The sequence below is a fragment of the Pinus tabuliformis genome, chromosome J (assembly GCF_031772625.1).
Source record: "Pinus tabuliformis cultivar Carrire ecotype Pingquan chromosome J, CPIR1, whole genome shotgun sequence".
NCBI lineage: Eukaryota > Viridiplantae > Streptophyta > Pinopsida > Pinales > Pinaceae > Pinus > Pinus tabuliformis.
The window spans coordinates 837,798,168-837,942,346 of NC_142295.1; the positions used below are offsets into that span (position 1 = coordinate 837,798,168).

General features: G+C 39.5%; 1 protein-coding gene across 1 annotated transcript; it reads left to right on the top strand.

Annotated features, from left to right (window-relative positions):
• Positions 1–9,520: 9,520 nt before the first annotated feature.
• On the top strand, positions 9,521–75,769 carry LOC149229315 (DEAD-box ATP-dependent RNA helicase 18-like). Its single transcript, XM_089378570.1, has 6 exons — positions 9,521–9,544; positions 72,309–72,407; positions 72,508–72,597; positions 74,468–74,574; positions 74,677–74,820; positions 75,040–75,769. The coding sequence occupies exons 1-6, from the start codon at positions 9,536–9,538 to the stop codon at positions 75,605–75,607; spliced, it is 1,017 nt and encodes a 338-aa protein (XP_089234696.1). The 5' UTR covers positions 9,521–9,535; the 3' UTR covers positions 75,608–75,769.
• The last annotated feature ends 68,410 nt before the right edge of the window (positions 75,770–144,179 follow it).

Consider the following 144,179-nt stretch of genomic DNA (forward strand, 5'->3'; position numbering starts at 1 on the left):
CATTCATGGCATCCTTCCATTCTCGATGTTCTACAACCTCTTCAACGGTGGATGGTTTTGCTTCTATTAATTTTGTCATGTATGCAACATAACCAGAATATCTCTTGGGTCTTTTACTTTCTCTAAATGATCCTTGAGCTGCCCCAAGACCTTCTGCATCAAGTAGTTTTGACTTCAACCAGTTAGGTCTCTTCCTTGTTTCTTGAGTGACCACAAGTTGAACAGGTTCACTAGGTCCTTCTTCCTCATGGTGAAATCCTTCTCCTTCCTTGACAATTTCTTCCTCAAATATAGGAAGTTCTTTGTCATTAGAATCTATAAAAAGTTCTTTTGATTTCTTGAATGCTATGTGCTCATCAAATATGACATCACGACTAACTTCAATGTGATGTCCATCTTTCATATAGATTCTATAGGCTTTCGATGAGTTACTATACTCAAAAAATATACCTTTCACACCGGAAGGATCCAACTTCTTTCTTTTGTCATTTGGTATATGAATATACACAAGACATCCAAAGATTCAGAGATGATCGACAAATGGCTTCTTCCCAGTGAACACTTCTTCCAGAGTCTATATGAATATACACAAGACATCCAAAGATTCAGAGATGATCGACAAATGGCTTCTTCCCAATGAACACTTCTTCCAGAGTCTTGTTATCTAGAGATCTATGAGAACATCGATTTTGAATGTAGACAGTTGCCTTTGTTGCCTCTCCCCACAGAAACTGAGATAGATATTGATCGTGTAACATTGCTTTTACACTTTCTTCAATGGATCTAGTCTTTCTCTTTGCAACTCCATTTTGTTCGAGATTGTATGGAACTATTAGCTCTCTCTTAATCCCAGATTCCTTATAGAATGCTATAATCTCTTTGGATGTATATTCTCCTCCATTGTCGGATCCTAGTATTTTGATTCTTCTTCCTGTAAGGTTCTCCACTTCAGCTTTGAATTCTTGAAATTTAGTAAATACGTCATCCTTGGTTTTCATTAAGTAAAGCTAGGTCTTTCTTGAGTGATCATATATGAATGTGACATAATAAAGATGTCCTCCAAGTGATTTTGGAGACAGAGGGCCACACACATCAGAGTGAATGAGATCCAAGATTTCTTTCGACCGTGAAGCACTGATTCCAAATGGTCTCTTGGTATTCTTGCCCAATGTACATCCTTTGCAGAAACCTTCATGATCCTTCTTTAGATTTGGTATTCCATTTACTATGGAATTTAGAGTTGGAAGTATTGTGAAATGTAGACAACTAAACCTTCGGTGCCAAATTTCACATGGTCTAATCTCAATGTGAACTAGGGCATGGTTTACATGAGATATTAACCTGTACAACCTTCCTTCTCAGATACCAATCACTTTTGCTTGTTCTATGTTTGAGCCATTTGCCCATACAACTACTTTACGATCAATGAAGGCTACTCTATCTCCTTTGTCTTCTAAGCTTGAAATAGAAAGTAGATTTTTGTACTTGGAACAAACAGAATGTTTTTGAGGTGGATGTTACTTCCATCTTCGAGCCTTATGGATGTTGATCCAATGACTTTCACTGGATAGCTTTTGTTGTCTCCAAGTTCCATAGAGTATGCGGATTTTCATTTTGACAAGGTCTTCAATTGGTGGGAGTGACCAGTCATGTGCCTTGATGCACCACTATCACTCACCCAGATGTCTTCGTCTTGGAATGTACCAGAGAGAGCCAAGAAGAGTCCTTCATCTCTTTCTTTGAGTGATACCTTCTTTGGAGAGAATATGAGACTCCATACTTCTTTGATACCTTTCTTGAGATGGCTTGCAAACTCCTTGAGGACCTTCTTCATTGTAGAGGAGATCTTCATGATGCCCTTAGAGAACCAAAGCTATGATACCATGTTGAGAATTCAATAGGACAATGTATACGTTAATTCTCTTAACTTGATAACTGTTTGTGTTACCTTTTTACTTATTAGCTTTGATATTTATTATTCCAATGTGTAGGTTGCAAGCCAAGGCCAAAACCCCTCCTCTTGAGGGGAAAACTTGTAAAATCTCTTCTTATCCTTTAGATCTTTCAACTGACGAATACCATGAGCTAGAATCAGACAAATACCCTCCAAGTTCAAGTCTTCCTTGACCTCCTGCTGAAATATCTTCGACCTCCTAGTAGATCCGAAATTTTGCGCCCCTGCAGTTGTTGCAACTGCTGTTGCTTCTCTAGGAGACTTCGATCTCCTTCTAACTACCTTTGCCTTGATCTCGCTTGCCTTGACTTGAGTCATAGGGCTAGTGAGGAGCCTTAAGAGACCTTCGCTTGCGTTCTTTTCTCTCTTGCTTCCAAAATTGAACCTCAGACTTTCCTAGCACAGAAACCCTAACTGCGCACTTCTAGAAGAATGGAGAGAGACCCAAACACTTCGACTTCTTCGTCCTTCTCTTCTTCGCACTTCCTTCTTGGACTTCCTTCTTCTGCTTTCTTCACATAAGAGATGAGTGAATGAATGATCCAAGGGGAGGACGAGTTCCTCTTATATATAGGCTTCCTCAAGGGTGGACATGTCTCTTCATGTAGGCCGACATGACAACTCATTAGGCCGACTTGATCTTGAAGGTATTTTGACACATTCAAGACAAAAATATTTTTTTCTTTACAGTATACAATGTGCCCATATGGTCTTCCATATATGACAATGACTCTTATACCTAGGACAAACCCTAGAAGCACTCAATGGGTGCTTGACCTATAAAATAAAAAGAACTTGAGCATGAAACCCATGCTTCAATAATAATAATAATTTCTTTTCCATTTTACATTTACAAGAATACATTTCATACTAATGAAGACTGAACCTAGTTACACAATTTTCAACACACACACAACAACAGATTGCACTCCATGGATCCTCATAGTCGTTCAAAGATTGCTCGTGGTTCACTTATTGGACGAGGAGGATGCACCTGATCCATCATGCCCAACTGGCCCCAGATTTACACCATACACTTGGAAGATGATACAGGACTTGCATGATGATGTGGCATCACCTACACCATCATCCTAGCCCTTGCAGGTGATCTACAAGCATCTTTTATTTGTTTGGAGACCCATGAGGATACTTGTGTGCCCCCACATGTCATTTGGAGCACCACAGGTTATTACAAGGGGCCAACCCCTTGTCCACTGCTTTTGAGGGTCCTATTTTTCATTGTGGCACCCATGGACCTCATTAGGCCTCTTAGAGGGCCCTATGACATGCATAGATTATTATTTGACCTCTTGAGAGGCTTACTTTTTCATTTAGCTAGAGCTTGGTGGGCTTGTCACCAAAAGTTGAATTATTAGAACTTTTTTTTTGGGGCTTATGTAGGCCAAGGAGGCTAATTCGAATTCCTAATTTGTGTATAAATACAAGTGAGATGAGCTCATTTGTTCATCATCACTTTGGATTGGATCTCTTCTCTCTCTTGAGAATTTCACACTTTTTCTTAGTGGATGAATTGGAGCTTTATGGATGAATTTTGATGTGTGGATATTGGTCTATCTTCTCTTCGAGCTTCTCTTTTGTCAATTGTGAATTGTTAGATATGTTGAACAGGTTGTCATTGATGTCAAAGTGGGAGTAGTTGCAGGATGATTGAGCAGGTGTGCAGCAGGTCATTGATGTCAAAGCAAGAGCAGGTGCATGTATCAGGTAAATGAGAGGTTGTAGGAACAAAACCCTAGCCCTAGGGTTTGAGTTCCTTGGATGATGAAGAGACCTTGTCTTTTGTTGGCATTTTTGGTGCAACAAATCAGTGTGGTTGTCTTAGAAACCTTTGCCATGAGATTCTCCTTGTTATGCTGATTCCAACCATATGTGGAGCATCTCATGGACCTTAATGGTTCGTGAGATATGTCCTGTCAAAGTTTGTGACCCAACTTCGAGACCAAAAACCCATAGGGTTGTTGAGGTGGCACTAAATTATTAAAGATGTGTCTGCATGGATAATGATGTGGCAACTTGGTCAAAACCCCAACAGTAGAAGATGTGGCAGCTTAACTTATGGAACCTATCATAAGGAGTCTTTATTAAAAGATATATTCAAGATTCTAAGGAGGTCAAGCTAATGAATTAAATAAAAAATTGAAGAGAAGTAATAATTTTTTTATAAAAGGTTGTGGTCCAACGATATTATTTTTTTTGGATTATCCAAAAGAGAATTAAAATGGGTCCACTTTCTAGACAATTCTCTATTTAAAACAAAAATAATTCAAATGATGAATTTGGCTCCAGCCAAATTGTCCACCAAAATTACATTCATGAATCATTATAAATAAAGGCATTTTGGAGCCTCTGTATTGTATCCAAAAGGAAAAACGCGTTCGGTGATCTTTGCTTTGTGGAAGGAAGTCAGAATCAAACACGTTTTTCTCTGTGGCCGATACAGTTTGAGCGGAAAGCTTCATTTGGGGTTGTTTGATGATCTTTTCTCTGTGGAAGGAAGTATGAGTCAAATGTGTTTCTTTCTCTGTGGCCGAGACAGTTTGAGCGGAATGCTTCATTTGGGGTTCTGGTTTTGGAAGATTCGTATGGGCATATTTTCATCGCAGGGATGATAACCGAGTACCCTTTGCGGCTATGAGCGAAGATCCTTGCTTGAACTAATACATTTTCGGCCTTCTAAAATCTGAGCAGGTCTCTTATTGCAAAACATCTCTGCTGTAGTTAATATGTATAACATGTCTATGGTCTATCTGTAGCATCAATAGACTCATCTTCTATTCTACTTGAGAATTGCTCTGGCATCTGTCTCTTGTTTGAACACTCGGTGGTTATGCTTCTTTTGTGCTCTCAAACAGTGAATTCAATTGAAGGATATGTGATATTTGGAATTTGGGCTGGTGTTTGAGAACCTTTGTAGCGATGATCATGTTCTGAAAATCTTGAAGAGCGGACATCATCTAAGAGAATCTTAGTCCAACGAAGAATTTGAGTGTTGTTCTATGTCCAGGAAAGAGGTTTACAAGCATCAATTTGCGGCCTAAATTAATCATATCTCCGTGGATAACCTTCATCAGTTCCAGCTTGCAGTTCTGAATATAATTGTTTCAAGGACCAACGAAGGACATCAAAGAACCTACATACCCATGGCTCAATTATCTATGGATTTGTCCAGCGAAAAGGAGAAGCTTTGCCTACAGTGGACACACATAAATACTTGTGAAAATATTTCTCCCTTGCGGATCTAAAGCTTCTGTGGAAATTATGTTTTGGCTTCAGTCTTGTGGTATTTAAGACAAGCAAGGGTCTGCTTTCCTTTTTGGCACAGAAACCTACAACAAAATTAAGAAGTACTTGTACTCAGGTGAGTGAAGAGTTCTGAATTCTGGGTGTGATGTATTGACAATTTTGTTCAGGTTTGCAAGACAAGGATTTTGATACTATCCATACACAGTCACACTCAAAGGCATAATTGAAGACTACCTTTGTTCGCTGTAGCACGAGAAGTTCAAATTTTGTAACCTGTTGTCACGACATGAGAAGCTGAGCGTAAACACAAGTGAATAACTCTATAACTGTAACCCAGTGACTTAAATGCATATTTGACAATAACCTTGACCTTAATTGCATCTCTGCAGTAATCTGGTTATGGCAATAAGTCTGATTTGGAAACAGAATTGTTGACAACATATTGATTGAGTTAATCTAGTTTGATAAAGTGAACTTGTTGAATCTAGATATGATCCAGTAAAAGCCTGATGATATTTCATTGACAATCAGCAATACAACACTCCTTATTGTACTCTCAAAGAGTTGTATGGGTTGACAGATTCTATGGACTCATCTAAAATGAAATTGACTCGTTGATCATTTAAAGACAGTGACTTGCAGTAATCCTGTTGCACACTGATAAATATTGACCTTTGAAGAACAGAGTAGACTATGAGCAGAAGATGGCATTAGAGTGTCACTTCAATGAACTGTTTGTTATGCAAAGACTATGTAGATGATGGCAGCATGTGACAGTAGTGGTGCAACAGAAGGAAAGGAAGTAGTTGAAGGCTTGAAGTAGAGAGTGTGGCAGTAGCAACAGAAGTAGAGTGTGGAGAGTGTTGAAGTGGACAGTAGGTGCAACAACAACAAAGATGGACTTGGAGCAACAACAGACATAAAGCATATAGAATCAGTGGACAGTTTTAGTGTGGCAGCAGTCAAAGCAGAGGTAACAGTGGCAACAATTAAAGTAGATGTGATAATGGCAGCAGAAGCAGCAGGTGTTTGTAGCAGCAGTTAATTGACTCATTGTAACTGGGCCATTATCCCTAGTATGGGAACCCAACCATCAGGGATCTTTGCTTCCTTCTAGATCACTTGAAAACTCTTGGGAGTGTTTCACTTCCTTCCAGGTCTTCCTGGTAAAGTATTATATGTACATTGTACACTACATAATACAACAATTGTTAAAGCCAAATTCCTTGTGTACTGCACTTCATGTGATATGTTTTATGGTTTTATGATGATGCTTGGAATTGTCTTTAAGAATTAACCAATTGTGAAAAATAATAGGAAACATTGGTTCACCCCCCTCAGTGTTTCTAACAATTGGTACCAGAGCAGATCTTTCAGTGGAAGCCTAACAGCTTTAAGGTAGATCCATAGGATACATTATTTTTGACAAGATGGCTCATGATTCTGAAGATGTCAAAACACTCAGAGAAGATTTGAATTCTAACACGACTGGGAGAGGTCCAGATACATGTATGATATAATTCACAATGAGCATGAAAAACTGAAGGATGAAAAGAAGAAGATTGATGATAGTGAGAATTTTACTTATGCTGACAATATCCGGCTTAGAGCTCAAATCAATGAGATGCAATCGTCCAGAAAGGATAAGGAACTTGATGAAGCTAAGAAGGAAGTTGAGGATCTCAAAGACAAACTACTAGAGGCAAACGATAGGGAAAGAACCTTGACAAACCAGCTCAAGGAAAAGGAAAAAGAAAAGTCAAACAAATGGAACAAGCAGAATAAAGAAAAGCAGATCACCTCTTTGAAGAGGGAACTTGAAGAAGCCAAAAGGGTCGAGGATGTCTTAAAAGGTCAGATAAAGCAAAAGGAAGAAGACTACATAAACCATGAGCAGGAAATCATTGCCTTGAGAGCTGAAGTAAAGTTTAAACAAACTGAAACAGAAACTTAGAAGTTCACAAGTGTTGGAAAACATTATCAATTGCCAGAGATCTCCATTCATCAAGACAGGTCTTGGATATATTGGGGAGACCTCACATTCCAATGATGAAGAGCAACCGTAAGTCAAAGAATATGAAGAAGAACCACAAGAAAAGAACCCTCATCCGAATGATGAAGAACAACCACATGAAGAGAAGCTTCACCCAAATAATGAATGACAACCACAAGAAGAGAAGAAGTCTTTTGTAAGGAAGTCCTATCCCAAAAATGAAGAACAACCACTTGTCAAGAAGTCCTATCCCAAGAATGAAAAGAAGCCCAAAGTCAAGGTCCTATACAAATCAATTAACAAAGAGAGCTGGAAGACCAATGCATCAAATCAAGATGATGCATTCATGACACCAACTCAAGATAGAGCATTCAGGTGTGAAAAGCAACAAAAGCATTTTCAGGGACGAGACAACTTCAGTAGATCTTCACCCCTTACACCTAGGTATGCAGAGGAATTTCATGGTTACTGTTACACATGTTCTAACTATGGACATAGAGCTCGAGATTGCAGGGGACATAGTAGGAGCATTGACAAAGGGTTTTATCAAAAAACTTGGAGGAGATTTTCTGGAAGACGGGACAGAATCCTAGACACCTATAACAGTGAGAACTTCAACTTTTTTACTCCATTATTGAGATCAAATGTAGAGTGTTATTTGTGCCATAATATTGGCCAGTTTGCACAAAATTGCAAAAGTGGATTGAAGCAGACCCTGATGCAGGAAGGAAGGGATGTTGAATGTTATCTATGTCACAACTTTGGCCATTTTGCACGAGATTGTAGAAGCGGTTTGACGTGGACCCCACAAAATCATGAAGGTAGGTCTTCACTGGGCAGGAAGACAAGACCACCAGAGTTTGGCAGAGAAAGCAGGTACTCCCATGATCTCTCACATGATTGATAGATGCATAAAGATAGAGGGAGTTTGTAGAAGCATATTGTTCAAAGGGAACATCAACACAAGATTTGATGCAGTAGGAAAGCATGTTGACGAGGGTAGTTTATGCAGAGGTATGTAGCACAAGTTTACAATTGAAGGGCATCTAACATGGATAGAATAGCAAGACAGATATGTCAAACTCATAATAGGTTCAAGGGGAGAAGAATAATTAAAACATTACAGTTCCACAAGATGAAGCATATTATTAGGGCGAGCTTGCAGAGATGATGCAGAGAGCATGTTGTCATGAGGAATCATATCATTTGATGTGTCAGTCACCCTTTGCCATTGATGTCAAAGGGGGAGAGAAACTTGGAGGAGTCTAGGGAGAGAGAGATGCAGGATGCAACATACCTTGTATGCTTGGTGTGTTGACATGAATGACAAAGGGGAGATTGTTGAACAGGTTGTCATTGATGTCAAAGTGGAGGAGTTGCAGGATGATTGTGTAGGTGTGCAGCAGGTCATTGATGTCAAAGCAAGAGCAGGTGCATGTATCAGGTAAATGAGAGGTTGTAGGAACGAAACCCTAGCCCTAGGGTTTGAGTTCCTTGGATGATGAAGAGACCTCGTCTTTTGTTGGCATTTTTGGAGCAGCAAATCAGTGTGCTTGCCTTAGAGACCCTTGCCATCAGATTCTCCTCGTTATGTTGATTCCGACCGTATGTGGAGTGTCTCATGGACCTTCCTAGTTCGTGAGATATGTCTTGTCAAAGTTTGTGACCCAACTTCGAGACCAAAACCCCATAGGGTTGTTGTGGTGGCATTAAATTATTAAAGATGTGGCTCCATGGATAATGATGTGGCAACTTGGTCAAAACCCCAGCAGTAGAAGATGTGGCAGCTTAACTTATAGCACCTATCATAAGGAGTCTTTATTAAAAGATATATTCAAGATTCTAAGGAGGTCAAGCTAATGAATTAAATAAAAAATTGAAGAAAATTAATAATTTTTTTATAAAAGGTTATGGTCAAACTATGTTGCCCGGAAACGTGGGTTCGGGGACGAGGATGGGTACATCATTTTTTGAAACATGGTGCGTGGGTTCGTCAGGGGTATATTATAATTTATATATATATATATATATATATATAATATAAATATTATATTTTATAAATTATAATATATATGAATTTGTATATTTTTCAACTTTAAACAAGAAAACTAAAATATTTATGATTTAACTGTATTGATTTCAGAGGTTAAAGGCTGATCAAATATCCTCTTTCAAGAGATAATAGAGCCCAATTTATGTATCCTTATTCACTGTCCAGATTTCAAGATTTTTGCCAAATCCTGTAGCAGCTTGCCTACTCAAGAAATCAAGTTAATTGCAGAAGCTCTGACAATCAGCAAGTTTAAGTTCTTATCAGATGGAGCATGTTCCAGGTGTGTCCTTCGCAATGGCATTGTAAAATTTGGGAAATTTTCTCTTAAACAATATCAGACTTTGCCTTGTTAAACAATGATTTTTCAGAGAACAAGCTATGTTTATTGCTGATCCATCTCTGCTGTAGAAGACTGATTTTAATGGCTGAAGATCTATTATTTAAAGGCTGATATTCCATTTATATACTGCTGTAATGCTACCAGGTTCCACCGTTTTGACCTTCACTACATCTATTGGTGTCTAGTTAATTGCATGGTTGTTTATGCTCAGAAATTTTCATCATTTTAAGTTGTAACAGCAGTGAAAGTCTAATTCTGAGTTTATAAATAAGTTGTCTAGTTATTTGAAGCATTTTCCCATTGTTGCAATGATCCCTGTCCATGTCACTTGAGAGAAAATATAAAACCAACATCTACAGCAGTTGTCCTTCAACTATTTGATAAAATACCTCAATTAAGACTCATTGAAACTCAATTAAAAACTCAGAAATTTTAAGAGAAAATTGAGTATATTTGAGTTGGGAATATTACATCTACATCGACACTTTGCAATCCTTTCCGATGTATCAAAAGAACCCGGTTTATGATTTCGAAGTCTCGGGTTCTTTCAAGAAGAACCAGGTTCTTCTCAGAGGTACCCATTCCAGCACCCGGAACGTGGGGACGGGAACCCGGGACGGGTTCGAGAACCCCACCCCTGGGTTCGGGAACCCGTGCAACATAGTGGTCCAACGATATTATTTTTTTTGGATTATCCAAAAGAGAATTAAAATGGGTCCACTTTCTAAACAATTTTCTTTTTAAAAAAAAACCTCAAATGATGAATTTGGCTCCAGCCAAATTGTCCGCCAAAATTACATTCACGAATCATTATAAATAAAGGCATTTTGGAGCCTTTGTATTGTGTCCAAAAGGAAAAATGTGTTCGATGATCTTTGCTTTGTGGAAGGAAGTCAGAGTCAAACACGTTTTTCTCTCGGCCCAATACAGTTTGAGCGGAAAGCTTCATTTGGGTTGTTCAATGATCTTTGCTCTGTGGAAGGAAGTCCGAGTCAAACGCGTTCTCTGCAGCCGAGACAGTTTGAGCGGAAGGCTTCATTTGGGGTTCTGGTTTTGGAAGATTCGTATGGGCATATTTTCATCGCAGGGATGATAATCGAGTACCCTCTGCGGTTATGAGTGAAGATCCTTGTTTGAAATAATACATTTTTGGGCTTCTAAAGTCTGAGCAGGTCTCTTATAATTTATTGCAAAACATCTCTGCTGTAGTTAATATGTATAACATGTCTATGGTCTATATCTGTAGCATCAATTGACTCATCTTTTATTCTACTTGAGAATTGCTCTGGCATCTGTCTCTTGTTTGAAGTTTGAACACTCGGTAGTTAGGCTTCTTTTGTGCTCTCAAACAATGAATTCACTTGAAGGATATGTGATTTTTGGAATTTGGGCTGGTGTTTGAGAACCTTTTTAGAGATGAGCATGTTATGAAAATCTTTAAGAGAGGGCATCATCTAAGCGGATCTTAGTCCAACGAAGAATATGAGTGTTGTTCTACGTCCAGGAAAGAGGTTTAGAGGCATCAATTTGCAGCCTAAATTAATCATATCTCCGTGGACAGCCTTCATCAGTTCCAGCTTGCAGTTCTTAATATAATTGTTTCAAGGACCAATGAAGGACATCAAAGAACCTACGTCCCTGTGGCTCAATTATCTATGAATTTTGTCCAGCGAAAAGGAGAAGCTTTGCCTACAGTGGACACACATAAATACTTGTGAAAATATTTCTCCCTTGCGGATCTAAAGCTTCTGTGGATATTATGTTTTGGCTTCAGCCTTGTGGTATTTAAGACAAGCAAGGGTCTGCTTTCCTTTTTGGCACAAAAACCTACAACAAAATTTAAGAAGTACTGGTACTCAGGTGAGTGAAGAGTTCTGAATTCTGGGTGTGATGTATTGACAATTTTGTTCAGGTCTGCAAGACAAGGATTTTGATACTATCCATACACAGTCACACTCAAAGGCACAATTGAAGATGACCTTTGTTTGCTGTAGCATGAGAAGTTCAAATTTTGTAGCCTGTTGTCATGACATGAGAAGCTGAGCGTAAACACAAGTGAATAACTCTATAACTGTAACCCGGTGACTTAAATGCAGATTTGACAATAACCTTGACCAGTAATCTGGTTATGGCAATAAGTCTGATTTGGAAACATAATTGTTGACAGCATATTGATTGAGTTAATCTAGTTTGATAAAGTGAACTTGTTGAATCTAGATGTGATCTAGTAAAAGCCTGATGATATTTCATTGACAATCAACAATACAACACTCCTTATTGTACTCTCAAAGAGTTGTATAGGTCGACAGATTCTATGGACTCATCTAAATGAAATTGACTCGTTGATCATTTAAAGACAATGACTTGCAGTAATCCTGTTGCACACTGATAAATATTGACCTTTGAAGAACAGAGTAGACTATGAGCAGCAGATGGCATTAGAGTGTCACTTCAGTGAACTGTTTGTTATGCAAAGACTATGTAGATGATGGCAGCAGGTGACAGTAGTGGTGCAACAGAAGGAGAGGCAACAGTTGAAGGCTTGAAGTAGAGAGTGTGGCAGTAGCAATAGAAGCAGAGTGTGTAGAGTGTTGAAGTGGACAGTAGGTGCAACAACAACAAAGATGGACTTGCAGCAGCAACAGAGGTAAAGCAGATAGAAGCAGGGGAGAGTTTTAGTGTGGCAGCAGTCAAAGCAAAGGTAACAGTGGCAACAGTTAAAGTAGATGTGATAGTGGCAGCAGAAGCAGCAGGTGTTTGTAGCAGCAGTTAATTGACTCATTGTAACTGGGCCATTATCCCTAGTATGGGAGCCCAACCATTAGGGAGCTTTGCTTCCTTCTAGATCACTTGAAAACTCTTGGGAGTGTTTCACTTCCTTCCAGGTCTTCCTGGTAAAGTATTATATGTACATTGTACACTACACAATACAATGCTTGTTAAAGCCAAATTTGTTGTGTACTGCACTTCATCTGATATGTTTTATGGTTTTATGATGATGCTTTGAATTGTCTTTAAGAATTAACCAATTGTGAAAATTAATAGGAAATACTGATTCACCCCCCTCTTAGTATTTCTAACAGGATATACTCTGTTACATGTAAGTACATGCTTTTTGATGTTATTCTTGTTTACTTTTGTCATATATGTTGGACTGGGATTTTCGTTGTTCTAGGGCTAATTGCTGCATGCATTTACTGCTTAAAATTGTGGAATTTGTCTCTATTATAGCATCTCTCAATGTATGGGCCATGTAATATGAGCGAAATCTCCTAGGGGTAATTCTATCAAAGAATTTGACCTTGATAAGCCATTTCCTTTGCACATCGAAGTATAAAAGCTGCAAGGTTGCTTCTCCTTGACCTAGAAGGCTAGTGAAGTGATCTTGAGGTCTCCTTGACTGGGAACCAAGAAATCCTACTCATATTCTGTTGAGAAATTAAGGGCAATACAATTAATCTATTTCTCTTTACTTTGATAACTGCTTGAGATATTATTTTTCTTCAGATTTGATTGATATTATTATTACCATGAAGTGTTATCATCAACCAGCTATCAAAACAAGAAAATCAACCATGCACAAGTACACAAGATATTGGCACCATGCCAGGGCAAAAACCTCTCCAAAACTTGAGAGGAAAAACCCTTGAACTCTTTCTTATAGAATCTTTATTGAGAAGTTACATGACCCAAAGTTGACTCCGAAATGCCTTCAACATCAAATGACAATACCTCAGAATGTGTACCCAATCACACTTTTCAGTTCTGCAATTGAATGATTATGATAGTCTGCACCAAAACAGTTCGGATAGGCTCTCCTAGCCTCGATCTATCCTTGCTCCACATGTAGATGTCTTATAAGTTGTCACAGTTATGAATAGAGTTGATTTGCAAAGCTTTCACAAGGTAATAAGGTTGACTGTCACCATAGCGAAGGGAGAAGCCCTAGATTTCAGAGTATATGCATATGCGTGGATGGAGTTAGGGCTCTTCTAGCCATATGATACCCTCGCACTATCCAACCGCAGTCTTCTCCTTTCGTTTGAGGTCAAGATTTCCCTTCAAACCCTTCACGCAATCACGAAATGCAATACCCTAACCCTGATCCGGATGCCGAGACGAAGAGCAGGCTCGATGGTAACTTGCATGAGGGGACAAACTTCCTCATGTGCTGCGGTTATCTTCTTTCTTCGACCTTAACGTTACTTCACTTCTTCATGAGAGACATGAATCGAATTGATATTTGGAGGAGCCACACGTAGCCTATATATAGGCTTTCCCTCTCATCCATTGGGCCGGCGTGAACTTAGATTAGGCCAACATAACCTTTGATCAATTAGCTAAGCTGACGTGGTTTCATAACTTTTCTTTGAGCGGTTTCTTGAGTAAAATTGTGGGTACACATTTGAGTATTTTTTTGATGATCTGGAAGGACTTACATTCATTACATTTACATGAACAATAATACATGACTGTCTTCACTTACATGACTTGTCTATGGCTCTCAATTAGAGCACAAAAAAAATAATTCTTTGATACAAAAATACATAGTTCCAAAATTTGACATAATGAAGACCGAACTTCAACACTCCCTTTTAACTAGGGAGGTATTCATTCATACATTGTACATGGACATTCTCAATACAAGAGTTCTCATAAGCAAAGAGTCGGACTAGTTATGCATCTGTTATAACATTATTTCAACCAACATTGTTTCCTTATAGCGAGGTCTTGACTAACTGCTCTATCTCTCAAGAATAGATCAGAGCACAATGTTGGCGAGACCAATGAGTTATAGACACGCTCGTCATTGTCTCTCTTAGGGTCATACCCACCCGGGTGTTCTTCGAGTATGCCCTACTAGGACTATTCTCATCTTGGGTTCCCAGCCCTCAAGAATATCGGTCCTCTTGCCCACTTTTGTCTTGGATGCTCTACCTCATCCTCAAAGAGTGTCAGATGCCAAATGATAACTCAATCCTCCATTTCTTCTTCGTTCTCGGAAGACAAAAATGTAGTGTCTATCTTTCCTGCTCAAATAGGGACGACATATCAACCAGACCAAGCTTGTCTCGAAAATACACAAGCTTCTTGTTCGGAAGTGCTTTCGTTAATATGTCAGCAGTCTGCTCATTTGTGGGAACATATTCCAGCTTCAACACTCCATCCTGCACCAGCTTCCGAATATAATGATACTTGTTTATGTGCTTTGTCTTCCCATGAAACACTGGGTCCTCAGACAATCTTATACAATTGGTATTATCACAATGAATCGTTGTAGAGGCCAAAGGTCCTGCAAATAAGTCAGATAACAATTTTCTTAACCAAACCGCTTCCCGACTGACGTCACATGCTACTACATACTCGGCTTCAACACTGCTTAGGGCAACTGTCTCTTGCTTTCTGCTCATCCAAGAGACCATCGAGGATCTTAGACTGAAGCATCCTCCGGTTGTGCTTCTACCATCCTTCTCGCTGCCTCCCCAATCGGAATCAGTAAATCCCAGTGTTGAAAATATCGGTATCGGCAAAATATCGGCGAGGGTCCAGAAAATATCTTATCGGCAATATCGGCGAAAATATCGGCAAAATATCGGCAAATATCGGCAAGCATAAAAAATAATTTTTTCAAATTTTTAAATATAGCCGATATTTTCAAAATATCGCGATATTTTGCCGATATTTTCCGATATTTGCCGATATTTTCAAAACATAAAATATCGCGATATTTTCAAAACATAAAATATCGCGATATTTTCTCGGCGATATATCGTTTTGCCGAAAATATCGCGATATTTCCGAATATCGCCGATATATCGCCGATATTATCAACAGTGGTAAATCCTGTCAGAAGTACATCTTTCCCTTTCTCCTATTTTAGGCAGTAATGTATGGTTCCACGCAAGTATCTCAGTATATGCTTGATTGCTACCCAATGATCATGACAAGGCTCCATCTAAAACTGACTGAGAACATTCACTGGAAAGCATGTATTTGGCCGAGTATTTACTAGGTACATCAGTGATCCAATTAATTGCCTGTACCTTGTGGGATCCACCAGACTGGATTCAGAATTTCTTAATAGTCTCAGGTTCGTGATCATAGGAGTTATCATAGGCTTGCACTCCATCATATCAAACCTTTTGAGAATTTCAATTACATACCTTCCTTGACCCAAATAAATCTCATTGGGTTCTTGCCATACTTCCAGTCCCAGATAATGGTGCATGGACCCTAGATCCTTCATATCGAATTCTGTCGTTAACTTTTTCTTGCATTCTTGAATATGTTCTTCTACACCAGTTAGTAGAAGATCATCTACATATAGTAAGATGATGACAGGTTCATCCTTCACCACTTTGATGTAGAGATTGGGATCAGTCGAACTTTTGGTAAAGCCCAGTCTTTGTAGATAAGTGTCCATCCTGGCGTACCATGCTCTAGGTCCTTATTTGAGGCCATATAGGGCCTTCTTCAACCTGCAAACATAGTCTCCTTTACCTTTGACCTCAAATCCCAGAGGTTGCTCAATATAGACTTCTTCATCTATGGTGCCACTCAGAAATGCGGTCTTTACACCCATGTGATGAACTTTCCATCTCATGGATGCAGCGAGAGAAATTAATGAACGAATGGTTGTATATTTTGCTGTAGGAATAAAGGTTTCTTCATAGTCAATTCCTTCTTCTTGTGAGAAACCCCTGGCCACAAATCTGGCTTTGTATTTGTCTATGCTCCCATCCACAGCATGCTTGATCTTGTAAATGCATTTCAAAGTTACCATAGATTTGTTTTCCAGTCTAGGAACAACTTCCCAAACCCCATTCTTCATTATCGATTGGTATTCCTCATTCATGGCAGACTTCCACTTAGGATGCTTGGAAGCTTCTTCAAACGTGGATGACTCATCTTCTATCAATTTTGACATGTCGGCTGCATATCCAGAGTGCCTTTTGGGTTTCTTGCTTTTTCTAAATTTTCCACTTGCCTGATGTCCTTCAGCTTCTTGAAGTGTGGAGGTCAACCAATTAGGTCTCTTCTTTTTAGGGATAGTGACAGGTTCACTCGGACCTTCATTTTCTTGATGAGTACTGTCTTCTTCTTTGTTGACTTCTTCCTCGAATATAGGAAGATCTTCTTCATCAGAATCAGATGAAATGTCTTTTGACCTTTTGAATGCAATATTTTCATCAAAGATTACATCTCGTCTTACCTCTATATGATGTCCTTCTTTGATGTAGATTTTGTAACCGTTGGATGAATTACTATATCCCACAAAAATTCCCTTCTTGCTTGTTGGATCTAGCTTCTTCCTTTTATCCTTGGGAATGTGGATATATACCGGACACCCAAATATTCAGAGATGATCCACTGTAGGCTTCTTCCCAGTGAAGACTTCCTCAGGTGTTCGATTATTCAGAGACCTATGGGGACTTCTATTCTGAACATACATAGCAGTCTTTGTTGCTTCACCCCATAGGAATTTCGGTAGATCTTGGTCATGAATCATAGCTTTGACACTTTCTTCTATGGTTCTGTTCTTTCGTTCAGCTACCCGATTCTCCTCAAGATTATACAGAACTTTAAGCTTCCTCTTAATCCATGCCTCCTTGCAGAAGGCTGTGATTTCTTTTGAAGTGTATTCTCCACCATTGTCAGATCTCAAAATCTTGACTTTCATTTCTTTGAGATTTTCTACTTCGGCTTTGAACTCTTGAAATTTTGAAAAGACTTCATCTTTGGATTTAAGAAGGTAAACCCAAGTTTTCCTAGAGTGTTCATCTATAAAGGTGACATAGTATAGATGTCCTCCAAGATATTTGGTCATAGGACCATAGACATCCGAGTGTATAAGATCAAGTATTTCTTGAGCACAGGATGTGCTAGGTCCAAATGGCTTCTTTGCAATCTTGCCCAATGCACAGTCCTTGCATATACCTTCATGTTCTTCCTTAAGATTTGGGATTCCATTCACTATGGAGTTCAGGGTTGGAAGAATTTTGAAGTGTAAGTGGCCCAACCTCCTATGCCATAATTCACATGGGTTGATTTCAGTATGTATGAGTGCTTGATTTGAAGGAGAGGCTAATCTGTATAATCTGCCTTCTTGGACACCAATGGTTCTAGCTTTTTCAAGACTTGAATCTTTAGCCCAAACAACTACCCTTCCATTTATAAATTATAAAAGCTACTCTATCACCCTTTTCTTTTGAAGATGAAATAGAAATAAGATTTTTGCACAGACCTAGAACATAGAGGATGTTGTTGAGATGAATGTTGCTTCCGTCATCAAGCTTGATGGAGGTAGATTCGATGCCTTTCACTGGATAGTTTTTGTTGTCACCAAGCTCCACAGAATAGGAGGACTTTCACCGGTCATATGCCTTGAAGCTCCACGGTCTATTACCCAGATGTTTTCATCTTGGAATGTGCCTGAGAGTGCAGAGAATAAACCATCAGCTTTTGTAGATCTGTCAGATTTGGAGATTAGATAAACCCATGCTTGCTTGATCTTTTGATTGATGAGGTTTATCAACCATAGCCCAATACTTGCCAACTGCTACATGAGGGAGTTGATCTTCTTTCTGCCCTTTGATGAACCTCTGATACCATGTTGAGAAATTAAGGGCAATACAATTAATCTATTTCTCTTTACTTTGATAACTGCTTGAGATATTATTTTTCTTCAGATTTGATTAATATTATTATTACCATGAAGTGTTATCATCAACTAGCTATGAAAACAAGAAAATCAACCATGCATAAAGTACACAAGATATTGGCACCATGCCAGGGCAAAAACCTCTCCAAAACTTGAGAGGAAAAACCCTTGAACTCTTTCTTATAGAATCTTTATTGAGAAGTTACATGACCCAAACTTGACTCTGAAATGCCTTCAACATCAAATGACAATACCTCAGAATGTGTACCCAATCACACTGTTCAGTTCTGCAGTTGAATGATTATGACAGTTTGCACCAAAACAGTTCGGATAGGCTCTCCTAGCCTCGATCTATCCTCGCTCCACATGTAGATGTCTTATAAGTTGTCACAGTTATGAATAGAGTTGGTTTACAAAGCTTCCACAAGGTAATAAGGTTGACTGTCACCACAACGAAGGGAGAAGCCCTAGATTTCAGAGCGTATGCATATATGTGGATGGAGTTAGGGCTCTTCTAGCCCTACGATACCCTCGCACTATCCAACGACAGTCTTCTCCTTTCGTTTGAGGTCAAGACTGCCCTTCAAACCTTTCACGCAATCATGAAATGCAATAATGTAACCCTGATCCGGATGCCGAGACGAAGAGCAGGCTCGATGGTAACTTGCATGAGGGGACAAACTTCCTCATGTGCTACGGCTATCTTCTTTCTTTGACCTTAACGTTACTTCACTTCTTCATGAGAGACATGAATCGAATTGCTATTTGGAGGAGCCACACGTAGCCTATATATAGGCTTGCCCTCTCATCCATTGGGTCGACGTGAACTTAGATTAGGTCGACATAACCTTTGATCAATTAGTTGAGCCGACGTGGTTTCATAGCCTTCCTTTGAGCGGTTTCTTGAGTAAAACTGTGGGTACACATTTGAGTATTTATTTACTGATCTAGAAGGACTTACATTCATTACATTTACATGAACAATAATACATGACTGTCTTCACTTACATGACTTGCCTATGGCTCTCAATTAGAGCACAAAAAAAATAATTCTTTGATACAAAAATACATAGTTCCAAAATTTGACATAATGAAGTCTGAACCTAGTTACACTATTTTCAACATATTCATTATAGGCTCCATTCTCCCAAAGATTAAGGCACTGATCTACCAAGGGTGGTCACTAAAAATCATATTCTTTCACCTCCTTCCAGGTCTAGCCAAGTTGGGGAACCTATGAAAATTCCTACACTCGAAGGAACCGTTATTGCAACAAATCTGAATCTACTTCACCTACTTGATTTTTAAATTACATTCATCAAGTTATTCTTCTGGATACTGAAGAAAATTACTTCTGCAGACTACACTAATTAAATATTTGATCTCATGAAACAAAAAACAGAGCAAAGAACAAGATACATAGGACATGCTTGTTTTTGGACACAATAGTCCCTGGAAAATCCCAATGCGGGAAAACGGTGCAGCACCTCTGAGGGTTTTATTATTATGCAGGAGAAATAGCTGAATACAAATCTAGGATGCTCATCTAGCAATCCTTTACAGAGAAAATATTGGCGAAAATCTGAGTGAGTTTTACCTCACTTCATGCGGAAGAATTCCACTGATCTAGCACAATACTGGCTAACCTCGGCTATTTTTGTGTCACCTCTTCTGCCCTCTCCGTCAATGTTCCTTGCTGTTTCGGCAATTCTGGCTGTTCCTGGCAGTTCTGGCTTCTACCCTCTACATCAGCTTTTTCGGCTATTCCGACAGTTTCGGCTTCTGCCCTTGGCATCAAATTTCTCGACTGTTCCGGCAGTTCTGGCTGTTCCCGACAGTTCTGGTTGTTCCTGACAGTTCCGGCTTCTGCGTGACAGACAACTTTTCTTCTCTGCTGGTTCTCTCCGCCTCTCGGTCTATATTCTCACTGCCCCTCTAATGCAAATGATCACTTAATTCGAAATCCTTAGCAAACCCTGCCCTAGGAATCAAATTCTTGATCAATTCATTCTCTTTGTGTGTGTTTTTCCAAATGAACCCCAAGCCTCCATTTTATACTTTTCCTGTTGAGTCTTCAACGATCGAGATCAAATCTCTAATCAACAACTAAGATTAAAACATGACTTGATCCGCCTTCTAGATCATTCTCACCCATATTTTGATTAATACCCATTAATATTTTAATTTCCCTAAGTTTAGACTTAGGAATTCCATTAAAAATATTAATTATTTTAATAAAATACAATTCAGGTGGAATTTCACCAAATGGTTTCTAGGTTCTTTAGAACTCATGTGCCCTAGCCTTTCCACCAATTTTCAAGGCTAGAGAACTTCTGATGCTACCAAAAAATAACACTCCCTGTTAGCGAAGAAAGTGCTCTAGCAACAATGCTCACCTGTATGCTGCTCTGTTTCTGAAGCACCTCCTTTTTGCACTGTTGCTGCCACCAACACTGTGCTGCTGTTGCTACTGTACTGCTGTCCATGACACTGCCACTGGCACCGCCGCATTTGTACTACAACTCCCTCTCAAACGCCGCATCTGCTATGCTGCTAGCATTGCCACTGCAAACAATGCATCCGTACTGCAACTCAGTTGCTGAGAGAAGCAAGTGAAAAACATCGAAAATTAGCTGAACTTAACTGTGTTAAGCATAATACAATGAATGTTGAAATCTGCCTACTGTTGATTCTGACCCTCTGAATCTTCTGTGTTGCTGCTGAATTCCTGCACTTTGCCAACTGCATTGCTGCCAACCTTGCTCTGCGCTGATCAATCTCCGATCCCCGGCTACTGCATCTGTCCTCCAAATATTCTATTGCATCATCTGATGCTAAGTCCATCTCGCTACTGCTAAATCTTGGGCTCCCGTAGCAAGGAATTGATCCAAGAGGTGGACTCCTCAAGGATCCTGGCCACATGTGGTCCTCCCGACCAGTGTTTTAAGATTCGGCTGGCTCGGAACCGACTCGGCCGAGTTGGTTTGAGTCAAGGCCTCACTGAGTTGACTTGGCCAGTGAACCTGTTCAACCGACCGGGTTATTATTATTACCGAGCCAGGCCGAGTTGTCTAACAACTCGGTCGGCTCGGATAACCCGGTCAGCTCGGCCGAGTTGGATGACAGTGGCCCGTGAACTAAAATCAATGTTTTTTTTTACTTTTTTGCTTTTGGGGGACTCCAAAGTTTTCACTATGATACTTTAATGGTTTTTTGTCCATAAATAAGTTTATCTCGCTTGATCTTGAGAGGTTTGTTTAGGTGGTATCACATATGTAGTAGAGATTTCTTAAGAGATAGCTTCATTCTTCTTCAAACCTTCCAATAGGTTCTTTGCCCTCTTCTTAAAGCAAACCTGACTTTGTGGCCCCAACCTTGGCCCTCCAAAGATGAGCATCGAGCCTTGAGTTGATTCCACGTGATGCTACACCCCTTGATGAGCCTCCAAATGCTAAAACACTAAACTTAAAAGCTTGGACGTTGGACTATTTGATGATATGCCCAAATGGACTGAAGATGCCCCCTGGCTGGCCTTGACCCTATTTTGGTGGATGGTGCCTTCTTCCAAAGCACAGATGAGGATGGTTATCATTGAGATGACTTAGGAGGGCTAGCACATCCCTCTTTGATGCCAATGCTTACCCTTAGGGGTGCCATGTCACTCACATGCTTGAAAAGGGTGACATAGGGTCTCTCCTAGATGACATCATGGTGGAGGATGCACCTTTTGAAGATGTACACATGCACTTTGGGACTTTCTTGGAGTGAGGAACACTCTTGGACCCTTGTATTAGTTCCTTGATGACTTACAATCTATTTTGGAGGATAACGCCATTTCTAGCCTCCTTGGTTATGTGTTTTTGTTTTGATCTCTATATCATCATCATGTATGTACATTGTATTGGACAGTGCATTGGGTGCCATTTTGATATAATGGATATATTCATGAGCCTACTTTGATCATATGTTGTCTTCTATCTATATTCTAATGCTGTGTTTGGAAACATGAATGAAAATCTTTAAAATTATGTTTTTTTATAATAAAAAATAAATATTTAATGTATTTTTTACAACGACCGAGTCATTGAAATCGAGCCGACCGAGTCAATACCGAGTCGGAGTCGGAGTCGGAGTCGACCCTCGGACGAGTCGGAGTTTTAAACATTGCTCCTGACTACAACTCAATATCGCCCCATCTCCCTCTTGGAGATGCGTGGGCACTCATGGCATACTCTTCCTCGTCAATCTTTGCTGAAGTAGCCTTAAGATCATGCTTCTCATCCTTATCCTTTTTCTTCAAAGGACATTGGGATGCATAGTGGTCCATCTCGCTACAACTAAAACATTTCATCTTCGAAATGTCCTCTTTTCATTTCTGCTTCTGCTGGTCATTTGATGCTAGAGCTGCGTTCTCCTCCTCCTCCTCCATTTTTGTGCCACTCCCACTGCTGCCATTGAGGTTGACCTTCACTAGGTCCCTCCTTAACTCCTCCTACTGAAGAGCCGCCCACATCTCCTCCCATGAAGGTAGTTTTTCTTTGACCAATATGCTTTGGACGAAAACTTGCCATTTGTCCGAGACTCCATTTAGGGCTATCCTCACCATCGCAGTTGGCTGAGGAGTGGACCCCACTGCAGCAAGTTGGTCTCTAGGGTCCTGAAGACGCTGAAGATAAAGGTTCACCCCTTCTCCTTTTTGCATCAAAGTCCACTGCAACTTCTGCTCCAAGTACATCTTCTGCTGTTCAGCAGAGCCTTCATACAAAGAAGACAAGGCTTCCTACATCTCCCGGGCCGTATCCTTGCCTTGCAAGTGTGAGACCACATGGTCTCGAACTCCATATATAATCAACCTCTTTGCCTTCCCCTGCTTGGCCTTGTATTTCTTCTTCTGATCGTTGTCAGCAGGAACATCCACAACACTTTTGACGTAGGCCTCGAGATCATATTCCTCCAGAACAACTAAGATTCTGGTCTTCCATATGACATAGTTGGAGGCTCCGTCCAACCTGTCTTGATCTCTGAGCCCATGCGATGCCATCTCACCCAACTGTCGTACTGACTCCTCTAGTCACTGCTTAGCACAACTGCCTAGCAAATGAGAAATTCGAACTTTTTGGCAGAAAGTTCTATGAGGAGAAAATTCCCCTACTATATGTCTTCGTTCTTTTCCAGCGGATTTCTTCCCTGGTAGAAACTGCGCCCTTCTAGCACTGTGCTGAGGCTCTGCATCACTCCCTCTGCCTCTGCAAGCTCATGATTATGAAATTGTACCACTTTGTCGACTCACTTAGAGAGAGATTTCCTTGGATCAGCGTCCCGACAAGGACTGTGCAATCCCTCCAAGGGAATTTGAACTGCTGCAAAGTGCAGCTTTCGGCCTCACCGTTCAGCACTGGATCTGCTCTTCCTGTTTCAAAATCAACTCTCGGATACCATGTGAAAATTCCTACACTCGAAGGAATCCCTACTGCAACAAATCTGAATCTACTTCACCTACTTGATTTTTAAATTACATTCATCAAGTTATTCTTCTGAATACTAAAGCAAATTACTTCTGGAGCCTACACTAATTAAATATTTGGTCTCATGAAGCAGAAAACAGAGCAAAGAACAAGATACATAGGACACACTTATTTTTGGACACAATAGTCCTCGGAAAAAACCCAATGCGGGAAAACCGGTGCAGCAACTCTAAGGGTTTTATTATTATGCAGGAGAAATATCTGAATACAAATCTAGGATGCTCATCTAGCAATCCTTTATAGAGAAAATACTAGCGGAAAATCTGAGTGAGTTTTACCTCAATTCACTCGACAGAATTTCGGCTGATCCGGCACAAGACTGGCTAACCTTTGCTATTTCTGCGTCACCTCTTCTGCCCTCTGCGTCAGCTTTCCCGACTGTTTTGGCAGTTCCCAGCAGTTCCGGTTGTTCCTGGCAGTTTTGGCTTCAACCCTTTGCATCAGCTTTCCTGGCAGTTCCGGTTGTTCTCGATAGTTCTAGCTTCATCCGTCTACGTCAGCTTTTTCGGCTGTTCCGACAATTCCCGATAGTTCCCAGCAGTGTCGGCTTCTGTGTGATAGGCAACTTTTCTGCTCTGCTGGCTCTCTCCGCCTCTCTGTTTGTATTCTTCAGAAAGTCTTTCTCCCGAATTCTCACTGCCCCTCTGCTGCAGAATGATCACTTAATTCAAAATCCTTGGCAAACCTTGCCCTAGGAATCGAATTCTTGATCAATTTGTTCTTTCGGTGTGTGTTTTCTAAATGAACCCCAAGCCTCCAGAGTCCATTTTATTCTTTTCCTGTTGAGTCTTCAATGGCCGAGATTAAGTCTCTAATCAACGACTAAGATTAAAACATGACTTGATCCGCCTTCTAGATCATTCTCACCCATATTTGATTAATACCCATTAATATTTTAATTTCCCTAAGTTTAGACTTAGGAACTCCATTAAAAATATTAATTATTTTAATAAAATACAATCCGGGTGGAATTTCACCAAACGGTTTCTGGGTTCTTTAGAACGCATGTGCCTTAGCCTTTCCACCAATTTTCAAGGCTAGAGAACTTTTGATGCTACCAAAAACTAACAGTACCTAGGGCATCAATTTCCCGACAAGCTAGCCCTCCAAAAAATTCGATCTCCTAAGGTCTCCCGCGCTGGCCTTTCCTCGAACTTTCCTCCAATTTTGAAGCTATTCTGACGGTGGAGTTGGGAGAAAAGCCAAGCCCTAGCTCCAGGATCAAATCTTGCCCTGCCATCCCCAAGGCTAGTACCTCATAGGGTCAAAACAACATCTTCAAGTGAAAATTCTTTCTTTGATCCTTTCCCCACCTTATCTAGGGTAAGAACATCATTGGTTGCTATACTCATCCCCCCTATCCTAGACCAGGTCCACTTGGTTTCGTGTGGTCCCATCCCTTTGAAAAGAGAATTCTTTAAGAACCATCCGGGATACCAATTATAATAGGGATTTTAGGGATTGGGAAGCTCCTTCATAAGTCATATCCCATAAACCTACCCCTTGAATCCTCCCTTCCTTTCCCTAGCAGACATTATACCTTGCTTAGAAAGAAAGCAAGCCTTATCTTTCTAACTCTTCATTAGGGTCACATCATTTCATTGACTTATCCTTCAATGGTGACTCCACAATATACCGGGTCTCCTCCCATTGGTGATAGTCTGTAATTAGAAGGGAGCCTTAGCTGAGGTGACAGTGGGCTAAGTCTCCATTTGTTGCCCTTGGCTTATAGCATTTTACCTCTAAGGATCCCCTTTTAGGTCCCGTGCTAGTTTGAGCGGTAATAGAGCCAACGCTCAAAACCCCAATACGAAAGAGAATCGACCTTAAGGGTTCGATCTATAGTTTAGAAAGGCCCAACATAAGAGAACACTACCTCTCCAACACTCTTCTTTCCTTATAAAAATATCCAGCTACCAACAAAACCATTGAATCTAATTTCGTGGATCATAAATGGACTAAAATATGCATTTTTAGAATTACTATCTTGTTCGAATCTCCATAGAAAAATAACTATTTTCTAAATACATCAAGTATGGTTCCTTAATTTTTGCAAGATGAGATTTGATCTTAAAATAGAGTCAAAGGTGGTTTGATGTGTTTGTTAATTTAGAAATCGATTAGCTCATGTATTTTCATCCATAAGGATCTCAAGTTGTTGTTGCACTGGAAAGTATTGCATTCCCCTATAGATAAAGATTGACTACATATAAAAGTTGATTGACCACGACCCATGTGATGTATGCATTTACCCCCTTAGTGCAGGATCTTCATTCCCAGTAGTACCTTTCTCGAATTTCTTTGAAAGCGCATTGATCCATCAAAGCCCCAAATGGATTGCTCTTATGTGCAGGTAGAGCACAAACTAGTACAGGTACGTGCCAAAATTGGTAAACCACCATTTAGTAAGTGCCCTTGACCTTAAATGAATCTTCAAGAATATATTTGACATGTAATCAAAGGATCAAAGCAGCCTACGTGTCCAATTCTCTAGTGCAATATCTCCTTACTAGTGTCGGATCTACACAACCCTTCATCAGTTACTTCATAAATACTAAAAAGTGAAGGAGTTTGGCAAATAAATAAAATATTACCTTTCAACTTATATTAAAATGCAACTTGGACACATACCTCCACTACTGCGTTACGAAGAATGTATAAGTGTAGGATACATGATTAAAAATGGGTAAAACAAGGGACAAAATGGGGGATTTTAAGGACAAAAATAGAACAATTCTAGGGCCTGATAGCTGTCAGTAACTACAATGTTGAGAATACCATCAAATCCCTTTGCAGACATGGCAAGATACATTGTTGGTAAATGGAAGCCATGGGTTTCTATAACACAGGCCATCCTCAAGCTAGAATAACATCCATGAGGTACCCTGGATGAAATTGTAATGGAGAGCTCTTATATGCAGACAAGATAGGCACAGTGAGAGTGAGTGAGTCCAACTGATGTAATGAATTCAACAATCATGCCAAACAAGTAAGAGACCGGTGCGTCTTGGAACAAATGTTGAGCAAGGTCATGTGAGGAAAGAGACTTTGAGAATGAACACCAAGTAGAGGTCCGAAGGTATGAGTGCTTAGCAAAACCGCAAACCGGAATGGGACTAGGATAGATGTTAAAATTTGAAACTAGGGCCAAATTCCACTATTGGACAACTCATTTGATGGAGATGCTTATTGCTTTGAATTCCTCTTTTCGAGAGGACCAAAATCGACCTAAAGATCATCAAATTTGGACAAGCAAAAATGTGTTTTTGAATTTATACCCACATGTGTAAAATGTCAAGGTCAACCACATCATCACGTAGGCTCATGAAGCCCAATGGACCTGTTACTTCACCCTCAATGACTAGTATAAATATAAGTGACCTCTCACCTCATTTGGCATCATCATCACACACATTTCTTCTCTCTCTCCTTCTCTCATTGGTTCGTACAACTAATGGGTAGATCTTTTCTCTCACACATGTGGCAAGGAGGACGAATTTTCTGGGCAGATTGCAGGGCTAAATTTCAAGATTGTTGCAAGGGTTTGACCAGTGTTGACCAAGGAGTGTTTCGCTGAGTTTGACTGCGATTTTCTTGGGATTATTTTTATTTCTCTAGGTCGCATTGGAGGGCACAAAAATTGAAGAAGTCTGGGCACTTTGACTGCAGACCAATTACAGACTTTGACTGCAGACCTCTTCTATGCGTTGACCAGGTTTGACTGCTCAAAAGTAGACTGTTTTGACTGCTGTTTGACCAGCGAATGTTAAATTATGCTATGTTCTATGTTTAGAGCAGTTTACTTATTTTTCTTCTTATTAGCCATAGATTAGCAATCACATATACATTAAGTAAAGTGCAGATAGAACATTAAATGATCAACAGAAAACAAGCCAAGACAAGAGACACAAGATGTGGCGGTAGCCAGGGACAAACTCCAATGCAGGGAAACCCTTTGATCAAATCTTCTTTTATCTTCAATAGTTCAGTAAGAGAGAAATAATACAAAATCTGAATTCTGTAATTTTATATCAGCAGCAACAAACCCTAGATCAGCAAAGTCAAAGTTGGTCAAACTAGCTGAAATTGACCTCTAAAATACTTGGTCAATTTCTGGTCAACTTGTCCTCGAACAACTTGAAGAAACAACCCTTGAACAGCCTCAAAAGTTCAGTCAATTTGCAGATTTCTGAAGTCAACTTGTAGCCCTAAACTAGGGCATTCAACACCAGTCAAACCAAAGGTCAGATCACCTCGATTTTCATGCCAAAAATTGTGGCCTGCATAGGAGAGGCAACCACACCCAATCCGCACTTCTAGAAGGTCAACGCTGGTCAAAGAGATGACCTGCTACCCTAGCGTCCTTCTTTTTACGTTTTCCTTGCCTTAGGACGTCTTCCTTTCAGCCACACGTGTGAGAGAGAGAGAGGCTCCTTTTATGCGTAGGAGAGAGAGAGAAGATGAGTGAATTGAATTATCCAAATGAGGAGAATGCTCCTTGTATTTATATGCAAATGTTGAGGTTGAATAAACATGATTGTTGGGCTTCTGAGCCTACATAAGTTTGCTGGCCAACCTTGACAATTTGTCCATAATCAAAATAAATTCATATCTCCATAAATCTATGTTGCACGGGTTCTCGAACCCAGGGGTGGGGTTCTCAAACCCGTCCTAGGTTCCCGTCCCCACGTTCCAGGTGCTGGAACAGGTACCTTTGAGAAGAACCTTGAAGAACCCGGTTCTTCTTGAAAGAACCCGAGACTTCGAAATCATAAACCGGGTTCTTTTGATACATTGGAAAGGGTTGCAAAGTGTCGATGTAGATGTAATATTCTCAACTCAAATATACTCAATTTTTTCTTAAAATTTTTGAGTTTTTAATTGAGTTTCAATGAGAGTCTTAATTGAGGTATTTTATCAAATAGTTGAAGGACAACTGCTGTAGAGGTTGGTTTTATATTTTCTCTCAAGTGACATGGATAGGGATCATTGCAACGATGGGAAAATGTTTCAAATAACTAGACAACTTATTTATAAACTCAGAATTAGACTTTCACTACTGTTACAACTTAAAATGATGAAAATTTCTGAGCATAAAAAACCATGTAATTAACTAGACACCAATAGATGTAGTGAAGGTCAAAATAATGGAACCTGGTAGCATTACAGCAGTATATAAATGGAATATCAGCTTTTAAATAATAGATCTTCAGCCATTAAAATCAGTGTTCTACAGCAGAGATGGATCAGCAATAAACATAGCTTGTTCTCTGAAAAATCATTGTTTAACAAGGCAAAGTCTGATATTGTTTAAGAGCAAATTTCCCAAAATTTACAATGCCATTGCGAAAGACACAGCTGGAACATGCTCCATCTGATAAGAACTTAAACTTGCTGATTGTCAGAGCTTCTGCAATTAACTTGATTTCTTGAGTAGGCAAGCTGCTACAGGATTTGGCAAAAATCTTGAAATCTTGACAGTGAATAAGGATACATAAATTGGGCTCTATTATCTCTTGAAAGAGGATATTCGATCAGCCTTTAACCTTTGAAATCAATACGGTTAAATCATAAATATTTTAGTTTTCTTGTTTAAAGTTGAAAAATATACAGATTCATATATATTATAATTTATAAAATATAATATTTATATATTATATATATATAAATTATAATATACCCCTGACGAACCCACACACCATGTTTCAAAAAATGACGTAACCATCCCCAAACCCACGTTTCCGGGCAACATAGCCATAAATACTTATCGGAATCGAATGATCTTTAGATCAATCCTACACCTCTCAATGAGAGGAATCTAGGAAAAATATCAGAAGCCATAAATAAGGTGATCCACATGGAGTTTGGCCCTAGTTGCCAATTTTAACACTCCCTCTCAACTAGGGAGAACTTCATCTGCAATTCGTCAGACTGTCGCTGCTATCCATCCATCAAATGCACTGTCCTGTACAGCTTGACCCCACTCTGCTCTGCTCTGCTTTGCTCTGTTCTGCTCTACCCTACTCGAACTATGAAGAAGAAGAAATGATCGAGGATGTATCATACCATCCTCCACTGACCCGAAGTCAGTCTCAGAGTGTGAACCACTCTCACTGATCCCAGATCAGTATCATTGATCCTAGATCAATGGAGGTCATCCTAGCATAGGGAGTACGATAGATACAATGATGCGTCCATCGATAGTACCACTATGGTCCCTATCCTCATGTCCTTGCTCATTGATCAGATGAGAGGTACTTCCCATGAGTCCCAGACTGCATGGGTAGGATGCCTCGATAGGAGAACTAATCATCCTGTCCACATGAGAACGAATCATCTTGTCCAGTGGATGCCACGTAGAACTAATCATCCTGGCCTACAGGAGAACTAATCATCCTGCTCCACAGACACCATGGAGAACGAATCATCCTGGCCCACAGGAGAACTAATCATCCTGTTCCACAGTCGCCACAGGGTGTCACAGGGGAAGGTTGAACCTTTACCCTGTACATAGTGCACCACCAGGGGATGGTGAGTCGCCCTGTGGTCACATGTCGCTCCAAGAAGTACCCTGCGCCCCCCTGGAGCTCCCAGAGCTCAATACATCATACTCGACCCTCATAAGAGGGTCTCTGAACGACACCAAGTCGTTCTCGGAAAGTCAGGAATTTGACCTTTCCTAGGGGCTTTGTCAAAATGTTGGCGACCTGTTCATCTGTATCGATATGTTGGAGCCTTATTGCTCCTCGCTGCACCATATCTCTAATATAGTGGTTCCTGATATCGATATTCTTGGAGCGATCATGAAATACGGGATTCTCTGATAAACAGATCCCGCTCTGGTTGTCACACAAAATCACGGTGGTATCCAATGTAAATCCAAATAGTTCACTGAAGAGCTTTCGCAACCAGATTGCCTCATTGTACATAGTGCACCACCAGGGGATGGTGAGTCGCCCTATGGTCACATGTCGCTCCAAGAAGTACCCAGCGCCCCCCTGGAGCTCCAGAGCTCAATACATCATACTCGACCCTCATAAAAGGGTCTCTGAACGACATGAAGTCGTTCTCGGAAAGTCAGGAATTTGACCTTTCCTAGGGGCTTTGTCAAAATGTCGGCGACCTGTTCATCTGTACTGATATGTTGGAGCCTTATTGCTCCTAGCTGCACCATATCTCGAATATAGTGGTACCTGATATCGATATGCTTGGAGCGATCATGAAATACGGGATTCTCTGATAAACGGATCTCGCTCTGGTTGTCACACAAAATCATGGTGGTATCCAATGTAAATCCAAACAGCGCACTGAAGAGTTTTCACAACCAGATTGCCTCACAGGAGGCCATGCTAGCAGCAATGTACTCTGCCTCGGCGGTGCTCAAAGCCACCGACTTCTGCTTCCTGCTCATCCAGGATATCGAGGCAGATCCCAAAGAGAAACAACACCCGGAAGTGCTCTTTCGGTCCACCACACTGCCTGCCCAATCAAGATCAATATACCCAAGTAGTCTCACATCTCCGGCAATGTATCTCAACCCATGAGTGATTGTGCCACGAATATATCTCAACAGATTCTTGGCACCAATCCAATGTGAGTGGTGAGGCTCAACCATATGTTGACTCAATGTGTTGACTGCAAAGCATATATCTGGACGAGAGTTCACCAAGAACATTAATGCTCCGACGAGTTGACGATACTTGGTAGCATTTCGTAAAACAGGTCCAGTAGCACTACCGCTTAACTTCTTGAAGTCAAGCTCCATCGGGGTAGTTATGGGCTTGTAGTCCACCATGTCGAATCTCTCCAATATCTTCACCACATATTTTCCTTGAGATAGGAAAATCTCCCCTGGTTTCTGCCAGACTTCCAGTCGTAGGAAATAGTGCATAAGTCCTAGGTCTTTCATCTCGAACTCAGAAGCCAGCTCCCTCTTACATTCATGAATGAGAGGGTTTGCACAAGAAAGAGGTCATCAACATATGAGAGGCTTGTCATCTATAACCTTAAAGTAAAGGTTAGCGTCGGCTTCACTCCTAGTGAATCCCAACTTCATCAAGTAGCTATCGATCCTTTCATACCATGCTCGAGGTGCTTGCTTTAGCCCATAGAGGGCCTTCTTCAACCTGCACACATGAGATTTCGATCATAAATCTCAAATCCTTCGGGTTGCTCCACATAGACCTCCTCTTTGATCGAATCATGTAAGAATGCAGTCTTGACATCCATCTGATGTAGGTTCCATCCTTGCGAAGCAGCAAGGGCTATGATCGAGCGGATGGTGGTATATCGGGCAACAGGTGCAAATATCTCGTCATAGTCTATACCTTCTTTCTGGGAGAAGCCACGAGCAACAAAACGAGCCTTATACTTTTCCGCACTGCCATCAACTGCATGCTTTATCTTGTAAAGCCATTTTGAAGTGACAACTGCTTCGTCCTGGGGTCTGGGGACCACATTTGAAACATCGTTTTTCATAATGGACTCATATTCCTCGGTCATAGCATCCTTCCATACTTGATGCTTGACGACCTCTGTGAATGATGAAGGCTCATTTTGGATGATTGTGCTCATGATGGTCAGGTATCCCTGACACCTGTTCGGCTTCTTACTTTCACGGAAGGTTCCTCGGGGTGCAATGTGTCCTTCAGCATCATCAAGTGTCCCCCTAAGCCATGAAGGCCTCTTCCTAGAAGAGGAAGGCTCTTGCGGAGGAGGATCAATAGGATCCATAGGTTCTTCCACATCGGGCATTGTCTCATCTTCTTTCTCCTTCGGTTCCCCGGTGTCATCTTTTTTAGATCCCCTTAAAGTAGGAAAATTTTCTACCTTGCTAAGAGCCATATCTTTGTCAAAGGTGACATCACAACTAATCTTGACTTCCCTTTGACTAGCTACATAGATTCTATAGCCCTTAGTATTTTCGCTATAGCCCATGAAGATTCCTTTCTTTTCAGATGCACCCAATTTATTCCTTTTTTTTTTAGGCACATGAAAATATATAGGGCTTCCAAAAATTCTAAAATGAGATACGTTAGGTTTCTTACCGGTGAACATTTCTTTGGGAGTCTTAGAACCTAATGCTTGATGAGGGCATCGGTTTTGTACATATATGGCGGTATTTGCAGCTCCGACGCATAGAAACTTCAGAAGTCTTTGATCATGGAGCATAGCACGGACAACTTCCACAATTGTACGATTCTTCCTTTCCGCCACACGATTCTGTTCAGGAGTATATGGTGTAGTAGTCTCCCTCTTAATGCCAGCCTCTTTGCAAAAGTCATGAAACTCATTGGATTCATATTCAGTCCCATTATCAGTCCTTAAGATCTTGATCTTCTTTCCGGTTTGATTATCGATCAAGGCTTTGAAGTGCCGAAACCAGGAAAACACTTCATCCTTCTTTTTCAAGAAGTATATCCAAGTCTTGTGAGAATAATCATCTATAAAAGTGAGGTAATATAGATATCCTCCCAAGGAGTTCACAAGCATCATACCAGATATGTCTGAGTGAACCAACTGCAATATATTGGAGGTCTTGCTTTGGCTTGAGGGGAATGGTTCCCTTTTGAGCTTCCCTTTAGCACATCCTGGACATACACCTTCTTGCTCTAATCTAAACTCGGGCATCTCAGTCACCATTTTTCTTACATCGGGTAGAGCTTTATAATGAAGGTGAGCAAACCTTCGATGCCATAGTTCGGACTGAAGAGATGTGTCACAGGACATGACACCCAACGGACTTCCACCGACCTGATATAATGAATCAACTTGAAACCCAAGAGTAAAAGCATCTTTAAAGTTCTTTTTCCATACACATACCTTGCCATCGCTGAAGGCCACCTTGTAGCCTGTCTTCCATTGCCGAAATGGACACCAGGTTCTTTTTGAGATCAAGTACATATAATACATCTTGTAATTGGATGGTATTACCTTGATTCAATTGAAGAGTGACATTTCCTATGCCTTTCATGGGATATTTTGAATTATCTCCGAGAACAATTTCCAGGTTGGTTTCCTTATCTATCAGATTATAGAGAGCTTCTTTGTAACCAGTGGTGCCTTGAGGCACCACTTTCAATAAGCCAATTTCCCAGCGAGTCCGGGGGAGCAGTAGTAGATAGAGCTGTTGGTAGATAATATTCATCTTGCTTATTGTTAACAATGTTAGATTCATACCTAGGATTTCTTGCCTTCTTGAATGGTTGTCCTCCTCCTTGATTTCTGGCACTTCTTTCACCTTTGCCATTTGACCTGCCATTCCTTTGATTGCCTTGAGAGGGATTTTGATCATCATCCCAGTGTGAGTCCCTTTTATCAGGGCACTCCCTTGCATAGTGACCTATTTTATTGCAATTGTAACATCGTCCTTTTCTTCCACCCTTTGGTCCAGCTTTTCCTTTAGATTTAGCCCCGAAATTGTTTCTTCTTTTAGTATGAGAAGAAAAGGCAGAGGGATGACCTTTAAGTATGGGCATTTCTTGCTCTTCCATCCTCGTTTCTTCTTGAATGCATCTGGCCATTAATTCCTCAAATCCAAGAATTACGTTATTGTTGAGAAGAGTAGTCTTGAATATATACCATTCAGATGGCAGTCCTCCAAGAGTTGTGAGTGTCATTTCCCTGTCAGGAATTACTTCCCCAATAGATAGGAGATCGTTCTTGATCTCGGTGATCCTTAAGAAATATGCTTGCATACTCTCATCTTTGCCCTTCTTAATTTCCTTCAGCTTATTTCTAAGAAACAAGACTTGATTTGCATCATTAACTTTAAATAAACTCACTAGTCTATCGTAGATTTCCTTGGAGGTGTTCAGCTCGGAAACATAGGCCACCAAGCGCTTGTCGATAGAGTCCCGGATGATCTTCCTTGCTTTGACTTCTCCCTTGGTCCATTTGTTCCTAGCAACAGCGGATGCATTTGATGGAGGCTCAACAATCCCACCTCTCACATGGTCCAACACTTCCTGCTCTTCTAATGTTAGATCGAGAGACATCTTCCATCCGTGATAGTCAGACTTCTCACGGAGTTTGTCTTCAGCAGGGAAGTGTGTTGAGGATCCCATGATTTCTTTTTAAGATAGCCTTGCCAACCTTCTCTTCGGTGATTGCTCTTGCTCTTGCTCTTTTGGGCTTTGTCTTCACCTCAGCTCTAATACCATGTTAAATTATGGTATGTTCTATGCTTAGAGCAGTTCACGTATTTTTCTTCTTATTAGCCACAGATTAGCAATCACATATACATTAAGTAAAGTGTAGATAGAACATTAAATGATCAATAGAAAACAAGCCAAGACAAGAGACACAAGATGTGGCGGCTAGCCAGGGACAAACCCCAATGCGGGGAAACCCTTTGATCAAATCTTCTTTTATCTTCAATAGTTCAGCAGAAAGAAATAGTATAAAATCTGAATTCTGTAATTTTATATCAGCAGCAACAAACCCTAGATCAACAAAGTCAAACTTGGTCAAACTAGCTGAAATTGACCTCTAAAATACTTGGTCAATTTTTGGTCAACTTGTCCTCGAACAACTTGAAGAAACAGCCCTTGAACAACCCCAAAAGTTTAGTCAATTTGCAGATTTCTGAAGTCAACTTGCAACCTTAAACTAGGGCAGTCAACACCGGTCAAACTAGAGGTCATATCACCTTGATTTTCGTGCCAAAAATTGTGGCCTGCCTAGGAGAGGCAAGCACACCCAATCCGCACTTCTGGAAGGTCAACGCTTGTCAAAGAGATGACCTGCTGCCCTAGCGTCTTTCTTTCAGCGTCTTCCTTGCCTTAGGACGTCTTCCTTTCAGCCACACGTGTGTGAGAGAGAGAGGCTCCTTTTATGCATAGGGGAGAGAGAGAGAAGATGAGTGAATTGAATTATCCAAATAAGAAAAATGCTCCTTGTATTTATATGCAAACATTGAGGTTGAATAGACATGACTATTGGGCTTCTGAGCCTACATAAGTTCGCTGGCCAACCTTGACAATTTGTCCATAATCAAAATAAATTCATATCTCCATAAATAGTTATCGGAATCGGATGATCTTTAGATCAATCCTACACTTCTCAATGAGAGGAATCTAGGAAAAATATCAGAAGCCATAAATAAGGTGATCCACATGGAGTTTGGCCCTAGTTGCCAATTTTAACAACTAAGGAGGCCGAATTAGATGACCTTTGACTGAGCTACAAAGGGACTGTTTTGACCCTTGACCATTAACTAGTTAGGGCACATGCTGCTACTGTTTGACTAAGGACAGATTGCAGATTTGATTGGGCTTATGTTGGATAGTGATTTGACAAGTCAAGTTTGACTTTGACTTTACTTTTTGTACTCTCTCTGCTGAACATTTGATATAATAATAAGAAGATTTGATCAAAGGGTTTTCCCCATCTTGGGGTTTTTCCCTGGCATCCTCCAAATCTGGTTTCCTCTTGTCTTGGCTTGTCTTCTGCATTTTATTTTATGTTTTATCTACAGTTATTGTCAATGTGATTTATGGTTAATGTGATTGCTATTGGAAAACTAAATTGAAATTGTCTTTGGGTTACTAAAGGAACATTGAAGTAATTGTGCTAAGCATAGAACATACCATTGTTAACTAAAACTAACCAGTGTTCCACGGGGTCGCGTCCCCCCACTTGGGGGTCGAGTTTCCTAGCTCCCTCATGCTTCGGGGACTTGGGAACGAGAGGGGGACGTTTCCCCACGCTCCCAAAAAATAGGGTACGCAAGGAAACTTGAAAGGGGTCATTTCCTAGGCGAAAGGGGTCTTAAGGGGTCTTGAGGGGTCGTTTCCCTAGAAAAAAATCACAATTTTTTTTTATGAAACGATAAATCGTAATTTTTAATATTTGTTGAATGACCGGGAAGGGTTTATGTTATGTGCATTTCACATTTCATTTTCTGTTTGCTCCTTCGTTGAACTGAACACTGCTGTCATCACCAAGTAGCCTTCTGTCTCCTCCTTTGTTGAATGGAACACTGCCGCTGATGTATCAGACTTGACTTTTATATTATTCAGTATTCAATGTTCATAGTTTTGTAATTTATTTTCATTATGCATTGTTAGTGAGTTAGTAGACTAGTAGTTACACTGTACAGTTACAAACTTACATGTATGATGTATGATTATAATTTATATGGTAATGATATCAATGGTCATGCTTTTCGTTTAAAATTTGTTTCAGTTATATGATTCATCGATTTATATTTTATATTTATAAGTTTTTAAGACCTCGAAGTCCTCCACGTTTCCTAAAAATTGGTGGGGAGCTTTTGTATAGGTCGCTCCTGCGTATCCCCACTCCCTTGCCTCCTCGTCTCGGAAACTTGGTGGAACATTGAAATTAACATGGTATCAGAGCAGAGGTGAAGACCCAAGCAAGAGAGAGAAAAGCAATCACTAAGGGAGATCCGTTAGACAAATTAGTGGACTAGCCTCAATGGCTACTACATCTTACTTCAAATATGAGGATAAGCTCAAGGACAAATCTGACTATTATGTATGAAAGATGACTTTGGACTTGACTTTGAAAGAGCATGATGCCATGGACTATGTGCAGGGAAGAGTGGTGGAGCCTCCTTCAAATGCATTAGTTGCTGCAAAGACGACGTATAAGAAAGATGAGTTTAAAGCTAAGAGAATTATCATAGACTGCATTAAAAAACATTTGGTTGCCTATATTTCTGATTTGGGAACATCTAGGGAGTTGTATGATAAGCTAGTTGGGATGTTCAAAGTAAACAATGCAAATCATATCCTCTTTCTCAAGAACAAGTTTAAGGACATCAAGATGGATAAATGGGAGTGTATTCAATCGTACTTTATGAAAATAAAACAAATCAAGAATGACCTACTATCTATTGGAGAAGTTATTGCTGATAGGGAGCTCACTCTCATTGCACTTGGAGGTGTTTCAAGAGCATGGGATGTGTTTAATACCATCATGCTCAATAATGACAGGATTCCTAGTTTCGATGAATTATTGGCTAGATGCACTGAAGAGAAGACGAGGATGATGGAGAGAGACAAGCCCTCAAATGGAAATGAACCTACTGCTTTCTCCACTCATGCAAAGAAGAAAATAATGCTGGTCCAAGGAGACAAGGTCAAGGATTCAAAGAAGGAAGAAAATTAAGGTGCTACAATTGTAACAAGTTTGACCACTATGCTAGAGAGTGTCCTCACAAGAAGGATTACCCAAGGGATGATGACAACAACAACAATTACAAAGGCAATGGTAATCAAAGAAACTACAGGTTCAACAATAAAGGAAAGAGGAATGCTCTCGCTGATCGATATGGAAATGGTTGACCTCCCTAAAGGACGAGAAATTCCAAGTATGAGGAAAGTAATGTTGTAGAAAAACAAAAGTAGTTTTATCTTATTTCTGCTCTATCTAAGTTTTATCTTATTTCTGCTTTATCTACTGCCTCTCCCCCGGATACTTTGGACCATTGTTTGATTGATAATGGACCCTCAAGGCACTTCACTGGGTACAAAGAGGCCCTTTCAAATAGAGTCACCTAATGCTACCTACCCCGTGAAAGGGATAGGTACTATCACTCTTCACTTAAACCAAGGTCAAACCATTCAACTACAAGAAGTTTATATGTGCCCGATTTGAAGAAGAACCTGGTGTCTATTCTTGCAATGCAAGATAAAGGCTTCAAGGTAGCATTCATTGATGGAAAGGTATGTGTTTGGCAAAGAAACTGTTAGAAAATTATATTTTACGGAGCAATGGAACACATAAAATATTGCAGAAATATAAACACAGAAAACGCACAAAACAAGAGAGACACAGATATACGTGGTTCACCCAGTTTGGGCTACGTCCACCCCGAACAGCCAGTCCTTCCTTTCTATTATCCAACAAAATGAAGAGACACAACCTACAGCAAATCCGTTGTAATATCCTCTGTTTTCTCTCATAGTCTCACCTCTCTATTTCTCGCTCACCGAATACACATCTATATCTCAGCCTCCAATACAATACCCTCATACAAAGAGAGGGGTTGCCTTCTAGGGCAAAAAACGCTAAACTAAACATAAGTTCTACTTTCAGATCATCTGCCTAATGAACGACCTATATTGACTAGAAATTACTATACTTTTACAAGGCAATTTTACATTTGTTTTTAGCTTCGGGGGCCCTGTCCCCAAGCCCCCGCCGGGGGACCGCTGGCCCCCGGACCCCCCAGCCGGGGGGGATCGGCCCCCCCAGACCCCCACGGGGGGGACAAGTCCCCCTCGCACCCCCCCGCGTGGAGGGGTGTACAAACTTCTTGGGGTATACATCCGGCTGAAACAAAGACCTCTGAACAATCATGCTCCACACACAACAATCTCCCACTTGGAGAATGATTGTACAAACTCCACCGCTGCTTCATTTGCTGGACAAGGACTCCTCTTTGGACCTCGCTGTTTCTCATCTTCATCGTCATCCTTGAAGACCAATTGAAACTGAGCATATTCTCAGTTTCTCCCTGGTTACAACTTTTGTTAGCATATCTGCAGGATTCTGGCTAGTGTGTATCTTTTCCAGCTTCAACTCTCCATCTTCCAACACTGATCGTATGAAATGGTACTTGAGCTGTATGTGTTTAGTCCTGGAATGAAATGCTGAGTTCTTTGCAAGATGAATGGCACTTTGACTATCACTGTATAACGTGCCCATATCATGCTCCTTACCCAATTCACCCATAAACCTTTGTAACCAAATCATTTCTTTACTAGCCTCTGTAGCAGCAACATACTCTGCTTCTGTTGTTGAAAGTGCAACAACACTTTGGATTTTTGAAATCCAACTGACAGCTGTTCCTCCAACAGTAAATACATATCCTGTAGTGCTCCTCCTGTTATCTCTATCACCTACCATATCTGCATCAACATATCCCTGTAGAGAAATGTTTGAACCACCAAAGCATAATGCTTGATTTGTGGTACCTTTCAAATATCTGAGAATCCATTTCACTGCCATCCAATGTTCCTTTCCTGGATTGTTCATGTACCTGCTTACAACTCCCACTGCATGTGCAATATCAGGCCTTGTGCAGACCATTGCATACATTAAGCTTCCAACTGCTGATGCATATGGAACTTTAGACATATAATCCATGTCTTCTTGGGTCTTTGGGCACATTTCCTTGCTAAGTTTGAAATGGCTAGCAAAAGGTGTACTAATTGGTTTTGCATTTTGCATATTAAATCTTTTCAACACCTTTTGTATGTACTCATTCTGAGACAATGTTAATTTGCGATTTTTCCTGTCTCTAGTTATTCTCATACCAAGGATTTGTTTTGCAGCTCCCAAATCCTTCATTGCTAATGAATTTGCCAATTTTCTTTGGAGTACATTTATTTCCTGCATGCCAGATCCTGCAACAAGCATGTCATCCACATACAATAACAATATAATATAGCTGCCATCATTTTGCTTTTTCAGATAAACACAATGATCAGAGTGACATCTAGTATAACCTTGTTCAGACATAAACTTGTCAAATTTTAGATACCACTGCCTTGGAGCCTGTTTTAAGCCATACAAGCTCTTCTTCAACCTGCACACTAGTTTCTCCTTCCCTTTCACCTCATATCCTTGTGGCTGCTGCATATATATCTCTTCCTCCAAATCCCCATGGAGAAAGGCTGTCTTTACATCTAACTGCTCAAGATGCAAATCTTCAGCTGCTACAAGACTTAAAATAGTTCTGATTGAAGTCATTTTAACAACAGGAGAAAATATTTCATCAAAATCAATACCTTTCTTCTGTGCAAACCCCTTCACCACAAGTCTAGCTTTGTACCTCTGTTTTCCTCCATCTTCTTCCTTCAGCCTGTAAACCCATTTATTCTTCAATGTAGTTTTTCCTGCAGGCAACCTGACTAAATCCCAAGTCTGGTTATGCATTAAGGAGTCCATCTCTTCTTCCATGGCTACCTCCCACTTCTTCCTGCTTTCAACCTGCATTGCTTCTTCATAACATTCGGGTTCACCAGAATCAATCAACAATAAATAATATAATAAAGGAGAGTATCGTTCAGGGGGTCTACTTATCCTGGTAGATCTTCTAACACCACTTTCAGGTGTTTGGGGTGCCTGTTGCTGTTGTGGTGGTTGCTGTTGTTGATTATTATTATTTTCAGGCACCTTTACCTTTTCAGTGATGTCATCAAGAACTGCGTATTCCTTGTTTTCGTTTTCTTTCTTCTTTTCCTGCAACTGATTCTTATACAAGACCTTTTCATTGAATATTACATCTTTGCTCCTAATGATTTTGTGATTTTCATAATCATATAAGCGATAACCAAAATCATTAACACCATATCCAATAAAGGTACATTTCTTTGACTTTGCCTCAAGCTTTGTTCTATTTTCTTTATCAATATGGACAAAGGCCTCACAACCAAAAGGCTTTAAAAAAGAGTAGTTTACCTTTTTACCTGTCCATGCTTCCTCCGGAACACCACCATCCAAGGAACTTGAAGGCCCTCTGTTTATTAGATAAACAGCAGTATCTACAGCATCTGCCCAAAACTGTAAAGGCAATCCTGCATGCAATCTCATGCACCTTGCACGCTCCATGATTGTTCTGTTCATCCTTTCTGACACACCATTTTCTTGTGGTGTTCTTGGAACTGTCTTCTCTCTGCGAATTCCATGTTCTGAACAGTACCTATCAAACTCTTTGCTGCAATATTCACCTCCATTGTCTGATCTAAGACACTTCAATTTCTTTCCTGTCTCAATCTCAACCAAAGCTTTCCATTTCTTGAAAGTATCAAATACATCAGATTTATTCTTAATACAATAAATCCAAGTTTTTCTAGTTGCATCATCAATAAAGGTAACATAATAACAAGAGCCACCGAGAGATGATACCTGAGCAGGTCCCCATACATCTGTATGCACAAGCTCTAATTTTTCGTTCTTCTTTTCTTTCCCAACTCTGAGAAATCTGACTCTCTTCTGTTTTCCATAAATGCAGTTCTCACAGAAGTCCAAATCAACATTCTTCAAACCCGGCAACAAATTCCTTGAGTGAAGAATCTTCATCCCCTTTTCACTCATGTGTCCGAGCCTATGATGCCATAATGCTGCATCTGCTCCTTTGGAAGTTAAAGCATTAACAGAGTTAGAAATACCATTGCATAAATACAATGTACCAACCTTTTCGCCTTTTGCTATTACCAGGGCTCCTTTGGTGACCTTCCAAGCTTTATCTGTGAAAGTTGTCACACAACCTTCACCGCCTAACTGCCCTGTTGAAATCAGATTTTTTTTTAGATCTGGAACATGCCTTACCTCCTTTAATAGCCATTGGTTTCCATTCTGCTGTTTTACAAGAACCTTACCCATTCCAACGATTTTACACAGTTTATCATCACCCAGATGAACTTGTCCAAAATCTCCTTGAACATAGTCATGAAAGTATTTCTTATCAGGTGTGGCATGGAATGAAGCCCCTGAATCTACCACCCAGGAATCAGTAATATTTTCGAAAGAAAGAATCAAAGCATCTTGTAACACCTCACCTGTCACATTTGCTTCATGATTGTTTTCTTGCTGTGCATCTCCTTCTTTTCCCTTCCGAGATCTACAGTCTTTCTTTAGGTGTCCTTTCTTTCCACATTTCTAGCACACTATCCCCGATCTGGACTTGGATCTGCCTTTCTTTGATTTACTGCGATATCCTGAGCTCTTTCCTCTTTCCATTTTTCTTCCTCTAGACTCTGCACTCAAAGCATTTACCGATGTCTCACCGGAGCTTTTCCGTCGCATTTCCTCGCTAAGGATAGCACCGACAACATCATCAAACTTTAAAGTACTAGATCCAGAAACAGAGTTACTAATAGCCATTACCAAACCATTCCAACTTTCTGGTAATGAGCACAAGAATAATAGAGCTCTAACTTCATCATCAAAGTTTACCCCTACAGAACTTAACTGACTTGTAACTGTATTAAAATCATTTAAATGGTTTGCAACAGATCCACCTTCCGACATATTCATATTAAATAACCGTTTCATAAGAAATACCTTGTTTGAGGCCGAGGGTTTTTCATATAGTTTCGACAACGTCTGCATCAAACCCTCTGTCGTGGTTTCCTTCGAAATGTTGAAGGCGACTGACGCAACAAGGCACAACCGTATGGTTCCGAGTGCCTTTCTATCGAGAAGGTTTCATTCTTCGTCTTTCATACCCGTCGGCATCTTTGTTTTTCCGCCCAATGGTAGGTATAGATCTTTCTGATACAGATAATCTTCCATCTGCATCTTCCACAGCGAGAAGTTTTGGCCGTTAAATTTCTCGACCCTAAACTTACCATCTTCCGCCATTGCTCCCACTCAAACCAGGAACCCTTCTTTCCTGCGAGTTTATCAGCCAAATAGACCTTCGGCTCTGATACCAGTTGTTAGAAAATTATATATTACGGAGCAATGGAACACATAAAATATTGCAGAAATATAAACACAGAAAACGCACAAAACAAGAGAGACACAGATATACGTGGTTCACCCAGTTTGGGCTACGTCCACCCCGAACAGCCAGTCCTTCCTTTCTATTATCCAGCAAAATGAAGATACACAACCTACAGCAAATCCGTTGTAATATCCTCTGTTTTCTCTCATAGTCTCACCTCTCTATTTCTCGCTCACCGAATACACATCTATATCTCAGCCTCCTATACAATACCCTCATACAAAGAGAGGAGTTGCCTTCTAGGGCAAAAAACCCTAAACTAAACATAAGTTCTACCGTCAGATAATCTGCCTAATGAACGACGCAGATTGACTTGAAATTACTATACTTTTACAAGGCAATTTTACATTTGTTTTTAGCTTTGGGGGCGCTGCCCCCGAGCCCCCGCCGGGGGACCGCTGGCCCTCGGACCCCCCAGCCGGGGGGGATCGGGCCCCCCCCGGACCCCCGCGAGGGGGACAAGTCTCCCCCCACACCCCCCCGCGTGGAGGGGTGTACAAACTTCTTGGGGTATACATCCGGCTGAAACAAAGACCTCTGAACAATCATGCTCCACACACAACGGAAACCTTAACGACGCATTCACACTTGGATTTAGGGTTGATGGTCTCTATCAAGTTGGAAGAAGTCCTTTGGGAGCCTTGGCTTGTGATGCTTCTCTTCAATCTGAATTATGGCACCGAAGATGTTAAAATTGGCAACTAGGGCCAAACTCCATGTCGGTCATCTTATTAATGGCAGTTGATATTTTTCTTGGATCCCTCTCATCGAGAGGTGTAGGATTGATCTAAAGATCATCTGATTTCAATAAGTATTCATGGAGATATGAATTTATTTGTGTTATGGGACAATTCGTCAAGGTCGGCCAACAACCAAACAAACCCCACTTGTGCTCAACGTTTTAGTATAAATAGAGGTGGCCTTCAAGTCATTTCTATACACTCACTTGGGATCTCTTCCTCTCTACTTGTCTTTGGATTTTAGTAGGAGGAAAGATCCTAAGGGATAATGCTGCCCTGATGGAGAAGAGATCTACGCTGCCCTAATGGAGATCTACGTTGCCCTAATGAAGTCTACATAATGCAGCAAGGAAAGATCTAATTGCTGGTCTAGAAGAGACCCTATTCGCTGTCCTGAAAGGCACCTATACGCAGCCCTTAAGAAAGAGACCTATACACTGTTCAAAATAACCTTAGCCGCAGTCATGAAGAGGTTCAATACTGCCCTAGCCGCAGTCCTAAAGAGGGTGGTTTAAGCCGCAGTCCAAGAGAGGAGATCCATGCTCCTATACGCTGCCCAAACCTGCCCTATACGCTGCCCTAACCTACCCCTATACGCTGCCCTACTCGTTGTCTAAAAGAATGCCCTAACAACAGTCACTAGAGGCTACTTAGCCGCAACAAGAAGGAAGCTGTTTAGAGGATCATCTACACGCAGCAAGGTAAGACCTAAACGCAGTCATACTACACTGTTTTGGAAGGGTTTAGGACAGCCCTTAGACGCAACAACAAGGAGACTTAGCCGTAGTCTATACATAGCCAAACGCAACCCAAAGATGATGATTGGATGCCCTTGCCGTAGCAAGAAGAGACAACAAGGTAATGTCACTTCAGGACAACATGGAGAGCTTAGATCAGAGGCCAAGTTGCTGTTGAAGAGCGGATTAGTATGAGGGTTGTTTGAGGGTGCAAACAGGTCCTAAACAGGGCTGTCTCAAGGATCAAGGAGCTGTGGGTATGGCTGTTGTGACCAAGCCCAAAATCAAGATAGTTTGGACTGAAATCAAGATAGTTTGGACTGCAATCAAGATAGTTTGAGAGAGTTGTAGATGACAGCTATACTGTGATAGGCAACAGGCCTTATCACCTCAGAACAAGAGACAACGTGGATAGGCTTGGGGCAGATCTGTGCATAGTATGTACAGTAGCATAATGATGTGATAGGTGGCAGCATGATGAAGACATATGGTGCTGTATAGTGTAGCCTTGGGACAACAATGAAGCTTGATGGAGCAAGCAAACGGGACAACAGTATGGCAAGCATGGAATGACAATGTCACTAACAGTGGGACAACAGTATGGTACATGGGACAACAGTGGCAGCATGAGGTCCAGCAATTGAGAGCAGTATGGTGCAACATGGTGAGGTGTAGCATGTGGACGAGATGCAACACTATGATAGGTGAAGGAGTCACCTTGGAGAATCAGTTGAAGCAACATGTCTTCAACTAATCTCATGTAGAGATGATCTATTCTCTTATCTAGAAAGTCTAAGTGTTGACTTCTGTTGTAAATGTACTATCTCTCTCTCTCTCTTTCTGCTGAACTATTGAAGAACATATAAGAAGAATTGATCAAGGGTTTCCCCACATTGGGGTTTGTCCCTGGCTAGCGCCACATCTTGTGTCCTCTTGTCTTGGCTTGTCTTCTGCGATTTATATTTATGTTCTATCTGCAGTTTACTTTAATGCTGATGTGATTGCTAATCTGGAAAAGATATTGAGCTAACTGTAAAAATTGAAATAAATTGCTCTAGCATAAAACATACGAAAAATTAACAAAATATTTGCTCACCTTCATTACAAAGGAAGATGGTCACAGGTATGCCCGAATTCAACATGAATCATGAAGGAGTTTGTCAGGGTTGTGACGCTGGGAAACTTACTAGGGGACCATTCCCTTCTAGTGAAAACCAAACAACCAATATTCTTCAATTGGTCCATTCTGACGTATTTGGTATGTTGCCCGTAACATCATTGGGAGGATACCTATACCATGTAATCTTTGTGGATGACTTCTCACGTGAAACATGGATCTATTTCTTGAAGAAGAAGGATGAAGTGTTCAAATGGTTATGTTCTTTCAAAGCATTGGTGGAAAATCAAACAGGGAAGAAGATCAAGATATTGAGGCCCGACAATGGAACCAAATATGAATCAAATGAATTCAATGACTTTTGCAGAGAGGTTGGCATTAAGAGGTAGACAAATGTCCCATACACTTTGTTAAGACACATAAATGGAAAACACAAAGTGTAAATGATAAACATGAGTGTGTCTTTATTATTGACAAGAATATACATTTATAGTACATTCATATGACCTTTGGTTTCGTATTCCAAGGTCTCTTGGACTTCTTTAGACTATTCAGCTCCCACACCAACCCTTAGAGGATTAGGTGTCCAACATTCCCCCCCTTAATCCAAAGGGTTATGAATGAGTCCAAGAAGAGAGCTGTAATACAAAATGTGCAAAAATGCATGGCAGCACTAGGCTGAATGTGCTCTTTGAAATTTTGGTACAAAGGGCGATGGTTTAAGGATGACCACCAACACTGGAACACTTAGTGCAGTTCCCAGAACTCTTCCAAGTCTGGCATGAAGCTCAGGTCTTCTGCTAGAGGAAGTGCTCTTGATGTTTTGAAGAGGGAAACCTTCAACCAAGAAAGGGAGGTCTCACCTTGCATAAAAGGGAGAACCTCAACCTGAAAAGGGAGGTCTCAACCTGTGATGGTTTAAGGATGACCAACAACTCTGGAATGCTTAATGCAATTCCTGGAACTCTTCCAAAATTGGCAAGAAGCTGAAGTGTTCTGCTAGAGGAAGTGTCCCCGATTCTTTGAAGAGGTATCACCGACTGAAGGCATGCTCAGGGGCATATTTGTCTCAGGCTACAACTCTGAATCTTGTATGGCAGGTTGTGGCTCTGGCTTGCTTGATGTGGCTTTGAAGCTTGTAGATGACCATCATTTCTCCCCTTGTCAGATACAAGGTGAGATGATGGAGAAAACTCAACTGCAAGACTGTTCAATACTCTAGAACAAGTTCGGACATATGATTGAAATATCTTCTTGGTTGTTGACGCCCATTGCCAAGAAGCGATCCATCCAAGATGAATCTTTGTTCTTGCAGGAGGCCTGTTATTGAAGTATCTGTTTGAAGAATGATTGGTTTTATGACCATGCTTACATAGGTGAAGATCCAAACAATGATCTTTCATATGGCCAACTCGGCCACAGTGTTGGCATTTCACAATTTGTTGTTGTTGCTGTGGAAGAGGAGCAAAATCTGGAACAATTGAAGGTGAACTGTCATGAAGGAATCCAACACTCTGATACTAGATGGGCTTTGAGTAATCTGGAATATGAAAGGACACGTCATTGTCATATTCAAGACCAGTTTTGTGCTTGTTGTGGACAAGCTCTTCCCAAGGTTTGATGACCGACTTGGGAAGTGCACGCTGAACTTCTGCATCTGCATGTAACTTTTCTCTTGAACTGGGAACTGAATCAACCTCAACTTCATATTCTTGTTGCTGATGGGAGTCTATCTCAATCTTGAAGAGAGGGTTGTTTTGAACAGAAAACAATTCAGAATGATGCCTTTTTTTATTGTAGCTCATCTTGCTGAAGCTGAGACTCCAGCTGCAAAAATTCAATGTTTTCTTGTACATTTTTCAAACAAGTTTGAATGTCTGCGACAATGGCTTTGTCAATCATAATTGTATTGTCCATAGTAGAATGTATTAGAGTATTCAGTAATTCTAATACAATGCCGATTCTATCCATTTCACAATAATATCACTGCAAAAGTTGAATGGCGTACAAATTTGTCTTCAAAAAATATTCAAGTATGTAGGCTTTCAATATACCTCCATATACCATGCAATTTCATACCATGTGACATATATTTGCCATGAACATATTCTGTGCAAAATTACATAGAAAAAACATCTTAGCCAACAGACTGTAATGAAGAAGTAGCTGGGAAGCAGAGAACCTGGTTACATGATGAGATGGAGACAACATATCTCTTCAGAAATCTAAATCAGTAAATGACAACCCAACCAGTAGCAGAAGTCTATGCAGCTAGACTTGAATTTCAAACCCCTTCAAATAGTGTACAAGGATGGAATTGGCAGCGAAATACTTCAAGCAAGATGGTCTACTAATAATTACCACCAATAGGTACTCTCTGTCACTAACCCTTCACAGTGAGCACGCAACAATCTCTGCGCAAGCCCTCAATCCAACGTTTGTAAACTTCAGATGGTTTTGTTTTGTTTTTTTTTTTTTTTATTTGGTTCAAAATTTTGTCCCTTTTTCACTTGCGTATGCAAAATGCTACTCGACCCTCTTACAACACTGCTGGATATTCCAATGATTTGGCCAACGATTTAACTCCATTATTCTCTGCTCATCACTCCAATACATGGATAGTCATTAATTTTGCACAACTGGTAAACTTCAATTCAGGAACAGAGATTCGCTTCAACATTCCCTCATTGCATCTACTCGTCAAGGCTAGATGACCCAAACTGGGCTCCAACAACACACTCAGTAAGAATTAAGGATGCTTATACTCCTCAGTCCACTTACAATGATACAACTTCAGTGAAGCAGTCATTCTATATAAGAAAAATCCTGTGCACAGTGTCAAATTCGCTCCGATCCCTGCAAGTCGTCATCCCAATGTGCATATAAATGTTCAAGTGAATTTAGGCAAAGAAATAGCTTCATTGTTTACAGATTTGAGGAGATTCGATGTCGAAGGTATGCCTACTGCAATATGAAGAGACTGTGTGTTCTGGAATACGAAGAGACTCACACCAAATCGATCTCCAACATTAATAAGAGCTCACCTCAGCACATACTCAACGAAGAGGAGAAATATACCAATGCATACACAGTGATTTGATGTATTCACACCAGACGTAGTCAACATTCACCAAACACAGGAGTTACCAACACAATATAAAATGCAATGCTTCAACAAAGTCTATTGAAAAGTCTATTCCAGAGCTTAAAATATGGCTTAAGCCCCTTCTCTCACACAGAGAAAACAACTGAAAATACCATTTCTTGCGCAAAAGAATCAATTCTTGCCCAAAACACGAATATGCCTTCCACCACCAAAGATGTTATATGCAGGTCCAAGAATCGTTCCGAAATGGGAATCAATGGCTGTAACGTAAGAGAACCGCAAGATTAATTAGCAGCGCCTCCTTCCTCATCTGCGTCAAATCTTCTAGCGGCTGTGTCCTGTAAGAACTTTATACAACATGCCTTATGCTTCTCCAGCCTTGGATTCGCTGGAATCCCGTCGTGACAGTGACCGAAAGATTGATGAGTTGAGGTAGCTTTATAGAGTCTATGTGACTGAAGCATTTTCTAGTGGTCGCCCTGAGGACGATAAGATTTCTGCATTGAACCAGCTAGAAAAGCCGTCTTTCTTCAAAATCTTTGTGACGAACTGTGTTTTGATCCATAGAAAGCTAGTGAAGTGCATGAAGATATATATATAGGCAAAAACTCCAACAATGTGTTGTTGATGGCAATTTAAGTAAAGAAGATGTAGCTGCATTACTGCGTTTGAGAGTGCTGTTCTTCTCATTTTCTGTAGAAGGAAAAAAGAAGAGACGGCCATCAGATGCGGCGGCGCCTTTATTTGGAATCCCAGACGAAAGAGAGTCTGACGGGATTCGAACCTGAGACACATTTCAAGAGTACCAGCATAGGAATGGCATCATAAGCAAGACTGCGGCAACAAAACCCTAAGGTGTTTGACGTCGTGGCAACTGTCATTAGACACGATTTTCTAAAACAATGCACTTATGAAGACCAAAGATGAGCAGCCAGTGAAAGAAAAGGAGAAAAAGATGGTAAAACCTTGCAAATTTTTGTTTAATCAGGGCTCACGATAAGAATTTGTTTCTGTGATACTATAATTTTATCGTACAGTGAAGTGCAGGGTCTTAAAGGAAATTGATTCAACAGAGGTTGTGTTGGGTTTTTGTAGGAATGGAAGTTGGCCGAATATAAAGCCTTTGGTGCAGCGTGACAGCCTTTTTTTTTTTTTGACATCCACCTTTACAACACTCAATAAAGACTCTGATAGAGCCAGATGTGCGTAGTGATGGAAAAAAGGTAAGTATTGTAACGCATAAGAATTGATAGTCATATGAAGCGCTGAGAGAATGCAGTGAAACGTTAGGGGAAAATGCCAAAAATAAAACTCTGCAATCTAACAAGCATTCAAGGAAAAAGAATTGATATGTCAGCAGTCTTAGGAGAAAATGTCAAGGAAGAAAATCTAATGCATAAACGCATAGTGATGAAGAAAAACTCACAAGTAGTGCTTGAGAAACCCACGGAGAAGGTCACACATAATGGCTCTGATACCATGTTAAGACACATACATGGAAAACACAAAGTGTAAATGATAAACATGAGTGTGTCTCTATTATTGACAAGAATATACATTTATAGTACATTCATATGACCTTTGGTTTCATATTCCAAGGTCTCTTGGACTTCCTTAGACTATTCAACTTCCACACCAACTCTTAGAGGATTAGGTGTCCAACACACTCTTGAGTAGAATGGCATTGTTGAATGGAAGAATCAAACAATCATGGAAGCCACCCGTGCCATGCTACATGATCAAGGTCTACCAAAGTTCTTATGGGGAGAAGCTGCCAACACCGCTGTGTATGTTCAAAATAGGAGCCCGCATCAAGCATTGGATTTCAAGACACTTGTGGGGATCTTCACTGGTAAGAAACTTGATGTTTCCCATTTTAGAATATTTGGTTGTCTCATGTATTTTCACATGCCAAAAGAGAAAAGAAGCAAATTGGAAGCATTTGGGAAGAAAGGTATATTTGTTGGCTACAGTGAAAATTCAAAGGCATATAGAATCTATGTGCCTGGTCAAAGAGATGTGGAAGTAAGCCATGATGTCACCTTCAATGAAGATATTGCCCTTGGGAAAGCCAGAGATCTCCCTATCCCAAGGAAGAATGATGATGCAACGGAAAAACAGGATGAACCTCTGACAAATGAGCCTATGCCCAATGTTGAAGGTTTGATGGATCCCATTGATCCACCTCCTGGTGATCCCTCTACCTCAAGGAAAAGACCTTTGTGGCTCAAAGATACTCTCGAAGATGCTGAAAGACATATTGCTCCAAGAGGGACATTTCACGAAAGTAAGAAGCCAAACAGGTATCAAGGGTACTTAGTTGCTATGAGTACTATTATTCAAGCTGAGCCATGTACGTTCGAAGAAGCCATAAAGCACCAAGTCTGGAAGGATGCGATGAATGAGGAATATGAATCTATCATGAAGAATGATGTCTAGGAAGTGGTGCCTAGACCTAAGGACAAGTCCGTAGTCACCTCAAAATGGCTATACAAAATTAAACATGGCGCTGATGGGAGTGCTGAAAAATATAAGGCCAGGTTCGTTGCTTGAGGCTTCTCTCAAATGGAAGGAGTGGACTATGATGAGATATTTGCACCAGTTGCCCAATATACCACTATCCGATCTATTATTGCTCTCGCTGCCTCTCAAGGATGGAGCCTTTATCAAATGGACGTTAACACTGCTTTCTTGGATGGCTCGCTTAGGACGAAGTCTACTTGGAACAACCTCAGGGGTTCGAAATATAAGGTCAAAGGACACATGTATGCAGGTTGAAGAAAGCCCTCTATGGGTTGAAGCAAGCCCCTAGGGCTTGGTATGAGAGGATTGATATCTATCTTTGAAGCTGAGATTTACTAGGAGCAATGCTAATCCTAACCTATACTTCAAAGTTGAAAAGGACATGCCTCTCATTTTGGTCCTTTATGTAGATGATCTCTTTCTGACAGGTGCAAACCCTCTCTTTTATCAATGTAAGAGGGAGTTGGCTTCCGAGTTTGAGAAGAAGGACCTAGGTCTAATGTACTACTTCTTAGGCCTGGAGGTCTGGCAAAAGCCAGGTGATATTTTCCTTTCTCAAGGAAAATACATTGTGAAGCTGCTCGAGAGATGTGGGATGGTGGATTGCAAGTCTATGTCTACTCTAATGGAACTCAATTTCAAGAAACTATGTGGTAGTGGTGTTGGGCCCAAATTAGCAAACCCCTCCGAGTATAGACAACTTGTGGGGGCCCCGATGTTCTTGGTAATCTCTCGTCTAGACATATGCTTCACTGTGAATACATCGAGTCAATTTATGGTTGAGCCTCATCACATACAATGGATTGCTGCTAAGAATCTCTTGAGATATCTCCGTGGCATAATCAACTATTGACTAAGATACACTACTGATAATTTGAGGCTCCATGGATATACTGATATTGACTGGGATGGCAGTGTGGTGGATCGAAAAATGTTAAAATTGGCAACTAGGGCCAAACTCCAACATGAACAACTCATATGATGGAGATGATATTTTTATTGGATTCCTCTTTCCGAGAGGTGCAAGATTGATCTAAAGATCATCTCATTCTGACAAGTAGAAATGGAATTATGAATTTATTTCTTCTATGGACAAAAGGTCGGCCAGAGGTCTAATGTAGGCTCATGAAGCCAAACAGACGTGTCTCTTCACCCTCAACATTGTGTATCAATAGAAGAGACATTTTCCTCATTTGGACACACCTCAACACACTTCTTTCTCTCTCTTCTTATCATTGGTTCGTATAGCAAACATGAGCATCTTCTTCTCTAGGCGTTGACTTGGGTTGACTGAAATTGCAGGCCGAAAATTTCAGAATCTGTTTTGGGCAAATTACAGGGACGTTGACCAGCGTTGATTGAGGGTCAAACTCACTCCTATGGCTGCGTTTTTTCAGGCAGGAAATCCGATTTCCTTAGGTCGCATCTCCTGGCATAGAAATTGAGGAATTTGCAGCTGTTTGACCAACGTTGACTACAAGGCCGTTGACTGCAATGTTGACTTTGCGTTGACCAGGTTTGACCGAGAATTTCAGGACTATTTTTGGTTGATTCAGACTGTCTTTGGAGGCCGAGTTGACTGGGTTTTACCAAGCTCATTTGGAGGACTTTTTCTGCTAGTTTGACCAATGTTGACTTTTTGGTTAGGGCATCCTGTTGACTGTAGTTTGACTGGAGCGTTTTATAGTGATTGGGCAAGGAAATTTTGTATGATGTACTCTGTTGAAATTTTGAAGAATAATAAGAAGATTTGATCAAAGGGTTTTCCCCACATTGGGATTTTTCCCTGGCATCCGCCAAATATTGTGTCCTATTGTCTTGGCTTGTCTTCTGCCTATTGTTTATGTTCTATCTACATTTACTATCAATGTTAATGTGATTGCTAATCTAGAATTTGATATTGGGCTTATAAGAAAAATTGAAGTAAATTGCTCTAAAGCATAGAACATACCATTGTTATCTAATATTAACATGGAATCAGAGTTGAGGTGAAGACAAAGCCCAACCAAGAGTGAGAAAAGCAATCGCTGAGATTTGTTGGACAAGAACAAGATTCAATGGCCTCCTCATCTTACTTCAAATCTGATGACAAGCTCAATGATAAGTCTGATTATCATGCATGGAAGATGTCTCTTGACTTGACTTTGGAAGAGCATGATGCTATGGACTATGTGCAGGGAAAGATTGTTGAACCTCCTTCAAATGCACCGGCTGTCGCTAAGACAAAGTACAAGAAAGGTGAAGTCAAAGCTAAGAAGATCATCAGGGATTCTATTCATAAGCATTTAGTTGCTTACATCTCTGATTTGGGCACATCTAAGGAGATGTATGACAAGTTGGTTAGCATGTTTAAAGCTAGCAATGCAAACCAAGTCCTCTTTCTCAAGAACAAGTTGAAGGACATAAAGAAGGGAAGAGGAGAAGATATCCAATCCTACTTCATGAGGATCATCGAAATAAAAAATGATCTTCTATCAATTGGAGAAGTTATTGTTGACAAGGAGCTCACTCTCATTGCCCTTGGAGGTCTCCCTCATGAATGGATGTGTTCAACACTACTATCCTCAACAATGACCGGATTCTAGGTTTTGATGAATTGTTGACTAGATGTACTCAAGAAGAAACAAGGATGATAGAGAGAGACATGCCTTCAAATAGGAATGATCCTACTGCATTCTCCGCTCATGCTAAAAAGAACAATGCAGGTTCAAAGAAGCAATGTCAAGGAAGACTGAGATTCAAAGATGGAAGAAAGGGTAGATGCTTCATTTGTAATAGGTTTGGCCACTATGCTAGGGAGTGTCCTAATAAAAGGGATACACCTCAAGATGATGACAACAACAACCACAACAATTTCAGGGCAACAACAATCAAAGGAATGGTAGGTTCAACAACAAAGGAAAAAGGAATGCTCCCACTACTCAACATGGAAATGGTTGACCTCCCAAAAGATCAAGAAACTCTAGGTATGATGAATCTAATGTTGTAGATAACAAGCAAAAAGAATTTTATCTTATATCTGCCCTCTCTACTGCCTCCCCTTTAGATGCCTTGGGAAAGTGGTTGATTGGTAGTGGTGTCTCAAGGCACTTCACTAGGTATAAGGAAGCTCTTTCAAATTTGATAGAAAATGATACAAATTTGGAAATAATTCTTGGAGACAGTGGTACCTATCTCGTGAAAGGAGTTGGGAATGTTACTCTTCAATTGAATTAAGGGAATACCATTCATCTACAAGAAGTACTATATGTACCCAATCTAAAGAAGAACCTGGTATCTAGCTTGGCAATGGAGGACAAAGGATTCAAGGTGACATTCATTGATGGAAAGGTACATGCTTGGAAAAGAAATTTCAAAGAAGCATTTACTCTTGGATTCAGGGTTGACAACCTATATCAAGTTGGAGGAAGTCCATTGGGAGCTATGTCTTGCAACACATCTCTTCAATCCGAATTATGGCACCGAAGGTTTGCTCATCTTCATTATAAAGCCCTACCCGATGCAAGGAAGATGGTGACAGGTATGCTCGAATTTAAAGTAGAACATGAAGGTGTTTGTCAGGGATGTGCCGAAGGAAAACATACAAGGGGACCATTCCCCTCAAGTGATAGCAAGACTCTCGATATTTTGCAATTGGTTCATTCTGATCTATCTAGTGTGTTGCCCGTGACATCTTTGGGGGGATATTTATATTTTTCTATCTTTGTGGATGACATCTCTCGCAAAACTTGGATTTATTTCTTGAAGAAGGACGAAGTGTTCACATGGTTCCACTCTTTTGAAGCCTTGGTTGAAAATCAAACAGGGAAGAAGATCAAAATATTGAGGATGGATAATGGAACCGAATATGAATCAAATGAATTTAATGAATATTGTAGAGAAGATGGCATTAAGAGGGAGACTGCTACCGCATATACTCTTGAGCAAAATGGAGTCGCTGAGAGAAAGAATCGTTCCATTATAGAAGCCACTCGTGCCATGCTTGATCAAAGCCTTCCGAAGTTCTTATGGGGAGAAGTTGCCAACACTGCTTTGTATGTTCAAAATGGATGCCCTCATCAAGCATTGGACTCCAAATCTCCTGAAGAAGTATTCAGCAGTAAGAAACATGAGTTTCTCACTTTAGAATTTTTGGCAGCCCGTGTATTTTCATGTGCCGAAAGAAAAGAGAAGCAAATTGGATGCATCTGGGAAGAAAGGAACATTTGTGGGCTACAGTGAAACTTCAAAGGCATATAGAATCTATGTGCTTGGTCAAAGAGAAGTGGAAATAAGTCATGATGTCACCTTCGATGAAGATGCTGCCCTTGGGAAGATTAGGAACCTTCCTATTCCAAGGAAGGACAAAGAAGAAGATACAGGAAAGCAAGGAGAACCGCAGGATGAGCCGATGCCTGATGCTGAAGGACCGATGGATCCCATTGATCCACCTCCCCATGAGCCCTCCTCCTCAAAAAGGAGACCCTCATGGCTTAGGGACACTCTCGAAGATGCTGAGAGACATATTGCACCAAGGGGGACATTTCGTGAAAGTAAGAAGCCGAATAGGTACCAAGGGTACTTAACTGCCATGAGCACCATTGTTCAAACTGAGCCTTGCACATTCGAAGAAGCTGTGAAGCACCAAGTTTGGAAGGATGCTATGAACGAAGAGTATGAGTCGATTACGAAGAATGATGTCTGGGATGTGGTCCCTAGACCCAAGTGACAACTTTGTTGTCACCTCAAAATGGTGCTACAAGATCAAGCATGGAGCTGATGGAAGTGCTGAAAAGTTCAAGGCCAGGTTTGTTGCTCGAGGCTTCTCTTGAAAGGAAGGTGTGGACTATGATGAGATATTTGCACCACTTGCTCGATATACCACCATCCATTCGATCATTGCCCTTGTTTCCTAGGATTGAATTTACATCAAATGGATGTCAAGACTGCCTTCTTGCATGGTTCACTTAAGGAGGAAGTTTATGTAGAACAACCCGAGGGGTTCAAAGTTCTAGATCGAAAGACTCATGTATGCAGGTTGAAGAAAGCCCTCTATGGGTTGAAGCAAGCTCCTCGGGCTTGGTATGAGAGGATCAACAACTATTTGATGAAGCTGGGTTTTACAAGAAGTGAAGTTGATCCGAACCTTTATTTCAAGGTTGAAAATGATAGACCTCTCATCTTGGTACTTTATGTGGATGATCTCTTTCTAACAGGTGCAAACCCTCTTATTTATCAATGCAAGAGGGAGTTGGCTTCTGAATTCGAGATGAAGGACCTAGGATTGATGCACTACTTCCTAGGCTTGGAGGTCTGGCAAAAGCTAGGTGATACTTTCCTTTCCCAAGGAAAATACATTGTGAAGCTACTTGAAAGATTTGGGATGGTGGATTGTAAGTCCATGACTACTCTGATGGAACTTAACTTCAATAAGTTATGCGAAAGTGCTGTTAGGCCCAATTTTTGAAATCCTTCTAAGTATCATCAACTCATGGGGGGCCTTGATGTTATTGGTGAACTCCTGTCTGGACATATGCTTTGCAGTGAATACATTGATTCAATTTATGGTCGAGCCTCATCACATACAATGGATTGCTGCCAAGAATCCCTTGAGATACCTCTGGGGTACAATCGCCTATGGACTGAGATACACTGTCGAGAATTTGAGGCTCCATGACTATTTTGATGCTGACTGGGCTTGCAGTGTGGTGGATCGGAAGAGCACATCGGGATGTTGTTTCTCACTAGGTTTTGCTTCGATATCCTGGATGAGTAGGAAGCAAAAATCGGTTGCTTTGAACACTGCCGATGCTGAATATTTTGCTGCTAGTATGGCCTCTTGTGAAGCTGTTTGGTTGAGAAGCTCTTTAGTGAGCTGTGTGGGCATGTGCTGGATACCACCGTGATCTATTGTAACAACCAAAGTGGGATTCATTTTTATGAGAATCCTGTGTTTCATGACTGCTCCAAGCATATTGATATCAGGTACCACTTTATTCGGGATATGGTACAATGGGGAGCAATAAGGCTCCATCACATTGGGATTGATGAACAGGTTGCAGATATTCTTACGAAGCCCCTCGAGAAGGTCAAATTCTTAACCTTCCGTGAACAACTTGGAGTCGTGGAGAGACCCTCTTATGAGGGTCCCGTTTGAGTTGGATATTGAGCTTTGGGAGCTTCGGGGGGCTTGGGGTACTTCTTGGAGCTATGAGCGACCATAGGGTGAGTGGTTCACCTTCCCCTAGTGTTGCATTGTGTACAGGGTGAGTGGTTCACCTTCCTCTAGTGTTGCATTGTGTACAGGGTGAGTGGTTAACCTTCCCCTATGATACCCCATGATGGTTGATATATGCATAGGATGAGTGGTTCACCTTCTCCTATGGCATATGAGCAGGATTAGTGGTTCACCTTCTCCTGCTGATACATCCTACCCATACAATCTGGGACTCATGGGAAGTACCTCTCATCTGGCCAATGAGTTGGGAAATGAGGATAGGGACTATAGTATTACTGATGGACGCATTGGTTCGTACAACAAACAGGAGCATCTTCTTCTCTAGGCGTTGACTTGGGTTGACTGAAATTGCAGGCCGAAAATTTCGAACTCTCTTTTGGGCAAATTATAGGGATGTTGACCAACGTTGACCGAGGGTCAAACTCACTCCTTTGACTGCATTTTTCAGGAAGGAAATCTGATTTCCTTAGGCCGCATCTCCTAGCACAGAAAACGAGGAATTTGTAGTTGTTTGACCAGCGTTGACCACAGGGCCGTTGACTACAGTGTTGACTTTGCATTGATCAAGTTTGATTGAGAATTTCAGGACTATTTTGGGTTGATTCAAACTGTATTTGGAGGCCGAGTTGACTGGGTTTGACTGAACTCATTTGGAGGACTTTTTATGCTAGTTTGACAAACGTTGACTTTTTGGTTAGGGCATCCCGTTGACTATAGGTTGATTGGACTGTTTTACAGTGATTGGGCAAGGAAATTTTGTATGATGTACTCTCTCTCTCTGTTGACTTTTGAAGAATAATAAGAAGATTTGATCAAAGTTCCCCACATCAGGGTTTTTCTTTGGCATCCGCCAAATATTGTATCCTCTTGTCTTGGCTTGTCTTTTGCCTATTGTTTATGTTCTATCTACATTTACTATCAATATTAATGAGATTGCTACTCTGGAATTTGATATTCGGTTTATAAGAAAAATTGAAGTAAATTGCTCTAAAGCATAGAACATACCATTGTTATCTAAAATTAAAAAAAAAACACGTTTGGATGTTGCTTCTCATTGGGGTCTGCTTCAATTTCTTGGATGAGCAAGAAGCATGAATCGGTTGCCTTAAGCACCGCCAAGGCTGAATACATTGCAACTAGTATGCCCTGTTGTGATTAGTGAGCTATTTGAGCACGTATTGGATACCATTGTGATCTTCTGTGACAACCACGGTGGGATTTTCCTTTCAAAGAATCCCGTGTTCCATGACCGAACCAAGCACATTGATAACAGGTACCACTTTATCCGGGATATGGTACAACAAGGAGCAATAAGGCTCCAACGCATCAGGACTGATGAGTAGGTCACATACGTCTTCACAAAGCCCTCAGGGAAGGTCAAACTCTTAGCTTTTCGAGAGAGACTTGGAGTCGTGGAAAGACCCTCCCATGAGGGTCCTGCTTGAGTTGAACACTGAACTCTGGGAGATCCTGGGAGCTTGGGGTACCATAGGGTGAGTGGTTCACCTTCCCCTATTGGTGCGTTGTGTACAGGTTGAGTGGTTCACCTTCCCCTGTGATACCCCATGATGGTTGACATGTGTGTAGGGTGAGTGGTTCGCCTTCCCCTACGAGACACGTGTGTAGGGTGAGTGGTTCACCTTCCCCTACAATTGATATATGCATAGGATGAGTGGTTCATCTTCTCCTATGGCATATAAGCAGGATGAGTGGTTCACCTTCTCTGACTGATGCCCTAGCATACATCCTACCCATGTAGTCCGGGACTCATGGGAAGTACCTCTCAACTGGCCAATGAGTTGGGAAAAGAGGATAGGGACCATAACACTACAAATGGACGCATCATGTACTTCCATACTCCCTATGTCTAGGATGCATGGTGTTTAACAACTTGATCATTCAGGATCAAATCTGATTTGGGTTCTACCCTTGGATTGACTTTTATCAGTGGAGAGTGGCAAGGTCTTGTGACTCACTTCCGATCAATTCTTCTTCATTATTACATCATTGTTAATCAGATTTGAGACAAGATACAAAGATGGTACATGGCGACAGGATGGCATGATGATTGATGGATTGGTAGGTGGAATTGTCCCTAGTTGAGAGGGAGTGTTAAAGTTGGAAACTAGGGCCAAATTCCACTATTGGACAGCTCATTTGATGGAGATGATTATTGCTTTGAATTCCTCATTTTAAGAGGACCAAATTCTACCTAAAGATCATCAAAATTGGACAAGTAGAAATGTGTTTTTGAATTTATGCCCACACGTGTAAAATGTCAAGGTTGGCCACATCATCATGTAAGCTCATGAAGCCCAATGGACGGTCACTTCACCCTCAATGACTTGTATAAATATAAGCGACTTCTCACCTCATTTGGCATCATCATCACACACACATTTCTTCTCTCTCCTTCTCTCATTGGTTCATACAACTATTGGGCAGATCTACTCTCACACGTGTGGTAAGGAGGACGAATTTTCTGGGCAGATTGCAGGGCCGAATTTCAAGACTGTTGTAGGGGTTTGACCAGCTTTGATCAAGGAGTGTTTGACTGAGTTTGACTACGATTTTCTTGGGATTATTTCTGTTTCTCTAGGCCGCATTGGAGGGCACAAAAATCGAGGAAGTCTGGGCACTTTGACCACATGCCAATTGCAGACTTTGACCTTAGACCTCTTCTATGCATTGACCAGGTTTGACTGCTATTTGACTGGCTAAGGAGGTCGAATTAGATGACCTTTGACCGAGCTGCAAGGGGACTGTTTTGACCCTTGACAATTGACTGGTCAGGGCACATGCTGCTGCTGTTTGACTGCTGTTGACTAAGGACAGATTGCAGATTTTGGCTTATGTGGGACAGTGATTTGACAAGTCAAGTTTGACTTTGACTTTACTTTTTGTACTCTCCTTAGTTGAGAGAGAGTGTTAAATTTGGAAACTAGGGCCAAACTGTTGAGAAATGAAGGGCAATTTAAATATTCAATTTCTCTTAACTATGATAACTGCTTGTGATATTATTTCCTTAGATTCTGCTTCTTATTGTTAACATGTGTTATTATCAGCGACCAGCTATCAAAACAAGAAGATCAAAATTGCACAAGCACACAAGATATTGGCACCAAGCCAGGGCAAAAACCTCTCCAAATCGTGAGAGGAAAAACCCTTTGAACTCTTTCTTATAGAATCTTTATTGAGGAATTCCAAGACCCAAAAACTCAACAATGCCTTCAACATCAAATGACAATACCTCCAAACATGTACCCAAGCAAACAGTCTCCTGCTGCAATTCTGAACAGTATAGCAGTTCTACAACAAGAGTATGACAATCAACAATTATGGTCTAGGGCAGGCTTATCTAGCCTCTTATCCTCACACTTCTTGTAGACCCATTATACATATAATAACTTGTTGATTTGAGCTTGATCTGAGATCTTGTGATGCCAAAGGAGTGACTGTTCTAGAGCAGCGAGAACAGAACCTTCTGCTTCAGAACATAAACACGTGCTAGGAGAGTTAGGGCTGTTCTAGCCCTTTGGTGACTTCGATCTCCTTGGCAATGACTTCCTCCTTCAAACTGTGACTAGATCGGACCTCCAACCCAATAACATATTCATATAACTTGATGCCTTAGATCAGATCAGAATGCCGCATGTGTGAACAGACGTGATGATGAACTCGGATGAGGGAACATATGTCCTCATTGACTGTGGCTACCTTTTCTTTGACCCTTTCACTTTGCTTTTCCTTCATGAACGAATGAGAATGAATGTGTGCCTTGAGGAGGTATCAACGCTGCCTTTATATAGGCTTGCCTCCTCATCTCTAGGCTGACGTGATCCCTTGATTAGGCCGACATAATAAGAGGCTTCCAGAATTGTCCAAATGAATTATTTCAAGCGGTTTCTTTGCATCAATTTAGTGGGTACATGTTGGAGTATTTCATTGATGATCTAGAAGGACTTTTGACTTATAACAATTACATTTACAAGTGTAACAATACATGATTGTCTTCATTTTACATGACTCATCCTAAGGCTCTCAATTGGAGCCACAACTAGACCAAGAAACTTCTTGAGCATGAAACCCATGTCTCAAGCAAAAATATAAAAAAATTTCTTGATACAAAATTACATCATTACAATATTTGATATTATGAAGACTAAACCTAGTTACACTATTTTCAACACTCCCTCTTAACTAGGGAGGTATTCATACATACATGGTACATGGACATTCTCAATACAAGAGTTCTCATAAGCAAAGAGTCGGATTAGTTATCCATCTGTTCTAGCATCATTTCAACCAACATTGTTTCCATATAGCAAGGCCTTGACTAACCGCTCTATCTCTCAAATAGATCAGAGCACAATGTTGGCGAGACCAATGACTTATAGACACACTCGTCATTGTCTCTCTTAGGGTCATACTCGCACGGGTGTTCTCCGAGTATGCCCTACTAGGACTATTCTTATCTTGGGTTCCCAACCCTCAAGAATATCGGTCCTCTTGCCCACTCTTATCTTGGATGCCCTACCACATCCTTAAAGAGTGTCGGATGCCAGATGATAACTCAATCCTCCATTTCTTCTTCATTCTCGGAAGACATAAATGTAGTGTCTATCTTTCCTGCTTAAATAGGGACAACATATCAACCAGACCAAGCTTGTCTCTAAAATACACAAGCTTCTTATTCGGAAGCGATTTCGTTAATATGTCGGCAGTCTACTCATCAATGGGAACATACTCCAACTTTAGCACACCATCTTGCACCAGCTTCTGAATATAATGATACTTGTTATTAATGTGCTTTGTCTTCCCATGAAACACTGGGTGCTCAGACAATCTTATACAATGGTATTATCACAATGAATAGTTGTAGGGGCTAGCGGCCCTGCAAATAAGTCAGATAACAATTTCCTCAACCAGACCGCTTCCCGATTGACTTCACATGCTGCTACATACTCGGCTTCAGCACTGCTTAAGGCAACTGTCTCTTGCTTCCTGCTCATCCAAGAGACCATCGAGGATCCTAGACTGAAGCATCCTCCGGTAGTGCTTCTTCCATCCTTCTTGCTGCCTCCCCAATTGGGATCAGTAAATCCTGTCAGAAGTACATCTTTTCCTTTCTCATATTTTAGATAGTGATATATGGTTCCTCGCAAGTATCTCAGTATATGCTTGGCTGCCACCCAATGATCATGATGAGGCTCCATCTGGAACTGACTGAGAACATTCACTGCAAAACATATATCTGGCCGAGTATTTACTAGGTACATCAAGGATCCAATTAATTGCCTGTACCTTGTGGGATCCACCAGATTAGATTCAGAGTTTCTCAACAGTCTCAGGTTTGTAATCATAGGAGTTGACATAGGCTTGCACTCCATCATATCAAACTTCTTGAAATAAATCTCATTGGGTTCTTGCCATACTTCTAGTCCCAGATAATAGTGCATGGATCCCAAATCCTTCATATCGAATTCTGTAGTCAACTATTTCTTGCATTCCTGAATATGTTCTTCTACACCAGTTAGTAGAAGATCATCTACATATAGTAAGATGATGACAGGTTCATCCTTCACCACTTTGATGTAGAGATTGGGATCAGTCGAACTTTTGGTAAAGCCCAGTCTTTGCAGATAAGTGTCCATCCTGGCGTACCATGCTCTAGGTGCCTGTTTGAGGTCATATAGGGCCTTCTTCAACCTGCAAACATAGTTTCCTTTACCTTTGACCTCGAATCCCAAAGGTTGCTCAATATAGACTTCTTCATCTATGGTGCCATTCATAAATGCAGTCTTTACGCCCATGTGATGAACTTTCCATTTCATGGATGTAGCGAGAGAAATCAATGAACGAATGGTTGTATATTTTGCTGTAGGAGCAAAGGTTTCTTCATAGTCAATTCCTTCTTCTTGTGAGAAACACTTGGCCACAAATCTGGCTTTGTATTTGTCTATGCTCCCATCCGCAGCATGCTTGATCTTGTAAATGCATTTCGAAGTTACCACATATTTGTTTTCTGGTCTAGGAACAACTTCCCAAACCCCATTCTTCATTATCGATTGGTATTCCTCATTCATGGCAGACTTCCACTTAAGATGCTTGGAAGCTTCTTCAATTGTGGATGGCTCGTCTTCTATCAATTTTGACATGTCGGCTGCATATCCAGAGTACCTTTTAGGTTTCTTGCTTTCTCTAAATTTTCCACTTGCCTGGTGTCCTTCAACTTCTTGAAGTGTGGAGGTCAATCAGTTAGGTCTTTTCTTCTTTTCAGGGATAGTGACAGGTTCGCTCGGACCTTCATCTTCATGATGAACATCTTCTTCTTCTTTATTGACTTCTTCCTCAAATATAGGAAGATCTTCTTCGTCGGAATCACATGAAATATCTTTTGACTTTTTGAATGCAATATTCTCATCAAAGATTACATCTCGGCTTACCTCTATTTGATGTCCTTCCTTGATGTAGATTCTGTAAGCCTTGGATGAATTACTATATCCCACAAATATTCCCTTCTTGCTTGCTGGATCTAGCTTCTTCCTTTTGTCCTTGGGAATGTGGATATATACCGGACATCCAAATATTCGGAGATGGTCCACAGTAGGTTTCTTCCCAGTGAAGACTTCTTCAGGAGTTCGATTATTTAGAGACCTGTGGGGACTTCTATTTTGAATATAGACAGCAGTCTTTGTTGCTTCGCCCCATAGGAATTTCGGTAGATCTTGGTCATGAAGCATTGCCTTGACACTTTCTTCTATGGCTCTGTTCTTTCGTTTAGCTACTCCATTCTGCTCGGGATTATATGGAACTATGAACTCCCTCTTAATCCCAGCCTCCTTGCAAAAGGCTATAATTTCCTTAGAAGTGTATTCTCCATCGTTGTCAGATCTTAAAATCTTGATCTTTCTTTCTGTGAGATTTTCCACTTCAGCTTTGAATTCCTGAAATTTTGAAAAGACTTCATCTTTGGATTTAAGAAGGTAAACCCAAGTTTTTCTGGAGTGGTCATCTATAAAGGTGACATAGTATAGATGTCCTCCAAGAGATTTGGTCATGGGACCACATACATCAGTGTATGAGATCAAGTTTAAGAGAAATTCTTCGGCATAAATCACAAGATAAATCATTTGTCGACACGTTTCGAACCAACTAGTGTGGTTCATCGTCAGGACAAGTTGAAGAGACAGATCCAGCTTAGCATGTTAAATAGTTTGAGCAGAGCCTCCAACGGCTATCTCGACTAACGGCTACTTTTGACTTTAGGACCAGAGTCAAAATTATTACAATTTAATGGAAATACTAAATTGTAATAATTTTGACTCTGGTCCTAAAGTCAAAAGTAGCCGTTAGTCGAGATAGCCGTTGGAGGCTCTGCTCAAACTATTTAACATGCTAAGCTGGATCTGTCTCTTCAACTTGTCCTGACGATGAACCACACTAGTTGGTTCGAAACGCGTCGACAAATGATTTATCTTGTGACCTAATATAACTAATTTCCATTAAATTGTAATAATTTTGACTCTAGTCCTAAAGTCAAAAGTAGCCGTTTAGTCGAGATAGCCGTTGGAGGCTCTGCTCAAACTATTTAACATGCTAAGCTGGATCTGTCTCTTCAACTTGTCCTGACGATGAGCCACACTAGTTGGTTCAAAACGCGTCGACAAATGATTTATCTTGTGATTTACGCTGAAGAATTTCTCTTAAACTTGATATGGATCATAGAAGCCTCTATTCAACAATTGAATCCCTGTATGAGATCAACTGTTTCTTGAGCACGTGATGTGCTATGTCCAAATGGTTTCTTTGCAATCTTGCCCAACGCACGACCCTTACATACACCTTTATGTTCTTCCTTGAGACTCGGGATTCCATTTACTATGGAGTTTAGGGGAAGAATTTTGAAGTGAAGGTGACCCAATCCTCTATGCCATAATTTACATGGACAGATTTCAATATGAACACGTGCCTGATTTATAGGAGAAGCCAATCTATATAATCTACCTTCTCGTCACCAATGGTTCTAGCCTTTCCAATGCTTGAATCTTTAGCCCAAACAACTACCCTTCCATCTATAAAAGCAACTCTCTCACCCTTTTCTTCTAAAGATGAAATAGAAATAAGATTTTTGCACAGACTTGGAACATAAAGGATGTTGCTGAGATGAATGTTGCTTCTGTCTTCAAGCTTGATGGAGGTAGATCCGATGCCTTTCACTAGATAATTTTTGTTGTCACCAAGCTCCACAGAATAGGAAGACTTTCCCTTGGAGAGAGTCTTGAGTTGATGATGGTGTCCCGTCATATGTCTCGAAGCTCCACTGTCTATTACCCAAATGTTCTCATCTTGGAATGTGCCCGAGAGTGCGGAGAATAAGCCATCAACTTTTGTAGATCTATCAATTTTGGAGATCAAATAGACCCATACTTGCTTGATCTTTAGACCAATGAAACTTGACATAACTGATCTGAGGCTAGCCAATTTCTTCATGAGGGAGATGATCTTCTTCACGCCCTTTGTAGAACCACCCTCTGATACCATGTTGAGAAATTAAGGGCAATTTAAATATTCAATTTCTCTTAACTATGATAACTGCTTGTGATATTATTTCCTTAGATTCTGCTTCTTATTGTTAACATGTGTTATTATCATCAACCAGCTATCAAAACAAGAAGATCAAAAATGCACAAGTACACAAGATATTGGCACCAAGCCAGGGCAAAAACCTCTCCAAATCGTGAGAGGAAAAACCCTTTGAACTCTTTCTTATAGAATATTTATTGAGGAATTCCAAGACCCAAACTTTGACTCAACAATGCCTTCAACATCAAATGACAATACCTCCAAACATGTACCCAAACAAATTGTCTCCTTCTGCAATTCTGAACAGTATAGTAGGTCTGCAACAAGAGTATGACAATCAACAAATATGGTCTAGGGTAGGCATATCTAGCCTCCACTTATCCTCGCACTTCTTGTAGACCCATTATACATATAATAACTTGTTGATTTGAGCTTGATCTGAGACCCTCGTGATGCCAAAGGAGTGATTGTTCTAGAGCAGCGAGAATAAAACCTTCCACTTCATAATGTAGACACATGTGCTAGGAGAGTTAGGGCTCTTCTAGCCCTTTGATGACTTCAATCTCCTTGGCAATGACTTCCTCCTTCAAACTGCGGCTAGATCAGACCTCTAACCCAATAACATACTCATATAACGTGATGCCTTAGATCAGATCAGAATGTCGCACGTGTGAACAGACTTGATGATGAACTCGGATGAGGGAACAAACTTCCTCATTGACTGCGGCTACCTTTTCTTCGACCCTTTCACTTCGCTTTTCCTTCATGAATGAATGAGAATGAATGTGTGCCTTGAGGAGGTATCAACGCTGCCTTTATATAGGCTTGCCTCCTCATCTCTAGGCCGACGTGATCCCTTGATTAGGCTGACATAATAAGAGGCTTCCATAATTGTCCAAATGAATTATTTCAAGCAATTTCTTTGCATCAATTCAGTGGGTACATGTTGGAGTATTTCATTGATGATCTAGAAGGACTTTTGACTTATGAAAATTACATTTACAAGTGTAACAATACATGATTGTCTTCATTTTACATGACTCATCCTAAGGCTCTCAATTGGAGCCACAACTAGACCAAGAAACTTCTTGAGCTGAAATCCATGTCTCTAGCAAAAATATAAAAAAATTTCTTGATACAAAATTACATCATTACAATATTTGATATTATGAAGATTGAACCTAGTTACACTATTTTCAACACAAACTCCACCATGGACAACTCATATGATGGAGATGATATTTTTATTGGATTCCTCTTTCCGAGAGGTGCAAAATTTGATCTAAATATCATCTCATTCTGACAAGTAGAAATGGAATTATGAATTTATTTCTTCTATGGACAAGTTGTCAAGGTCAGCCAAAAGTCTAATGTAGGCTCATGAAGCCCAACAAATGTGTCTCTTCACCCTCAACGTTGTGTATAAATAGAAGAGGCATTTTCCTCATTTGGACACACCTCAACACACATCTTTCTCTCTCTTCTTCTCATTGGTTCGTACAACAAACAGGAGCATCTTCTTCTCTAGGCGTTGACTTGGGTTGACTGAAATTGCAAGCCGAAAATTTCGAACTCTCTTTTGGGCAAATTATAGGGATGTTGACAATGTTGACCGAGGGTCAAACTCACTCCTTTGACCGCATTTTTCAGGAAGGAAATCTGATTTCCTTAGGCCGCATCTCCTAGCACAGAAAACGAGGAATTTGTAGCTGTTTGACTAGCGTTGACCGCAGGGCCATTGACTACAGTGTTGACTTTGCATTGATCAAGTTTAATTGAGAATTTCAGGGCTATTTTGGGTTGATTCAAACTGTATTTGGAGGCCAAGTTGACTGGGTTTGACTGAACTCATTTGGAGGACTTTTTATGCTAGTTTGACAAACGTTGACTTTTTGGTTAGGGCATATAGTTTGATTGGACTGTTTTACAGTGATTGGGCAAGGAAATTTTGTATGATGTACTCTCTCTCTGCTGACTTTTGAAGAATAATAAGAAGATTTGATCAAAGTTCCCCACATCAGGGTTTTTCTTTGGCATCTGCCAAATATTGTATCCTCTTGTCTTGGCTTGTCTTCTGCCTATTGTTTATGTTCTATCTACATTTACTATCAATATTAATGAGATTGCTACTCTGGAATTTGATATTCGGTTTATAAGAAAAATTGAAGTAAATTGCTCTAAAGCATAGAACATACCATTGTTATCTAAAATTAACAAAAAAACACGTTTGGATGTTGCTTCTCATTGGGGTCTGCTTCAATTTCTTGGATGAGCAAGAAGCATGAATCAGTTGCCTTAAGCACCGCCAAGGCTGAATACATTGCAACTAGTATGCCCTGTTGTGATTAGTGAGCTATTTGAGCACGCATTGGATACCATTGTGATCTTCTGTGACAACCACGGTGGGATTTTCCTTTTAGAGAATCCCGTGTTCCATACCCGAACCAAGCACATTGATAACGGGTACCACTTTATCCGGGATATGGTACAACAAGGAGCAATAAGGCTCCAACGCATCAGGACTGATGAGTAGGTCACATATGTCCTCACAAAGCCCTCAGGGAAGGTCAAATTCTTAGCTTTCTGAGAGAGACTTGGAGTCGTGGAAAGACCCTCCCATGAGGGTCCCGCTTGAGTTGAACACTAAACTCTGGGAGATCCTGGGAGCTTGGGGTACCATAGGGTGAGTGGTTCACCTTCCCCTATTGGTGCGTTGTGTACAGGTTGAGTGGTTCACCTTCCCCTGTGATACCCCATGATGGTTGACATGTGTGTAGGGTGAGTGGTTCGCCTTCCCCTACGAGACACGTGTGTAGGGTGAGTGGTTCACCTTCCCCTACAATTGATATATGCATAGGATGAGTGGTTCATCTTCTCCTATGGCATATAAGCAGGATGAGTGGTTCACCTTCTCCCACTGATGCCCTAGCATACATCCTACCCATGTAGTCCGGGACTCATGGGAAGTACCTCTCATCTGGCCAATGAGTTGGGAAAAGAGGATAGGGACCATAACACTACAAATGGACGCATCGTGTACTTCCATACTCCCTATGTCTAGGATGCATGGTGTTTAACAACTTGATCATTCAGGATCAAATCTGATTTGGGTTCTACCCTTGGATTGACTTTTATCAGTGGAGAGTGGCAAGGTCTTGTGACTCACTTTCGATCAATTCTTCTTCATTATTACATCATTGTTCATCAGAGTTGAGACAAGATACAAAGATGGTACATGACGACAGGATGGCATGATGATTGATGGATTGGTAGGTGGAATTGTCCCTAGTTGAGAGGGAGTGTTAAAGTTGGAAACTAGGGCCAAATTCCACTATTGGACAGCTCATTTGATGGAGATGATTATTGCTTTGAATTCCTCATTTTAAGAGGACCAAATTCTACCTAAAGATCATCAAAATTGGACAAGCAGAAATGTGTTTTTGAATTTATGCCCACACGTGTAAAATGTCAAGGTTGGCCACATCATCATGTAAGCTCATGAAGCCCAATGGACGGTCACTTCACCCTCAACGACTTGTATAAATATAAGCGACTTCTCACCTCATTTGGCATCATCATCACACACACATTTCTTCTCTCTCCTTCTCTCATTGGTTCATACAACTATTGGGCAGATCTACTCTCACACGTGTGGTAAGGAGGACGAATTTTCTGGGCAGATTGCAGGGCCGAATTTCAAGACTGTTGTAGGGGTTTGACCAGCTTTGATCAAGGAGTGTTTGACTGAGTTTGACTGCGATTTTCTTGGGATTATTTCTGTTTCTTTAGGCCGCATTGGAGGGCACAAAAATCGAGGAAGTCTGGGCACTTTGACCACATGCCAATTGCAGACTTTGACCTTAGACCTCTTCTATGCATTGACCAGGTTTGACTGCTATTTGACCAGCTAAGGAGGTCGAATTAGATGACCTTTGACCGAGCTGCAAGGGGACTGTTTTGACCCTTGACAATTGACTGGTTAGGGCACATGCTGCTGCTGTTTGACTGCTGTTGACTAAGGACAGATTGCAGATTTTGGCTTATGTGGGACAGTGATTTGACAAGTCAAGTTTGACTTTGACTTTACTTTTTGTACTCTCTCTTTGCTGAACATTTGATATAATAATAAGAAGATTTGATCAAAGGGCTTTCCCCATCTTGGGGTTTGTCCCTGGCATCCGCCAAATCTGGTGTCCTCTTTGTCTTGGCTTGTCTTCTGCATTTTATTTTATGTTCTATATACAGTTACTGTCAATGTGATTGCTATTGGAAAACTAAATTGAAATTGTCATTGGGCTGTTAAAGGAACAGTGAAGTAATTGTGCTAAGCATAGAACATACCCTTGTTAACTAAAATTAACAATAGAGTAATGCTAGGAGACATGTGTGACAAGCTCAGTAGAGTTCATAGTAGTAGAGGAGTTGTTTCTGTACATAGGTTTGGCGAGCAGAGAACAAAGGTCACAAAATGGCCAGGGTTGCTAAAATTATTGGTTTGGTGAGCAGAGAACAAAGGTCATGAAATGGCTAGTGTTGCTAGAATTATCTCTGCGGGAAGTTACAGCAGACAGAGTTCTGGCACCTCAGAAATAAATGGGGATAGGGTTGAGGAATGCCAGACTTGAGGAAGACAGGTATGGCGGTTTCAACGAACACAGATTTGACAGAGTTCTGAGCAGCACTTATGGAGCTCTGATACTACTGTTAGAGTACACACAAAAAATAGACCAGAAATAGATAATACCTCACAAGCAAATGCAAGAGATAAATTATAAGTGTGAAATACATTTCATTAATCAAATGTACATATAAATACATTTTTATGACCCTTGTTTTCATATTCCAAGAGGTCTCTTGGACTTTTCACGACTGTTGGCATTCATTTGAGGCTTTTTGCCTTCCTCTCAAGTAGAGAAGCCAAATTTACATAATCCAAGAGGATTATGTTTCCAACATTTCCAAATATGGAAATATTGTATGGTACATCTAGAATGTTTCATAAGCATTGTACGGTAGGGCTGGCGGTGTTTCCAAGGTGTGGGCACTTTTTTGGAAGTTTCCAGGTTGACCTAAGTGCACGAGAGGGGCTTGGGACCCATAGGAAATATCGTTGTGTGTGTGTGCCAACATCCCTTTAAGACAAAGCAAAGAAGGGGATTGAGCTTTGATGAGCTTGTGACTTTGGTAATTAATGGTGATATTAAGTTCTTAAACTAAAAGTTGACATTCTTGTTTATTATACCTTTTCTAGACATTCTCATTTACCTTACTTTTGACATTCTCCTTTATCTTACCTTTTCTATCCTTTTGCTTAAATTTTTAACATTACCATTAATTGTTTTAGGATGTTTGAGAGACTTCATATAGAGAAAGTGAAATTTCATATCTCATTCAGAATTCAGCATGCTTAACAGTTTTCAGGATTTTAGGATTAACAGGATTGCAGCATTTCCATTGAATTCTAGCATGTATGAGGCTATGGGATTGGCATTAGTCAACACCACCAAGCTATGGCATTTTGCATCATGTGATCATCTATGGTTTTAATATAGACATGGGTCTCCTCCCAAAATGTTATTTAGAGTTTCATTCTTATTTTCTTGTGCTATAATGTGTTATTTGAAAAAAAAACCTATATACCAAGTTTCCCCCACGCACGCATTTTGGGGGTGTCACGTTTCTAGGCAGTCCCCTTTCAGAAACTTGTACACATTTCTGTGTTTGGTGCAACTTAGGTTTTAAGCTTGCTAATGCCTACTTGTATTGTATTGCTCAGGAACTTGCTATTCAGTTGTATTCTTTTATGATTCTTGTAATTTGTGGTGAAAACAAGTTTTAAGATACTGGATAGGATTCCTCCGATTATACTATCTGTATCGTTTCTTAAAAATGTGATTACATTTAACTAGTAAGAATCTTAGGTGTAGCTTTGGATTTCAGCGTATGTATTTTGATTTCTATCTTGACAGTTGTCCATCTATCTTGTTATATTCTGAATGCAGTATGATCCTCCACAAGACCCTAATGTATTTGTACATAGGGTTGGTCGAACAGCACGAATGGGAAGATCTGGGAATGCACTTGCGTTCCTCCTACCTAAGGTTGAATTCTTAGCTCTAGAATTAATATAATAGTTTTTTTTCTTATGCACATGCTAGCATAATTTTGCATGGTCATTAAAATTTCTGTTGAGAATTGCAGGAAGATGCTTATGTGGAGTTTTTGCGTATCCGGAAGATCCCTCTTCAAGAGAAAAAATCTTCAGTGACTACTTCTGACATTATTCCACAGGTTTGATACAATTGATTTTTCTTATTTTTTAAAAATTATATATGGTATGAAATACTATTTTAGTATTTTATGATGAACAGCATAATAACTTGATATGAGTGAAATGGTGTGGATTTTTCATTTGCATCGCATTGATAGTTGGATAGAGAAGCTTTGTGATTCTGAGGCCTTTTGTAGCATGCCTGTCACTTAAAATATCATTGAGGGCACAAGAGAGTAGATGCTAAAAACCTAAAATTAGAAAGTGAAAACAGAGACTGAACTTATAGTTCTGATCATGACCATGCTTTTGATATTTTATTCATGTTGTTAATATGAGTTGAGCTATTCATTATAGTCCGTTTTCTTTAACTGATGCTTCTTATGAAGATATTCAGACTTACTGACGTGTGCTTTATGGTAGATATCTAATAATAATGACAAATCTTGGAGTCTCACACAGTCAAGGGTGGACATTGATGACTCTATGTTTCAACCTTCAATATAATATCAGCACAAGAGAGTTGGCATTTGATTGGCCGGTTATCCCAGACAGACTTTTAGATTACCCTGTTTAAGCCCCCAGTTCTCTTTGTTAAGTGAAATTCTTTTCCTCACACTGCGTCATTTCATGAAACTCTTATCTCATGTTTTTATATAAGAACTTAATTAACAGGGTTTTGTAAATCTTGCAAATTAAGTATGTTGCAGCTGTGTGTCTTCTCCCACAGGTAATATAATAGTGTTGTTTGCCGTGACTAGAATAGTTTGAACCCAATGAACTTGTTCAAATATCTTTTGAATTCTTTGAACCTCTATGCCTTTGTGGTACAGCTCTTCCCGGTAAGCAGTATATCGTGGTTTTGTGGAAGCCACTTTACTATGAATTGTTATTGTCTTACCATTACTTTTTTGTCATTGAACTATGGATAAGTTTTGTCATCGAACTATGTACAATTATATTTTCCATTTTCCAACTGAATTGATTGCTGTGTCATGGATGTATTTATTTGAATTGACATCTTTAGATCACGCTAAACAAGTCATTATATCTGCAACTGTGTCCTTTTTTGAACTGGACACTACCAAAAGTTTCCTTTGAGAGTTAAAATATGTACAGAATGCCTGATCAAAATGTTTTTCCATAGGCCACTTTTGGGTACTTTCTCCTTTCTATGCAACTTCAGCAAAATAAGATATTTTTCATTGAAAATTAATGCAAAACCTTAGGTATATTTTTGTGTTATCAACATCATTTTCTTAGCATACGTGATTTCAGAAATATCTGTTGCCTGTAAGTAAATTCTAAGTTTGCTAGTTGGTCACCTACCTAATAATATCCCTATAGATACTTGCAGCTGCAAAGGAGGTTGAAGTTGTTGATTGCTGTGTCATGGATGTATTTATTAGCATATGTGATTTCAGAAATATCTGTTGCCTGTAAGTAAATTCTAAGTTTGCTAGTTGGTCACCTACCTAATAATATCCCTATAGATACTTGCAGCTGCAAAGGAGGTTGAAGTTGTTGATTGCTGTGTCATGGATGTATTTATTTGAATTGACATCTTTAGATCAGGCTAAACAAGTCATTATATCTGCAACTGTATCCTGTTTTGAACTGGACACTGCGAAAAGTTTCCTTTGAAAGTTAAAATATGTACAGAATGCCTGATCGAAATGTTTTGCCATAGGCTGCTATTGGGTACTTTCTCTTTTCTATTCAACTTCAGCAAAATAAGATATTTTTCGTTGAAAATTATCGCAAAACCTTAGGTATATTTTTGTGTTATCAACGTCATTTTCTTAGCATACATGATGTCAGAAAGATCTGTTGCCTGTAAGTAAATTCTATGTTTGCTAGTTGGTCACCTACCTAATAATATCCCTATAGATACGTGCAGCTGCAAAGGAGGATCGAGATGTAATGGAGAAGGGATTGAAGGCTTTTGTGTCATTTATTCGTGCATACAAAGAGCACCATTGTTCCTATATCTTCAGGTATTTGTTTTAATAGTTTAAACTTTACTGCATAGTCAACTAGATACAAGACAGGAAGAGATAGATGGTATTCATATTTTAGGAGTGAATGATTTGTGTCAGATGGAAAGAATTGGAGGCAGGGAAGCTAGCAATGGGATATGGTCTACTGCAGCTTCCATCTATGCCTGAGCTTAAGCGGCGCACTTTGTCAACTGATGGTTTTGTGCCTGTTGAAGGCATTGATCTGGGAGCGATCAAATATAAGTATGTTGATACATGTCAATTGTATGCTCTTAAAAAGGGTTTGCATGTTCAAACTTGTAATAGAAATTTTTTCCAACTGATGGTTTTGTGCCTGTTGAAGGCATTGATCTGGGAGTGATCAAATATAAGTATGTTGGTACATGTCATTTGTATGCTCTTAAAAAGGGTTTGCATGTTGAAACTTGTAATAGATATTTTTTCCTGTTGACATTCATGCAGAGATAAAGCTCGTGAGAAACAACGTCAAAGGAACTCAGCTAAGAAAGAACAAACAAGAACTCATTGTGCAGAGAAAGTAGAACGACATAAAGTTGTGAGCAATGATGGTGCAGGGAAGAAATGCAGCAGACAGCGACGTGCTGTCCAAGCCATTGAAGACGAGGAGGAAATGGAACGGGATTATCACTTGCTTAAGAAGTTAAAGAAAGGAGTTATTAGTGAAAGAGAATTTGCAAGAGCAACATATACTGAAGATTGTTTAGATGAGGATGATGATGGGGATGAGCATGCAGATGATGATATTTCTGTGCCGTCAACTCCAACTGGTCAGATTGAGGAACCATCCTCAAATCTCCCTTCACAAGTCCAGACTGCAAAGAAAAACAGTCATCAAAACTCAAAACATTTGCGTTTGCATAAATTGGGAAGAAAGCAACAATCAATGTCTGTAAAGACAAGTGCAATTGCCAAAATTGGCAAACATCATTTGAAAGGTTCCTGTAATAGGTATATGTTGAAACAGAGAAAGGGATCAAAGAAGAGAGGGCAGAGTAGGAGGAAAAGTTAAGATAATTTTTCTTCCTTCTTTCATTATGGTGATGGTGGTGGAGTTGCTATTCATATGTATTTCTCTGGAAACTTCTTGTGGTTTTGTATCTTTGTATTTTTCTAAGTTGCGCAAGTTTTCAGAATGGGGGGATGGGGGTTACATGGGTACAGGTTTCTGGAATGGCGGGAAGTTTCTCCCCAGATTTCCATGGAACAACCAAATTTTTAAACAGTTTTGAAAATTCTCAAAACAAAAATAATGACCATTCATGAGTCCTTGATATCAGAAAGTAAAACTAAAAACTAAAATTATAAGGTCCAATATTTTTTATCGTGCAAACTTGAGACTTTTTTGTTCTCTCGGGATTTCAAGTGAGCTTTCAATGATTTTATGAGTTCACCATTTTTCATCCAGAAAGATAAATGGCATTGTGTCCTGTGGTTCTGGTCTGATTCTTTGTGAGCATTTTTGTATAGCTTTAACTGTTGTATCAGTCCTTCCTGATCTAGTGTTTAGCACCTTTTGCGGCATTGTTCTAAGCTCGTTTCTGAATATGATTATATTTTGAAGAATAACATTTCTAATTAGTTTTTTCACTTGTACAGCTGCTTGGCAGATGAACTTCTTTGATAGCATCCTCCTGGGTTCTGGTTTTACCTGGCTAATCATTTTTTTTACAAGGTATATGGAGGACATGGAAATACGAGTATCCGATATGGGACCCATTGCCCCAGAAACAAAAAGATCCAGTGTTTCCAGAAAATAGAATATTTACAAAACATTTGGAATCCGTCCAAATCTCAAGTTACCCTTCACCTACACAATGAGAGACGGTAAAAGCTCTTTTTCTACAGCTGAGAGTGAGAAAATAGCAATGAAAAAATGCCTTTTAGAGTCGAATAGGGAGGACAATTCTACGACACGTCTGACACATGTTTGGCAAATGTCCTGTTTTAGGAAGTGTGCCAGATATGTCAAACACATGTCATAGCGCATCATGTGTTTGGATATAGGATATGGACACGACATCCCTTGGGGTCAGGCTTTGTTACTCAGGGTTTCATGTTTTATAATATCCAACACCGTTTGATCATGGGTTTCATGTTTTATGATATCTAGCACCATTTGAATCATCAGAGATGATTGAAAGAATACCAAGAAAATATTATGCTGGTTGTACATATCTAAATGACAGAGTAACTGCATATGTACCATATGAATAATATATATATATAAATAGTAAAATTAATATAAATAATAATACACATAAACAATGATTAATTAACTAATAATTAGTAGGGAACATGTATGTTTTTGTAGACATGACCGTTCGTGAAAGGGTACTTACTTGGCTATATATACAAGACCCTTACTCTCAATTGTATCATATTCTTATTCATACATTTTATATATATTCTTGTATTCTCAATGGAGATCTACATTTTCCAAGTTTTTTGGAGTATTTAACCTGAAGAACATTTGGTATCAGAGTTGTTCGATTCTCTGGCCGCTCACCGTTGCACAGAGCCCCGTTCTCTGATCCAGGTCTTTGGCCGTCGAAATTCGTCAACTTCGTTTCCGTTGAAGCGTTTTGCTACAAGCTTTTGGAGGTTTTCCATTTTTGCTATCATGCCCTTGGCCATTTAAAAAAAGAAAGAAAAAATACATATTAGGAGGTTCTAAAAAAGGAATGATTAATTTTTTTTTTATAGAAAAAAGTGATATTTAAAAAAAAGTTATAAGAAAAATTAATATAGAAAAAAAAGCAACAAAAAAATATATTATTAAAAAAAATATAAGAAAAAAAATACAAAAAAAAAAAACGTACCTGGTTGCTGCTTGACTGTTACTTCGATAGTGGGACAAAAACCACCACCACTGTCACAACCAACCAATTCGACCACTGTGCCCTAGGCTTTTTCTGCTTACTATCGCCGTTACCACCATTCTTTTCGCTCGTGCATACCACAACCATCACAATCGTCACCTAATTTTAGCTCTGCCGTCCCTGTCACCATTCGTTCGAGTCGTTCGCAGCTCCGTCACTGCTATCCCAATCAATAATCATTATCTTTTTCACTATCTACCCTAGCCACAGTCAGATCTTCCTTCATCCTATGTACGTACGACTAATCTCCACTACATACATCTTTGCAAAGTTCTGTAACACTCCGTTGACCCCAATCAACCATTGTTAGCCACCAACTAATTTTGCCATCGACTCGTATGTTGGCAGTGTAATCTAACGCTACCCTTTCCCTTAAGAGCCAAACCCTCCTGCACACCCAACTGCGGAACACATCCCTGCCCTCCAACACTACGCTGTAACTTCCCTTCACGCTCGTGCAACCAGCCAAAACTGATTTCGAGCCGCAACCTCTCACCTGCAGCCGCTTTTCTAACACTTTCGATTGTCCACCACCTTCCTGCCAACCGACTTGACGCCACCATAAATCGATAACCACTCAAACCATCGCTACCAACTAACCATGCAATTACTGTCGTCACTCGACGTTGGTACAATTGCAATGTTGTACCCTCCATAGTTGCCCTTCAGTTTTTCCATTCCTGCCATAGTGCACATCGTTGCCTTACGCATTTTAGACTAGGAATCATTACCGTTTGTACAATAAAAAAATTAAATTAAATTTTACCCTACCTTTTCGCACAGTGACGAAAAAAAGACGTACGGTAACATTCCTTTGAGGGCCAAGATATTGGGAATTAATAATCTTAATTTTTTTTTTTTAATAAATAAATTATAATGTTAAATTATTTTATATAGTATTAAATTACTGTTTATATAATAATAAGGAAAAAAGATATATATATATATATATATATATATATATATATATATATATATAGATTAAAGGGATAATTTTTATTAAAAAAAAATCTCCTTTTAATATTCAAATGATTTTTTTTTTTCAAAAAAAAAAAGAAAAAAGAAAAAAGAAAAGGGAAGTAAAACATAGGTATCGAAGATATATATATATATATATAGATTAAAGGGATAATTTTTATTAAAAAAAAGTCTCCTTTTAATATTCAAATGATTTTTTTTTTTCAAAAGAAAAAGAAAAAGAAAAGGTAGAAAAGGAAGTAAAACATAGGTATCGAAGAATTTTTGAAATCAAGGAATTATGGAGTCTAATTTAGAAATAAAGGCCGAAAGATTCTTAAAAGCTAAATATAACTGTGCCTCAGTGCTATTTAGAATTAAAAGACATATTGTGGGAAAAAATGTTATTATCACTATCTCGTCAGCTAAAAAAATGATATAAAACCCAAAAATACGAGTCAAATATAATCAAAAAATTAGATTGTTATAACAACAAAACATATGACATAACCAATTTACAATTAAACATTGGAGATTATACATTCATATCACGATACTCAGTTCAAACCCTATGGAGTGATCAATGTGGCATTATTTTAGGTTCAACTTGGATGGATACCCTAGGTTTCTTTATCTTGAATACAAAAAAGAAGTTTTTGATATTTTCACACACAAAGAGAAAAATAACATTACAAGATGTTGCATTAAAGCCAAATTCAATAACACCAGAAGGCATAAAAGATATTTCAAAAATAAATTCTCGAAAAGGTAAAAAAGTACTACAAAATATGTAAAGAGAAGTTGATAAGATCACCACTGACAAAAATGAAGAAGTTTCTCAGCTTAAATACCATAACAAAAAATTACTAACACAAATCAATAAGCTTAAGAAGGACAAGAAGTCATTAAAAGACAAGTTAGAACAACTTACCCAAGAAGTATTGAAGTCTCCATTTGTAACAATCCAGGTTGAAGATAAGGAAACACATATCGATCGAGTGAATGTCACAACACAAGAAGAAGACAAGTAGGTTGAAGAAAATACACACTTAGATATTGCAATTCAGACGATGAACATCCCAAGTGAAGGTTATGTAACCAACTCAACAACATTTTCACGAGAAGAAAATCAAAAAATTACCACACCCTTACTAAAGGAAAGTCAAAACAAAAGAATTCCCTATCAACATCCGAATCAGGGGAGTAGACAACTCAATCAAGCTACGTATTTGTACCATTCAGAATAGAATAACAAATTGATGTTACGAAGAGTATTGAAGTAAACTCAATCCAATACTACAATGATAGTTCGTTACAAATTTCCAGTGATCAGAATATTCCACAGAAGATTAATCTAGGATGGTTAGATCCATTTTTAGGCCGACAATTTTGTTTATCACTCAAAGGATCATATTGTCTTGTTTCGACGAAGATTGCGATTTCGAGACAAGAAGACATTTGAACAGAAAAAACAGATCAAACCTTTCATCAGTAAGCTTTGACGACAACTTTTTTGAGGAGGAAGGCAATGTTATGAATAAAATATATATATAAATAGTAAAAATAATATAGATATTAATAGACATAAACAATGATTAATTAACTAATAATTAGTAGGGAATATGCATGTCTCTACAAACATGGTGTTCATGAAAGGGTACTTCCCTGACTATATATACATGACCCTCACTCTCAATTGTACCATATTCTTATTCATACATTTTATATATATTCTTGTATCCTCAATGGAGATCTACATATTCCAAGTCTTCTGGAGTATTTAACCTGAAGAACGAACTTTGTTCGTTCCAGGAGTAAAATACAAATGTGTGTCATGCAAATGGTAAATCCCAATTCTATTAGCCAGAGCAAGATAGACACCAATAATTTTTCTTAGGGTTGGAAGCCTTCTCTGAGATTTAGTTTTTGGTTTGTACTCTAGTAAGCTTGATTACCTAATATAGTTTAAGTCTCATTTGAGCAACAATGCTTTCAATTTTGGTGGTAACAACAATACAATGCTTTTGATTTTGGAGGAAATAGCGACAATATCTGTGAACCTCTTTCCTTGGAAATGCACGCAACCTACTTATTTTGCAGTGTTCAAAATTAAACTTACAATTGCAATTAACACAGTTTTCTTTCTAAATTCTAATGTGTCAAAATTTTCTTACATGTTACTCTCGATGTTATTGCACCAAGAGGCGCTCTCCAGCCTTATGTTATGTTATGTCATTTTGACTCAGTCAAATTACCTAAACATAAAAATAAAATAAAACATATATATATATATATATATATATATATATATATATATATATATAAACCAGCCTAGATCCATATTAACTCCAGATCTATCAAGCGTCGAGAGGGATAAAATCTCTCAAAATGCAAAACTCTTATTTTCTAGACTCAATTAGGTTTTTTATTTTTTGTTAACCCCTAAATATGCTTCCTATAAGTCTAGAGGGTTAAAGGGCATCTTGCATCATTTTATTGGTGATTAGCGATGGATTTCATGGATTGGTACGAGTCATGTGATATCCCTCTTGGGAAAATTACCCTTATGGGTGAAATACTAGGTTAGTGTTTCAAAAAGCACATGTTAGACTTGTATTTTATAGTAGTATCAAAATACTTTTTCAATCTTTAAAACAATGATGATATTGACTGCAGAATCAATGTAAATAAGAATAGTTGATTTCACCAACAACCTAAGTTACCAGAAAACGGATATGGGTACGGGGTTTGAAATGGATACGACAAATTTTCAAAAAATCTGGATACGATACGGCAGGAAACGGCACATATATATATATATATATATATATATATATATATATATATTAAAAATAAAAATTCATATTACCATTCATATTTCAGAATCTAAATTATCATCTATGATCTATCATGATTCATGATTCATCATCATCAATTCAAGTTTCAAGTTTCAACATATGCCATATGGCATAAACATTCAACATTGCCATCATCATTAACGATTATTATAACATTCATGATTCAAGTTTCTAGTTTCAACATATCATCAAGTTTTTGTTTCAAATTTCAAACATCAAGTTATCTAATATCAAGGAAGTTCATTTACTGGTTTGCCTAGAGGATTACATGACGTGAATGCATGTAGCAGAAACACCAGCAATAAAGAAAAAGGTACCTCAGCACTGAGCATGAGCAAACACTTTCCCACCACATATATTACCATCATTTTAGATAAATTTAAGATCTTACTTAGCTGCAAATAGTTTCACAACTCTCTTTTAAAGTTTAATAATCTTTTTTGAATATCAAGATGTTGACTGTACTTTTAGATGTATGTGTTCCACAGTTCCACTTTGTCGATTCAAGATTGAAGACTGAACTTTGAAGTTTGAAGTCTGTACAGTGTAAATTTGTCTGTACAAGGTTACCATGGAAATGCCAATTAATGGCAATGTGAATGTACATTATGAAAGTTGAAACATTCAATGGCTATTATCTTGTGACAAAAATTTGGGGAACTGCTGTACAATATGAATTTGGCATAGAGTCTGGAGTCTAAAGATTGTCCCAACAAAGTGGACACACCAACCCCCAACAAAACAAGATACCTCAGCATCTCTTTCCTTTCAAAGTACACACAAAACACATGAACTAAACTCAGCTCAGAAAACGGGTCAGCTCTAAGTATATATGCACAGGTTGGCCTAGCAGTTCTGAATATAATCAATCCAAGTTTTCAAAACCTAAGGTTAGGTCACCTAAGTATGTTTTAGCCTTTAGGACAGCTCATTTAACCCTTGAAAAAAAATCACTGCCGCAGTATATAAATTCCTCCAAATAAAATGGCCCATTCAAAAAAAATACCATCAAAGGGTTTGAATTTGCCCCTTCTACAAATTCTGAAATATGAACAGTGTGCAGGCCTCACACTTTGGACAGAGGTTAGATATCCGTGTGGAGGTTGGATTTTGCATCCAATCTGGTCATTCTTCACTACAGCAAGGCCCTGAAACGTATTTTTTTTTTAAAACGGTAGGTTTTTTTCCGGAAAACGCCTGGAAAACGGCTAGGGAAAAAACGGCCCGTTTCCAAATCATAAAACGGCACCCAAAACGTTTTTAAGCCATTTTTTTGCCGTTTCCGTACTGCATACGTATCAGAAACGTAAAACGGCGTTTCCTGTGTTCAGGCAGCCGTTTCCGGTAACTTAGCCAACAACACTATAAGTAAGGCCAATTCAACAAGTACATAGCAAACTCACAAACCCACAAATTTTCCAATACAAAAAGTAGTTTCTAGACTCACAACTATAGTTGTCACACCAACAAACCTTGCTGCTCCTATGCTACTATTTTGACCTTGATTTATCCCTTAACTTGTTGTCAACCAACCATGGCCTCAACTTTCTAAGCGGAACCCCTTGGTCACTTTCTCCTTGAATTTGACCCAATAACAACTTGTTGTAGGTTAATATTCAACTTGCCCTCAGAGTCAACCAACTGATGCCCTTCTTCCAATGTTTTTTGCCAGCTTTCAAACCTTGTTTGCCTTAGAGAAATGGTCCGTCACCTCCAAGGAATTGATCCCTAGCCTTGCTATCTCATATAAGATGACTTGTTCTTTCAGAGGGCTTGATCCCAACCATTGTTGCCTTGATCCCAACCATTATTGTCATATGTAAAAGACCATTTTGGGCAATTTGTATTAAGAAATAAACATTATTTTTGAGTCAATTTGGACTCCTAAGACCAAGTTGGACTTACCTGTGGAAGTTGGCCTAGAAGAGGCCTATTCAACTGTAATATCCCCAATTTCCTAAGTACAAAAGGGGATTACCCATTTTTGATTAGTTTTGGCCATTAGTAAATATTTTGAAGTTTAGACTTAGGAAAAGGGAAAATTTAAGTTTTGTTGGATGTGGGGGCCACTCACAAGGAAAATATGTACGCCCTTGAGGAATATGCATCTGTGGAAGAGGAGAAATTGGAGGGAAAACTCAACCTAGTGGAGATTGGGCCCCACCCAAGGGAAAGGAGGCAACACACTTAAATAGAAGGTGAGGGCCATTGTTGCAGAAATTCCCACTGTAGATCAACAGATTATGCAATATACTAAAACACAATACAAGATCTACTTCTACAACACTTTGCGGAAACTTAATCGAATTGGGCAAGATCAAGAGAACACATATAACTGAGAATGAAAAATCAATCACACATAACATAGAAGAAATAACCCAGGGAAAGCCTCAGCCTAAAACCCCAATCTCTGTATTATCATACAAGTGGAAATCTTGTTCAAGTTACAAAAAGAATCAGCACTCAAGCTATCCTGCTCTCTCTACAATCAAATAATACTGCTCATAGACAGTCAAAGGCTCTCACAACCTTCTCCTCTGCCCTCCAAGCCTCCTATTTCCTTGCGCAGTTTTTCTTGGGGTCCAGTGCTTCCACTTGTGTGAATTCCCACCTCACATTGCTCACTTGGCTCAGAAATAACTGCACAAACCTGAAGGAGATAATTCCTTCTGCATGGATGAGTTTCCTATATAGGAAAAATCCTTCAATTGATAGTACACTGTCCCATCCTCTGATCTCAACTAGGTCTTTGACTGAACTGACATGCATGAGTTATTTATGAGAGAATATTCAGTTATCTGGAGCGCCGCAGTTACATGTATGCAAGCATTAACTAACTGAACTCACAATTAATTCAACAAACCGTTTGAATTAATCTAACTGGACTTGACTCAATTAACTGAGCCAACTAATTACAACTCAATATTACAACTCATTTTTATCTCTTTAACTGATGGATAAATTCCTCAATCAATGGAGAAATTGTTGCATGTCCCCACATAGACTTCATGTTTGATTTTCTACAACTCATTAACTCATGGTGAATTAATTAATTATTTTACAAACAACTGCTAAAATCAAATTCAAATTTTACTTCACTATTTTAGTTTAGGGACTGACTGAAATAGGAAGGTATCCCGAAATGCTATTTTTATCACTTCCATTTTTCATTCCTTGTTGCTATGTCCAACACTGGTACGGGAACTGCTATTTATAGCAGTGCTATTTTTAGCACTTCTATTTTTAGTATTTCTTGTTGCCATTTTCAACACTCCCTCTCAACAAGAAAGGCATTCAACTTGAACCCAATCTTGAACCTTTGGAATGTTCTGCATGCAATTCTCACTCCAACAACTCTAGAAACAAAAAAAACTCCCAATTGACCTTCCTGTCGGGCTAGAAACATCCTCTAATGCTGAAGCTCCGTCTGCGGCTGACAAGTTCTCCCTCTCTGACCTCTGAGCTGCTGCGACATTCCATGCATCTCGCACCATTGCACACCTCTCTATGCCATCCTGCACTGGTGCAACAGTCCTGTGCCTCTCGCATTGTTGCAGCCTGCTAGCTCTGCACTGTCTTGGGATTCCTACACTGTAGCTCTCTCTGCTGCTCCATCCGCATTTGCCTTTACCCACTTAGCCAGTCCTGCTACTCCTCATCGGGGCTCTCGTAGCAAGGTCTAATCAAAGAGGTTGGGTACCTCAATGATCCTGCCCCTATTCCAGCCTTCTTGGGACTGTCACTCCACTTCGCCCCACCTCCGACCTAAAGGTATGGATGCATGTGATCCCTCTGCCCACTTGGCTCGAAATTTCCCCTTACTGGAGGTCTATGCATGAGTGGATGCCTCCACTCTGTCTCCTCTCGGCTTCTCTAGCTGTGGTTGCTCCACAACCTCCTGAAGCTGCTTCATCAATTGTGGCTCCTCCAAAATTGTCTGAGACTTCTTCTGGCAATGTATGTTGAGAGGTAATGTACTCTCCCTCTCAACCACCAAGACTCCATCAGTTTTCTTGCTCCTCAAGGCTTTGCATGCATCTTGAACCTCAAGAGCATACAGGTTTTTGACTCGTGAACCAATCTGCTTCACCTGTCTCGTGGTGATGTGTCTAAGGAAAACCTTTCCCTTACTGAAGACTACATCATAGCCTTTGTCCTCCAGCATTGCGATCGACACCAATTTTTTCCTCAGTCCTAGTACATACTTGACATCGTTCAAGGTAATGCGAGCTCCATGCTCCCTCTGAAAAACAACCATGCCTACACCTGAGACACTATACTTTTCATCATTACCCATCGCTATGAGTATCTGGAGATCTTTCTCCTCCAAGCTACTGAACAAACTCTTGTCACCGGTCATGTGGAAAGAAGCTCCACTGTCCAAAAACCAACCACATCCCACCATGGATGAAACCATGCATGCGATAAGCACAAAATCCAGCTCAAACTGTGAGGCGAGTGCCTCACCATCAGATCCCTTTGAGGAACCCTTCTTGGATTTCTTCTGTGGACAATTCGTAGCATAATGGCCCACTTCATGACAATGAAAGTATCACACTTTCGATTTGTCAATCTTCTTCCCACCATGGGAAGAACTGGATTTGGGATGGGACGCCTTCCCTTTCCCTTTCCTTGCCTTACTCGCTAAGGCTATATTTTCTTCATCTTCTTGCTTCGATGAGGAGGTGCTTCTTATTATCTCCTCCTGCATCAGATCTGACCAAAGTCGTTCCCAATCTGGCAGTTTTTCTCTTCCATTAACCGATTCTTGGTAGCTATGCCACTCTTAGGAACACCGAGGAGTGCAAGACTCACCATGTCATCATTATTGGTCATGATCCCTACACTTCCAAGCTCATCCCTGCAGGTGGTGAGCTTGTTCAGATATGTAGAGATCATGTTGCCCTTTTCACACTTGATCTTACGAAGCTTGTCTTTCAGCGCTAGCTTCCTCTGATCGCTGCTGTTCTGATATAAATCTTTCAATGTTTTCCACATCGAAAACAGTGTCTCCTTGCTCTGGCCACACATTTCTTCCATTCCGCCAGTTGAGTAGCATCAGTCGGCTTGGGGACTTCTTGATCAATGAAGTCCTTTAGACCGTTATCCTCTAATACTGCCTCCATGCGATCCTTCCAAGCTATATAATTCGAGCTGCAATCAAGGGCATACTCGACTCTTAAACCGCTGAACACCATTGGTGAAATTGAGATGTGATAAGAACTCGATTTCTATATTCAGGAACACAAACTTCAAACTTTTCCTTCTTGTATACAGTTCTTTGCCTTGATCACCTTTCCTTTGATATCATGTAGAAATTCCCACTGTAGATCAACAGATTATGCAATATACTAAAACACAATACAAGATCTACTTCTACAACACTTTGCGGAAGCTTAATCGAATTGAGCAAGATCAAGAGAACACATATAACTGAGAATGAGAAATCAATCACACATAACACATAAGATATAACCCAGGGAAAGCCTTAGCCTAAAACCCCAATCTCTGTATTTATCATACAAGTGGAAATCTTGTTCAAGTTACAAAAAGAATCAGCACTCAAGCTATCTTGCTCTCTCTACAATCAAATAACACTGCTCATAGACAGTCAAAGGCTCTCACAACCTTCTCCTCTGCCCTCCAAGCCTCCTATTTCCTTGCGCAGTTTTTCTTGGGGTCCAGTGCTTCCACTTGTGTGAATTCCCACCTCACATTGCTCACTTGGCTCAGAAATAACTGCACAAACCTGAAGGAGATAATTCCTTCTGCATAGATGAGTTTATATAGGAAAAATCCTCCAACTGATAGTACACTATTCCATCCTCTGATCTCAACTGGGTCTTTGACTGAACTGACATGAATGAGTTATTTATGAGAGAATATTCAATTATCTGGAGAGTAGCAGTTACATGCATGCAAGCATTAACTAACTAACCTCACAATTAATTCAACAAACTGTTTGAATTAATCTAACTGGACTTGACTCAGTTCACTGAGCCAACTAATTACAACTCAATATTACAACTCATCCTTATCTCTTTAACTGATGGATAAATTCCTCAATCAATGGAGAAACTCTTGCATGTCTCCACATAGACTTCACATTTGATTTTCTACAACTAATTAACTCATGGTGAATTAATTAATTATTTTACAAATAGCTGCTAAAATCAAATTCGAATTTTACTTCACTATTTTAGTTTAGGGACTAACTAAAATAGAAAGGTATCCCGAAATGTTATTTATAGCAATGCTATTTTTAGCACTTCCATTTTTCATTCCTTGTTGCTATGTCCAACACTAGTACCGGAACTGCTATTTATAGCAATGCTATTTTTAGCATTTCTTGTTGCCATTTTCAACAATTGTTTGGGGCTTTTGTCAATTTTACTTTTGAAACTAAGTGTTTGCTTCAGCTATTCAATTAAGTGAACAAGCGCTCTTTAGCATAAGAGGTTCTGAACAAAATTCTCAGCTCTTGCTTTGGTGGACCTAGAATGCCACCCTAGGGGAGTCAATTGTCACACTTGGGGATTTTTTGAGGTAGGGAGTTGGAGGCTTCTCTCACTTTTGCACAGTAAAGGACACTGGAGGAAATTCATGGAACTTGAGGAAATTCATCTGAGAGCAACATCCTTGTTGAGTATCTTAGAGCTGAATTGGGACATCAATTGCAGACATTTTGGGGTGAATTGGTGGGCTGGAATTGAGGGAGTTGTTGGGGGGAAATTTTAGCATTTTTGGGCCTGCGCGTTTCCTAGGAAGAGGTACACATGGGAGTTTGTGTTAGCATCTTTTTGTGGTTTTTGTTTTTTGGAAATTGCTAGGAAGGAATTGTGGAAAATTTCAGGTAAATTTGGGAGCACACTAAGAGGATTGGAGGGGTTGCAACAGTGAAATTTCCAGGCAGCAATGAGCCAGTGGAGCAAGAAATTTACAATTTTTGTGGGTTTTTTGGTAGAGCAGTTTGGGACCAATTCCTTTCTGGGTCTTGTGGGGAAAATTTAGGGGAGGCTACAACAACAATTTCAGGCCAATTTGGGCATTCCGGCAGGGGATTCGAACCGTTTTCAGATAACAGTAGTGGCACAATTTTTGGGTAGTGCAAAGGTAGTTTGGGGGTCGAAGTTTCTAATCATTGGGGCATCTTTCTCACCTAGGTTTGGTCCAACTTGCATATGCAAGCCCAAGTGCACTTATTCCTTGTTATTGTAACCTCATTTGTCCCAGATTTTAATAAAATGGCTCAATTGTTCTTTTAAAATTTGTGTTGGGTGTTTTGGTGCTTCGTGTGTTAAAATTTCAGTCATTTTCTGGTTCATGCTTATTTTATTCACTACATAATTCCATTAGGAATATTACATCAACCTCTTGAAAGGTGTATATATAGCCAGAGACTTCAACCTATTGTAACACACTTCACAAATTTGATCTATAATAAGACAAGAAGAAAGGAGCAAAATTGTCAAGAGGAAGAAGTAAAAGTCAAAACAAGGAAGAAGGCTTGAAAACATATATTTTCTGTCCACACGTGCGAGCAAATCAAGATTTTCTGTGCGAGTTGCAGGGGCCGAAGTTGCAGGCTGAATTGCAGACCTGAAGTGCAGGATTGAGACTTTGATTGGAGCAATTTGTGAAGAGGTTGACCTTCGTTGACTTTGTCTTGTTTGAAGATCATGTGGAGGGATGGCTTGGGGTTTTACTAGGGCTTAGACTTGGTCTTTTTGAGTCTTAGATGGCTCATTTTGATCTGATTCTATAAGAAGAGGATTGTTAGGGTTTTCCCCAAGTTGTGGGGTTTTGCCCTTACATGGACTCTATATCTTGTTTTCTTTGTGTTTTTTGATCTTCATGTTTTTGATAATTGCTTGATGAAGTAATAAAATTAAATAATAAAATGCCAACAAATATCATAAGTAATTATCAACAAAGGAGGATCAATAATAATCTACAAATACTTTGATTTTCCAACATGGTATTAGAGCTAAGGTCGTTAATTGAAGATCTCTTTCTGTTTGCCACTATGTTTGAAGTCTTCTTTGAAATCCCTCTAGAGTCCAAGTTCAAATCACTTACTATTGGCTTAGTCCTGAAAGTTTGAAGTCATCCATCAAGGATATCAGATACACACTGTCGTCTAGTCTAAAGACTACTAATTCAAAGGTATGTTAAATGAAGTTTTGTGAATTCAAGATGGTACCCAATGTTCTAAAAATAAAAAACATCCATATGAAGAACTGTGACTTTGCTCCTCGGAAGATATAATAGAAGGATAAATTATTCAAATTTTTGATTTACATCCTAAGATCTGTGGCATACCCCGCTCTTCTTGCAGTATGAGAAAATGAGAACTACTCTTCATTTGAGTACTAAACCAAAGACATCAAGATACTTTTATCATCCGAGCCTTCTCCTTCAATAATTGCAAAGATCCACTACAATGATCTATGACAATATGACTACAACTTGACAAGAAGTGAATTCCCTTGAGCTACTAGATTAAGGATGGAAGAGAGTTTCTTGGTGATACAAGTTGGCTTCTGGACTCAAATACGAACAAAAATTATAAGATGAGAATGCTTGAAGATTTGAGCTATGACACTATGATGATCCAAGTTACAATACGAAGCTGAAGGTCTTTTCCCATATTACTACAATCCAAAGATTTGTGATACAAACTAATTCTTGAAGTCTAATGCAAAGTTAAAACAATTATATGTGTTGTCTCTAAGACAATGCATTTCTATGCTACTTCAAATTGGAATATCTGAATTACTTTCCTTGAGCGAGACCATAACAATGATTAGTGGGTTAGGCTTGAAGAGATGGGCTACTAAGGATAATATAATCTAATCCTTCAACCAAGTGCAAATCACCATAGAGAAGAACATATGAAGTAGCCGAGCTCAAGGAGGACAAGGATGAATGTTGGCTTATTGGGGCCTGACCCAGGTTCAGAGGTGATTTAGCCAAACAAATCCCAGTACTACTAGCCCTTTCGGCAACAGTTTGCAGAGCGCGGACTGAGGTCTGACCCAAAGTAGTATGGGATGGTGCTAGAACTAGGTTTCCACACCTTGGAGATGTCTGATGAGTTCAAGTGGTCCGCGGTTCGACCCTGTGTGCACGTCGCTACGCGCACTTACCCGTACCTCACAGCCCGAGATGTTGCCTTCGCGCAACCCTACTCGGGGGCCGAACACTGTTATTACCCAAGTCCTTACTAGTAATCCAATATTAGCTGATTAACTTAGCTTATTTGTAGGCTTTCAGTTATACTTAACAATATTCACAATTCATACAAGTGCGCGCAGTAAAGAAACAGTGTATTCGCAAATGATATCAAACATTTAATAACTCAAAACAGATACACAAAATTGGTAAAAAAACCTTTCTTTATTATTCTCTTCCTTTTACAGACTCAACTCTACCATGCACACTCAACTGCAGGGGTCAATGCAGTCAGCTACAGACTCTACTAGGCCTTTGCGCACTCAGCTGCGGAGCCTCTTCCTACTCTATGACCCAAGACACACTTAGACTCTTTCTCTATGTTTCTACTTCGCTATATCATCCTCTCCATTGATTGATGTCTTTACAACTTAGATCCTCGCTCTATTTATATAATCCCATGGTCCGCGGACCATGGGTAGGCCGACATTACATTCAAAACTTAGGGCTGACAGCCCTATGACTCTAACATACATTTCATGCTCTGCGTTCATAATTCGTGGAGTCTTTACAAGAATATCAAGTCAAAACTTGGGCTTTGAGCCCCAAAACATGCCGTGGGGGGATTCCATGCCTAAAAGGCCCCCAACACAAACATTGTGACTCGCCCTCGAGTCACTCTGTCAGCGCGACAATCTTGGGGCAGAGTCCCTCCAATTGTTCTCGAATGGTACTGATGTCCGCAATGCACTGAGCCACTTCTTGCTGAACTTGCTGCATCTGTTCTTCTGAGACCTCTGTGTTCAACGTGCTTCCCTGCATCTGTGCATGCATCCCCTATATGTGTGCGAGCTTCCCTTCAATATTCGTCATGATCGTGAAGGCCTTGTCAATCCATCGCTGAACACGTGCTTTGGGAACTGCTTCCTTATGGCGCGCCGTCTCCACCTGCTCCTTTAATGCCTTGGCTTGCTGAATCCTTGCAAGCCGCTGAGTGAGGACTACTGTCTGCGTAGTTCCTCTGACACTGTCGTATTGCTGCTGGAGTTTGCGCACCTCTGTCTCCAGGTGCTGGATGTTGGGGTCCTCCTGTAAAGTCGTGAGGACCTCAAGTGCTTGTTCCAACATGCCGGTATAGTCGTGCACTGCACCTCCAATTTCTTTCAACCCTGCTGCGATAACAATAGCGCGATGTTCTCTAATTTCCAGGGGAGTGGAGGGCTACACCTTCAACCGCAGCTCGGCGATATGAAGATTCAGCTCCAGCTGAAACTTTGTCGTATCTTCTCTGGCCTCGTGGACTCTGGTTTCCAAGCTGTGGATCTGCACATCTACCAGTAGATCTGCTTAGATGGCCAGCTCCGGGACGCATCGGCAAGCGTCATCTACCACCTGCGCCAAATGTTGATTTTGCAACACCAATTTTTCGCGCTGCAAGCTAAGATGTTCCATATTGATCTTCTGTTCGCTAAGAACTTGGATCGTGTGACTCTCCATGGCGCACAACTCTGCAATATCGCGCAACTCCCAGGCATAATAGTTTATAGTCCCGTGCTCCATTCCAACTGCCTGGAGTGCTAAGACTGTCCTTCCTACAGCTAGTCAGGTGGTCGCACCACCCGTGTGGGGCGCCATCCTGTCCTCCACCATGGTTCGCAGAGAATCCCCACCTTCCATTGTTGTGATCGACACCACGCACCTTACTACTTGCAATGTGCTACCCTGGTCACTATGTTTGGCGATATATGGTCCAAGCCAAGGAAACAGACTAACCAGTTCCTGACGATAGTCCTTCAACTTGTCAGTAGGATCGTACACACCTTGCCTTACCATCCTTGGTTTCTCGACGAGAAATGCTTCCTTTATTTCGTCTTCTAGCTTCTTGATCTCCGCGTCGATCAAAGCGATTTTCTCCCTTAGCCGTACCTGATCTTTTGCAAGTTCGTGGAGTCTAAGGTTTCCCTGTTAGATTTCTTCCTTAAGTCCTATATGTTCTGTTTCTCGCAGCTGTGTGATTTCTTCGTTCCGGGCTTCGCGGACCGTCGTATCTACAGGTGCTGCTACGTGCGGACTCGAATTTGCATACTCCACAGAGATTACAGCCTCTGCTTCATACTTCAGCTTCGAAAATGCTCTCGCGGTCATGGTTTTGCACATGGTCCTATAGGCCCATAGAACTGCTGGTATGTGTAGGTCCCAGTCAGTGTGTCTCACATGGTGGACCCTGTTCAGCACTTCGCACACCTTGTCAAAGGCTTCCTCATGGATAATCTTTGGCACGCTTTGTCTTATCCCACTTCGTCATTCATGCACTTGTCTTGCCCGTTCCTGCTTAACGGTCTTATTTCCTACCGCGAGGATGGTGTGCGTTCGTGCAGGCTGCGTACCATACACCTGTACCCATCTGGAAAGGTGGGCGCGCAGGATGTTTCCTCCATCATTCCCGACTCCCATCCACATTTGAGGCTTCCCAAACTGTATAAGCATCACCCTTCTGCATTCGTGCCAATTCTTAAACTGCGGTTGACATGTACCCCACCACCTTGCGGGTGCAGTGCGCAGTGCCCATTTCAGAGCATCGAACCGCTGCTGTTTTGGCACTTCGCTTTCAAATTTGTTAAGGAATTCATCCACCGATGTCAACCCGTCATACATAGGCAGATCCCTTGCCTCTGTTGCTACACAACGTAGTGACCTTATCATCATGTTGCAATTTAGCGTGGTTACCTCGTGTAACCGGTTCTTCCATTGTTCTATTTCTTCGTCCGAATCTGAAGTGCAGGAGCTTTTGCTCTCCCACGAAATCCTACCATCTGCTGTTGGATTCACCCAATACTGCTCTCGCATGGTTATCTTGTAGATACAGTTGAGATCGTCCTCACTATCATCGTTGCGCACCGGTTCTGTGTAGTGCGCTCCTTCCGTAGGGTCTAGTGGTACCACTATGCGTAGTGACTTTTTCTCAAAAATCATCATGCGCTCCTTGAGATTTATTACTCCATTCATATCAGTGGCCTAATATATTCCTAGTAGCGTGGGATAGGGATTGCTGTCACCAACAATCTCTATCGCTTTGAAATCTGTAAGCGCGCTCGCACCTTCAATATCCACCGTTACTCCCTGCAATCTTCCAATGGGTAGGATCTTTTGCTGGTTCACCATTCATAATTGAATAGGAGACCTCTTTAATGCGGACCTGCCCATGTGCTCCCATGTCTTCTTTGGCAGTACATTCGCGTCCGATCCTAGATCCATAATTACTTGATCCATTTCATACTCCCCGATTTGCGTAGTCAATCTCATTTCCCTTCCTGTTCGCGATGTGTGTTTTTCGAGCTTTCGGACTACTCGTGGTTCTCCTATCCCAACGCACCTAGTGATAAGTTCTTGTAGTCCCTTCATAGCCTTGCTGTCGTGTAGCAACTTCGTGCATGTATCAAGAGAGGTAGTGAACATTGAAGGATCCATCTCTGGTTATAGTTGATCCTTACTACCTGAAGTGGAGGCCTCCATGAAGCTCTGCTTAGCTTCCATGAATGTCTCCTTCACGTGCTCCAAATCGAATTCAGGTTCCTTTGTGGGAGCCTTGCGAACCCACACACTTTCTTCAGGATGCTTACCTTTGTCATCTTCTATCATGATACTGCTTTGAAGCATGATGTTTACATTCGGGTCTTCTTTGCGTGGCCCAGACCTCATCATTTGTAGGTTCTAAGTCGGGGGAGGATGGAGTATTCCTTTATCGTGCAACCTTGCTATCAGTGTAGGGAAATCCTCTGTCTCATGATCAAACTGAGTACAATATAAACATGATGCTCTTGTCGGATTTGTACAATCGCGGGCATAATGCCCTGGCCCTCCACAATTGTAACAAATCAATTGTCCGCGATCCCTTCCTGGTCCCATTCCACCTTGACCTCGTCCGCGCCCCTGAAATCTAATGCGCACCATCTCTGCATTTTGATCGAGGGCTCACGTTTCGGTCTGCACACTGTAGGTAGGGGTCTGATCCATCATCAGTTCATAACTTTTGCAGGTGCGCTCATCATGGCCTACCAACCTGCAGAAATTACAGAACAATTGCTGGGATGTCTGCGTATACTTCTGTAATAGATGACAATTATCCATAGCATGTTTTCCTCCTATCTGAAAAATCATGCACCGTAATGTAGGCGCCGCACTTGGTCCTACTGGTATCTCTGGTCTTAATGGCATTGGCCCTCCTCCCGCCAAGTAATTCACGAAGACTGGACAATGGTCCTTGTCATGTCCCTGTCCTTTGCATTTTATGCACCATACCTCCTCGCACACCTCTGGGCAAGTTTTCCTGTCCTGTTTCAAACTCTGCATTTCCAGACACAAATTTTTCAATTGCGCATGGATTTGTTAGACTCCCAGGCTAGGATCTTGTATTGGGGTCTTGTGTAGTCTCATTGCAATCTCCAAAGCTTCGGCCTGGGTGGATAACTTCTGCTGCGACAACACCGTCCTTAGATGTGGCATTAGTGACGCTACAAACCATGTGTGGTGCTACTCATCTGTCAAAGTCATGTTGGCTTCGTGAATCATACCTTTCAATCTTTGATCCAGTTCCCAGGGGTCTTGCCTAGAAGCATTGCGATTTCCTTAAACCCGGTAATCGACTGTGTCTCTGATTTCGGCCTGCTAAATTCCCTGTTCAACGCAACTTGGATATATGCAATCCCTGCGTTTGGATTGTCATTAGAGTGTTTAATGTACCATGTCAGTGTGCGATCCTGCAATGCTCTTACCAGTGTTGCCTTATTTATGTTGTCATCTGTAACCCCTTGCGCTTCCCATACAGCCTTTACCACGAACCAAAACTGGTCCGTATCTTCATTCCCCACTCCTTTGAATACCGGCAACTTTATTGCGCTTGCCATATGGAATTGTGGTGGCGGAGGTGGTGTGGGCGGAGATGGAGGTGACAATGGTGAAACTGGTGGAGGTGTGGGTGGTATGCGTGGAATTCGCTGCCTTATCAGACTGATCGCGCTTCTCAGAGAAACTTTCGAGAGCTCTTCCTCGCTTTCTCGTGGAGGTGAAATCAACGGACTAGCCTCTAATTCTTCGCTACTTCCGTTTCTGTAGATCTTCCCACTTCACGTAGTCCCAAACATCAATTTATTCACATAAACCACTTTTCACATAGTAGCATTTTAATCCAGGTATTCAAAGATTTAATGTACTTACCTTGCGGTCCTTTGAGGAAACGTCATTCCGCCTTGCTATAGCTGACTGACGGATCTACCGCGAACTCGATGATAAACCCTTCTATAATCTGATCGAGCTAATGGTCCACAGCATGCGTGATCTTATCTTCCGATGCTTCTAGTATGCGCACCAACTCTGGAGTCCACACAATTGGTTTGTCGAGTCTACACCTTCCCTGACTGTCTGCTAACTTTGCGATCCACTCATACAACTCATAGGGGAAAGATGCAAAGAAAATCTTGTGGATTTTCGTATACACGTAGCGCTCTAACCACAGTTCCTTCGATACTCGAGGATTCCTATTTTCCTGCGTCGCGAACTCGTGAATATTTCTATCTAGCCACTTTTCAATTTCTTTCTTTGTCGGATTCTAGTGACACGACATCAGACATCCCTTATGTAGATCCCGGTTCCGGAAACGAAACCATTTGTTGGCTTGTTGGGGCCTGACCCAGGTTCAGAGGTGATTTAGCCAAAAAAATCCTAGTACTATTGGCCCTTTCAGCAATAGTCCGTGGAGCGCGGACTGAGGTCTCACCCGAAGTAGTATGGGGGGGTGTTAGAACTAGGTTTCCGTACCTTGGAGATGTCTGATGAGTTCAAGTGGTCCGCGGTTCGACCATATGCGCACGTCGCTACGCGCAATTACCCGTACCTCACAGCCCGAGATGCTGCCTTCGCGCAGCCCTGCTCGGGGGCCGAACACTGTTATTACCCAAGTCCTTACTAGTAATCCAATATTAGCTGATTAACTTAGCTTATTTGTATGCTTTCAGTTATACTTAACAATATTTACAATTCATACAAGTGCGTGCAGTAAAGAAATAGTATATTCGCAAATGATATCAAACATTTAATAACTCAGAACAGATACATAGAATTGGTAACAAAAACTTTCTTTATTATTCTCTTCCTTTTACAGACTCAACTCTACCCTGTGCACTCAGCTGCAGGGGTTCGCGCACTCAGTTGCGGACTCTACTAGGCCTCTGCACACTCAACTGCAGAGCCTCTTCTTACTCTACGACCCAAGACATACTTAGACTCTTGCTCTATGCTTCTACTTCACTATCTCATCCTCTCCATTGATTGATGTCTTTAAAACTTAGAGCCTCGCTCTATTTATACAATCCCATGGTCCACGGACTATGGGTAGGCCGACATTACATTCAAAACTTAGGGCAGACAACCCTATGACTCTAACACACATTTCATGCTCCGCGTCCGCAATTCGCGGAGTCTTTACAACAATATCAAGTCAAAACTTAGGCTTTGAGCCCTAAAACATGTCGTGGGGGGAATTCGATGCCCAACAGGATGAAGAAGTCTGGGGACTAGTTTTTGGTCTGTTCTTTGTCTATTGCAAGTCTGAACATGAGCAGAAGGGTCACTTCATGAGATAAGTTCAGATCTGGGCATGTTGGTGGTTGATCTTCCTTAGAGAACAGGGTCAAAATTGTTCTCATTTGTCACAGGCAGGGCCTCCTATTTTGGTTATTGAACAACAATTTTGATGGCTAGAAGGGTGGCTAAGTACACTTAGAAGCACAACGAAGGTGGATTGTGCTTGTAGAAGGGAGATTGAGGTAATTTGAAAAATGGTTTGTTTCCATAACCAGGCTGAAAATATCAGACCTGAAGTGTGCACGAGATAGTGAGGAACAACAGAAGAAAGTGGCTTCAAATTAGAGGTATGTGTTCTTCTAAGTTGGTGTTTTGTTAGGAGGTTGAAGTGTCCTAATGTAGGAAAAATGTGGAGCATATTAAGGTTGTTAGAATGGAAAAAAGAAAGCGTCTCTATTGTGCTAGAGTTTAGGGCTCATTCAAATGATGTGGTGTCCTTAAAGGGTTGTCCTAAACTCTGTGAACAAATACATTGAACGAGAGGCCGAGACCCTAAATTAAGAGAGGTATGAACACACTATTTTGAGGGAATCTTGATGTTCACGTGGGCCATATTAAGCCTCAGAGAATGCACTGTAGTAAGAGAAAATGGGTAGCAAGGTAGGACTTGCATAGTGAAGGAAGAAAGATTTAATTTGGGGCAAGCAAATTATGTACAATGGTTAAACGGTTGTAAGTGGTTGATTGATAAAGCGTTGTGGACAAGTGGAAGAATTGTCACAACAAGAGGGATATACGTTAATTAACTTTTGGAGAAGCCCTAAGAAGTAGTCTTTTAGTAAATTCTGAAGGATGCTTAGAAGGAATATTTGAAAAAACTCTTTGTACATTGAGTGCAAGAGTTGGCTATTGTGTGGACAAATTTTTGAAAACTCTAAGGACAAGTGAAGCAGTTTACATTCACTATCAAGTGGGTTGTGTTTGGAAGACCTTATGATAGAAATGTTGGATATATTGGAAGGAAGTTTGATTGGTGTGCTAAGGGTTGTCAATTTGAGGGTTGTGTACAAAAACCCTAAGGACAATCATTCTAGAGGCAGGACTGACTACAAGGTTTATTGAGGACCCTGAGAGTTGGCTATTTTGGAAAAATGAGAATAACAACTAGAGGGCATAATTATTTGTGTCCATGGTGCTGTGTTGATTGATAAAGTCTAATTGGAAAGGTCAGTCAAGTTGTGTTAAAAACAATGAATTGGCTAACCTTATGATACTAAGTTCAAGGAACTACGTAATGGACTATCTTCAATGTAGGAAGCAGTGCAGTGCAAGAAGTAGTGTTGTACACAATTTAAGATGCATTTGGTGAATATCTCAAGTACACAGGCATAATTGGAGCCCTAGTTCAAGGAGTTGCAAGATGAGCAACCTTAGTGATAAGCGGGCTAGTTGAGGAAGCTACAAAAATTGCAGGTAGCTGATGTAAGGGAAGTGTGAATACTTCCGACACAAGCTGATGGTTGTTAATGAATTCTCCCTATTTGAGAAGAAGTGACCATGGATTTCTCCTCTCAGGTTGAGAGGGAGTAAGGATGGACACTGGTTCTCCCCACGTCATGTACTAGGCGAGGACTAACTGTCGTAAGTGTAGTGCATCCATCATGAATAGGGAGAATGACGGTTTGAATTAGCATGGTTCTCCTTGTGTTAGGTACTGTGATGGATTAGGAATGATATCCTAATTCATGTACATAGATATGTATAAGGAGAATGGTGGGTTGGATAAGCATCTTGGAAAAAAAATTCTTGAGTCATTTACTGTGATGGATTAGGATAGAGATCCTAAGTCAAGTACATGGACTTAGATAAGAATGGTTTGATAGGCAAAGATTTCCTTGAGGGAAATGGTCTGGTAAAATATATACTCTGGGTATCCTAGGTGGAGTATGTACCTCGGTGAGGCGGTGTGGTGTCCCATTGAATGCCTCTCAACATTGTGCTCTGATCTTGTGAGAGATTGAGTGTACTTGTCAAGGCCTTGGTAATGTGAAAATGTTGGCTATGATGATTATTTATTCTTATCAATTTGGATCCCTTCTTATGAGAATATTTTAACTTGAGATAGACTTGTCGATTCATTATGAATACCTCCCTAGTTAAGAGGGAGTGTTGGAAAAGTAACTATGTTTGGTCTTCATATTTATCTTTGTACTTGTATACCTTTGTATTTTTTGTAAAAGAAGAAAAATAATTTTATTTAATCATGGGTTTCATGCTCCATTTAATGGTGATCTAGGTCAAGCATGCATTTCATGCTCCTAGGGTTTGTCAAATACTTGTCACGAGTCAAAAGAATTATTGTCATATGTAAAAGACCCTTTTGGGCAATTTGTATTAAGAAAGAAACATTATTTTTGAGTCAATTTGGATTCCCAAGACCAAGTTGGCCCTATCAGTGTAAGTCGGCCTAGAAGAGGCTTATTCGACCTCTTGAAAGGTGTAATATATAGCCAAATACTTCAGCCTATTTTGACACACACTTCACGTGTTCGATCTGCAATAAGACAAGAAGAAAGAAAAGAAAAAAATTCAAGAAGAAGAAGGAAATTTCAAAGTGAGGAGGAAGGATTGAAAATATATCTTTTTTGTCCACACATGCGAGCAAATTAGGATTTTCTGTGCAAGTTGTTGAGGCTGAAGTTGCAAGCCAAATTGCAGAATTGGAATTGTAGGATTGAGACTTTCACTAGAGCAATTTGTGAAGAGGTTGAAATTCGTTGACTTTGTCTTGTTTGGAGGAGGTCACGTGGAGGGATGACTTGCAGCTTGAGGAGGTCTTGGACTTGGTCTTTGGGTCTCGGAGGTCTCATTTTGATTTGATTATATAAAAAGAGAATTGTTCGAGTTTTCCCCAAGTTGTTTGATTCTTCCCTAGCGTGGAGCCTATATCTTGTGTTCTTTGTGTTTTGTGATCTTTATGCTTTTGATAATTGTTTGATGAAGAACAATGTAAACTATGAAATGAGAACTGTACTGAGTACCCATTTTTTTGAGGTAGAAAAAAACCATCCAATTTTGAAAAGCGCTGATTCAGAATACACTTTTTTTTGGAGCATATTTTTGACACTTTAAATTTTCTTATGTATCAAGTATGAACACTTTTTTAAAATGTTAGTGATTTTCATGCTGATTTTGAAAAGTGTTGATGCAACATCTACCTCTTTTTTTAGAGGGTCTATTTTTAAGACTTTAAATTTTCTAATGTGTTAAGTGTGAATAATTTTTTTTAAATGTTGGTGATTTTCATCCAGATTTTGAAAAACGTCAACATTTTTCTTAAGACATATTTTTGACACTTAAATTTTCTTATGTCTTAGGTATGCACAATATTTTTTAAATGTTGAAGATTTAACCATTTTTCAATTTGTCTTATTCATTTTCATGTTTTTCATCTTAAAATGTTTGGTTTTTAAGAATTTTCCAAATATGCGTTTTTTGTTTTTCTTTGCAATGTTTTTTTATAACAATTTTTTTTTTTTGCAAAGTTAAAAAAAAAAAATAACATTAATCTTTTGAGATTATGATTTTTTTATATTTATGTATCGTTAATTAATACTTCAATACACAAAATAATTATCACTAAAAAATAATAATTTTAAACACTAGACAAAAGATACATATTTTGCATATAGATATAATTAAAAAAATACATAATTCAGAACCTTTTTGCTACAAATGACATGTTAAATAAAAGATTTCTATGAAGAAATTGAATAAAAAATTTAGAAAAATAACAAAATTTATGAAATTTTTATGAATTTTATATCCAAAATGATACGTTTGAAGTTACTTTTAAAAAAATAAATAAATGGTGAAGATAAATTTTTAAGAAAAAATAACCATAAAAATGTTAAAAAAACCAAAACATACAATTAAAAAAAAAAATCTTAAAAAAATACATTAAATTAAAAATAAAAATTGAAAATAAATTGAAAAAAACATTAAAAAAAAATAAATTGAAAAAAACCCATTAAAATAAAAAAAATAAAAAAATAAAAACATTAGGAAAAACAATTAAAAATTGACATTACACAAAAAAAATTGTGGCCCCACGGGCCTTGGGCGGTGCTTGATTGATGTCCTTGTCCCTCCTAGGGCTGTGGGGCCGTAGTTTTTAATTTAATTACTTATTTTTTTATTTTATTTTTTGAAATGTTTTTTTTAGTTTCTTTTAATTTTTTTAATGTTTTTTTTTTTAATTCATTTTTAATGTTTTTAATTTTATTTTCATATATTATTTATTTATTTTAATGTTTTTTATTTTGTTTGTTTTTTTTAATTATCCAATATGGTATTATTTATTTGTTTTTTTTTGTTTTATTATTATTATTATTATTTATTTTTCTTAAATTATGTGTTTTTAGAATTATTATTATTATTATTATTATTTTTTAACTCTACGCCACGTGAGGTATGACAAACGACATATGGTATGAACGATGGAGGGTAGAGATTAAGCCCTTCCATTACACTAGGCTAAATACTCTACATTCGAATGTGTGAACCATCACCCCTTGCTTGTGTGTGAAGGAATAATATCGTCTTGGGGAGCCATGGTGCTGGCGTTACAATGGTTAAGTAGTGATGAGCATGCAAAATTATGGGTGTTATTTGGCTCTTTGAGGGAAACAAACTTGCATGTGTTTACATTTCTTCGGGTCATGTGGGCCTGGTGGAAGTCATCCATTTATCGCTCCTCTTGCGGGCTTAATAAGGTAACAACACTTTTCCTTCTGTTTTGGGTGAAACTTTCCTTTTCATTCCTTGGTCGGAGAGTGTGTTGGTTGAAGAATTGGCTGGTTTTGGGTGTTGGTGTCTTGGGTCTGGGTGGATTCTTGTTTTGGCACTCCCGGTCGCGGTGCCTTGTTTCTCTATGGAAGGTGTTTGTTGCTACTGTAAGTGGTGCCAGGGTTTCTGGCGGTGGAGGTTTTTCTCAGGCTGAGGCTTTGGTGTCTGCTTTGTTTTGGCTCTCTGGGGTAGGCATTTCTTGGTTTTTCCTTCCTTGGGCTGTTGGACGAAGAATTCCCTTCGAGGAAGCCCAATGGCTATGACGTCGATTGGGTTTTTGGGAGTTTGAATGTCTAGCGTCTCTTGTGCATCGTTGGGAGGTGTTCCTTTAGCCGTTCCAGGTGAGGAGTTGTTTGGAAGGGCTTGTCTAGATTTGTGATTGTTTCGTGGTGGAATTGTTTCGAGGTGACCAACGGAGCTGGGCTATCTTGCCTTCTCAGATTGTGGTGTGGAGTGCTGGGTTTCTGTTGGTAGTCGGTGGGTTGGTGGAGTTTGCAGTATTTGGTGGCGTGGTTTTGGGTCTTTTTCGGGTGGATCTTTGTGTTGATTTGAGACTGTCTCAAGAGTCTGGGTCACGACACGACTATAAGAATGAAGCACAATCCGCATTCCCCGTGTGCTCCTATCCATGCTAAGGTGGAAGTGTCTGGGCTTATGGAGTAGTCAATTCCGGGGTGGCAGTGCAAGAGCTGGAGTGGATAGCAGCAGCCAGGGTGCCAGAATTGTGCGTGGAATTGAGAGTGGGGGTTGTGGAGTCTGTGGTGGGCCAATATCGTCAAATGGTCCTGTGGATGGCAGGGGTTGATCCAAGTGGATATTGGTGGCCACTCACCTATTCCACTTGGACCCCCAACACTATCTCTTTCAGTTTTTCGGTTTCCTTAATTGTAGCACAGTTTACTATTTTTGGCAATTTTTTGGGTCCTAAACTTCCAGAGCCGTTTTGAGGCCTTAAACGAAGTTTTTAGGGAAAACAAAGACACCAAAATTGTCCCAAACTAGCTTGCTTGTTTTTTGTTTTTTCAGCCTTCTCTTCGAAATCTTCGAAACGAGGTATTATGATATTCAAACGGAGATCGTATGCCAAAGTTATGACCTCGGGAAGTTGATGTACCAATTTACCCAAACGGGGCCCACAATTTTGGCGCTTCATCTCCTAGGGTTAGGTTTTTGGATGTTTAGGGTTTTTCATTGTTTCTCAATAATAAATAGGCCTTTGAGCCTCATTGTAACCCGATTTATAGGCATGTAGTCGCCACATCTCTTCTCAGAGATAAGCTACCATCACATGAGCTATCTTATTTCCATTCTGTTTGTAAGCATAGTTCAATATTTTTCTATTAATGAAATGAAGTGTTTTTTGTTGCATATTTGTATTTATGATTATATATGTAAGTTGTTGCATTCCTATTTAAGTTCGGATTAGTGGTATCAGACCGGTCTGCTCTTTCTCTGTTTTTCTTTGCATGTCCCCAATGAGGTCAGGGTATAAGGAGTTAGGGCTCGATCTGGTTGAACCGTTACAAGATCACTGTCTCAAAACTCGAAGACCTCCCATGGCGGAAGAAAAGAAGGACAAGGGCTAGGAGATCCTTTCAAAATGTTGCTCGAGGAAGCCCTCAAGCGACAGAGGGATGCAATGATGGATAAATTTACCCAGATCGTTCGATGACTACCCATAGAAAATGCATCTTCATCCAGCAACCACTCTGGAGGTGCCACTCCTTTTAAGGTACAAGTTAACTTCAATATTCCCATATTTGAAGGCCTAATAGATGCAGATGCTGTAGATAAATGGCTAAATACGTTGGAAGGATATTTTTCAGTTCATGACTTTTCCAATCGCGAAAATATTACTTTTTCACTTCTTAAAGCTGCCCAACACGTCAAGGACTGGTGGGAAACCTACTGTGAAAAAAAGGACGAAAGTGAACCCTCGTTAAGTCGCACCCACTTGTGATTCTTTCCGAGATGCTATTAAGGAACAATATTACCGTGTTGGGAGCTATGAAGATAAATACCTGAAGTGGACCATGCTACGATAGGGAAGGGACCAAGATGTGTCGAAGTTCACAAATATTTTCCATACCCTTCGTATGAAGCTGGGTATCAAGGATACTGAGCGGCATTTGGTGCTCAAGTACCACGACTATCTACACAAGTACATCTAGGATGAGATGGAGTTCCTAGATATTTCCTCGCTCAGCACGACATACCAGTACACTGTCAAGATTGAGCATAAGTTTAAACAGAAGAAGCGGGACTTTGGATCTGCAAATCCAAAGCAAGGAAAATGCACCCCCAAAGCATAGAAAAAAGGACCAAGCCAAGGAAGGGCTACCCAGGACATCCCATCGAAGCCGCAAGAAAAGAACAACACCACGAAGACAAAGAAGACACAGGAAAATGCTGTGAGTTCCATAAGAGCTCCACTCAAAATACAAGTGAGTGTCAGGCCAAGCAGTCATTGGTGGCTGAGCTGAAGGCTTTTGAATCAGACGCATTTTCCGACTCTAAATCAGAACCCGATAAGGGAACTGACAAAGGGAAGAAAATCATTGATGCGAAGCCTAGTGCCACCGTGGCCACCACCAAGATCCAGAAGATTGAGCCTGAAGATCCAGAGGAGGGGGAACGCCTCTTCCACTCACAGATGTGGGTGAAGGGTTCTCCACTGCAGTTCATTGTCGACAGTGGGAGCCAAAAGAACCTCATTTCAGCAGAGGTCATGAAGTGGTGGGCCTAAAGACTACAATACATCCACAACTTTACACCATTGGTTGGCTTCACCAAGGACGAGATCTTCGCGTCAGCCAACAGTGATGCCTTCCCTGCAGCACCAAGCCCTTCACAGATGAGGTACTCTGTGATGTTTCTCCTCTTGAAGTTTGTGATGTATTGTTAGGACAACCATACTTGTGGAAGTGACATGCTTTATATGAGTCTAGACCTCGCTATGTGATTATTACGTTGGCCAACAAGTTGTATAGGATACCAGAGGTAGCCCCCCTACCGTCATCTCTTTGATCACTGCAAAGCAATGCAGTAAGATCATTTCCCTGAACAGGAAATTTGTTTTCCTTATGATTTCCCCTTAGGGAAGGAAGAAGGTTGTGGCCACGGCTTCCAGGCAGGTCTCCTTTGCACAACAACAATAGATGGACAAGGCTGTGGAGGAGTACAAGGATATTTTTGCCTCACCTATAGGGGTACCTCTGCACTGTCAGGTCAAACATTCCATCGATCTGACCTTGGGCATGCCACTTCCTAATGGGCCGATCTATCGGTGCTCTGTTCTGGAGAATGATGAGATCATGAGGTATATTTAGGAACTGTTGCAAAAATGGCACATTAGGCCAAGCTCATCGCGCTGTGGCAGCCCGATTGTATTGGTACAGAAGAAGAATGGGACCTGGAGGCTCTGTATTGACTGCCAAGCATTTAACAAGATCACTATCCGGAATAGGTACCCAATTATGCAGATTGATGAACTTCTTGACCAGCTCAAGGGGGCCAAATATTTCAGCAAGATTGACTTGAAGTTGGGTTATCACCAGGTGCCTATCGAACCCTATGATGTGAGGAAGGCTGCCTTGAAATCCAAGGAGGGCCTTTTCGAATGGTTGGTCATGCCGTTCAGATTGACGAACACCCCTAAAACCTTCATGAGACTGATGGATGACATCTTGTAACCCTTCACTAATGCATTCGTGGTGGTGTATTTAGATGAAATCTTGATCTTCAGCCTGAGAGTTGGGACGGACACCTCCACCATATTCGACAAATCTTTCAAACCCAGCGACAACACAAGCTGTGCGCTAACTTGGAGAAATGCACCTTTTGCCTGACCCAGGTTCAATATCTGGGGTACATAGTTGATGAGCAGGGTGTACATGTGGACCCATTCAAGATACAAGTCATTCGGGATTGGCCATCCCCAACCACTCTAAAAGAGCTCCACAATATTTTGGGTCTTGCCAACTTCTACCGTAGGTTCGTGTTGGGGTTCTCTCATATGACTTGGACTTTAAGTCAAGTCACCAAGGGTAGAGGAAAAACAAAGTTTTTTTGGTTTGAAACCCAACAATAAGCATTCTTCGAGTTGAATAATCACATATGTTCTGCACCAGTGCTCACATTACCAGACCTGCAACAACCATTTGATATTGAGACAGATGCCTCCGACTATGCTATTGGTGCGGTTCTTACTCAGCATGGGCATCCAATGGCTTACCACAATGAGACAGTTTCAGACACAGTCTGAAAATACCCCACTTACGGCAAAGAAATGTATTCTATTGTGTAGGCCTGCGATCAATGGAAGCATTACATTCTAGGGAAGGAAACAGTCATCCACACAGACCACCGACCTCTACAGTTCATACATACACAAGGGAAGTTGCAGAACGATCGCCATCAGAAATGGTCCACCTACCTGCAACAATTCCATTTGAACATTAAATATAAGAAGGGCAACACCAATAATGTCGCTGATTTCCTCAGCCAACCACTGATCATGGTGCTGATCACTGTGCTCGACCCCTGTGGGCATGAGACATCAGAGTGGCCGCATCTTTACAAGAGCGATCTAGAATTCAACAACACATACCAAAACTCTTCGAAGGGAAACAAGTTCCAAATTTTCACCTTCAAGATGCACTGTTATGCCACCTGGGACACATCTGTGTTCCTTCAAGCGAGCGTGCCAAGATGATTTGGGAGGTACACTACAGTCGGGTTGCTAGACATTTCGGAGTAGAGAAAACAATGGCCGTATTGCAGAAGTATTTTTATTGGCTGAAACTTCATCAAGATGTTGGAAAGTACATTAGATCCTGCACCACCTGCGCCATTTCCAAACCAACCATTAAGAAGCAAGGCCTGTATACTCCTCTACCTACTCCTAGTCGACCTTGGAAACCTGTCTCCATGGATTATGTGTCGGGCCTTCCTTCTACTAAGCACACCAACAATTCTGTTTTCGTGGTCATCGATAGATTCTCTAAGATGGCCATCATGACGGCCTACAAGAAGAGTATCACAACAAAGGCCACTGTTAAGCTCTTCTTTGAGCGAGTGTGGGTACACTTTGGGATTCCACAGTCCATTGTCTCAGATCGGGACAACAAATTCCTGAGTGCATTTTGGTCAAGTCTCTGGTTGATGCTGGATACAAAATTTACTAAGTCCACAACTTTCCATCCCCAAAATGATGGCCAAATAGAGGTTGTTAACAGGATGATCGTAAACATTCTACGCATGTACAAATTGAAGCATCCACACACATGGGATGAAAGCCTCCCCTATGTCTAGCACAGCTACAATAGAGCTCTCCACAGTTCAATGGGCCACAACCCCTTTCAGTTAGGGCTGGGATTTCAGCCATTATGTCCCATTGATGTGGCCATACCATTTGCAACTACTTAGGCAGATTCGGATCATGTCCAGTCCGAAGCTGACAGGGCTAACAAATTCATTGAGCGCATTCAGTACATCCACCAGCAGGTCCATGATATATTGGACAGAGCCAATGCTAAGTACAAGCAGCGCCATGATCAACATCGGGTGCCGCACAAGTTTCAGGTGGGAGACAAAGTTTGGCTACATTTGTAGAAGGAGCACCTTGCTGGACCCCACCTTAACTTGGCCCGCTTCGATATGGGCCATACACCATCACCAAGGCTATAGAGGACAATGCCTTTGAGCTTAACATTCCACCATTCCTTGGTCTGCACCCAGTGTTCAAAGTAGACCGCATTCGGCCATACTTTCCACCATTGCTGGACACATCTGACGTTGCAGAACAACTCACACCAACAGAACTAAACCCAAACTACAGGGAACAGGACACCACTAATCAGATCATGGACACACAGATCAAGAGTACTCGCCAGCAGAAGATCCAACTATATCGGGTTTTCAAAGATGGCCAACTCCTTTACCAAGGCAAGTGGCTCACCAGGGACCAAGTTCAGCCGACGTTTCCCCATCTCATGGAGGCACTCAACGCAATGTGGACCATTGCTTCCTAAGAGGGTAGGAATGATCCAGGTGGATATTGGTGGCCACTCGCCTATTCCACTTGGACCGCTAACACCGTCTCTTTCAGTTTTTCAATTTCCTTAATTGTAGCAGAGTTTACTAGTTTTGACATTTTCAGGTCTTGAACGTCCGGAGCCGTTTTGAGGCCCTAAACGCCATTTTTAGGGAAAACAGCGAGATAGAAAACGTCCCAAATTGGATTTTTAGTTTTTTTTGGCCTTCTGTTCAATATCTTCGAAAAGAGGTATTATGATAGCCAAACAGAGATCGTATGCCAAAGTTATGACCTTGGGAAGTTGATGTACCAATTTACCCAAACAAGGTCCACAGTTTTGGCGCTTCATCTCTTAGGGTTAGGTTTTTGGATGTTTATGGTTTTCCATTGTTTCTCAATAATAAATATGCCTTTGAGCCTCATTGTAACACACTTTAGAGGTATGTAGCTGCCACATCTCTTCTCAGAGATAAGCTACCATCGCCCGTGCTATCTTATTTCCATTTTGTTTGTAAGCATAGTTCATTATTTTTCTATTAATGAAATGAAATGTTTTTCTGCTGCATCTATGTATTTATGATTATATCTATAAGTTGTTGTGTTTCTGTTTAAGTTCGGATCAGGCGTAGCATGACCCTAGCTTACGGTGGTCGTGGAGTATGCAGTAGGCGCAGATGAGCAGGGCGTGGCTGAAGGTTTTAACCCCGTATAGAAAATACCTGCATACGAATTCTAAAACACAAAAATTAAATAATGCGAGAGCATAACACATAAAACACATATACACAGAGATTTTCCCCTTGATCCCAAAACCAGGACTACCAGCTTGATTTTTCATTATGTTCCTTTCAATGTTACAATACATATTTATACATGCCAAAGAATCCAATACCATGGACCGAAAACCATCGCGTCCAAAACCATGTGCAAAAATCATGCAAAAAACCATAGGTAGGTCTGCCCAACCTAACATAGGGTCCAAAACCAAAATTTTCTGGGGTGCTGCCCCGGACCCCATAGAGTGGGGTTACCTGCACCCCTCAAACCCCTTGTGACTCCCATGCTACGCAATTGGTGCAACGAAGGGGGGACTTCGCCCCCCCTCTAACCCCCTGGTTAACTACGTGGGCTAGTCGTGGAAAGAATATAACAAAACCCAACATTCTCCCACTTGTTGTTTTCTTTCCACAGGGGGCCACAAGAGAGCTTAGTCATTTATCCAGCCCTGCAATGCCCATTGTTTCTCTACACCAAGAGAACTTCTTAGAGCTCACAGATTTTGTCAATTCATTTGCAGTATTCTTCAAAGTGTCCACCTTTACCAGCAACACCTTTTTGTCTTCTATCATATCCCTCACAAAGTGATACTGAACATCAATGTGCTTTGTCTTTGAATGATATGCAGGGTTCTTTGCCAAGAAACTTGCACTTTGGTTGTCACAATCTATCCTTATAGATCCTTGTACTAACCCCATACTTGAACACAATCTCTGCAACCAAACTGCTTCCTTGCTTGCATGAGCGACTGTCATGTATCCTGCCTTTGTAGTTGATAGTGCCACTATAGATTGTTTCTTACTCATCCAACTGACTGCATTTCCAAATAGTTTAAACACATACCCACTTGTAGATATTCTCTGATCCAGATCTCCAGCCAAGTTTGCGTCAACAAATCCACGAATATCCAACACTCTGTCCAATCCTGGTCTTCCTTGGTAGCACAAACCATAATCACTAGTGCCACGCAAATACTTGAAAACCCACTTCACTGCTGTCCAGTGCTCCTTCACTGGTTTTGAAATAAACCTGCTCAATACTCCCACTGCATGTGCAATGTCTGGTCTAGTACAAACCATCGCATATATCAAGCTACCAAGTGCACTTGCATATGGAACACGGGACATGTCCTCTGCCTCTTCTTGTGTCTTGGGACACTGTTCAACAGATAACTTTACACCTACAGGAATAGGAACCTTCACCGGTTTACTATTCTACATATTAAACCTCTGTAATATTGTCTTGACATACTTCCTATGGTTTAACCAAAGCTTCCTCTTTGTCCGATCTCTTTTAATTTCCATGCCCAAAATATAGTTTGCAGCACCAAGATCTTTCATGTCGAATTTGGAGGACAAATGGGTCTTCAAATCTTGGATAATTTCTTTGTCATTTCCAACCAGCAACATATCATCCACATACAAGACCAGATAAATAACACGGTCACCAATTAATTTAAAATACACACAATGATCTGCTTTTCTTCTGGTGAAGCCAAGTCCTCGTATAAATGTATCAAATTTCTGATACCACATCCTTGGTGACTGTTTTAACCCATACAGAGACTTCTTAACTTGCATACCAGTTCTTTCTTACCATTCACCGCAAAACCTTCAAGTTGCTTCATGCAGATCTCCTCTTCGAGATCCCCATGAAGAAATGTTGTCTTCAAATCCATGTGTTCTACCTCAAAATCAAAAGCAGCAGCAATAGATAAAAGTAATCTAATAGAAATCACCTTGGCAACAGGAGAAAAAATATCACCAAAATCAATTCCAAGCACCTGGAAATAACCTTTTGCTACCAACCGAGCTTTGTATTTCTCCACCTTTCCTTCTGCATTTATCTTCTTCTTGAACACCTATTTGCTACCAATGGGTTTCCTTCTAGCCGGCAACTCCACCAGATCCCAAGCCTCATTTTTGTGCAAAGATGCCATTTCATCAACCATAGCCTCTTTCCAGAGTTTTCCATCCTCTGAATCTACTTCTTCCTTCACAGTTCTGGGATCATCATCAGTAATAGATAAAGCAAAATTTGAACAGAAAGCAGATGGACTATACCTTTCTGGCTGCCTTCTTTCTCGAACTGATCTTCTCACACTCAGAGTTTGTGGTTGTTCATCTTCTGATTCCTCCTTTGCTGTAGAGTCTGATTCTTCCTCCTCTAGCTCAAACTCTATCTTCACAGGTTCCTTTGGTTGGACTTCATGTTTAATAACATCTTTCACCTCTCTGAACACCATATCTCGGCTATAAAACCTTCTTTGTTACTGGGTTCCAAAGCTTATAACCCTTTAAACCATCCTTATACCCAATAAAGATGCACTTTTCAGATTTACTATCCAACTTGGTTCTTTTCTCCTTTGGAACATGTACATATGCATCACATCCAAATACCCTCAGATGTGAAAGAGAGGGTTTCTTACCAGTCCATACCTCTTGTGGAGTCTTATCCTCCAACTCTGATGAAGGTGATCTTTTGACCAGGTAACATGCTGTCTCCACCGCCTCTGCCCAGAATTCCTGTCCTAACTCGGCACCACTGAGCATGCTTCTTGCCCTTTCCATCAACGTCTTGTTCATTCTTTCTGCAACTCCATTTTTCTCATGTGTGTATGGAGTAGTATTTTGTCGTGCTATACCACACTTCTTATAGAATTCTTCAAATTCCTTGCTGCAAAACTCTCCACCCTTATCTATCCTCAACACCTTTATCTTCTTCCCTGTCTTGTTTTCCACTAGAGCCTTAAATTCTTTAAACCTGTCAAAGACTTCAAATTTCTTCTTAATGAAATATATCCATCTATTCCTTGAGAATTCATCTATAAATGATACATAATACATAGACTTACCCAGTGATGGAACCTTCATAGGTCCAAACACATCACTGTACACAAGTTCTAATATTTGTTTCACCCTCTTACCACCAGAGGGGAAACTCACCTAATTCTGCTTCCCATATACACAATTTTCATAGAAATCAAAATCCAGAGAGATATTACTCATACCTTCTACCATACCTTTACCATGAAGTATTCGAAGGCCCTTCTCTCCAATATGTCCAAGCCTTTGATGCCACATCATGGTCTTCTCTCTAAAGACCACTAGATTTTCTGCTCCACTTTCAGGAACCACAGAGCTATTGCACCCATCAACAACAGTTCTACCTTGTAGCTTGTACAGAGTTCCAATCCGAACTCCTCGCATCAATACCAGTGCTCCTCGAACCATCTTGCATGTATAATTCTCGAACATTGTTTTTACACCTGCATCATCCAGCTTGCTTACAAAAATTAGATTTCTAGCCAATGCAGGAATATGCAGAACACCCGGAAGTGTTCTAATCCTTCCACCATGCAACTTCAACTTTACTTTTCCACGGCCAACGATTCTAACCTTCCTATCATCCCTTAAGAAGACATCACCACCATCGTATTTCTCATACTCGCAGAACCACTCTCTATGGGGAGTGAAGTGAAAGGATGCACTTGAGTCAATCAACCATGCCTCATGATCTACATGTGTACTTGAAGAAGCCAAGTACACATCCCCACCTTCATCTGAGGTGGTTTTCGCCTCTGCAGAAGGAGAATCATCAGATCCCTTTCCTTTATCAGGAGCTTTAGATTTACAATCCTTTTTGTAGTGCCCTTCCTTTCCTCATTTCCAGCACACCACCTTTACAGGTTTTCTTGGAGATTTAGATCTCCCTCTAGATTTAGATCTCCCACTTGATGACTTATTTTTGTTTATGTTCTGGGACCATCCTCATACAGATAAGGCATCACCATTCTGGCTCTCCATATTTTTCCGTCTCATCTCCTCCATCAGCAAGGATGAGACTATTTCATCAAACTACAAGGCAGTTGCATTGCTACCTATTGCAATAACCAGACTATCCCACTAATTTGGTAGAGAACACAACAAACTAATGCACTTATCTTCATCTGAAATTTTAATATCAACAGATGCTAACTGACTTACCATAGTATTAAATGAATTCAGATGCTCTGTCATCGAGTCTCCATCTTTCATCCTCAGGTTATACAGCTTTTTCCGCATGAACAGTTTATTGACCAGAGACTTAGATTGGTACAAAGTTCCTAACTTGTCCCACAAAGCCTTCGCCATAGCTTCCCCTGATACATTCAACAATACTGAATCTGAGACACACAATCGTATTGTGCTCTTTGCCTTCCGATCCAACTTCTTCCATTCTTCATCAGACACTCCCGTTGGTTTAGTACCCGGATCTACCACGATCCACTGATCTTTATCCACCAATAGATCCTCCATCTTGAGTTTCCACAACTCAAAACTCTGACCATTAAATTTCTCGATCTCTATCTTTCCACTACTCGCCATCTTCTTTCACCACCAGAATCGATTTCGCAGATCTCCCACTGAACAGGGTCTACCACAGGCTCGAACGAAACCCCTCAACAATAAAGGCGTCCCCTTGAAGCCAAAACAGCTCTGATACCAAATGAAGGTTTTAACCCCGTACAAAAATTACCTGCATACAAATTCTAAAATAAAAAAAATAATATTGCGAGAGCATAACACATAAAACACATATACACAGAGAATTTCCCCTGGATCCCAAAACCGGGACTACTAGCTTGATTTTTCATTATGTTCCTTTCAATGTTACAATACATATTTATACATGCTGAAGCATCCAATACCATGGACCGAAAACCATTGCGTCCAAAACCATGTGCGAAAATCATGCACAAAACCATAGGTAGGTTGGGCATAGAGTGGAGTTACCTGCACCCCTCAAACCCCCTGTGACTCCCCCGGTACGCAATTGGCGCAACAAAGGGGGGGCTTTGCCCCCCCTCTAATCCCCAAGTTAACTACGTGGACTAGTCATGGAAAGAATATAGCACAACCCAACAGTGGCTGTGGTTCGAGTGAACATGGGCGGAGCAACAGAACGAGAAGCGCGTGGTCAGTTGGATGAGATTAAGCTGAGAAAACCAGGAGATCGACGACACATCAGACGATTCTCTAATCTATCATGGACATGTTGGAATCTCATGACAGGGTCTGGGTGGAAGAACATGAGGCAATGATGGCTAGGTTGGAGCAAATCCACAACTTTCAATGCCACGTTCGTGAATGAATTGTGGTTGTTTGGCGTGGCTAAAATATGATGATCAAGAAGATTGAAAAACTAGAAGCTTGACTTGCTCACTTTGAGCAATATGTTAACTGCCTTTATCGTCGTTCTCCTCCTCCAAGAACGGGGCCAGAGAATCCTGCTTCAATCATTTATGATGACTAGTTATGGTAACCAATGTCTTTTTAGTGTTTTCTGTTTTTTGGTATGTAAGGCTTATACAGGTGTGGACCTCTCCGTTGGGTATTTTTATTTTTGTTTGTAGCATGATAGTAATATTGGTCAACAAACTTGGTCAGGGTGAGACCCCATACATTTTGACATATTTTTATATGCCTTTTGAGTAATGGGAAAACTTTGACTTATAATTTTCTTTTTTCTTTTTATCTTTTATAAGTTATTTTTGTGTTTTTTACATCATTTATGTTTTTTTTTTATTTTGTCCTTTTTTTTTTTTTTTTTTTTAAATATATATTTTTTATATTTGTTTTTTTGTCATGTTTTTTAATTTTTTATGTTTTAATATATATTTTTATTTACTTATTATTTTTTTAAACTTTTTGTGTTTTTGATAGATCTTAGAATTTTGTGATGCATATTGATAAAGGTATTGTCTTTCAGATTAATCAAACCATTGAGTTTTGGTCGATGTTTCGAACCAACTAATGTGGTTCATCCTTGGACAAAGGTTGGTTCGAAACGTAGACCAAAACTCAATTTTTTTGTTTTTGTTTTTATTTTTTTCAATGTTTTAATTTTTTTTGTCATGTTTTTTTTAATTTTTTATGTTTTAATGTATATTTATACATATATGTTGTAACCAGTTTGGGTCAAAATGCTTCGAATTTTATTTAATTTACAAATTTTTAGAAACTATTTCTAAAGTTTATTAATTTTTTAGAAAATTAAATATTATACTTATTTTTATAAAATTTGAAAATTATTTTTTGAATTTTTTAAATTTGAATTTCTATTTTTTGATTGGTAGATGACTAATTTTATGTGGTTTAAAATCAAATTTTCAAAAGTAAAAATTGTTAAAAAAAGTAGAATTAAAAAAACATCTAATTGCCACGTGTCCTCATATATATATATATATATATATATATATATATATATATATAACCAAATTTATGGATTTTTCCATATTAATACTTTCTTTTCAAAAATAAATAGTTATTACATTTTGGGCTTTTACTAACTATGGAAGTTGGACAATTTAAAAAACAAAAGCAACAACATTGCGTTTTAGATTTGCTATTTTCTTCATATTTTTCCCTTGCTGATTTTAATTGTTTAATGAACTTGGTTCAATCATTTTCCTCAATAAATCTTATTTATATTATATATTTTCACAATTCAATTATAAATCATAATGCAATATAACAAATAAAATTTAAGCCAACACAACAATAAATACAATTTTCTTTCATGTCTTCACAATTTTAATCATAATTTAAAATATATATATATTGCATTCACGCTTAAGCCTTTGTGTAATTAATCTTTTTTATTATTTTAATATACTAGACATTGTAATTTTTTATATTATATATTTTATTACGTATGAATTTTTTGTCACCCGATTAAGGACACATAAGATACTTCATATCAATTTGTTTTTTCAGCATAGAAATTCTACCATAGAATATCTATTTGTTTTTGAATTAAGATGAATATAATTTAAAGTTAAATAAATAGTTTGTTACAATAATTAGTTTATATATATATATATATATATATACACATTGTAATTTCTCCTCTTTATTTGGTCCCATAAGCTAAAGATGGAATAAAATGTGCACAAACACATTTCAATAAACTCTTAACTTTTCTAACAAACAATGATGTCGGGGCTAATGTTTCATCCAAAATTATGTTTGCACCTATCTCTGTTTCGCTCTAAGGTTATCTAGTCCATTAATTACTTCCATTACTTACTTTCGTCGTATTCAAATGTGTTTCATTATTAGATTTATGAATTTTTTCATGAATTCAATAATAGTTATCGATTACTTTTTACATAAGAGACAGGTACTAAGAAACGATGCTACATATTACACTTGTTATTTACTTGTTATTATTTTTTAAAACTTTTTGTGTTTTTTTGTTTGTTTTAGTTTTATTTTTTATTTTTTTCAATGTTTTAATTTTTGTTTTCTTTTGTATTTTGTATTTATTTATTATTATTATTATTATTATTTTCTACATGGTCCATTTTGATCCTCGACTAATAACCTGATCCCATCATGTGTCAATTTGATAGTTGATTTTAAAGTTTTCATTATAATAAATCAAATCCACCTCCATAATGTGTCAATTTCATGGTTGGTCTTTAAGTTTTCATTGCAATTAGTCGAGTTCGCCTACAATGCGTGTCAATTTGATTGTTTTTAAATTTTTGTTGCAGTGTGTTAAGTTGCCTTAGGCTAAGATTTTAAAGTCATTATAATTTTATCATTAAAAAAATAAATTATTCTTGGTATAATGACTCTTTCATTCAGGTGTCCATTTTTAAAATTTTTGTGGCCATAATTTTTTTCCATAATGCCATGGTTGAAATATGTTGAAAACTTAAGGTTTTCTGTAGTCATGATCTTTGATTTTAATTCCATGGTTGAAAAATTGTCAAAATTTTAAGGTTTTTCAGAGTCATGATATTTTATCTTTAATGTTATGGTTAAAAACAATTATAAGTATTTTATTTTTAACACCATGACTGAAAATTGTTGGAATTTTAAGGCTTTTCAGAGACATAATATTTTATCTTTAATTTCATGCCTAAAAATCATTGGAATTTTAAGGTTTTTTGAAGTCATGATATTTTATTCTTAACACCATTGCTAAAAAATGTTGAAAATTTATCTCGAAATATATATATATATATATATATATATATATATATATATATATATATATATATATATAGTAGGCAACTGACTCTAAGCTAAGCAAACTTGGTTGCTGTAAGCAAAAAAACACTAAATTCCCTTACAGGAGTGTAGAGCTATAAAAATGGTCTCTTTCACCTCTAATTACCTCACATTAATATGTCAATCCGGGAGCGTTTTGTTATTTCAAAGAGTGTCTCAGTCTAAGGCTATCATTTGCCAGAGTAATGCTAGTAGTACAACGTTCAAAAAAATACAAGAGTAAACAGATGCTTGTCTATAACTAAGTTACTTTAAAGGAATAAATCACACACTCAAAAGCTGGGCAACTTATCAGTCAAGGGTTCGGCAGCGATAGCCCATCCCTTTGGAAACTGATGGAAAGGAAATTAGAGCATGGACCACGGGTCTGGGAGCTAGACAGTGAGTGCCGAGGCTCACTATAGCCACAGATCGTCTCTCACACCAAAACAACAAATGCGAGTAAATGAAACGACAGATAGAAAAATGGAACAACAAATAAGAAGTCGAACATCAAATTTGGAATGGAACAGCAATGATAAAATGGAACAGGAATCGAACAACTAACTCTCGCGAGCAGTAATCAAACTCTATTCTACTAACTCAAATGCACTCATCATAATCAAACAACAATCTTTCATTCTTAAGGCAAATCAAGCAGCACACACTAATAGAACAACACTAATTTCTGATAGGTTATGGAACAGCGCTTGGAAATCATATACACGCACAACACGCTTGAAGAGTAATCTGATCTAGCATCAATCTTAATTAACAGGAATACGACTGCGTTTCAAAATGGAACAGCATTACTCCTGAATCGTAAAGAACACAACTTTCGGATAAATTCTATAACATGAATGTACAGCACAAAAGCTCTGTAACAGAACAGTAATAATATTTAGTCAAGACTAATAACATTCAATCAACTCTGAAAGGATCAGTAATATAATGCAGAGTCAATACAACAGTTCTGTCTGTAAAAACCTTAATGAACGAATCTTAACAGAGCATGTGATGTCAACTTAGAAAGCATATCAGATTACCAAATAACGACGAGAAGCAAACCACGCAGAAATCAAATCGTAGTGATACAGAAGCAAGTGTCCTCTGGGGCTGGGCCCTTAGCCTCCAAGGGTACACCGCTTTAAGTTAATCCAGACGCAGAGATAAGATAATCACCAAGTTTATATTAATGCATAAAAAAAAAGTACAATGAACCAGTTCTCAACAAGACTCGATGATCAAAGTTTGATCTTTAACAAAAAATTACATAAAAGCATCCTCCCAAAGCTAACAGTGTCGTCCCTTTATATAAGGGAGACGGCGGAGATGTCTAAGTAACAAGATAGATAAAGCAGCGATCCCTCAGGATCAAAGATCCTGAGGGATTCGCCAAACTGTTAATCCTTAATCACTTCTTTTCTCGTTCGCCGAGCTGGTGTCTTCTCCTCCTTTTCCGGGCTGGTTTGCTTTGATCTGCTTAGCCTTGTTTGCACTCGGTCCGCCGTCAAAGGGGCAACAATTACCCTGTTCTTGTCTTTTTCTTTGGAACATCAGCTCCTCGTTTTCACCCTTTCCTGCACAAGAGAATGACAACTATCAGCGGTTAAGTCTTGCATATTAATCCCACATGTTTTGTTATAATTCTTTATTGTTTTCCAAGTTCATGATGCAAAAAGGTTCACAAGTTCCACTGAAAAGCCACTGAAATGATCATCAAAAACATACCTTTTTAGTACTCCACAAGGAGGATCTTCCCTAATGTTTCACAAGACCTATCAACTGTATTAAGTATTCCTAATGAAAACAATAAAGCATATAAACCTATAGAAAGCATTAAGATTGGTTACATGACTTAGTTGTTGTAGGCAAGAAAACACTAAGCTCCCTTACGAGAGGTCTCTTCATAATATTTCACAGGACCTATCAACAATCAAGATTATAACCCAACATATAAACCTAACCAATATTCATAACTATTTATAATGAAATAAAATGCTTCATTGATCCATTTGGAGTGAGCTCAATTCTCCTAAGATCAAAGTGAAAAACTATTCCATAAATCCATGAAAACTTGATCTACAAGCATGAATAAGCAAATAATGATTTTAATTAAATCATAATCAACACAGAAGAGACTTTAATTCTTGAGATCCTGGTTGTCCTTCCTCTGATTTCTTTTTCAACTAAAACCAAACACACCATAAAGCATAACAATTGATTTAGGAAAGCAACATGAGATGAATGTATAGAAAGAGATTTCAGTCCATGTCCACAAAGAAGAGGCTCCAACTTGGATGCCTGGGTTGTCCTTCTTTATCCAAACTTAATCAGTGAAATGAGATCAGGTAAAAAATCTAAATGATTAGAGAAATGTACACCTAAAACTGTATAATGGAAATTTATGTAACATGAAGCTTTATTCTATTCCATCATAAGTTAGATACATTCTCCAATAGTCCCCCTCTTGGAATGAAGGAGGCACTCCTATTTATACATAAAATTGAGATAACTAACAAAGATTTGAGATCCACAAATCTCTCCTAAATCCACAAATGTCTCATGTGGTTACAACCATGTGCTAACACTTCGAAAGTAACATCTCTACAAATCCTCTCACAAATATCTAATATCTTTGATAAGAAATATTATCAAAAGTTCCATGATTCTTCTCCATAAAGTATGCTTGAAGGAATCTCCCAAATCTTCATCAAATATTCAACAAGTTGAAGAATAAATTCGAATTTGAGGCTTGGTGATCAAATATGACTTTGTTGAAGTCTTCAAATACACCTACAAACATCATGAAATTCATCCCACTTCCATATATAAGTGAAAACATGTTATTTTTGCAAAATTTAATCATAAATTCACTCAAAAACACTAAAACATATGCATTGGAAAATAATAAGTCTAAACCTAATGTAATCATGAAAATATTTTAATGTAAGGGCATGGGAAAGAGAAATATGGTTTAACAGTGAAGCGAAAGGTTGGTAAAAAGATGGTATTTGGGTGACCCAACAAGGGCCTCAACCTAAAAATCATAAAGAATAGTAATCCATGATGATCATAATGAATCTCCTATCTCCTTTTTATAGATTCTATTTGGGGTTTTCCCTCCTAATTTCAATTTTGAGTTGTTAACAAGTTGCCCTCCATTTTCTTGTAAATAACTATTATTATCTAATGTTACCTAAGTTAAATTAAATAATGGTTTCCCAATTTTTAAATGAATACAACCTATGAGGTTAAATAGGCTACTACATCCTCCCTTGGGCAATTTAATTTGAAGAGGGATTTACAGTCTCACCTTCTCAATATTGCTTGTCCTCAAGAAATTACAAATTCGGGTGCTGCAAGATCTTTTCTCTTTCCCATGTGGCGTTCCCTTTAGGCAAATCCTTCTACCTAATAAAATATTTTGATATCCCGCCCCTCAATCTCCTCTCTCGAATAACCATGATAGTTTCCAGAATTAATATTAACCACCCCTCCTCGTCCAAAGGGGGTAGCTCAACTAAACTAATGACCCATTGACTGATTGTCTTTTTAAGGCATGACACATGGAAGACATTGTGAATTTTTCTCTCCTTCGATAACTCTAGCTCATATGTTTTTTTTTAACAAAGTCAGATATTGGATTTTATATTCAAAAAATAGGAGGGAGGAAGCTCCAATTACAATATTTTTTGGGGCCAACAAGACTGAGAGGGAGGGCAAGAAGAAGGCACCTACGCAATCAGTTGTGTTCCTAATTTCATAAATTCCAAAGTTACCTACTACTGATTTCTTATAGATTCTTACATACTACTACAGAAATACCTGGCATTGACATTTCATAGTGTAAGAAACTACTTAGTTACATTGTTTGAATTACTGGAGTTGACGCAAGGTAAAAACTACAAAAAATGACACTCCACTTGTATGGACTCATTATTCAAAAACATCAAGTCCTACCATGGAAGGGACATTTTGGACAACGCATCTCATTTTGAGAAGTTACAAAATCATCAGCTCTTTTACATTAAATCTTCTCAAAATATTAAGTGTTCCCCTGATGATGGACTCACTTTGTAGTTCGAAACGTTGGGTTAAAAAAATCACTCACAGATCATTCCACACTCTTTCAAATACACTCCACCTGTATGGACTCATTATTCAAAAACATCAAGTCCTACCAATGTAGGGACATGTTGAACAACGCGTCTCATTTTGAGAAGTTACGAAATCATCAGCTCTTTTACATTAAATCTTCTCAAAATATTAAGCATTCCCCTGATGATGGACTCACTTTGTAGTCTGAAACGTTGGGTTAAAAAACTCACTCACAGGGCATTCCACACTCTTTCAAATACACTCCACATGTATGGACTCATTATTCAAAAACATCAAGTCCTACCATGGAAGGGACATGTTGGATAGTGCATCTCATTTTGAGAAGTTATGAAATCATCAACTCTTTTACATTAAATCTTCTCAAAATATTAATCGTTCCCCTGATGATGGACTCACTTTGTAGTCCGAAATGTTGGGTTAAAAAACTCACTCACAGGTCATTCCACACTCTTTCAAATACACTCCAACTATATGGACTCATTATTCAAAAAGGTCCATAAAATACTGAACTGATTCATACTACTTCTAATTTACAGTGGACTCATCTCTTGGCTTGTTTCTGCTGCTTCTGTCCCCAGAGGTTGAGTTTTCTCTAGTTTGCTTGGTGAGGATACTTTTAGGAATGTTATGGAGTTCTCAAAATGTGCGCACTTGTTGTTCAGAGCTTCAATTTGTGTGTTTTGGTTGGCAAGTCGTCCCATTAAGAATGCATTCTCTAACTTCGATTGGCGTCGAATTTCTTTTACTATTTCCCTTAGTTGATGAATCATAAACTTGTTGGCTCGACAATGAAAAAAAGCCTTGTTCTTAGATGCTCAATCAAGGGGATGCATTTTCCCTTTGCTACGATTGGAAGCCTTTGCAAAATTCCGACTGGAGTTATGAGGATAGTGAGGCTTGGATAGAGAGAAGCTCAAATCTGAAGGCCTTGATAGAGTAAGGATCGACACAACAATTCTTGACAAAGAAAGAAGAGGTTGTAAAGAACTGTGTCCTGACAAAAGGAGTTCCAACTTATACTGAAGGGCAGAGAGGCATCGAGGAGCAGGGAATCCCGAAAAGAAGTTGGCTGCATGCCCTTGTCTTGCAGAAAGAGTAGAAGGGATAAGAGAGGCTCTCTGCGGGCATGTAGTAGGGTAATAATGCGAAGGGAGGGATGATGATACAAAGCGGAGGGAAGAAATGCGAAGGGAATAAATGCGAAGGGAGGGAATGAAGAGAATTATAGGGGAGGGAGATAATAAATAGAAAACACGAGGGATGGGAGCAACATGTGGGAGAAGGAAAAGAGGAGGTCACATGAAGAGGGAGAGGGTCGATATTTCAGGATGATCAATATTAGGCAGAGAGTTGCAACAAGGAAGATATGGAAGAGATTATGCTCCAGTCCTGAAATGAAAGGAACAAAGTTTGGTGAATGCCAATCCAATTACGAAGTGACTATGATTGGATTGTGAGGGGGGAGAAATGATTATGGAATTGGAAGAAAAAATTTCATTTTCAATCCACACTTCTCCTGGGGATCGTGCCACTACTTTATTTTCTTGATTGTCTGCATTTTTGTTGTTTTCCCTTAAGATATGTAGGAAGGTGATTTGTCCCAAATATTTTAGTTGTTGACTGATCCTGGTTGTGATTTGGCCTAGCGCTGCATTTTTCAGTTTGGTCTTCTTGACCATTTCTTGGATGAGGATGGAGGAATCTCCCAAAATGACTGTGTTCATTAGATATATATATTTTTAAATTTTGGCTCCCAAAAGGAACCCATATGCCTCTGCCTTGTTGTTTGAGACCGTGCCCAATCCCCACTCAAAAGAGGTAGTGTTTTGCCTGTCTTGGTCGAGAATAATGCCTCCTGCACCTGCTTTTCCTGGGTTAGACTTTGATGCACCATCAAAGAAAAGACAAGGTCTATTAAGAGCATTCAACCATAGTATGAATTCTTCCTCCTTTAAGCGGATTTTCTAGCTCTTATTGACTTCTTTCCTTTTGGGAGTGATTGGAAGTTTATGCATGCTATATGAATAGTTGATCCATGCTCTTTCTTCCTATTGTAGCTGGTTGAAATCTATTGTTCTTGTTCCTTTGGCTGATAGGAATTTTGTTGCTAGCCCCCATGTTTTTGAGAGCACCTTGCCAACTTCTGGCTTAGAGTTCTGAAATATTTGATTGTTCCTTGCAAGCCAAATTTTCCAGCAGAGGAAGGAGGGTAAGCTTGTCCAAAATATTTTAATGGTATTCTTATTTTTGAGAGAGTAAGGATACTTGTTTTTCCATGCTACATAGAATTTAGTGATGGGACAAGATAGATTCACAACTATGTCTAGAGGGCATACAAGAAGATTCCAACATTCTTTTGCAAAATTTCACTCAAGGAAGAGATCCTTGATGCTCTCTTCTACAATGAGACACATAGGACATCGAGAAGGCCCGATGAAACCTTTTTTCCTAAGATTGTAAGTTGTAAGGATTTTCCATTTTAAAAGTGTCCATATAAAAATTTTAATTTTTAGGAAACTTTCATTTTTCCATACCGATTTCCATGGAGACTAGTCTTGGTGCCCTTGTTGTTCTTGAAGTTTTAGATATCCCGATTTCACTGAGTAGTCTCCTCCATATGGGTTCCATACAAAAGAGTCTTGGATTCCTTGATTGACTAGAGTTTCTCCTTTGAAGAGGGAGATTAGAGAGCCCCACTAATGTTTGAGGTCTTGAGGTAAATAAAGTGTCTTCCATTCTTTCCATGAGCTGTCATCTTGATCCCATTGTGATATTGACTCTAATGTACATAACCCTTTTGAATTCATCGACCTCCTGATCCTTTGAATTTCTAGGAGGGTGGATAAAGGATGCTTTCCCATTATACTATCATTCCATATATTTATGTCTCGACCATAACCTGGTAGTCTTGATGTATTATCCTTGATAAGAGGTAGTAATTTTTTAATGAGTTTCCACATTTGGGTGCAGGACCTAATTGGTGTTTTCCCTGAAAGAAGGGAAAAATGAGAGTAATTCAGATATTTGGATTCCAGCACCTGCTTCCACCAACATTTGTCCCCAATGATGAATCTCCAAGCTATTTTTTCTCTTAAGGCCAAGTTCATCAATCCCAAAAGTCTAATTGAGAGTCCTCCTTTCTCGTAGGGAGATGTAACTTGTTCCCATTTTATGAGACTAAATTTTTTTGTCTCTGATTTACCTCCTTGCCAAAGGAAGCTTCTTATGATTAATTCAATTTTCTTGTGCACACTTGCCAGAGCTATAATTGTTGCAAATTAGTAGAGGGGAAGGGCTGTTAGGATTGAATTGATTAGTGTAACTCTACCAACTAGATTAAGCTAGATCATTCCCCAATTTTGTATTTTCTTTTTCATTTTCTCTATATATCTTGTCCATAGTTCTTCTCTCATGTTTTATTTTGACACTGGAAATCCCAAATATAGGAAATGGTTCCACTGTGCTTGGAGGGGGATCTCAAGGATTTGAGAAATTATTTGGAGGGTTTGGGAGGGTGCATTCTATCCATATATTCTGCTCTTTTTGTTGTTGAGTAAACAAGCTGATGCTTCCATAAACCTGTCAAGCACTTTTTTAAATCTTCGTGCCACTATACAAGAAGCTCCTCCCATTAGAAAAGTGTCACCTGTGAAGAGGGAGTGGTTTATTCTCTTAGTTCCAAAGATTATTGAGAGGCATGTTAGGGTACAATTTATTCTACAATGTTCAAGGTTTCTGCTCAAAGAACTTGCCATTAAAATATAGAGGAAGGGAGACAATAGGAAGCCTTGTCTCAATCCTCGAGAAAATACTCACACTATGTTCCATTGATGAGAGGATCTATCCATGGGCCGATAATACATGCACTTATAATTTATATAAGCTCGATAGAGAAGCCAAATTTATTTACGACAAATGATAAGAAAGACAGATTGACTCTGTCGAAAGCATTTTCCATGTCAAGTTTTAGAATGAATCCCTGCTCTTTTCTTGCTAGACTGGAGTGAAGTGCCTCTTGAACAATCATGATGTTATCCATGATCTGTCTACTAGGAACAAAACCACCTTGGTTTTTTGATATTAAGTTGGGTAGGATAGGTTTTATGCGATTGGATATGATTTTGGTGATGATTTTATATGATGAATTACATAGAGAGATAGGCCGAAAGAGAGTGAAGGTTGAGGGTCTTGCTTCTTTTGGGATGAGATGTAGGAAGGCCAAGTTTGTGTAACCTCCCAACTTCTTTTTCTGGAAGACATTTCTGATCATTGTTATTGGATAGTTTTCAATGATGGGCCAATAGAAGAAGTAGAAAATTATTGAAAAACCATCCGGTCTTGGTGATTTATCAAGCTGGAGGCTCCACACAGCTACTTGAACCTAACTTTCTTCAACTTCTTTCAAGAGTTCTGAATTTTTTTCTTCATTTATCCTCTTAGGAATGTGCTTTGTGAAGCTCTTGAAATCTGGATTTACTATCTCATCTGTTAATAAATTTTTGAAATGGTTATATGCTTCTTTTTTAAGTTCCCCTTTCCCTTTGATTTCTTGGTTTCCTTCACCTTTTATTGTGTCAATCTGATTTGCGATTCTTCTCATCTTTGTTGTGTTATGGAAGAATGTGTTGTTTTTATCCCTAGTTTGTATCCAAAGATTTCTGGATTTGAGCCTCCATTCTTCTTCCTCTTTCCTATTGTTCCTATAGATTTCCCAATGTAGCTCTTTCTCCTTCAATTGGTTCTCTTTTGTGTCTTCCCTGCCTTCTATATTTTCCTGAACTATTTCCATTTCTCTCTGCAATTCTTCCTTTCTTTTATGTGGTTCCTTGTGATTATTTTTTGCCCAAATTTTTAGACTATTCTTAACACTTTTTAATTTTGTTTCCCACACATAGCTTGACAAGCTCGTGATATTTTGAGTTCAAGCTTCTGCTATTATTTGATTAAATTCTTCTTTGCTATTCCATAAAGGGTTGTATCGAAATGGAAGAGGGCCCAAGTTTTCGATTGTTCCGAAGCTGATAACCACTGGTTTGTGATCAGAGGCCGCTGAAGGAATGATTTTTGAAGAGACAAAGATGAATTCTGTTATGATGCTATCTTGTATTAAAATTCGGTCCAACCTCTCTTTTATATTACTTTTCCCAATCCTTTTATTGTTCCAAGTATATTTCCCATTCTTTGGGGGTATGTCCATGAGGTTGTGAAATTCTATTATACTTTCAAGGGAGTCTCGAGAAGGGTTTGCATGAAAAATACCTCCTGATTTCTCCTCAGCAGTCATAACCATATTTAAGTCACATCGAACTACGAGGCTTTTGTTTGGATCCTGCAGTAGGTTTTCTTTGAGGGATCTCCAACATGAGGACCATGGCGGCGGCGGGAGGCCAAGGCTGCGAGGAGAGGAGCAGGTTGGCTCGGCAGCATAGCGTGAAATTTGTAGGGGCCATGGCGTGGAGGGACGCCAAGGCTACGAGGAGAGGAGCAGGTTGGCTCGACAGCATAGCATGAAATCTGTAGATCCTAGCTCATATGCTACTTCACCAATCCAACTAATTATTTTGTAAGTCCCGTAAAATCTTGGTTTTAGTTTCTATATACCACTTTTCTTGAGTAAATACTATTTATATTATTGAAATCTTAGGAAAACTAAGTATCCTACCTCAAATTTGCGCTCTACTTTGTGCCTATCTGCATACTTCTTCTACTGGTTCTAGGGTTCTGTAGATTCTCCTTAAGAGCCTTAAGTATGTCTCGACTATCTTGTATCTAGTCTTTGGATTTTCGATCCCTACTATCCCCAAATTCCAAATCGACAAATGATGGAGCATCATACCCATACATTGCCTTGAATGGGGTCATCCCAATGAATGTATGATAAGTGATGTTGTAGTAATGCTCCGCGAGATGAAATCATTTGACCTATTATTTCTACTATCTTGACACATAGTTATGTAGATACCCATCAATCCATTTATTCATAATTTTTGTCTGTCCATCTGTTTGAGGATGTTAGTTGGTATTAGGGGTCAATTATATGCCCACCAATTTGATCAACTATTGCCAAAATGCACTGATAAACCTACCATCTGGATCACTAAATATATTTAAGAGACATCCCATGGAGTATAAACACCTCCTTAAAGAAAATTCCACCACTTATGATGCCTTATAATTTGCTAAAATTGTAAAGAAATTTGTGAACTTGATCAACTAGTCAATTATCACATAGATGCAATCCTTGTCTTCTGCCTTGGGTAGGTTCGTGATAAATTCCATCGATATGCTCTCCTATTTATGCTTTGGAATTGACAAGGGCTTTAGCAATCTTGTAGGAGTATGCTAGGGTTTGTTCTGTTGAAAATTCATGCACTCCCTTATGTGCCTCAACACATCATCCATGAGGCCTTTCCAAGAAAACCTCTCTTTGATTTTCATGTAAGTTTTGAAGAACCTTTGGTGCCTTGCTAGTGGTGTGTCATGGATGGCCTTCAAGATCTTCTCCTTGAGTGTGGATTTAGGGATCAAATATAACTTGTCTTTATAGAAAATGACCTCATCTACTATTTTGTACCTTTCATCTTGGATGAGACTATCCATTAACTCACAAGAAAACTTGTTTTTTGGATATTCTACCAAGAGGTGAGCTTTCCAATCTCTTGTGATCTCCATGAGTGAAGACATGCCCGATTCCTTGGAAAGTGCATAAGCCACAATGTTATTCTTTCCCTTCACATACTGAATATCAAAATCATAGGCCTGAATCTTACTTACCGATCTCTCTTTTGTTCAAGTCCTTTTTCTCTAGGAAGTGTTGTAAGTTGTTTTGAACAGAAACCTTCCCTCGACCAAGTACTGTTTGAACAATTTTGTCTAAGAATGCACAATGGAAATCATCTCTTTTTTGTATATAGAATACAGTTTCTTCAGATCCAAAAGTTCTCAACTTTCAAAGGATATCAAGTGTTTATTATGCATCAACAAAGCTCCTATCCCCTGACTCGAAGCATCACTCTCCAATACAAAGGCCTGGTTGAAGCCAGGAAGTGCAAACACTAGGTATGAGCTCATCACCTCTTTGGGCTTGTTAAATGTCCTTTTAGATTCTCCTGTCGACCTGAACGCCCCTTTCTTTGTCAAGTCTTTCAATGGTGTGCCTAACTGAGAGGATCCCTTAATGAGCCATTTGTAATTGTTGCAAATCCCAAGGAATGCTTGTAACTCAGTAAGGTTTCTAGGCATGGGCCAATCGAGCATGGTATATATCATCTATTTATTTACCTGTACCCCTTTCATACTAATCATGTGGCCCAAAGAATGGATCTCGGTCATCTCGAAATCATACTTTGAGGCCTTGGCATAAAGTGAGTACTCCATAAAACCTAGAATCTCATCCAAATGTCCCAAGTGCCCCTCCCACAATTTGCTATATACGAGGACATCATCAAAGAATACCAATAAGAACTTCATCAATTTTTTGTTGAAGATTTAGTTCATGCATGACTAAAAGGTGGTCGGTGCAATGGTGAAAGCAAATGACACGCCCTAGAATTCAAATTGTCCACAGTGGCCCTTGAAAGTTTTCTTATGCACATCTTGCTCTCACACTCATATATGATGATAATATGATTGAAGGTAAATCTTTGAGAAATACACTACTTCTTGCAACTCATACAACAAATCAACAATCCCAAGACTTGTTTTTGATGGTTTTCTTATTTAGGGCTTGGTAGTCAATGCACATCCTCCATGTTATAGATCAAACCCAGAAATATATGATAATAGAGATAAAACCAGAAATACAAGATAGAAATAGATAGAAATGCTTCTTTATTGATCAAACCCTTAAGGTATGGAAACACCATATATTCACTCCTTAATGAAGGAGAACACTCCACAAGCCATATGCCTATTCATATAATATTCCTTGAAATCCTTCAATGGGAAGTCTCTAGCCTCTATATAGGCCTCATACATACAATACCATGGGTCATTATCATGGTTCCCTCAAGACCATCTATCTAATACCATGGGATTATTACATTATTGCTAACTACTTGTGGTCCCTTACATGATACGGGTTAACCACCTTATTTATTACTATGGCCCATCCCATTATTACATTATTCCCTTGGGTACCTCCCTCTGTACCCCATATTATCCCCCCTAGGTATACTACATTCCACCCCCCTTAACATGTTTCGTCCCTGAAACATACGAAGAACACAAATAATAAGATCTACTCAAAAGAGTAGTCCACTGGTACCATGCACGTGCATCTAGCCATCCAAGAGAAAGGTGAACCCTCGATCCAGCTGGTGCCTCGCTCGCTTGAGATGGAAGTTGACCCTGGCAGCTCTTCTGTGTTGATGTGTAGTAGGTGGATCGTCGCTCCTCTCTATCTATCATGCAGGGGTTGTTGTCCTTGTGGCTAATTCGTTGCCATCTTGTTGGTTGTTTTCTTGTGGGGTGATGTGGGTGGTGATATGCTAAAGTTTTAACCAACAATGTCTTTTTCTTTAATTCATCACCTAATGGAGCCTGATTGGTATCTGGTACATGTTGTGGTGCCTGCTGTTGTTTCTTATCTTCCAATATTACTTCAACCACTGAGTCCTCATTTGATGTATCCGTACTTGTAACAGTTTCTACTTTAGCCTCCTTAGAATCTACCTGTTTTTCTTGTACCTGGTTTGATGTTTGTGTTTGGTTTTCGACCATCAAGGGCTCATCATCTGATGTGTCAGTCCTTGGAACATCTTCTGCTTCAGCCTCCTTAGTCTCTGCATGGGTCTTAATAGAAATATCCTGCAATGTTATTTTCTTCCTTTTATACCAGAGTTTCATGAATTTCTTCTGCACATTAATATTGACAGTACCCACAGATTCCATCCAAGGATATCCCAAGACAACATCCATGTTATCCATATCTGAAATATAAAAATCACAATGCAACACATACTTATCCATATAAAGTTTCAAATCCTTATAAACTTGAACATTCTCATCATCAACCTGTGTGTTTTCAATGTTTTTTGCTGGAACTTGCAATTTTTTGCCAAATTAACATTGATAAAATTATGCTTGCAGCTAGGATTTATAGACACAATGATCTTCTCCTTCTGAATACATCCATGAACCTGCAAAAAGGACATACCAGCAGAAAATACCCTTTAGGTTTCTTGGTTTCCTTCTTTCCTGTAAAAATAAAATCTTTGCTAGGTTGTGTGCCTGTCTGTCTGAGCTTAGTAAGAGGACCCAAAAAATTAGATTTAGGGTCAAAGTGGTCACAAATGGATTTTGCGAACATCTGCCAAGTAATTTTCCTTGGATAGAATTTTTGATGACACTGCCACCATTTCCATGTTTCTTGGTCCAAGTAAATCGCTGCCACACTTAGTTTAGTTTCGTCATCTATGATGTGTTCTAGAGTGAAATACTGTTCCATTTGTGCTAACCATATTTCTGGATCAGAGCCATCAAATTTGTACATCTTCATCAAATTCTGATCTAGGCACTGGAATTTCAAATTCGTGCTTCAGTTGTCCCACTGTCACAAAAGTTTCTGAAAAAGAGATGATTTTAAATCAGCGATATTTCCCTCATCTTTACTCCGATTCGACCGTTTTTTTGTTTTGTTTTGAAATTGGGTATTTTTTCACAAAGAACTTAGATCTACAATTAGATTCTGCAAATATTTCCCTAGAACATACAGATCTGATTTGCAAACTCGCCGCCCTGAAAAATGTCTGCAACACAACTGATTTTTAAATCAGCGATATCTCCCTCATCCAGACTACGATTCGGCCGATTTTTTTTTTTCAAATTGGGTATTTTTTCAAAAAAACCAAGATCTGTAATTAGATTCTACAAATTTTGCACCAAAACATACATATCTGATCTGCAAACTCGCCGCCCCAAAAAATGTCTGCAACACAGCTAATTTTTAAATCAGCGATATCTCCCTCATCTAGATTTTGATTCGACTGATTTTTTTTTTTGAAATTGGGTATTTTTTTGCCAAAAACTTAGATATGCAATTATATTCTGTAGATTTTGCACCAGAACATACAAATCTGATCTGCAAACTCGCCACCCCGAAAAATGTCTACAACACAGCTGATTTTTAAATCAACGATATCTCCCTTATCCGGACTCCGATTTGGCTGATTTTTTTTTTTCAAATTGGGTATTTTTTCACCAAAAACTCAGATCTGCAATTAGATTCTATAGATTTTGCAGCAGAATTTACAGATCTGATTTGCAAACTTGCCGCCCAAAAAATTCCTGCAAAAAATTAAAAAAAAATACTCCGTTTTGCCCAAGAAAGTGCTCTGATACCACTTGTTATAGATCTAACCTAGAAATATATGATAATAGAGATAAACCCAGAAATACAAGATAGAAATAGATAGAAATGCTTCTTTATTGATCAAACCCTTAAGATAGGGCAACACCATACATTCACTCCTTAAGGAAGGAGAACACTCCACAAGCCATATGCCTGTTCATACAATATTCCTTGACGTCCTTCAATGGGGAGTCTCTAGCCTCTATATAGGCCTCATACATACAATACCATGGGTCATTACCATGGTTCCCTCAATACCATCTATTTAATACGATGGGCTTATTACATTATTGCTAACTACTTGTGGTCCCTTACATGATACGGGTTAACAACTTATTTATTAGTATGGCCCATCCCATTATTACATTATTCCCTTGGGTACCTCCCTCTATACCCCATATTATCCCCCCTAGGTATACTACACTCCATGTACCATCGTTTTTCTTCACCAAAACCATTGATGAGGTGAATGGAATCGAATTAGGTCTAATGTGGTCCATGGCTAACAATTCTTTGATGGAGTTTTCTATATCATCCTTGAATTTCTTCGGATGCCTGTAAGGTGCAATGATCACTGGTTTGCCCCCCTCTAGCTCTATGGTGCACGTTATCATGGAAAAATGATACACACAATTGTACAAGTTAGGTTGCACTCAACATAAAAAAACATGTACATGCATATTAATTTTACTAGAAGCATCATATAACCCAAAAAATCAAAGGTTCTTTAAAGGTCCATTTAAAAAATCAAACCAAGCAAGTGTGTCAAAGTAGTTTTTCCTAGAATCGGGTGACCTTTTCTTCAATAGCTGTGCAGATTCACCAAAGCGATAAATTAACAATCCATGGACCACATCACATTGAATGGGAAAAAGTTATCTGATATTACAAGGACAAATAGCCATTTTTGAGCATCACGAGCCTTAAGTGGAAACTATGGAGCCCCAAAAGGACTCCTCATGTCCCCTTCCAAGTATCTATCTCATTAATGAGTTAAGGAGGATGCATGAGATGATTTTGAATCTATAAACACAAGGAGAAGGAGAGCCAAAAAATGGATGCAGTGAATGCATTATTATGCTGCCATAAATTGCCCAGGCAATTAGAATTTCTTTTCTTGGAAGAATTCCCCATAGTGAGCCCTGCAATAGGATAAGAGAAATGAAACTTATTACTGAGAGTAGGGAGTACCAAAGGCTCACCATAGCTCTTTTCAAGTGTCTTCAAAAATTACATCTTGTATCTCTACCAAAAACTAATAAAGAAGATTCTATTCCATTCTCTTGTGTTTAATTTGTTTCTTGTTTCCTTTCATTGTTCTAGTGTATTGCCTATGCTTTGTTTTCCCTTTGATTACACTACATTTTTGTTCCATATATAACTTATAATATTTCTAATTGTGGGAATCCTTGTAGGTAACAACCATAATTCAAAGGGAAAAGGAATTTGGGACACCATTTCTTTAAATTAACCCTACTACAATAATGATGACTCCACTGCAGATGGTCAAAACCCCCGTTAGGAGGTTTCCCTAGGGTAATCTCTCCAAAAACCCGGTCATGCTTATTTAAAAATAATTAAATATTTGCTTGATACTGTTGGCTACTATCTGATGACTTCTTAGACATTCTGATGCACAAGCTATATCTATGCCTAAATATAGCCTCTCTTCTCTTAGTTGATACAGTTCGAGGACCACCACTGGACATACCTATCAACACTACCTTACTTCCATTTGGGGCCCTTAATTCCATCTCCATTACCTAGTAGTTCATTGAGAACTTTCCCAACGAGTATAACCATTGTATCCCTAATACAACATTGGTGTTTGCAAGTTCTACAACATAGAAGCCATCGATGAATGTGTAATTTCCTAGTGTCATGCTTAAGCGTGGAATCGTTTGTGTGCATGTCATGTTGTACCCATCAAAAACCACAATGCTAAATCCCTCAAACTCTTTTTTGTGAATACCTCTCTTTTCCACCAAATATACAATGATGAAGTTGTGAGTTTCCCCACCATCGACCAAACATGTGATTCATTGTCCCTATATGACCCTCCGATCCTAAAGATGTAATATACAGGGACTCTAGAAAGAGTGGCAATTGTAACACTGTTACTTCCTATACAAGGTCTCTCATCCCCTTTAGCTTCCTCATGGGACTTCTACCCCTCTGAACTACTAGGCTCATTGCTTGGTGCTGGATTGTATTATTTCTGTTTGATATCACCTCAATTTAATGGAATTTTCCCTTGCCCAATAATTTGTGTCTTGGTTCCCATGGTTCCTTGCAAGTGAAGCAAAGTTTCTTATTTCTTAGATTGATTCGAGTCTTGTCATCCAACTTGTCCTTCCTAGCCCACTCCTTCTAGAATGGATTCTTATCCCTATTCTTCTGAGTGATGAGTGGTATGGATGGAAATTTAGTTTTAGGTACTATATCTTCCTTGTCTTGTGTCATAGTGAAGACGTGTTCTAATTTGGCGACTTTGAAGTCCTTGATCCACCCATGTAGTGGCTTTGTTAAACCTTTTGTGAAGAGCATGATCACCCTTTGTTTAGATATGTTTGTCACCATAACAACTACTTGCTAGAATTGTGGAACGTAGTAATACAATGTTTCAGTCTACTTGAGATATGCTAGCTCCTTTAGGTGTATCTTCAGATCCTTCTTGTCAAACCAATCTATCAATATTTGTGTGAAGTCCATGTACGAAGTAATGCTAGAATATATTAGGGTGACCAATCAATGGTACCACCATTCATGAGATTTTCCTTCCAAGTTCAAGGTGGAAAATTTGATGGCCTTTGCTTCCAACATTGGGTTAAGTTGGAATTAGGTGTCTAACTTTTATACTTAGGACCTTGCCAAGTACTTGGATGACCCATAAAAAAGGGGATGGATGGTTTCCCAAATTTGTGCAATAGGTCATAGTTATGTTGCGTGCCCTTGTTATGATCATTGGGCCTATTTTTGTACTTAATATCACTAAAATATGAAATGGTCATAGCTTCTCGAACATCCTCTCCTAGTGACATATACCCCAAAAATGTTTTGAGAAATATCTGTTCTGTTATGTAGGCCCTTTGTTTAATGCTCCTTGCCCATCTAGAAACTGGGATAGTATAGGTCTAGGGTTCCTTGCACTAGTTTCCCTTGTGTTAGTTTGTGCAAAGATGTTAAAGGGACTAGGATTATAATTTTTTCTTCTTTATGCCAAACTTCTTCTACCTCCATTAGATCCATTAGTTGCATTGTAACTTGCATTATTTAGATTTGCCACAAGTTGAGTTAAAAATTGGGTCATATGCTGCTATCCTTGTGCCATAATTTGAGCCATCTGATGTTGCCCTTGTGCCATCTGTTGAGCTATCTATTGCTACCCTCTTGCTAGCTCCCCCAAAATGTCAAACAAGTTAATTTGTGGCTTCTCTTCCCAGTCCGCCATGAATGAACTGTTGGTACCCTTCTTTTTTTAGACTGTAATATTTTCCCTATCCTTTGGGAGAATCCAACAATGATATGTGCTTAGGCCGAAAAGATGCCCAACTTTGATGCCACTGTGATATCCCTCTTGGGAAAATTAGCCTTAGGGATGAAATTATAGGTTAGGGGTTCAAAACGCACATGACAAAATTGTATTTATAATAGTATCACAATGCTTCTTCAATATTTTACATAATGATGATATTGAGTGCACAAATAGTGTAAATAAGAGTAGTTGATTTCACCAATGACACTATAAGTAATGGCAATTCAAAAAGTACATAACAAACTCACAAATTCATTATTTTTCCAATAACACAATGTAGTTTTTATTCTCACAACTATAGTTATCCTGTATTACTATTCTAACCTTGATTTATCCCTTAACTCCTTGTTTTCAACCAAACCCGACCTCAACTTTCTGAGCAGAACCCCTTGGTCACTTTTTGCGTTGAATTTGACCTAATAATAACGTGTTGTATGTTAATATTCAACTTTCCCTGATAGTCAACCAACTGCTTCCCTTATTCCATCCTTTGTTGTTAAGCTTCAAACCTTGTTTGCCTCACAAAAATAGTTTGTTGCCTCCAAGGAATTGATCCCCAACCTCACTACCTTAGATAAGATGACTCACTGTTTCATAGGGCTTGATGCAACCCTGGTTTCCTCAAAGAAATAATTCACTGTCTTAGATTTGTTGAGACAAACCCTTGCTACCTCAGAAATCCTTTGTTGCCACAAAAAACAAATTCACTATCTCTAGGAGGGCCTTTGCTTCCTTATAAGGCCAATCCACAACCTCAGGAAGACTCCAATACCCATAAAATTATTTCATTTTCTCCATGAGGGCCTTCATTGCCCTAGAAGACCACTCCACAACCTTAGGAATAATTTGCTATCAAAAAAGGTAATTCACTGCCACAGATAGGTATGCCCCAACCCTTTTGTTGCCTTAGAGAATTAAGATTTTCCATAATTCGGTCCTATAGTAAGCGAAGTAGGATGATGTGATATATCACCCACTATCCCTATCCCCTACCAAGGGTAGAAGGACATAGTTACTTTGCTGGACTGGCCTTCAAAGTCTAGTTATGGAATAATGTCTAAATTTTTTGATATTTTATGGCTTCTTCAAAACAAAAAATGGATAACATTGTTGTGTTCGTCTTGTTGAGACATTTCCAATAATATAAAATTTGTCTCAATCCAACTATCAAATCAAAAGATATGGTTGTTCAAATATTGGCCTATCAAATAGTTCAATGTCATCTTTATTTTCCACATGGCGCCCACGTGGTCCCCATGTGGCGCCCATGCGAATTTCCAAGTTATGTGCCACATCATGTCCAAGTGGTAGCTTCTGACCCACTCATACCAGGTCACGACCCTTTCTATGCGGGTTGTTTCTATAATATAAAATAAGGAAAATCCCCATTTAATCCTTCCAAATTTCACGCGAGCCTCTTCCTACCACCTCATCCCGGATATTAAATCCCAGGATTTTTCCACACAATACCCTGTCAAAAACTATTGAGGATGGTCCTCTAGGTTTATGTGGACCTCTCGCGGACCCCACTGTCAACGTGTACGAACATCTTCGATTTGGATGTGTGCTCTGGCTCCATCACACCTCATCATTTGACCATTCCCTCATGTGACACTTTCAACAACGCCATGATGACCTATTCCATTAACTTCTAGGGTGACGCAAAAAACCTACAAGGAATCTCTACTCCAATCTGGCAAGTCCATAGGCCCACCTTGCCATGTCCTACCAGGGATTATATCTTGGGAGTTCCCATAGTGCCTCTACTTGAAATAATCTGGGGTCCAGGGCGCCAGGGTGGTGTTGGATGATGTCATACCGTCCACGTCATGTGCCATAGTTGTGGGTACCACCACAAGTTCCAACCCCTTGTATGTGTGTTTCTCATGTTATAAGGGAATTCAAGTTCCCATTATTTGCTTTGTGTTGGAGGCATTCATCTAGTCCCACCATGCCAAGTCACCCCGTGAATAAAATCTCAGGAGTTTCCCTTTGGACTCCCTTTGAAACCTCCAGGGAGAAATTTACAGGGTTATCCAATGGCCATAAGCGCTTACCATTGACGTCCCGTATTTCTATTGTTTGAGCTTTTGATCACATTCTTAGTCAAAAATTCGAAGAAGGTTTATGTCATTCCTTCTGAATTCCTATGCTCTAGACTTAAGGTTTCTAGCCCTATGCTTGGAAATTGATAATGCACATATAAGGGCCTTTTCCCATGCCTTCGATGCATAGTCTATACCAATGCAAGGGTATAAGCAGGTCCTTCCGAGGCTATCCCTCCTGAGCTTTTCCGAGACTCGGCCATGGTCATTAGGCCACTGTACACATATGTTTATATATACATCCAAGTACTTAACATAGGTTACCTACCTCTTCATACACAAGTCATTCATACCAATTCACATGCTCAAGATGGATACAAGAATAAAGCATTCCTAGGAAAATATTCATGGAGCACTTTTATACATGAAATCACATTCCTTATTGTTAACATGACAAATTTATCAACACAATGGCAAGATATTCAAACATGTCAGTGCAAGAAATTAATCATTAACATGGATTCAAATATCTTCATGCTTAGGTAATCTTAGGTTAGTTTCAAGCCCATAAATGTCCATAGGAAATGGACCATTCCTTAAATATTTACACAAGATATTGATATTCCTCATTCATGCAAGTAAACAACACTCCTCAACATGATCATAACATTATTTCAGCACAAACAAAGAAATGGTAATCACATGCACAAAAACATAAGAGAACACTTATCTTATAAGAGATCTGAAAACCGATGGTCCAAATCGGATCCATAAATGACTGTCATAAGAACCCTGACTGTATCGGGACAAAACAAATCCTCGAAGAATCCAAAATAGCAATCGAAAATACCCTGAACCAGTGGCCATGGCAGCCGGCGTGGAACGACGAGGACCTCGGTCAAAGCACTCTAACCGAGGCCCATGGAGACTACGCAGGAGGTCGATGTAGCCCCTGGGAGCCCCGGAATGGGAAAAGGAGCTGATTTTTGATGTGCGATTAGCGCCTAGCACCTAGTGCTAATCGTGCATCGCTAGGCGAATAGGGATGAAATGGTAGAGCCTTAAGCACTCGGTCACGTTGGGAGCTAGAGGATCGTGGGTGGAAAAACGAAAAGCGCCATCGTACGAAGGTGGGACCCACAACCTGGAAACCGACAGTTTGATTGGGGCGCCCTTGAACGGTAAGCGGTTTTGGAGAAAATGGAGCGATCACACTCAGCGATCGATGCGTGGCAGCGAAGGTGAGAGAAAAACCGCCGCGATCACGCATTATCGGTCGAGCAAGTCAACCGTGCTCGACGTGCGTATGACGTTGGATCTGGAGGAGCCTAGATTGGATGACTGAGATTGTGTCTGATAGACAGAGCGGAATTGACAGGGAATTAAGCCGCGATTAAAGGGGATTTTGAATCCGTTGACCGCCACGGTGGAGAAAGAAACGAATCAACGAATAGGCTGGCGCTGTTCTGATGGAGATGCGTGGCTACTTCTCAAGCATTCATGCTGATGCCGAATAGGGAACTCCAAGCACACAGGCGGTAGGCGAATCGACGTAGGCGGGAGAGGAACCGAACAGGCATGGAGGTCGAATGGCTAAAGCCATGAACAGAGATAGTTGAATGTAGATCAAGATAGAGAGAGCGAAGAGTCCGAGTGACCAAGAGAGACAGTGAACAGTGAACCCTGAGAGGAGGACTGAGCACAGAGAGCAGTAAAGCCAAGCAGAGGAGATAGAGGGCCGAGCTGACCACATGCAGCATCGAGCACCAGAGATCTTGAAGAATCAAGCCTTCCCATAGAGGAATCTGTCCGGATTGAGCACCATATTTGGCTCTTTCCACTGTAGACCAAGGGTCACAGATCTGGTAGGAAGAACAAGAGTCTGTGTACTCCAAGTCGCTTGGGGAATCCAAGAACCACCCTGCCAAGCAAAATCTGCTTCAGGAGAACTCATATTGAGTCCCTGCATTGTAATTTCTCTGCTGAAAGACACAATAAAACAAGGCCACCACCGAAGCTGGACCAGGGACGTAGCCTTGGAGAATAAGGTGAACTCCTTATTAAAAAATGTTTGTGTCTTTGTGTTTCTTACTTTATTTCTCTGCTGTCTTTCCATTTATTTTCTGTGTATTGGCAATCTGATCGATCCGTTGTTTCAATAACACAGAACACACACCAGCACATGGGTCTGTAATACCTTTTTGTTTAATAAATCTTCAACTGAGGTCACTCATAGGGTGATTATCAGATCAACCGAGATTGGGACTCTAACTCTCCACCCACCCTTAGAAAAGCTACAACCACATTTATTTGTAGTTGTCACCCTTGAGATAGATTCTAATTCTTGAGAAGGGGTGCACCTAAGAGCATGCTTAACATATATTGACAGCTGAAACAAGATGTCACAAATCACTCTGCCTTCATCCACTAGGTACACAAGCTTCCACTCAATCTTCCAAACTTTACATACATGCTTAAAATCTATGCCAGTATACCACAATACAAAGAGTCTCAAATCACTTTCAAGAGAAGAGAGTCCACATAAAGGGAAGGCTCATCAGTGGATAAGCTACTCATGAGTAAGAGATCAAATCTCTAGGTAGTTCATAAGTGAGTGAAGCATTAGAGCTTTAGCCCGAAAAATCCTTGTGGTTCATCAACCTCACATGTACCTGAGTTTCTCTTCCCATTCTAGTAGGTTCATTAATCCACAAGCTTCCATTTGGATCTTAAACCTTCAGGAAAGCTACTTCTCTCTATAACATTTCACCCAACAAGCCTCTTTGAGGGTTCCTTAGATGACTCACTTTCTTCAGAGCTCGATTTTTATGGCATTGGTTGTTGTTCTTTGTCTGTTCACCTTCACCCTTAGAGGAATTTCTTTCAGAACTCATCACTATGCCCTCCATTCCACTACAAATGCTTGAAAGAATAATGATGTGTTTTATTTTCTTCCTTTGTTGACTTATTTTTATGTGCCTTCCAAATTAACCAACCATTTTTATTTTTCCAAGGTTCCACATAGGTCGACCTCCTTGGACAACATAGCCCATTCCATTGTTTTAAATATTTTTTTGTCCTTTGTTACTTTTTGTTATATCCAAAAGAGACATGGTCCCTTCCTTTTATTTTTTAGTTGATTTATTGCACAATCATCCCATTAAATTCTCAACCAATCCATGACTGATACATTTAAAATCACCAATTCCTCAAGTAATCTCCCTCCCTAAGAAACTGGAATCTGTGTTTCTTTCTCTCATATTTTTAAAATAATTATAATTATTTACAATGAGGGAATATTAACTATGGGATTTCATAATCCCATCCCAATTATTGGAACATTGTCTTCAATGTTTAATAACTGTATATAAACAAAACATGCTTTAGACCAAGCATTACTAATATGGAGCTTTATATACACAACTCTATACAACATTTACATTGTATTTACATTTGATTTACTCTACAAATAAGAAAAGATATGTTGCCCACTGTGATTAGTCATTTCCCACGTGGCTTCCTTGGTCTGAAAGTTCCTCCACTGCACTTTGACTTGCTCTATTTCTCGATTATGGAGTGTGAGCTACATCTGATCTAGGAAGCATAAAGGTTCCAGTTGGAACTATCCCTCTGGTTCTACTTGTATCATAAACCAATTAACTACATGATTATTATCATGCACATATCTTTTAAGCATTGAAACATGAAAGACATCATGAACTCTTATTGATGGAGGTAAGGCCAACCTATAGGCCATTGGCCCTATCCTTTCAAGTACTTCAAATGGCCCACAAAATCATGGTTCCAACTTGGCACATGACCCAAATTTCAAGGAGATATTCTTGGGTCTAAATCATTGGAAATCATGTTCCCCAACTTGGAACTCTTTTTCCACTTTATGTTGGTTCACATAGCTATTTTTCCTATCTTGTTCCACCTTCAAATTCCTTCTGATGGTTTTCCTTTCTTGTTCCATGTCCTTCAACATATCAGGCCCAGTAGGAACCCTATTCACTAGATCACTCCAACTGATAGGAGTATTACAACTCCTCCCATAAAGTTATTCAAATGGGCCCATTTTCAGTGATTCCTGATACCCATTGTCATATGAAAATTCTACAAGTCAAGGTATTCTTCCCACTTCCTAGTTGGTGCATTACATACATTCTTAGCATCTCCTCAAGAATTCTATTAGTTCTTTATGTTTTCCCATCCATTTGAGGATGGTAGGCTATGCTAAATTCCAAATTAGTTTCTGAGCTTGCAAGTATTTCTCTCCAAATCTTTGAAGTGAACTTGGCATATCTATTCGAGATAATATTCTTGGGAACTCCATGCAATCTCAAAATTTCCTTTATAAAATTTTGAGCTACCTCACTTGCTAAATTTGTAGACTTAACAACTACAAAGTGAGATACTTTGCTCGACTTATAAACCAATAACATTATTGCATCATGTTGTTTAAAATTATTTGGAAACCCTATAATAAATTTGATAGAAACCACTTCCCACTTCCATTCCGGAATGTGTATAGGCTACAATAGATCAACTGGGTACTTGCACTAAGCTTTCACCTATTGGAATTCTATGCACTTGAATATGAAATCAACGACCTAACTTTTCAAGTTGGGCTAATAGTAATTTGGTTTGAAGGATGTTAGAGTCTTTTGATAACTTGGATGACTAGAATATGGCTTTGCATGAAACTCCTTTCAATATCAACTTCTTTAGATTTCCCTCATTTGGCACATAGATTCTATTTGTGAATCTAATTAACCCATATTTTGAGAGGCAATATTCTTTGTCTTGATCACCATCATAATATTTTTGCAATTTATCCTTTATCTACTATTTATTTTCATCTTTCTACCCAACATTTTTTATCCTTTCTTCAATATCAATTCCATAGAAACTTATGGTTGCTATATGATTTATTTTCACTCTCCTGTTGATCGCATCATCCACTCTATTCTCTTTTCCTTTTATATATTTGATTTCAAAATCAACTTTGCTGAGTGTGGCGAGCCATATAGCTTGCCTTACATTTAATTTAGGTTGATCAAACAAATATTTCAGCCTCTATGATCAGTCGTGAGAGTAAAATTTCTACCAAGGAGGTAGTGCCTCCACATCTTCAATGCATGGATGATGGTAGGCAATTCCAATTCATTATTCACATAGTTTTTCTCATGTTCATTCAACTTCTAAGATTCATAACAGACCACTTGGCCTTCCTGCATCAAGAGTCCTCAAAATACCTTTTTGGGTTTACAACTCTTAGTATTGGTGCATTGGTTAACATCTATTTAAGTTGATCGAAACTTGTTGCAAAGTCAACTGTCCACTCAAACTTCTTCCCTTTCTTCTGTAATATAATAATTGGGTGGTCAATCTTGGAGATTTTTTTGATGAATCTCTTGTAGTATCTAGCCAGCCCCATAAAGGACCTAACCTTAGTCACTTTCTTAGGTGTTGGCCATTCCATGATAGCCTTAACCATCTTTGGGTCAACTCTACTCCCTCTTTTGAGACAATGTATCCCAAATAATGGATCCTAGATTGGAAGAATTCACATTTACTAAGATTTGAATAAAGCTTATTTTCTCTTAGCAATTGTAGTACTGTGACTAAATTCTATTCATGTTCCTCCTTGGTATTTGAATAGACCAAAAGCCCATGAAAAAAACACTACAAATATGTCTAAGTATGGGCACAACACACAATTCATCAAGCACATGAAAGTTGCAGGGGCATTAGTAAGCCCAAAGGGAACTACCACAAACTCGTAATTCCCATACCTTGTTATAAATGTGGTCTTATGGATATTGTTGTGGGTGCATAGGCCGAGCACAAAAAATGATGAAGTTTGGACAAGAGCTTACCAATTTGATGGGATGGTCACATGGTAGTGCTGGGAGGAATTTTTAAAGGTTTTGTAAGAAATTGTAAATATTTACATTAGGAAGAGAGTTTTGATTTTTAGAATAATATGAAGAAGTTATTATCTAATGTAAATATAGTTTTCAGTTTCCCTTATTTTTTGGAGAAGGGGAAATGATTCACCCTTTGTGGCTCTTGGTTGTCATGATCGATTTTGATGAGAAATGGCAACAAGAAATTCCAGTTTAATTTTTCCTTGAATTAAACTGATAATTAAAATTGAATTCTATTCTCATAGCAACTTGTAAATAGTTAATTAAGTTTAATTTACTTAATTAACTTAGGAATTTTGAGTTGGAAGTATTTCTGTAGTCATGTATATGTTCTCCCTAAGTTTTAGGTTTCCAGTATGAGTTTAAATTGAGTTGGAAATTAGATCACTTAGTTTACCGAGTTAAGTTTAGTTAAATTGGTTCTAAATTGTTTTTGGAACTAATAGAGGACTAATAGTCAGTTGGTGCACTAATGCATCCACTAGTGCTACTCCAATTAACTGAATATTCCCTCATGAGAAATTCATGCATGTCAGTTCAGAGAAAGACCCAGTTGAGACTAGATTTTAAGGAAAATGTACTATCATTGGTATTATTTACTGCAGTGTAAATATCATGCATGCATCAAATATTAATCCCATGTTTGGATTGCACAGTTTTGGAAGAATGAATTCCCTTTAAATATGGGTTATTCATCCTAGGAATTACACAAGGAAATAGGGGCTTGGAGAGTTGCAGAATTGGTTAAGTGTTGGCCAAGAGCTAGCTTGTGAGCTGAGAGAGTTGAGCATACTTGTGCGAAATTGTTCTAGTGATAACAAGCTTTGTATCTTCACTCATATTTATGATATATGAAATAGAGATAGATGGGTTTTGAGTAGTGTCTTTCCATAGATACATCTTGTGTTATGTGCCATTGATTTATATTCTTCTTGTTCATATTGTTTTCATCGATCTATTGGCTTCCGCTGGTTGAAAGTTGAAGTAGATTCTTGTCCTGTGCTTTAGTACATTGCATGAGCTTGTGAATCTATAATATTTTTTACATATTTATTTTGGGAAACATAAGAAAAAGAGTGTTTGGAGAGGAGAAGAGAAGAGGAGAAGATCCCGAGTGATGAGAAGAGAGAGGGAGAGAAGAGAGGATCTCATTGTTTCTCTATGAAACTATAGTCTCGAGGTTGCAATTGTTGTACTTTCCAATCTATGTGAATCGAAAAGTGTTTTCTGTGTGAATGGCAGAATTGAATGGCAAACAAGACTGTAAGTTGACATGGTTTTAGATTGAATCAAAAACCCAGTGTTGAAGAAAATCAATTTTTTCTTTGAATTTTTGCTAAACGAAATTTTGTTCATGTATGTTTGGTTATCTTTAAAAGTCTGTACTTGTTCAATTGATTTACATTAAGAATATGAGCATTGGAGCTTCAATAGTTGTGATTTG

What these genes read in the sequence shown, in the direction of transcription:
- LOC149229315 (XM_089378570.1), top strand. An exon ending in CTTCTGACATTATTCCACAG is followed by an intron (nt 72,598 to 74,467) that starts GTTTGATACAAT and finishes ATATCCCTATAG; the next exon opens with ATACGTGCAGCTGCAAAGGA. An exon ending in CATTGTTCCTATATCTTCAG is followed by an intron (nt 74,575 to 74,676) that starts GTATTTGTTTTA and finishes GATTTGTGTCAG; the next exon opens with ATGGAAAGAATTGGAGGCAG.